General features: G+C 37.4%; 1 protein-coding gene across 1 annotated transcript; it reads left to right on the forward strand.

Moving 5' to 3' along the window:
* Nucleotides 1–17,955: 17,955 nt before the first annotated feature.
* Nucleotides 17,956–110,633, forward strand: Gabra3 (gamma-aminobutyric acid type A receptor subunit alpha3). Its single transcript, XM_042680385.1, has 9 exons — nt 17,956–18,125; nt 26,772–26,893; nt 43,267–43,334; nt 53,124–53,344; nt 72,338–72,420; nt 78,531–78,674; nt 90,092–90,244; nt 102,309–102,520; nt 110,142–110,633. The coding sequence occupies exons 1-9, from the start codon at nt 17,986–17,988 to the stop codon at nt 110,475–110,477; spliced, it is 1,479 nt and encodes a 492-aa protein (XP_042536319.1). The 5' UTR covers nt 17,956–17,985; the 3' UTR covers nt 110,478–110,633.
* The last annotated feature ends 33,546 nt before the right edge of the window (nt 110,634–144,179 follow it).

Raw genomic sequence — 144,179 nt, forward strand, 5'->3', positions numbered from 1 at the left:
TTTCTAGCCCAGGGTGGCTTTGAACTGTGATCCTCAGATCTCAGCCTCCTGAGTAGCTAGGATTACAGGCATGAGCCATTGCACCCGGCTTGAGCCATACATCTTAACTTGCACTTTTAAATTAAGTTAAAGTTTTCTAAAACATTATCATATTGTTATAATTATCTGTGAACATGAATTTTTGTGTCTAATTCTTTTCTTTAATATTTTCCTCATTCCTGAGTCAGAGCATGCATGTCTACAGGCTTTTCATTCACAATAGCAGGTTGTTTTGAGCATCATTGTATACATGTATGTACTCATCACTAGCTATAAGGAATCTTTCCTTGTCCTGCCTCTAACAGAGTTGTTCAACCTTTTCAAATATGGATTTGTTGCTTTGATTGGTAGAGTAATTCCTAATTGCTTAAATTACATTTCTTCAATGTTGACACTAAGTTTAAAAGTAAGTGGATTAATATATGCCACAATCTGAAAAACTAAGCATTCAATATACAAGGCATTTTTTCTTGATTTTAATTTTTAACATAAGACATTCAAAAATGTATAGAATTATCATATAGGTATATATTATTTATAATTATTATAACTGAGCACTTCTAATTTCAGTCTTTACCCACTGGAAGTAATCACTATCTTGAATCCTTTAAAAAAATTTTTTTTATTGTGAAAATACTGTACATGTTACAGTTACATGAGCAAGATAATGAGTACATTTCTTATCAAGCATTGTTGCCTCCTCCTTTGTTTTTCCCCTACCATCCCTTCCCTCCCACCTCCTCAGCTACACCTCCCACCACCACCCCTCGCCTAAATTGTAAAGTTCGTTTTTCGACATAGCGTCTTGTACATCTCATTGTTGCAATGGGTCAATCTTTATTTAAACAATTTTTTCCCTTCCTCAAATTATACCAATATCAAATACAGTGAAAACAGGGGTTATGCTGTGGGAGAGGGACATACAAAGCAACAAAAAAAATCACATGGTACCTTATATATACTTTAGAAACAATAGCAAGGAAGAAAAATCACTTGTGTCCCTATCTTGGGGTTCATTTCCCTTATTTGCAATAACTAGTATATGTCTGGGACAATCAAAAAAGGTCAGATAAGATGATGTTAAGTGAAACTGAATTCTTAATAAATACCTTTGTAAAATGTATAATCAAATGCACTGTAGGTTCACTGTGGACTTTATATGCATGGAATCATATTGTTTTCCTTTGTGTTTTGCTTCTTAACATTAGATTTGTGAAATATGACTAAGCAGTTGCACATAATTTTAGTTAACTTGATTTGATTATTGTATAGGTTTTTTTTTCCAGAACTAGAATTTGATCTCAGGGCTTCATAATTGCTAGACAGGCATGCTACTACTTCACTCACACATCTAGCTCTCAGTCTTGTATAGTATTCAAACTTGTAAGCACAACACAACTTATGCATTCTATTATAAGATGGACAGTCAAGCTGTATATGGTCACCTTCAGAAACAATGTTTCAATAAGTATTCTTTCATAATTGGTCTTGTGTATTTTTTCCATGGTTTCTGGAAGGTATGTCTAGCTGTGTAAATAGTGGATTATAGATTCATGTATCTATTTTATAATCCAGTGCCAAACTATTCTCCAAAGAGAGATTGGACATTTTATAATACTAGCAGCAGTGTAGGAACATCATGATGTTGCATATCCTTGCCAAACATGACCATATGAGTCTAAACATTTTGCCAATCAATCATTATGTAGTGACACTTTTGGAATTCTCATTTTCATTCCTATGGTTATTAATAAAGTAAGCCTTTTTATGTGTTTTATGGCAACTTTGAACTCTTCTGTCAAGGACTTTTGCAAGTCTTTTATCCAGTTTTTGTGGTGCTGGGAATGGAATCCAGAGTCTTGCCCATGGTAGGCAAATATGACCACTGAGCTCTATTACAAGTCTTTTTTTTTTTTTTTTAATCAATCTTTCTTTTAGATTTTCATCCTTTTCCTGTGGTATTGTAGGAATTCATCATGTATCCTGGATAACATTTCTTTAGCTGAGGAAATATGTAGTAACTTGTCAAAGACCTAGCACTCTGTTTTTCTTCTTTATTCTTTCTTGTGTTATTTGAAGAACAGGGTTCTGAAATTTAATGCACTGTGTCTTGACAGTTGCTATTTTTATGGTTAGAACTTTGTTTATACCTAAGGAATTCTTTTGTACTCCAAGTATAGGTTCACTTGTGTTACATAGAATTTATCATATTGCCTTTCTACTTAGATTTGGCTAATCTATAATAAAATTTTATATATTATATGTAAGATTTCACTTAAAAATAACCAATTTTCCCACCAGCATTTATTGAAAATTTTCTATTTGCCAGATAACTTTTTAGTGCTGCCTCAACCATAAATCCAATGTCTACATACACTTGTATCTGTTTCTGAACACTATTTTACAGTCTCTGTCTCTCCTGGCGCCAGTAAGTATCTTTATGCTCTAATTGCAACTTATTTTTTTTTAATTTATTGTAAATGTGATGAATGGGGCGGGGGGTTACAGTTACATTAGTAAGGTAATGAGTACATTTCTTTTTAAGCAAAGTTAGTTTTCTTTCTATTTCTGACAAAATGCCATGGAGTTTCAATGGAGAGTACATTGAATCATTTGGGGGTAATATAAACATTTTCATAATTTTTTCTGTATATGATCATGGGCTGTCTTTCCACTTATGTTCATTTATTTGTGTTCTCGTCAATGTGTTTAATCAAAGTTTCATAGATTTTAGTATAGAGGTCTTTCACCTAGGTGAATTTTTATTTAGGTTTGTTGTTGTTGCTTTAGTGAATGAGATTCTCTTGGTTTCCTTTTAGTGTATAATAGTTCTGTAGTATTATATGATTGTGCTGCTGAGTTTGTATTCTACAACTTTACTGAATTCATTTATAGCTTTAAGTCTTCTTGTGGAGTCTTTAGGATTTTCTATATGTAAAGATCATGTTGTTAGCTATTGTAGACAATTTTATTCCTTTCTTTTCTGTTTGGATGTCTTTGTATTGCCTAGTTGCTTTAAGTAGGACTTCCAGTCTGTGTTGAAATGAAATGATGAATGTGGTTATTCTTGTCTTGTCCTTGATCTTAAAGAAAACACTTTCAGTGTTTTGTCCTTGAGAATGTTGTTCACTATAGATTTGTCATATATGGCCTTTTGCATGGAAGAATATTCCCCTGTATTCAGTCTGTTGAGTTTTTGTCCATAGCAGGGTGTTCAATTTTGTCAAATATTTTTTCTACATGCACTGAGATGGTCATGTGATTTTTACTTTCCTTTTTTGTTGTACCACATTTATTGTGTTGCATTATGTTGAAGAAGCCTTGCATCTCAGGGATAAAAGGCACTCACTCAATCATGGAGAATGGCCCCTTTAATGTTTGAACTTGTTTTGTCAAAGTTTGTTGAAGATTTTTTTTACATCTATGTTCATTGGTGATATATAAATATATAGCCTGTGATTTTTCTTTTCTTATACTGTCCATAGTAACTTTAATATCAACCCAATATAAAAACAATCACTAGCTTCATAAAAAAGACAAAATATACTAGAGAGCCAAAACAATTTTGAACAAAAGAACAAAGCTGGAAGCAACAAACTACTTGATTATACAACATTTTAAAGCAATTGTGCTATCATGATACTAGCATCAAACAGACATGCTAACCAATAGAACAGGATAGAAAACAGAACACAAACCCATATGTTTATAGCCAGTTAACTTTATTGGCAAAGGTGACGTCTTACTTAGCTTTTCATTTCTATGAGAAAATTTCCAATATAAACAACTCATAAAAGGAGAAAATATTTATTTTGGCTCATGGATATTTTGTCCATGGTCAGCTAACTTCATTACTACAGGCTTGAAATGAGACTGAAACATCACAGTGAAGAGAGAGTGGTAGGAAAAAGAGAAAGAGAGAGATCAAGAGATAGAGACAGACAGACACAGACTCAGACACAGAGAGAAGAAAATTATGAATCTGTCAGTGGACTAATCAATCTGTTTAGTCACAACTCTTATGATTAAATCACATCTCAAACATTGGATCCACCAGCTGGGTACCAAGCCCTCAATATATGAGCCTTGAGGGGAACTTTTATATTCAAACCATAAGTGCCAAGAACATACAATGGGGAAATGACAAGCCACTTCCTAAGTGAGTAGGAAAATTTGGGTATCACAAACAGAATTCTTACATCACACCATGTTTAAAAAACAACTCAAAATGAATTGAAGTTTTAAAAATTAGACCCCAGATTCTAAAAGTGCTAAAGGAAATGTGTGGAAAACCTTTAGACATTGATATGGGAAATGGATGGTTGGATATGACCCACAAAGCACAAGCAGTACAAACAAACTAGAACAATGAGGTTACATCTGGTAAGGTGTTAATATCTAAAATACACAAGGACCTCAAACAAGTCCAAAGTGAGAAAATAAATGATCCAATTAAAAAGTAGACAAAAGACTCAAACAGACCTTTCTCAAAGGAAAATTGTCAGCAGATAATAAAAACAACTGCTCGCCACTACTATTCAGCAGAGAAATGCCAATCAAAATAGCAATGAAGTATCTTATATCTATTAAATGGGCTTCTATGATAATGACAAAATATAACAAGTGTCATGAGGGCTTGGAGAAATAAACTGTAGTACATTGCTGTTGGAAATGTACTGCTGTTATTGAAAACTGTATGGAAGCGCCTGATAAAACCCTCAAAACTAGAATTACCACATAAGTCTCATTTCTGAGTATGTATACCCCAAGTAACTAAAATTAATATGCTCTTTTATGTTTATTGCAACATTATCCATAATAACTAAACTCTGAAAGTGTCCATCATTGAATAAACTGGACGAATAGCTAAAGAGAAAGTGGTAAATACACACAACAGAATATCAGGCAGCCTTTAAAAACCAGTAATGCTGCCATCTGAGATATGGATACACCTGGAAGACACAGAAACATAAATGCCACATGATTTCACTTACATGTGGAATCTAAAAAAATCTCAATTCACAGAAATAGAAAGCTGAGTGACAGAAACTACAATGATGCAGGGAGGGAAGAAAGGGGAATGAATGATCAAAAGATACATATTCAGGGGGAATTCCTTTTATGTATTACACAGGAGAGTGGTAATAGAAGCAGTGCATTATATTTTGCAAGATAAAATTTGGCCAATGTATAAACATTAAAATGATAGGTAAGTAAAATGATAGATATGTTTATTCACCTGTTTTTATCATTACACATGGTCTACATCTATCAGTCCATCACATTGTACTGCATAAACAAATACAATTATGAGTCTTGTGACTGATCAAGATGCATTGTACATATAAATGGGCAAGTAAAATTGAAATCCTTTTGTACAACGATTTTGAATATAAAGAATAATAATGTTAATCCAAAATAACATAAAATAAAATGTTAATGAAACTCAAAAGCTCAATCTTGCTATCTTGTAGAAAATGACTTCTTTATTCTTTTTTTGAGATTTAAAGAAACCATTCTTGACCCTTTGCATCTCCACATGAATTCCATAAATAACTTGTTTTATCAATCAATGAAAAATGAATTTATCAATATTAACATGCTTATAATATTGTGGTTAAAGTTGAAGATGAACATTTGAACTGAGCCTTTAGTTCATTTACATATAAACGTTTTTGCTGATATACTTGTGTTGGAAAATATCAAGTTGTTTTAATGATTTCTGTTTAGGCCACCTACTTTATTTTTTACTTTATCCTTTCTTTGGATTGGTATTATTTATCAGTTATTTTTCTTGTCTTTTAGCACAGAAGTTATACAATGTTCTTCTATTTCTGTTTAGCACATTATACAGTTTTCAAGTCCTTTTATTTCCAGAATTTGTTAGATTTTTTAAAAAAAGATTGTACCTGGCCTTTGTTTATAACGTTCTGTAATTCTGCTAATATTTTAATTTTTCATGGGTATCATAAACCTTTTATGCTCTTCATATGATGAAGTCAGTATTTGGTGTGTGGGATTTGCTTTATACTCCCATTGTCTCTTTTATTTCTGTTTCATTGTAGCTAGATTCCTGTATTTGGTTATCTTTGTCCAAGAACTAATCAATGGCTCTGCAAACTTATTTCTGCAGGTTCTACAAAGTCACATATGAAGGTGTCATCTTCCATACATGATTTCTGTACTCTTGAATGTCACGTGGGGCACGGCTTGTAGCTAAATCTATAAGTTGAGATTTCTTGAACCAAAAAAATGGGATTTTATACAAGAGAAAAAAGAGAGGAAGAGAAAGTGGTAGGGAGAGTAGGAGGGAGGGAGAAAGAGGGGGAAGATATGTTTGTAACTTGAAATTCTTTTTTTTTTTTGTCGGTCGTGTGGCCTGAACTCTGGGCCTGGGTGCTGTCCCTCAGCTCTTCAGCTCAAGGCTAGCGCTCTACCCCTTGAGCCACAGCACCACTTCTGGCTTTTTCTGCTTATGTGGTGCTGAGGAATCGAACCCAGGGCCTCATACGTGTGAGGCAAGCGCTCTACCACTGAACCACCTTCCCAGCCCCACAATCTACTTCTTATTCCCTAGCTTATCTTTATTAGAATGGAATTAAATTTGTAGATTTGGAGAGAACTGACATCCTACCAATTCTGACTCTGACTGATAAGTAATCTCTCATTCTTGCTCTCCATTAGTCTTTAATTTCTCTCAGCAGTTTCTTAGAGTTCAGAGGTCTTTTACATCTTTGTCAGATTTATTTCTAAGTACTGCATATTCTTTTTTAGTTAGTTTGTTTTTTTTTGGGTCCGGTCGTGGGGCCTGAACTCTGGGCCTGGGCGCTGTCCCTCAGCTCTTCAGCTCAAGGCTAGCGCTCTACCACTTGAACCACAGCGCTACTTCCGGCTTTTTTTCTTTTTGCTTATGTGGTGCTGAGGAATCGAACCCAGGGCCTCAGGCATGCAAGGCAAGCGCTCTACCACTGAGCCACCTTCCCAGCCCCTGTAGTTTGAAATTCTTTAGGTTGATCTTTCATCATTTCTCTATTGTTTTGATGGCAAATTTCCTCCAGTCTTATGGTGAAAAGAGATACAGGCTTAATTCGGATTCATTGATAAGTTAAAATGATAGCATTTGGGAACATTTGTGTGCATGCGTGTGTGTTGTCACAGTACCTACTGTTGGAAAATTCTAGACTCTGCCCTCTGCTCATTTTTCCCTATAAGACTGTTAAAACCACAGCTTGGTTTTATAACTTGATTTTTCTCTCTTTTTATTTCCTGTACACTTTCATTTTCCTGTTTAGTATTTTTCTGTGTTATTTTTCCATCTGTCTTATTTAATCGTAAAGGGACTAAATAATGTTAGCTGGTTATATGGCTTTGGAGTCATGTTCCCATAAAATAAAGTTTTACTTTATATTTTAATTGCCTTAATCTTTCATGTCTGAAATGAAGTAATATTATTTAGAGAACAAATGTCAACTTCTGTTTATTGTTATATATGAATTTGCCTTTATTTTTGTTAAATGAATCTACTATATGGTGAGTTATGTTACTGTACCTTGAAAATGAGATTTCTTTCATTTATTTTTATTTATAAATTTCTATTTTACTTATTTTCAGTAGTGTTATTAAGGGAAACACTTATGAGTTGCTGCAAATAATTGGGATAAATAACAATATCAACTATTCCTGTACAGGTTTCAAAAAAATAGTAAATCATGGAGTGCATTATATCAGAGAATAAATACATGTATTTCTGTTAGTGTAACCCCTAGTTTTCTAAGCGATAGTACATATGAAATACTGAATTTTCCTTCTCTTGTAAATCTTTAGGTCTATAAATGCTCCTTTAGAGAGTAGAACATATTTTGTGTTCGGATTTTTGCATCCTCAATTCTGATGTATATAATAAAATTCCCTTTTAGACACTAGTATATTTCTTTTTATCCGTCATGTTTGACAACCAAAACCTCTGGCCCACCCTTTCCTACTGTAATCTATCTCTTTAATGGGAATTTGAAAGGATATAATATTTTGAATTGATTAATTTGATCCTTGAATTTAAAGGTATTTGTATAGAAGGCCACAAAATGGATAGATAGAAATGAACAGAGGTGTAATATAGCTAGAATGGTATCATGAAATTAAAAGACTTTCAGTAGAAGTTTGTGATCAGTGCTATGAAAAGAAAAAAAAGAAAAAGAACAGGCCATACTAAAGAACAAGAACAAGAACAACAGATCAATGTTTAACTCATTGTTCTCTAAAGCATTACTATATTACTGGTGATCACTGATATAGTAGCGCTGGTGAAATGACCAGACAAGAAGGCAATATGTAGCTGATGAAATAATGAATAGAAAGTGATTGTGGTGGAGTAAATGATTACAAATCATGTTTTACATTGCCACAGGCCAAACGTCTTAAATTGACTTCCACAGAAGCAGCCTATGGGATTATGATTCATGTACAGGTAGTTTTTTAGGATGTGTTCCCAGGAAATAAGCAAGAGTGTAGGGCCAGAAAGTGAAGGAGACCAAGGAAGAGTGATGCATCAAGCAACATACCATGGAAACTGAAAGCAGTATTTATATCCTTTGCTGCCAATTCTAATTAAAGGCTTCCCTATGTTGGGTACTCAGATTCTCAGCGATTTGTAATTACTTTTTTCTTTTTTGCCTTGCTAAGGGTGGAAGTCAGGGCCATATGCACGTATTCTATCACTGAACTACATCTCCAGTGCAGGTAGCCTTGATTCTTCAGGTGCTCAGGCAAAAGTTATAGCAGTAGGGTGGAACTGGAGATGATTCTGCTAAGTGAAATAAACCAGACTCTCAAAGACAAATATAGCATGCGTCCTCTCAGATGGAGGCTCCACAATTTTTTTTAAAAAAGTTATAAACATCGAAAGGAGACTAATTTAAGGACAACCAATGAAGATGCAGGGAGCAAGAAAGGGTGTTGGGACTGAAGATATTAGAAGTACATATCATAAAAGTATCATAATGCATATTACTTTGTACAATCAAGAAGAAATGTAAAAAATTTCCTTCATCAAGGTAATGGCAGCCCTAAGACAAAGAGTTGCAGAGGTGGTCTTTAGGTAGGAAAGCATCAGGAACCCTGAGTGTATGCAGCTTACAGTGGAGTCCAGGAAGATATGGGTGAATGATTCTTAGTGTCTGTTAGCATCTTGGATTTTCTCTTGCAAATGGATATAAGGCGACTTGAATGACAGAGATTACAGCACTGATGAGGAACTGCGAAGTGGGTTTGTCCATGACAAATCAAAAGAATATTGAAATTGTCTGTACATGTGTGAAAAGGGAACAAGGCAACTTGATGAGACTGGTTTGAGAATGGAAAGGCGGAGGAGGGAGAATGGTAGAAGGGTGAGTCTGATCAAGAAGCATTGTACACATCAATAGGCTTCTTAAAATGAAATTCCTTGTACAACTAAAAAGATCATTTGTGGTGTTGGCATTGGAGACCAGGAATTTGGTTTGCTACTGATTTGGACAGTTGTGGGATTTTCTTTAAAGCCTTCATTAGTCTAAGAGAACAGACAGTTTTTGTTAACTGATCCAAGAAAGGCTTTCTAGGTGAATATACTAGAAGGTCATTTATGCAAAATGCTGGTAAAAGAGTAGCTGAAGTGATTTACTATTGGATCCAGCCTTGAAATGAAACAATGCTATGTAAACCCAAGAGATTTTGAGACAATGGTAGAATCAATAGACTGCAACAGTAATTTCAAAGAAGAAGTAGAGGAGGAATAAGAGTTTAAAACCTGAAAAAATAACAGAATAAAGATATAAATTAGACAGATTGTAGTGTAAGTTTTGTGAAAGAGCTTGTATAAAATACAGGGCGTGGCTATCTATGGACGTAGTTTGCTAAAATAAAATTGAAGAGAAGGGAAATAAGAGCGGTACACGTAGAAGAACTATGCAAGACGTATGCCAATGGTTAAACAGGGAAAAGTGGGAGCTGAACCCTGGTTTGAATCAGGCCTCAGAGGTGACACAGATGTTGCAGTAAGATTAATTAGGGCAGAGGATGATAAAGGTAGGTGACATGACTTGGCTGAGATGGAGGTTGAAAGCAAGGAACAATGATTTTGTGCAATGAAGAATTGAATACAATGCCACAGTTTGCACTGGGGAATGGCTTAAAAGGGAAAGATGTCTTGGAAATATGTCTGAGAAGATAAGAATGGTCAGAATCTGGTTTACAAAAGCGTGCTCAAGACATAGCAGCTTTCTCCTGAGATGAGGCATGGTGGTTCAAGTAGCTTGTGGCAAGAAAGATGAGACATGCTCATAATCATGATATGTTCTTAAGTGCACAGTTAAGCAGATAGTTTCAATACAGGATATGGTGAGGAACAAAATCAGTGCATGTATGTAGATTGGATAATAGTGTGTTTGAATGTGAGAGGTAAGTCTTGGTCTACTGTTTTCTCTCTTTATTGATTTCTGGTTTGTTCACTGCTTTATGTCAGCATTTCATGAATGGTACCTGGTATGCAAGATGGTACCTTGTAAATTTTGAATGATTGAGTACAAATAATAGTTTCAGTGGCTTGCCAGTAAATATGTTTGATTAATATTGCCAAAGGTTATGTCAAGCAGAATGTCTAATTTTGTATGTAAATTAGATTATTTAATCTCATAATGTACTTTACAATAGTATTGTAAGTATCAACAGTTTACAGATTATAATGTTGACTCAAACAACACATCCAATGTCCAATTTCTACGTGTTATAGCAAGGATTGGAACTAAGATGTTACTAACTCCAAAGATGTTGAAATATGATCGTGCTTTGAGGCGAGGGGGAATTACATAGCCTTTGATGAAACTTTGATAATCAGCCTAGGCAAAGAAATGGCCCTTTGCTTTGTAGTGTCTGGAAAGCAATACTTGGGATGCCTTTGTTCAAGAAAAGTTCTGACAGATAGACTCACACATTGCCATCTTGGGAGAATTTGTGGCATAATATCCACTGATACCTGCTGCTTTCTAGGTACTGAGATGAAGAAGTTTCGGGAATTCCTACTGAAAAATTGACTGTATTAATGTCTTGTGTATAGTAGGGACTCAAATGTTCATGATAAACTGAATTTGTATTGGTAAACATTTTGGCAATAAGTCTTCAGCTAAATATTTTATATGTCATCTTATTTCATCTTATTTTATGTGCTAGCTCTGGGGCTTGAACTCAAGCCCCAAGTTCTGTCTCTGAGCACCTTTTGCTCAAGGCTAGCACTCTCGAACTTGAGCTACAGTGCCAGTTCCAGCTTTTTGTTGGCTAATTGGAGGTAAGAGTTTCATGAATTTTCCTGCCTGGATTGGCTTTGAACTGTGATCTTCAGATCACATGTTCCTGAGTAGCTTGTATTATTGGTATGAACTAGCACAGCACCTGCCCTCTTATTTCATCTTTGTTATCCTAATACTATTATCTGCTCATTGAAGAAGGAGATCTTTAATGCCTAACACAGGTAATGTCTAGTAGAGACTGTTAGCTTTTTCTTCTGGGAAGTGCCAAAATTTGTCCTTTCCCCCATGTTTTATAGCATATCAATTCACTTAGGAATGTGTCTTTGTTAGGCTAGCATTCATTTGTCTGTTTGCATTATTTCCCAGGCCCTCTTCTAGGCAATAGACACACAAATTTTCTCACATATCTGTTAGCTCTCCACTCACAGATTCAATAAACACAGATTGCAAATATTTTTTAAAAATCATATCTGTGCTGAATATGTGCTGACATTTTCTGTTATTATTTTGTCAACAATCTCATAAAGCAATTCTTTGTGTGGCATTTACATTCTATTTTGTATTGTGAGTAACCTAGAGATGATTTAAAGTATAAAGGAAGATTTGTGTAGAGTCTATACAAATACAACATTATTTTATAAGGAACTTGAACGGTCACAGATTGTTGTATCTATGGGAGTTTCTGGAATACACCTCTCCCTGCCATGGATACTCAGGTATATCTCTAAATTAATCAAATCCAAAATCTGATTTAACAACTGATTTAAGTCTGTTTTAATGACTTAAAACTTCACTCTGGTTTGCCTATGGAGAAAATGTTCCTTATCAGAACAAGGGGTAAGGCTGAAAGATCAGTTAGGGGCTTTTACAATAATCTTGATATGTGAGGATAAACCAGATTGCATCAGAGAAAGTGACGACCAGTGGTTTTCCTCTGGATATGTTTCCCTCTGAATAGAATATCTATGGATTTGCTGAGTGGTTAGTCATGGATAACATGAGACTTTACTCCCAACAGGTAGAAGTGAGAGATTACTGGTACTGGAGGTGGGAGAGATTTTAGGAGTAGTATTCACAATAGTCAAGCTATAGAAACAGCTCAGGTTCCCTACAACTGATGAGTGGAGGACCAAGGATGTGTGTGAATGTGTGTGTGTGTGTGTGTGTGTGTGTGTGTGTGTGTGTGTGTGTAAATATCAGAACTTTTGGTTTGAACATATGGGTTATATTCTGTTCTGCAAGATAATTGCAGGTATAGATTTTAGGAGAGATAGGAATGTAAACATTAATTGGCAAATCATCAACTTTATAGCTATTTTCTCTATTTTCCATCCTGTTCATTGTCTCGAGTAAGGTAAATGAATAGTGCAGCTATTCACTAATTTGAGCATGTAGTCATGTATTTTCAGAATTAGAGTACATGGCATGATACTGTGTTCATTCATCACCTGTAACCCATTTCAACACCATCATTGTTTGAGCCTGAACAAAGGTCGTCTTCTCTTGTTTCACAGCCAATCTGCTCTTTCCACAAGCTGTTGTGCCATGGCTGCTAATAGGCCAGAAGACATCAATATTCTTTCATGCTCTACACTTATATGAGCATATACTATCTGTGTCTATGTTTTCAGTGTACTTTGTTTTCTTTAAAAGCTATTGTTTGATTTTACTCTCTTCTGGTGTATTATAATTTTTATTATATCCTTTTGCTGTAATTTGCATTTTATTCACCATAGATGTATGCATTATATTTGTGTGTTCATGTGTCTGCTATATCTGTATGTTTATATACAATAGGTTATTTATTATTAGTATTATACATTTAGTATAGTCATTATTACCCAAAGTCTATCAATTCTTCACTATGACCATTTTGTTCTTTAACTCAGCTTTCTATTTCAGTGAAAACAAGCTCTGACTAGGTCTGTCTACTCAAGGGCTATCATTTTCTGCTATTGCATTATGGTAATTGACTCTGTAAACCATATCACTCTTTCACAGTATCACTGTTATCACAAAACACAAATTTGCTCCAATGTCATAGTTTAGGATAAATATACAAAGTACATGTTTACTTCAAAGCACAGATAGATCTAGCTGGTCATATTTGAGGCACCTACTTCCATGGTCATAATGTTCACTTTATACATTATGATTAACTGAAAAGCCACTAAGTTTGTCATAATAAATATTTTGGGTGACCTTGGGATAGTATTTTATTGTGTAAATATACCACATTTTCTTTAGCCATTTACCCACTGGAGGGCATCTGGATCAAGTTCATATTTTGGATAATGGTGGTGACAATGTACCTTCCCACCAACAATATACAAGGTTTCCCTGTTCTCTGAATCCTTTCCAACACTATTTTGTCTGTTTGTTTTTGTCTATTTGATAATTGTCATCCTAAGAACGATAAGTGGATATCTAATTTTTGTTTCCATTTGCGCTTCTCTGATGTTTAGTAGAATTGAGCATTTTCATATATTTTGGACATTTATATGTCTTCTTTTGCAAAGTAACTTTTTAGTTATTTATCTTATTTCTTAATTGGTTTATTTTGGGACTTTTTGTGCTCAGCGTTTTTAGTTCCTTGTATTTGTTATTTAGATGGAATCACATGTGCCTCTTTTCAATCTTGTCTGTATTGACCAAGTCTTAGTGGAGTATGTACCAAATTCCTTCCTTTTTGTTCTGGTGATTTTTGCACTCAAGTATTATTATGAGTTTCTTCTTTTTACTTTTCTTTATGTAGCTGTATGAAGCAGTTGTTATTCAACAGAGTACTTTATGAATACAGTGCCTCATGATCAATGTCACCCTTTTAATATTCTCATCGCTCCCACCCCTTCCCTCATGGTTGTTAGTTTTAGGTTATCTATTGAATTTTCCCATTTATGAAAGCAATTTATGTATACAATACATCTTGATCTGTGTCATCCCTTCAACATCCTCCCCCCCTTCCCCCCACTCCTTCCCTTATTTTTCTCAGTTCTGTGGCATGTACAATGCAGTGTTGCCTACAAGTTTCTGACATATACAATGATCCAGTGGTTTTATTCCATAAATGCCTTCTCATGTGCAACTATAATGACATTTGATAACAAGATACTATAAGCATTAGAAGGTTCACAATATGTCAAATTTCTCCTATTCTATGGATGATGCTTGTCTTCTAGTGAACAGTGGATACTTCAATGTGTATTTTAGTTTTTATTTTATATAATAATGTTGTCTTCTTATGCATCCCAGTTTTCTCCTTCCAAATTATGGACATTTATTTCTGATCATTTTTGTCTATTCCTGTTTTGATGATTTGCTATTTCTTTCACATAGCTTAAGCATAGTTATAAATATCACATTTGAACATGATCTATGGATTTCTTTGCTCTGTAGCATGGCCATCTTTCTATATTTTTTAAATAAGTTTTTTTATTGTGAAAATACTGTACAGAGGGGTTACAATCACATGAGCAAGGTAATGAGTACTCTTATCAAGCATTGTAGCCTCCTCCTTTGTTTTTCCCCTACCATCCCTTCCCTCCCACATCCTTAGCTACACTCCCCTCACTCCCTTCACCCCCAGCCTAAATTGTAAAGTTTTTTTTTTGACAAAGCATCTTGTTGCAATGGGTCAACCTATATCCCTATTTAAACAATTTGTTTTTTTCCTTCCCTTCCACAAATTATACCAACATCAAATACAATAAAAACAGGAGTTATACCGTGGGGGAGGGACATACAAAGCAACAACAAAAAAAAAATCACGTGGTACCTTATAAATACATTAGAACAATAGCAAGAAAGAAAAAAACCACTGTGTCCTTATTTTGGGGTTCATTTCACCTAACATCATCTTATCTGACCTTTTCTGCTTGTCTCAGATATATTCTAGTTATTGCAAATAAGGGAAACCATGGGACCTATGCTTCTTTGGGCCTGGCTTACTTCACTTAATATAATTTTTTCCAAGTCTTTCCATTTCCTAACAAATGGGGCAATATCATTCTTTCTGATGGAGGCATAGAATTCCATTGTGTATATATACCACATTTTCTTGATCCATTCATCTACTGAGGAGCATCTGGGTTGGTTCCATATCTTAGCTATGGAAAATAATGCTGCAATAAACATAGTTGACCTGGGAGCTTTAGTATGGTTTGTTTGTGATCATTTGGGTTAATGCTCAAAAGTGGGATTGTTGGGTCATAGGGGAGCTGTATGTGGAGTCTTTTGAGGAACCTCCATACTGCTTTCCAAAGTGGTTGAACAAGTTTACACTCCCACCAACAATGTAGTAAGCTTCCCTTCTGTCCACATCCCCTCCAGCATCTGTTGTTATTGGAGTTCTTGATTTTTGCCATTCTAACTGGGATGAGGTGGTATCTCAATGTTGTTTTGATTTGCATTGCTTTTATGGCTAGGGAGGTTGAGCATTTCTGCATGTGTCTGTTGGCTATCCTTCTTTCCTCTTCAGAGAAGTTTCTCTTTAAGTCTTTAGTCCTCTTATTTATTGGACAGTTGTTTCTTTGAGAATTTGTTGTTGGGGGATTTAATTTTTTGCATTCTAGGTATATTTTAGATATGAGACCCTTGAAACCCTTGTATGGCTAGTGAAGATCTTCTTCCAATCCGTGGGCTTTCTATTGATCTTGCTAGCTATGTCTTTTGCCATGCAGAAGCTCTGCAACTTCTAGCATGGCCATCTTTTTCACTCAGAATTGTCACTCATGCAGTCATGTTTCCTGAGCATGTATCATATCTATATTATACATTTATTTCTACAGTTTGGACTTAATATCCTTTCTTGGTGGTGCTAGGGCTTCAGTGCAGAGCCTTATGCTTGGTAAGCAGGCACTCTACAACTTGAGGCATACCTCCAGCCCATTAGTTTTTACTTTAGTTGTTTTCTGATAGGCTTTCATGTGGTTTCCTCATGTCAGCTTTGGGCCATTATCCTTTTACCTACACCTGACACATTGCTGGGATTAGAAGTGCATGTGATCATACCCAGCTTATCTGTTAAGAAAATGTCTAACATTTTTCCCTGTGATGTTCTCAAACTCTACTCCTCCTATTTCTACTTCCAAAGTAACTAAGATTACAGACATGACCCACACTGGAGTTTTATATTATATGCCAAGTTCCTCTGTTACTATGGAGTAACCATGAATTCATATATAGTGATTATTTGAGAATTAATCTTTTCCACTCCAGCATAAAATATTAAGGACTGTAAAGGCACTGTGGATAAAGAGCATATATCATGTTTACTGCCCATTACTTATATTCAGAGTTCTCTGACTATATGCTGTATTTTCTTATTTGGTATGGCTTTCTGACCTTTACCATCGTTGTCCATTCCTATAAAATACCTAACAGCTCCTGTATAGCTCATGAATCAAGAATGTGGTACTACATATATTAGGTAAACTCTGAGACTTTTCTGATTTTGTGAAACAAAACCTGTGGAATATGGGAAATTTCCCTGTGTGACGTGGACATCTCATGATGTCAGAAGTCCATCTTCCCTAGTGTCATAGTGTTTTCATACATGCATGCCAGGTTCTTGAAGAAAGCCTATAATAGAATCTAGGAACTACTTTATGAGAACAGGATTCCTTTAGAAGGAATTTTCTTTTTAATATTTTCATCAATCAGAATAATTTCTCAGACTGTATATACTTTACATTTTGCTCCCACATAAGTTTTCCTTTAAAAAGTTTTATATCTATGAGTCCCTCTAAAATTTAACCTACTGATAGGATTGAAAAAGAATATCAGTTGGCTGGAGTCAGTAATAGCTCAGATTCAAAGAAGTTACACAATGTAGAGGTAGGAAGGACATATATCTTCATTGGTTGTTTTATTTTTTCACCCCATGACTTGGGTAACTTGATTGGTTGTTTGGTTCACCCTGTGACTTGGGTGAATCTGTAGCATTTTAGAGTCTATAAAACAGCCCAGCATATAGGTAATACCCAATCACTAATTTTAATATTGGTATAATTTGCTGACAGGATATTCTGTGCCAGGAGTTTAGCCTTGGATTTTTTCTTTATGTTTGGACTCCTGTCTAAAGGAGGTGAATTTGTTCTTGAGCATTTCTTCATGGGGAAACATTGTATTCTTCATAACCCATACTGTCTTATTCATTATTTTCTAACCCTCAGAAAATAGTCCATATACTCAGGTATTTTGCTCTCATGATGAGAAACAATCCCCAAAATTCTATAAAGAGACTCCAGGTCTAGAAATTTCTATCAGTTCATCAAGGCTAACTATTAAAGATCTAACAAAGAGTTTAGGGGGAAAACACACAAAAAGACATTGACCAATCATTTTAAGATCTGAGATAACAGGAAGTAACAGGTTTAAAGGAGTTGCACAAGTTATGTGCTCTTACAGACTGTGCACCTTTTCTTGCTGCAGTCTTCAAAATGGATACATGATGGTAGTGAATTTTGGTGGCATTGATAAGCTGGGAAAAGGGGGCTTTCAATTAATAAGAGTGATTACATAGTAGAGAAGTTAAATAGTTGACTAAATACAGTTGACTAAAATATTTTTTACCTCTTCCTCTTCTCTCCATTTGTTTTTTACCCCTTTGTCCTTCCCCTTTTCCTCTACTGTGTATCTCACAGGTCTTTCAAAGTTGGTACCTAAGAAGATGATAATCACACAAATGTTTCGCTTCTACACAATCAGACTGGGACTTCTCTTCCTGATTAATTTTCTTCCTGGAACTGCAGGCCAGGGAGAATCAAGACGTCAAGAACCCGGGGACTTTGTGAAGCAAGACATTGGCGGGTAAGAAGACTTCATCCATGGGTCTAACGGGTACTGTGATAAATGCCTCATATAAGAATTTAAGATTGTTTTGCCCAGAGGAACCAGAGAACTCTGTCTCTGATATTTACACATTATATTGTCATTAGGGGAAAAAAACCCATCCTTTCAGACTCCCCAAGTGAAAGAAAATCTCAAAATTCTTAGGCAACTTCTTAGCCTATGCTTGACTTTCTTTCTGTGATATTTTCATAGCAGGTCTTGCCGGCCTATGGCAATCAATCCTATATCCAATCTCTTTATATCTCCAACCTGTCCATTCTTGTTGGCTCTGGATCATTAGTATTTAAATATGATTGAGAAATTATTATCTGGAACTTAAATGTATTCCCTTGACTTTATTTTCCTTACTTCTTGGAGGAATGGTCTTCTATATTGTCTGTACTTGTCTTTCATCCATTCCTATACCTACTGTGGCTCAGTTTCAACCCTGTGATTCTAAGGCTACTTCTGTGGCCGAGATAGCCAACATTAGTCTCTGCTAAAATAAATAATTGCCTATCCCTTTTTTAGTAGCACATAAGAACATTCAATGTCACTGGGTTCTCCCTCACCTTCCTTATTTTATTAGTCATAAAGCTTGAAGTCAGGGCCTAAGCACTGTCCCTGAGCTCTTCAACTCAAGGCTAGCACAGCTCCAAGTGGAGGCACAGCTCCACTTCTGGTTTTCTGGTGGTTTATTGGAGGTAAGACTCTCATGGACTTTCCTGCTCCAGCTGGCTTTGAACCCCAATCCTCAGATCTCAGCCTCCTGAGTAGCTAAGATTAGAGGCATGAATTACTAGAGCCTGGCCTCAGCTTGATTTTATAATCGTTCATATAGTGAAATACACATATAATGTATGTATATACTGTATGTCTCTCTTTGACCTCAAAGGAATGCTTCCCAGATACGTGGATTAGATTCTCTAAGAAGAGCATGACACAAGATTCCTGAGCAGATTACTTCATTATAATGAAATAAGGGCAGCAAAATAAGGAAACAGGGAAAGTAAAGCAAAGGAAACATTTTACTTGGGGTGAAGTCACGGTTTCATCCCACAGGGAAATAGCAAGCATAAATAGCCCGAGAGAATAGTCCTACCTAGAAACAAGGAACCCAGGCTTTGCATGTATCTCAGTTTCTCCTGGCCTTCTTGAAGCTACAGATTCAAGATGGTTTCCCTGGGCCAGTAAAGAAGATCTACTTTATATTTCTTTATCTTCCTGCCACCAAACCTGATGTTCCTCAGCATTCTTAAACTTCTTTTAAACAAAGGTCTTAGTTCATCTAGGGAATCAAATTGCTAGAATCGAACCCCTGGGCTTAGAATATTTCAGTATTATACATGATATTATATTTCTTGGGAGTGTCTTTTTTGTTTTAGATTTGGTTATTGTCTCATATCCCTAGAAGCATGTATCATGAAGCAAAGTGAAATGGTTTGTTCTGATATTACAACTTGAACTTACGGCTTTGTGCTCACAGCTCATGTTCTACTACTTGAGGCACACCTTCAGTTTCAGCATTTTGCTGGTTAATTGGAGATAAGAGTCTCATGAGATCTCATGCCTGGGATGGCTTTGAGCTGTGATCCTCAGGTCTCAGCCTATTGAGTAAACTAGGACTATAGGCATGAGCCACCAGCACTAATTCCAAGCAGAATTTATTCTGAATTATAAAAATACTCAATGTCCTAACTCCATTTTTTATCAGTATTTTTACAATTATCTCCAAGATTGAGGTCTTCAGAACTAGACGCATAGATTATTAGAATCTTGGCATATGCATCCCTTTTTGTTCTTACTCCCACTGGAGAAAAATCAAACCAATTTTATGTTATTAATTCCTCATGTATCTGATTTCATGGGTCATGATAGCTATGCCAAATAAGCTAGCACTTTTAAATAAATGAACCTTCATTCAAGGATTGCAGCTTTTTAATTTTAACTGTGAAAATAAAGTTTTCTAAAAATACACTTATTTTCTTATAATTCTAAATGAGTATTTTGAACAGAATAGACCTTTTTCTTGATGCTTTTTGACTCAGAAAGAACATTCATTGTATTTATTTTACATCTGCTCTTTTATTTTTATCTCCATCCTCAGTGTTAGTTGTCACCTTTCCTGTTTACATTGTTTTTATTTTACATCCTGTTAGTACTTAGAAAAACAGATAGATGAGCATTTTCGCAATTATGTTAAGAAGGAAGCCAAGAAAATCCTGCCTGCAAAAGCAGAGTGAACTATCTGGTTTTAGTACAAGGGCATAATGACTGCATACTTCTCAAATTAGAAACATTTTCTTCCAACTTTTATAATTCATGCTTTGGAGCAATGAGATTACTAAGAAAATTGGCTCAGAATGTTAGGATTGGCACTCTATTTGTATTTACTTGAAAATTAAGGGACAAATTTGACTAAAATTTATAGTGTATGATAAGGATTTACTGGCTCTGAGGATAGTGGCTAGCAGTCTGTATTTTATGAAATGCTGTGGATGATTCTAATATAAAGGTCTTTGGTCAGTACTTTGGAGACACAGTATAGTTAGAAATAAGAGACACTGGAACTTTAGAAGGATATACCCAAAGACAAGAACTCTGAGCTCTCATTTTGTACTTGTGAAGAAACTAAGGTCCAGAAGGCAAACTGATTTTCCTTTAACTTCCATTTCCTGCATTTCTCTTTTCTTTCCATTTTCCCCTACATTCTTCTGTTATACTAAAAGAAAGGATTTGGATCAGAAAATTAATAGCAGAGCTAGGTCTACAGTACCATTCTTTGATTTCTTGTCTTGTATTCTTGAGGAAATTCTACATTTCTTCCATTTCTGTTTCTCTGTCCTTTTTTTTGTTATCAAAAATACAAACTGTATATGTGAATAGTGCTTAAATTCAACTATAATGAAACTGTATTTTTCTGGATGCAAATGACTAGAGCTCAGCAATTTTCTAATGGATTGACACGTAAATGTCAAAGTGTCAAGTAAGTGCCAAATGAATCCTTTACCAAGGTTCTGCGATTTATTGCATCAGTAGGATTCTAAAATAATAGAAATGCTATGTTTCAATTAAGTTTGGTAATTTAAGAAGAGATTCACTATGAAGATATGGTGTAGGTATAGGAGAATCTCAAGAAATAGAGCAAATCCTAAGGCAAGCATGTTTTTGTACGAGATGTTCAGACCTTTAGGGGAGGAAACAGCTAGGCAGAGGAAATTTTGTATATTGAGAGATCAGGAATTACATGCCTAGACTTTCCCCTCTTTCCTCTGAGTTTCAGCCAAGGTGGCCATCGTCAAGTTAAGGATAGATGTCATGGGAGTCCTGTGAATATAATTCACGCATTTCAGTCTTTTAAGAAAACACAGGATGGAGAACAGTAGAGAATGTATATAGAAGAGCAAATGAAACATTTAAGAATGAAATAAAAACTATGAGTTTGGGAATTATAGGACTATGTTCCACTTTTTTGACATCAAATTTATTTGGTGGTAGCCAGGGCAGTGGCTAATGTTAACTGATGAGGAGATAGCTGAGGATTCCTTGCTTCTTTTTAATGTTGTTGTTATTATAAAGGTGTAACAGTACATAAGTCTGGTAAAGAGTACATTTCTTTTTGATCCATATCACCCCTTCCCTTACTCTCTCCTAGTTCCTTCTTTCTTTGTCAGACCCACAGCACGACATGGTATCACTCTACCAAAAGGCTAAGATATTCATCTTGGAATTTATTTGCTTTGTCCTCTTTATCTCATAATAAACTGGTACCTGTAGCTATGCATGTATTAATTGCAATTTGAAGTCTAAGTATTAGAAACCTAAACACCTCTATTTCCATGCAATAATAATCAAATCAAAGCATTGTTACTGTTCACTTTGGAACGTCAAACTTTAATTTTCAGAATCAAATGTGGGACCTGAGAGACTGTGAGCTTCTAAGTTCCCACTTGGCAGTTGGAATCCCTCGTGGATTACGGTTAATCGTTAAGGGAAGAATTTGTAATAAACTGCATTTCTACCACAGAGCATAGCTTGAAGGGTGGGCTGAAGCCCAGTATGTCTTGTTTAAACTTTGTGTTTATATTGCTCTTGCTATGTGTGAAGCACTGTTCTAAGTGTTTTATATATGGTAATTAGGGTATAATCCTTATAAGATACCCAATAGCTCGGAGATACTATTATCTTTGTTTTAATGATAGAATATGGAGAAGTGTTTAACTCTTGTTTCCTGGATAAAGAGCAGGGAATGCTTCTCTACTTTTCCTTATTTCTCTTGTTGTACTAAAATAAAACATGGTTAAAACTTAAAAAAAAGAAAGACTATGGAGGCATAGAGAGGCCAGGCAATATCCCAGACCTTCCATAGACAGGCAGTAGAAGAGCAAGGACTGAAACTCAGACTCTAGCAACAGTGTCCATGCTCTTAACCAGTGTAGTATAGCAGTGTGTATATATATTACTGCCAATAGTAGCGCTAAAAATCTCACTTGGCTTTGTTCCTAGCTGTGGGCTACAGGGTTTTTAAATTTTTTGTTTTATTTTTAGAGGCTACTTTTATTCCCGGCATATAAATCTCTTCAGCTTCAAAGCAGACACACAACATGAAGTTCCTCTCATGCTTTGGATCTCTTCTTTCCCTTTATGCTTTTAAGTCTCTGTCTTCTTTTTATTACATTTTATTATATTTAATTAATTCATTACTCTGTGTGTGTGTGTGTGTGTGTGTGTGTGTGTGCGCGCGCGCATGTGGAAGTGTGGGTGCCAGTCCTACGGATTGAACGCAGGACATTGGCGCTGTCCCTGACCTTTTTAGCTCAAGTCTAGTGCTCTACCACTTTGAGCCACAGTTCTACTTCTGGCTTTTTGGTGACTAACTGGAAATAAGAGGTTACTTCCCTGGCTGGCTTCAAACCAGAATCCTTAGATGTCAGCCTACTGGAGTAGCTAGGATTCAAGTTGCAAGCCACAAGCATCCAACTACTGTATTGGGTTGTGGAGCTCTGAATATTAACTATATCAGTCAGCTGACTGGATAGCCTATGTTAAGATGGGCAAGCACAATTTTCTTGTAAGGCCTGGAGGAAGAAGAAATATGTTTACCCTTTTGAAGTTGGAAAGTAGAATTTACAACACAGGACAAGGCTTCGCATATGAGGCCAGGATAAAGGCTGGGACTCATTGCACCATGTCAAGAGGCAAGGTTTATTACTTATTTTTCATGTCAAATTGGATCACTTGGTTCAGGTGACCACTTCCAGAACTCTCCATTGTAAGTACATTTGCCACCAGAATTGTTTCAGAGCCTTTGAACTGATGGCTAGCTCACCGCTTGGATCATACCTGGGGGTATGGAGCAAATAGCAAATAATGATAGAAGAGAGACTAGAATTGTAGTTCTTCATTTATTCTTTTATGTCAAAAATCTTCCCCCCCCCCCGAAGACAGTATTATAAATGGTCCTCAGGCTCACTTATGTAAGCCCACTTAGCAGAAATATTTGTGATATAGGGCTCATAAATGAGTACTGTGGTTAAAAATGATTCAAATGCATTATGAAAAATAGACCTAGGTAGTCTTGCTTGGAAAACTAGGCAGGAAAGACTTCGTCTTTATTTTAACTCAGCAAATAAACTTAAATGTGAACAGGTGGGCAGCATGATGAGTGGGTGTGTCTCAAGATGAGAAAAGAGCCGCTGTCCTTTTGGGATGGATTATGTGCTAGTCACTTTTTGTTGCTGTGAAAAAAAATACATGAGAAAACAAGTTTGAGAAGGAATGATTTATTTTGGCTGACACTTTCAGAGGTTTGAGTCTATAGGCACTTGGCTCTGTCTGTCCTGAGTCTGTTCATGATGAGACAAAATATGGTAGGGAGTGTGTAGTAGAACAAAGAGAGAGACAGAGAGGGAGCAAAGAAAGGGAGGAGAGAGTCCTCATTAGTCCATCCTCATGATCCAGTCACCTCTCTGTATAGCTGCTAGCTGGCACAGAAGCCTTCAATAGATTAGTCCTTTGGGGATCAGACCCAAACCATTTATGAGAAAGACTGCACTTGGAGAATAAAAAACATGGGAAGTACTGGGCAATAGAGAAATCTCATTTGGCTCTGATACACAAGTGAGGCAGTTTAATTTTTAGCTGTAAAAAATGTATTTGTAACATATGCATGTTCTACTAAGGAGTTAGAATTTTATTTGGTAGGCCCTGAAGAGTTATGGATGGCTTTGGAGCAGAACAGAGATATGATCAGTCCAGTAATTTAGAATTTTCATTATGAAAAAATCTATTTCCCCCTACGAGATAGATATGCATTATTAGGGGAAATGGCTTCCTTTTAATGAAGTAAATTCCTCTTCTCTTCGGGTTGCTTATGAACTGCATCGGTGACTGTTTTCCCTCCACATAAACACACCAAGATCTTTCATGAGGTTGGCTTAAGGCTGTTATTGCTAGCATCCTATACTTAATCTCTACATGGTCAGTGAACTGTATTTTCAGATGTTTTGGGAGAAATTAGGGAAAAACCTCATTTGCAGAGCAATTTTGTGTTTTCTTAATTACATTTCTTCTGTAAGCTTTCTCAGGTAAGGTATTATTATGCCTACTTTATACGTAAGCAAATATATCACTCTCTAAGTAGCAGAGCTAGAACTAACGCTCTAGTCATTTGACTAAGCCTGTGAATTTGCTACTAATCCATTTTGGGGGCTAGAAAAATGGCTAAACTTCCTCATTTTCACTTTTTTTTCTTTTATTAATCTGTATTAATTTTACAAAGAGTTTTCACAGTTGTATTTCACATTCACACACATTGCACATTGTTCACATCAACTTCCTCTATTGTTCTTTGCTTTCCCTATTCTTTCACACCTGTATTTTTCAGCAGCTTTCAATAGTTTGCATTGTGTCATCTTCATAGACAATTTATTCATGAATAGACATGTTATTTTCATATTGGTTATCCCACTCTTCTGTCTCTCCTTCCTGTTATACACACCCCCCAATAGTCACTCACAGGCATGCATAGTGCCTGCATAAGAGAGAAAACATGGGAGATTTTCCTTCTGAACCTTAATTTACCACAATCATCTCTGGTTCCATCCATTTTCCTGTGAGGACATAATTCATTTGTCATCACGACTGGCTCAGTATTGTGGTATAACTATTCCATTCGTACCAATCTCATTAATGTAACAAACATATGAATTGGAATGATTCCTTTCTCTCATTGGTATTCGTGTCTTAGACCTGTCATTTGTAAAAAGAAGAGAAAGAACCATGTGTGCTCTCTAATGTCCTCAATAATCCTGACATACTATATTTTTTTCTATTTTCCAAAATTCCCTTTGATAGGCACCGAGTATAGATAGCACTTATGCACTTCAGTTATTGCAAACTGGTTAAACTCACTTTCAGTTTTATAAAAACCATAGAAAAATGTATTAAGAATACCTTAGAAACAATATTTACCATTAGCTTTTAACTTGAAACTTTTGTTGTTGGTGAAATCTGCTTCTTACCTGTCAACAAAACCATAGGATATGGAAATATATTCTCATGGAAGTTAACACCAATAGCACAGTGTATTAATCTTATGCTTAGAGACTATTGATCTTAATTTTAGCTTTTTCCATTAACTTTTAGATTGATTACAGAATTATGTGCACTGGCTTTGGATAAATCTACCCAAAACAGATTATCTCTAAATCTCTGTGGTTTTACCTATTCCATAATATTCTAGTAATGCAATGTTTCCCACTCAATTCATAGACCTTTTACCCAGGAATTGAGTTAGACTAACAAGGTTCAAGATCCCTCATGATGAAAGTCAAGGAATGAGAAAAGGTTTGCACAAAATCAACTTAATTCCTTCAATTCTCAGCACAAGCCATGTCATAGATCCCAAATACTGGTGGATTGAGTTCTCACTTGATACTGTATCTGTGTTTCTCTCTTCAGTATACTGTCTAAGCTTTCTATATGGCTTTTGAGAAGTGGGATTGTCAAAATTTTTCTTGTTAGAATTTGTGCTTAAAGTAGTTGAACACAGAAACTATTTTTAAAATATGAGTATGACTTGAATTCTTCCAGATATAATACACTAATTTTGGCAATTTCAAAAATTGTTTAGTATTATGATAGTGTCTCAGTAGAGTTGAGCAGGATACATTGTACACATATGTGGAAATGTCACAATGAAATGTCTCTTGTAGAACTAATGTATGCTAATAAAAATGTACTAAAAATTGATTCCTGGGAAACCCTACCAAGTACTTCTTTTTTTTAAAAAAAGTATAAGGTACATACCTGGGTCTAATAAGGTGATTACTAAAGAGTAGACTGTTCAGAAAGGCGTTTGGAAGGAATCCAAAACAGAGAAATAGAAGGTAGCTGAGGAATACTAGAAAACCAGAAATTGGGATTATAATCCTATGCCTGTACTGGTGATATGACTGTGGCAGAGTTTTTTTGGCTTTGAGTTTGTTTTGTCAGATATAAAATGCAAGGGGTATTTCATTGGCTTGAACTATTGTTTGGAATCTCCATGAATTGATGTATTGAGTCATGTGATTATTTCTTATTAAGAATCATTTTCCTTTTATTTTTCATGGCTCACACCAGACTCTCTCCCAAGCATGCCCCAGATATTCCTGATGACAGCACTGACAACATCACTATCTTCACCAGAATCTTGGATCGCCTTCTGGATGGCTACGACAACAGACTGCGACCAGGGCTTGGAGGTCAGTTAGTCTCTTAACATCCTTTTCCTTGACATTTTCATCTAAAAGTCATGAGGTGCCCTCAGTAGTGTATTTGTCAACCACGAAGGTTTGAGTAGAGGTTTTCTTTTCCTTTATGAGCATTGGAAATTAGTTTTAATCCTTCATGGCAGTGGTAAACTTTCTAGTCCAGTTTTTGAAAGTTCTGGATTCCACCCAGAGAAGTACATCTTTAAAGTTCAAGCAAATCCATTTCTAGATCAAAATACTTAATCCTAGCCTAGATAATAAGAGTGGTCCAGGGAGAGCAGGGAAATTTCTTTATTCTCAAAAGCCTGGGCACTTGTCAGTTTGACACTGTAAGTGGAGCAATCTGCTGGCTAAGTGGGATCTTATTGACTATCAGCTTAGTATAAGCAGCAATATGATCAGAATCCAACAAATGCATTATAAAATGTTATGGCCTGTGTTGAAGTTGAAAGTATGTAAGCATTTGTATGTGTTTATTTTTCCAAACCATTGGAGAATTAGGTACATATATTGTATGCTTTGTTCCTAAATAGGTCATTGTTTATCTCCACAAAATTATTTTATAAAATGATACAATTAGGAATGCATGAAATGGAACCTAATTTGTATTCCAAATTCAAATTTTTCTCACTCTCCCAAAAGTGTCCTTTGAGGCAAATTTACTTGATTTAGACTTCAAAAAAGTAGTATGCAGTATATTTGTTCCCATGCCAATTTAACCTATAATCTCGTGTCTTTACTTAATATTTCTTTTCCCTCATCCTTCCTATCTTCCTCTCTTCCTTCCTTTCCTTTCTCCCTGTCCCTCACTCCTGTGTATATTCATTATATTTAGATACATGAATGCATATATTAAATGTGGAAAAATATGCATGTTTACATGTATATATTTGTATGTGAAATCAGTGTCTATGGATACTGCAAATACCAACCCAACATAATAGTTTTCACTGATATATTTTTTTAATCCTACACGACACCAAAACATTTGAGATTACATTCATATCACTACAATAAATACATTTACTAAGTAAGTAAAGCGAAGGAGATATTTTTAGTTTTTTTTTTATTGTTTTAGAGCAATCCTATATGATGGTTGCTTTGATATAGATAATGGATTGGAATAGAGAAATATTGGAGGAAGAACCCAATCACAAATTAATTGAATTTGTAAAGAATGAAGATGTGGGCTGGTGGAAAGGACAGAGTTTGGTGATTCATGAGCTTATAGTGTTAGTGAAAGGACAAGAGGAAAGGATTACTTGTACTTCTGCACTGTGTGACTGCATGGTGCATTTTCTAATGTAGGGAACACCGTAGGAGGAATAGTGCTATTTTGTTTTGTTTCTTTTGCAGTTGTAATTGTGGCGAAATGTTAAAAGCAAGAGATGGAAATTAATTCATTTGTACATCCGTAGAAGTTCAGTACTTATGAAAACATGAGTGGAGACTTTTGCTTCTGGCTATCATGAAGTTATAGTCACCATGCTTATTGTTGTTTCCTAAATACCAACCAAGAAATAAACAAAGCTATTTTTTTAATATTTTATCAGAAACTGAACATAGTTTAGTGACCCTTAAAATAAACAAACAAAAGAAGGCATATAATTGCAGATTATTTACTGCCTGCTAATAAAGAAAAAAACCCTAGGAAGAGGTAATAATGCTCGATAGGAAATGTACTCATTACCTTACTCATGTGACTGTAACCCCTGTGTACAGTATTTTTACAATAAAAATATATACAATAAAAGAAAAAAACCCTATGAAAGTGGAATAGTGCAAATGCTAAACCCATAGAAAACAGAAAAGAGGAAACAGTAACAACATATTGACAACACATATAAAATACTATGAATAAGCTTGTAGGTGTAAATTCAACCATATACTCATCTTATTACATATAATCATTTTGCTATACTCCGGATCTGAAGTGTCCCCCAAATGTGATTGGGAAATGGTGGAAACTTTGGAGGTGGAACCTTATGGAAAGATGTCATATCATTGGGTGAGTTTACCATTAGAGGGAATTGTGGGACCCCAATTCTTTCCTATGTCCTCCTCTTTGCTTGCTGGCTCACTGTGAGGTGAACGCTTTGTTCTAGTATAAGCTCTTGCCATGATGTACTGCCTCACAATAGCCTCCTGAGCAAAATGAAACCAAGCCAAGTGACCATGAACTGAAACTTCGAACATGTGAGCCAAATTAGTGTTTCCTCCTTTTAGGTTGCTTTATCTCCAGCATTTATTACAGCAATTAAATGCTTACTTACATACCCATATCAAAAGGCAAAACTATTCAGACTGGGTTTCAAATCCCATCAGGACAAAATTGCTCACTGAGAGAAATACATTTTAAAGATAAAGGCATAAGTATGTTAAAAGTAAATAAGGGGAAATATGTATCATGCTAATGTCAATCAGAAAGTATATACACAAGGATAAAGAATACTGTTGAGAGTAAAAATTATTCCATAATAATAAAAGGACCAACTCTTCAAGAAGACACAACAACCCTAAATACTTACGCACCAATTGCCAGAGCTTGTAAACAAATGAAAACAGAACAGAAAGGGAAAGGAGTAATCTGCAATTGCAGTTACAGAAATCAGCAATCCTTCTCAGTAATAGAACAAGTAGAAAGGAAATAAAGGAAGTAGAAAAATGAACCACATTAATGACCAATTTGATCTACTTGGAATAGAATATATGTGTGTGTGTATATATATATATAGAATGATTTTACCACCAATAGTGGAATACTCATCAAGTTGTACCTGGAGCATTTTCCAAGATGGACTATATTGTGGCTCAGAAGATAGTAAAAGAATTCATGAAGTACAAGATATGTTCTACAGCCGCAGCAACTAAATTACAAATCAATGTCAGAAATATAGTTAGATAATCTCCAAGTAGTTGAGGACTTAATAATATGCTTTTATGTGACCTATGAGTCAAAGGAGAAATCAAAAGGAAAATTTAAAACACTTTCCACTAAATGAAATAAGAAATAACATATAACACTAAATTGCCATACTAAAAATGATTAACCTCAAAATTGAACTAGTTAAGATATTGGTTTTGTTATTAATCTACAGATTCAAATAACATTTTTAACAAGATTGTTTTTATTAACGTGGAGATTTGAATGCAGGGCCTCATACTTGCTCAGATGGTACTCTGCCACTTGAGCCATGCCCCCAGTCTAGCCTTTTTGCTTGTTAATAATAGATATATGTATATAATAGATATAGATATATATCTATAAGCATGTGTTCTATACACACATACGTGCATAAACGGATTGATAGATTGATATGTATGGTTAATTGATTTTTCCACCAAGATTTTAATGGCAATTCATTGGTGAAAAATACTATTTCAATGAATGATATTTTTACCTATATAAGAAAGTTCATTGGGGGTGGAGGGAAAGTAGGAGAAAAATGAGGGAATGGGGAACAAGTTTGACAAGAATTGTATTTATTACCTTACTTATGTAACTGTAACCCCTCTATACATCACCTTGGCAATAAAAAAAGAAATTTCAAACTTATATTCTTACCCCTCTAGCTGAAATATTCCTAGCTTTGTCTGCCTTTAAATATCAATTTTAGAATCTCTAAGTGGTTTTTTATTATTTTTATTTTTATTTATTTATATTAAATTCACTCAAAATTATCTACCTTTTTGATAGACCATGTGATCCTTCAAAACTTGTATACACGATGTAATGTTTGGATGAGCACAAACTTATTCTTATTCTCAAATATTTGTCATTACTTTGTGCTGAAAACACTCCAAATTCTTTCTTATAAATTTTGGTAGTTACCCTGCTGTGCAACACCACAACCTCTATATCTGTCCTATTTAACTATAACAATAGCCACTGATCAAACTTTCCCTGTACTTCCCTTCCCATGCCCTCTCAAAGTCCTAGTAACTTCTGTTCTCATTTTCTATGAGATTAACTGTTTTAGATTCCACTTGTGAGTAAGATCATGTGGCATTTGTAATTCTGTGCCTGACTTACTTCATTTAAGCTAAGGTTTTCCATTTCCATGCAAGTTTCTGAAAATCATAGGCTTTCATTTCCTTTATGACTGAATAGTATGTCATTGGGTATGTGTTCCAAATATTATCTATTCATCATTGATGGACACAGGCTAATACAATTTCTTCACAAATGTGAATAGTGATGAAGTAAACATGGGTGTGCAGCATTTCTAAATGCTGATTTTTTTCTTTATATTCTGTATGATTATTGAATCACATGTCAGCCAGTTTTGAGGCTGTGCTAATTTACGTGTCTAGCAGCTGTTCAGGACAGAAGGGTTTTCCTTTCTCCATATCATGGCCAGCATGTGATCTATCTGTAGTCTTTTTAATAATAGCCATTCATTTTATGTGTGCACCAGTCCTGGGGCTTGAATTCAGGGCCTCGGTACTGTCCCTTAGGTTTTCATGCTCAAGGCTAGCACTCTATCAATTGAGCTACAGTTCCACTTCAGCTTTTTCATGCTTAATTAGAGATAAGTCTCACAGACTTTTCTTGCCCTGTTTGGCATGAAACCACAATCCTCAGATCTCAACCTCCTACGCAGCTAGTTTTACAGGTGTGAACAATACTAATAGCCATTCTTTTTATGGTGAAGTGATATCTCATTGTGGTTTTGATTTGTATTTTCTTGATGATTAGTGGTGTTGAACCTTTCTTCATGTGCTTGTTGGACATTTGTTTCTTTTTAAGAGAATATCTATATTGCCTATTTAAAAAATTGTGTTATTTAGGTTTTTGCTATTAAGCTGAGTCCCTTATATATTGTAGATGTTAATTCCCTGTCACATTTATTGTTTACAAATATTTTCTTCCATTCTATAAGGATTTTTCAGTTTTTTGCTGTGTTGAGGCTAATGGATTTATATAACCTCATTTTTAATTTTTTTCCTTTTGTTTCCTGTGCTTTTGGGCTCTTGTCCAAAAAAAAAAAAAAAAAAAAAAAAAAACCTTGTCTATTCCAATGTCCTGGAGCTTTATAGTTTCTGTTCTTACATTTAAATCTTTGATTTTTGAGTTGTGTTTTATAACTGCTGAGAGAAGGAGTCAGATTTCATTGTTCACATGTGATTATCCGATTTTACCAGCAATGTTTATTGAAAAGACAGTCGTTCCTCCAATGTGTGTTCTCTCAATTTTTGTTGCAAATCAGCTGGCGGTAGTTGCATAGGCTTATTAATGTGGCTCTGTGCTTTCACAAGTCTATGAGTCAGTTTTTCCAGAAAAACACTACTTAAAAACAAAATATTTAAATATCATCTTATGGTAAAAACGCTGAAATGAATTGAATATCCAAAAAATGTACCTCAATTTAATAAAGACCATAAAAAAAACAAGACCCTAGTGAATGCCATACTAATTGAAGAAAAGCTGAAAGTTTCCTAAGCTCTGGCAAGCTTTTGCTTTCTAATGTACTTTACTAGTATATTAGTATATTTCCTACTCAGTGTACTTTACCAGTATATTTCATAGTCAATATACTAACTTTGATCAGTTTGTGTAAATTGTTTGGAGTACTCATGAGTTTTTGGTTTATATGAATTTTAGGACTTTTAAAAGTAGTTCTTTGAAAATGTGTGTGTGTGTGTGTGAGAGAGAGAGAGAGAGAGAGAGAGAGAGAGAGAGAGAGAGAGAGAGAGAGAGAGGAAGAGAGAGAGAGGAAGAGAGAAAGAGAGAGAGAGAGATCTTTTTTCACTAACTACTCCCACATGGACTTCCATATTGAATAAAATTGGTGAAAGTGAAAGTGAACATACTTAGCTCATTCCAGGTCTTTGAAAGTTTTTTTTAATTCTTTTTTTTTTTTTTATGTTAAGGCACATTCCTTCTATGCCTAATTTGTTGAGACTTTGTATCATAACTTTGAGAAGATGTTGAATTTTATCAAATGCTTTTGCTGAGAAATGAAAGCTGATTGAAAAAATGCCGGCACACCTCAACCAAGTATTCAGCTAACACGACATTATCCCTCAGAGATAACTGTGCCATGATTCCCTCCCCACAATGAGAGATGATCTATGATTTTAAGGAAATATTTTCTGGACTTCATGAGTATTAGGGAATCCATACCACTACATGACTCTGTCACTGTAATCTGGAGTTCCTCTCTCTCTGTTTCTTTTTCATGAGGGAATTACTCCAATCTGAATCCATTTGAAGGGGAATGAAAACACACTTGTGATCTTGAATTGGGTCTATAGAAAACAGATCACTTACTGAAGATGCTCATTAGAAAAGTGGGAAACCACTTTCCATGCCTTTGAGACACATTATTCTCTGTTTTTTAAAAATTATTTTCCTTACCACACTTTATAAAACCTTTATAAAGCTAGCTTATAGAAATTATAATGCACCATGCCCTAGAGATCTTAAATTACAAAACTGATATCTCTCTAGGAGTTTGGCTAAGTGCTTTTTTTCTTCATTAGTTTGCTATTCCTGAAAAGTTCAGCTCCTTATATATTGTTGTTTTCCTGGTCTCACTGAATTTGCTAAGGTCTAATAAGCATCACAAAATCATATACAGGCAGTAAGTAATTCTAGATATGTATTTTATGTTGACTTAGTAAAACATTAATCATCAACATGGAATTTTAAAGTTCTGAGAAGATAGGGTAGTTGTTGAGTAAAAGATGTATTGGCAATGGATATGCTTGCCTGTTTTCTATTTTTTTAATCATACTGCTATAAAGGTTCAGCTTAAATTATATACAGTCCAACCTGGATATTTGTTATGAGTGTTTGGAGAAGTGTATCATTGGTTGAGATAGAGTCTCATGGACTTCTCATCTTGGACTGGCCTCAAACTCTCATCCCTGCTCTCTGTTTTCTAAGTAGCTAGAGTCATTGCAAGCTTCAGCTACCATATTGAGCTTGTACTCTCTTAGCCAATTCAACAGTTTGTCTATTATTTATTTTGGCTCTCTAAACATACAGATTCACATTATCTTCATTTAGAATAGAAGAGGAAATAGGCATCTTTGCTTTTTCCCTAATTGCAGTAAAAAAAAAAAAAAGTTTAATATTTTCTTGTCAACTTTGGTCAGATCCCAGAGTTGGGATTTCAATCCCTTTATTTAATGACCTACAATTGAACTTATTTTCCAATTCTTTCATGTTTCAGTTTAAAAGTTCCAAAGGGCTAAATGTATTGCCTTATTGCTGTACTTGGTGTCTTCGTATGCAATGGCCAAGTGCTCTGAAATGGAGCGGGGCACTTGAGGTTTACTTATCAAAAAGTACACTCTATAGATCTCTGCACAGATACCATCAGGTCGTGACTGCAGCACTCCCTGTATTGGAAGACCATTCCAGTTGAAGTGCTTACTAAATCATGAGATATCTTTGCCTACAATGTTAACTCCTGAAAGAAGTCCCAACTTTTTCTGGACCAGCCTCTTTCCTGAGGGAATAATCTATTAAACATCATTGATAACTATCTAGCTCCTGCTTGAACAACTATATAGAAGGTGTAGTGTTTCCACTTTAAGCCTTCCTAAAACAGCCTGACAGCTCTATCCATGCTTGGTTAGATTTAATTATAAAGGAATTGATTTATTTCGTTGCCCTTCTAACTTTAACTCTCCTACACAATTCACTTGCTATTCAGTCTTTCACCCATGGTAGTTGTTTATCATATTTTTTAGAGATTTTACTTATAATAAGTGACAAAGACTGCGATGTTTGTATTCCTTCTTGACAGAAAACAGTTTGATTTGAGACATGATGTTGGCTCAGAACTGACTATGTAGCCTATCTTGACCTCACCTTTACAATTTTCCTGCTTCTGCCTTCCCAAAGCTGTAATTACATGTAATTACATGCCTGTAATTCCTGGTCAGTTATTTTAAAATTCTTTCTTTCTCATGTTTATTTCTCTTTTGTCTGTCCATCTCTCTCTTTCATTGTAACTCGAACTCAGGGCCTCGTGTTCTTGCTTAACTTGCTTGCTTATGGCTGGTGCTTTACTACTTGAGGCATGTTTTCAGCCTTGCATGTCGATGATTAATTAGAGGTGGAATCTCCAGGATTTTTTTTTAACCTGGGCTCATCTCAGCCTCCTGGGTAGCTAAGATTACAAGCTTGCTTTAATTTTGGTCAAATGGTTTTGTAGTTGCTTCCCCATCACCTCCATTCAAAAGCAAGTATTTTGAAGATTACTGTCAGTTCTTACATTGATGATCCATGACAGATCCAGCAAGTCATGTTCACCAGTTCCTAACCACAAGACAATGTCTCAGCATAGTGTTGTGTACCCCTCCCACTATTTACTCCCAAACAGACTCATACCCCAGGCTTTTGTAGCCTCTTTTAAGGAGATCACCAGCTTATTTCTAGTCTCTTTTTTTTTTTTTTTTTTTTTTTTTTTTTTTAATTTAATTTAATTTTATTTGTGAACATACTGTACAGAGGAGTTACAGTTACATGGGCAGGATAATGTGTACATTTCTTACCAAGCATTGCAGCCTCCTCCTTTGTTTATCCTTCACATCCCTTCCCAGCCTCCCCCCTCCCCCCCTAATCCCAATCCTTCTCCTTCCTCCCTCCCCCCAGCCCCCCCCCCCCACCAACATTGTAAAGTTCGTTTTGGACATGACAACTTGTACTTCTCATTGTTGCAACAGGTCCACCTGTATCCTTAAACAACTGGTTTTTCCCCATCTCCTCCACAAGTTATACTGACATCAAATATAGTGAAAGCAAGGTCTCTTTTTTTTTTAACTGAGAAAATTTAATCTGTTTGACTGTACATTTTTTTCAGACCCAGAACTCTAATTTCAATATTGTTTATACCTTTGCTTATGTGTCATAACATAAAATTTTGTTCAAAACAACTAAATACTTGCATTTTGCTCAACATTATGTGTGTTTGAAGTAGAGGGGATTTGAAATACAAAGTTGCCCATGCCATTTTATCACAATTTCCTAAAGGTTTTCAAGAATAACAGTGTATCTGCCTTTGGTAGTCTTTCCTAATCGATTATGTCTCTGGAAACTGTATTTAAATCTTAGAATTATAAGAAAATCAACTCCCTTTTTCTACACATTAAAAAAGAAAACCACAAACCAAAAGAAATAAAACCTAAGGCATGATTAACTTGAAGTATGGCTGGCTTATCCTAGAGTCTTCAAAGTTTTACAGTAGTGATACTTCCTCTAATTAATGCTAAGCTTAGGTGAAGAAATCGGTAGGCTCTGGAAAAATACTAGCACAGCCTTATAACCTTTTAGAATATTTCCGCTGTTTGAAGGTTTCATTGCGTATCTCCTGGCTCTTGGCTTGTTCGGCCTCAGTCATTGCTTCTTGAGTGGGGAAGACACTGCAGTAAGCCACCGAGTTATTTTTGGTCATCGCTTCTGCACTGCAACAACTTTCTTCTCTAATGTTTAAAATAATGTTACACAGTTGCTCCAAATAAATCCTACTAGCTTTTGGGAAGTCTGTATGTCTGCTCAAAAGGCTGTTCTTTGAGGTTTTATTTCCTACATACATGCTACTGACCTGTCTTTCTATATGATGGCTAATTCCACACATCTTCCCTCTTTCTCTAGAGCTAAAAATCCAAATATTTCCTTTGCCATCTGGTGAGCATCAGTTTCACAAGGGAAAAAAATGTCACTAGAAACGTGTAAGGGCAAAGCTACTTCAGGAAGTTGCTTCTATAGACCTATATTAATCTCACAGTGAGTATCAAGCATGCCAGCCATTTCTGAGAGAAATAAAAAAACTATTTAAGATATTTTCCCCATGTAATATGCCTTAATATTACTTTTTCACCTACTTATTTAGTACATTAGTGCTTATTTCTTGTATCAGCCACAGAGTCATCTCTTTCTTATTTGGTGATTCTGGTCTACTCTGGATATATAGAATTTGTTTTTTGAATCGAGCTTAATAGAATTCTGTATCGAAATTCGTCACATTCTAGATAAATAAGGTTCAAGGAGGCAAGTGAGTTTTTTTAGTGCATATTAATTGCACCAAACTAACAATTTAAAAAATGGGCAAGTCTGTTGAACAAACCATTATCAAATAGAATAAACACAAATGGCCAGTAAACATGCGGAAAAATGTGCATCCTAGGTGACATTAGTGTTTTAATGAAGGCCACGGAGCTTGTCAATAGGCCTGTTATCACTTATACTAAGACTCTCCAAAATCAGATTCACTTATTTCTTTACTACATTTTGGCAGCATTGATTAAGGAGAGCATTAATAGTCATAGGGAAAAAGAAAAGGGACAGGTTGCAGTAAGAGAAAATATAGACTAAATGAAAGAGAAATGATGTGCAGATTCAGCTGGTAAACAGTAGGTATTATTCAAGCCACTCCATTTTATTCATGTCCACATTCAGCACACACATTATATGCTTATAAATACAATACTAGGGAGAAAGACCACAATCATGAACACTCCAACTTTTGAACTCTACTATTGCTCAATTTTAGAAGGGATCATCGCTTTCAGAAAGGCAAGCTATAACAAATCCTCAAGTTATTTGAGTATTAATGAGACCTCATTAAGACTTGATTTTGCAAGAAGCATTGTATTATAAGCATATAATAGTTGTACTTTTCACTTGAAGTATTCAAAGGAAATGAGCTGCTTATTAGAGTTTTGCTGAATGTCTCAGGTCTTACACTTTGGATATAATAGCATAATCAACACCATCCTAGAGCTCAGGCTTACAAAATGCCAAAAGTTGTGAAGTGAATCCAAAGAGTCTACAAAAGAAAATGAAACCAGGACTTCTGGCCTACTCTTGTAATTTCTGTTTCCACAGCTATCTGTTTTTATTCTTCCAGTGAGTTTATACTATTTGGGAGGAGGAATCCATACATACACAGAATATCATATTCCCCAAGTATCCATGTACAAACGGAGTGGATATAAACTTGAGAAAAGAATATGAATTCTCATTTCTGTAAGAGTTTGTCCAGAAGTCACTGCAGCACATTTCCTAAGTCTATGTAGCTGGCAGTCACATAACTAGTTACCTGAGAGCTCGTTTTCAGAAACCCAGCCCCACTCAATTCCGAATGAGAATGATAACCTATTCTCCCAAATTCCTAACAGTCATTTATTCCCAATCCTGGAAGTGAGAAGACATAAAAGTTATCCAGAGCCCTATTTCTCAAAGCCTCACTATTCTGGAGGAAAATGGTACTGTAAGGTATTTAAATAGTCCACCATGGCTTGTAGTGAAATAAAGATATACAGTTGGCCTCTGTGTTATTGATTTCAAGATACTATGTCTTATAGAATTTTAGCACCCTTATCACAAAATGTATTTCAGATAGTACGAGACACGCATGAACCAGACAACAGTGAAAGGAAGGCAGGGAATGTAGTCAAAACCACATCAAAACAGTAGAGTCCTTGTTCACATATTTCAAGCTAAACTAAAATATATACTATACACACACACACACACACACACACACACACACACACACACACACACACACACACATGTGCACCTTATATGACCAATAACATCAACACAACATGCAATGATCACTTGCTAATTATCCCCTTTAGAATAATAAATAGAAATAATGCAGGCCCTGGTCCACATGCTGTCCATCAATAGGAGTCTCAATGAGAGCTAAGGATGTAAGTCCTCATATATATGTACACATAATGCATAGAGGACTTCTGAGGCCAAAAGACAGACAGAAAAACAAAGAAAGAACAGGCAGGAAAAAGAAAATACAGAAAAGTAAAACTAGACAAATATACAGAGAAAAAGAAAAACAGAAAGAGAAAAAGGGAGATAAACTGGAAGAGTGACAGAGAGAAAGAAAACAGAGGGAAAGACAAGGCATAGAGAATGAAAGGAACACAGAAGGAGGAAAGACAGAGATAGAAAGAAGTACAAAAAGACAGAGACCGAAAGGAAGAAACATGGAGAAAAAGAAAAGGTAACTATCAGATGGCCAAGATGAAAGCCAGATGGGAAGAGAGACAGAAAAACAGAGAAAGAAAAAAAAAAGACAGGAAAAGATGGGCAGAAAGAAAAACTAGAAATATAGAAAGAAAGACAGAAAAAGAAAGGAATGACATGAAGAAAGCAATGCAGAAAAAACAGCAGGAGACACGCACACAAAATGAAGAAAGACAATCAGAAGAGAAAGAAATGCATATGGAAAATGAAAAAAGACACAGAGACAGAAAGACAGAGAAATAAAAAGACAAAAGACTAAAAAGGCTACACAGAAATACACAGCAAGATATATAGAAATAAACAAATACACAAAGATACAAAGACAGGCTGAAAAGAAAACAAAACAAACAATGAAAGAAACAAAAGAATATGACAGACAGAAAGACACAGAAAGACAAAAAAGAAAGTCACAAACAGAAAGTTACATAAAAAGAAAAAGATATACATGCATGCTTACATAAAAAGAAAAAATATACACACAGAAAGAGAAGACAAACAACATACAGATAGACAGTGGGAAAAAAACAAGCAAACACAGACATGCAGACAAAAAGACAAAAAGAGAGGGCACACAAATAAAAAGAGACACAAAGATATACATACAGATAGACAAATGACAGACAAACTGACAAAAGACAAAAAGATGGATATGTGAAAAGACAACTAATAGAAAGAAAAAATAGAAAGACAAAAAGTCATACAGACAGGCAGAGATAATCAGAAAGAGACAGATACAGATAGAAACAGAAACATAAGATAAAAAGGCATGCAGTCACAGGTAGAAAAAAACAGAAAGAAAAATAAGATAAGAAGACATACAGACACACAGAAAGACAATGTCAGAAGGACAGAAAATTAGGAAGAATGATAAAAGTCAAGAAAGCAAACAGAAAGTCATGAAGAAGAAAGGAAGTAAGGAAATTTGGAAGGAAAGAAGGAAGAAAGGAAGACTGAGGGAAAGACAGAACAACACATGGGCAGAAAAAGAGGAAGGCAGAAAAGACTGACAGAAGACAAAAATAAAGGAGCAATTGAAAGACAGCTAGCAAGATAGACAAGTAGTAAAACAGAAAAGTCAACAGAAGGACAGAAAGTAGCAAGACAGAAAGAATAGAAAGAAAAATGAATGGACAGAAAAACAAAAAGACATATATGGCGTGCATACATAGAGAAAAGGAAAAAAAAACAAGGCCGAAAAGAAAGGAAAACATTCAAACAGAAAAACATGAAACTAGGAAGAAAGAAATATAGAAACAATAACACAAAGCTAGAAGGAAAACCAACAGAAAGATAGACATTTGCAAAAGGAAAAAAATTATTCACCTTTCCTTTCAGAGGGTTGCAATGGAAAGAAATTAAATTCCCAGAGCAAACATTCCAATGAGCACGTGCAGGCAATGGTGAGTGAAAGCGTGTGTTTCATTCATTTCTATCTACTGAAAAGGCTATGACCAAGGGCTAAACTTTGGATTATAGCGCTTGCTCATTTTAGTTGAATTCACTGAACTTCACATTAAAGTAAATGAAATTTCACATTTCCAATTATCCCTTAACACAAAGTAACTCGAGTGCTGAGTGTGTACTATCCTGCAGCCCAGAACCTTAGATTGCCATGTGAATTCTGCTCACTTGGTTTTAGGAGTGACTCTGGTAGTCTAGCCTCTGGGGTCCTATTAAGTAGCAGCTATAGCTAATATCACTGAACACTGAACACTGAACCTGATCTATCATCATCCCCCCTTTAAATCCTGAGAATAGTTCTGATGTAGGTAGTCATTATCCCAATTTTCCAGATGAAGAAACATGCAGAGGAGTTAAGTAACCAAAAAAATACACAGAGAGTAGCAGCAGTGGGTACATCAAACTTAGTCATGATTTTAACCACTGGATTGTAGTTTTTCAGGGCACTACTGTGTATGTGTTCAGGCACTTAAGGCTGCTAGATTTCTTAGCCAGAACATGAGCCTATACACTGAAGTAGTCCCAGTATAGACTTTAGAGAATTGTTAAACAGCCCAATGTTTACTTGTGCTTCTAGTAATGAGCCAGATGCCTAAGGATGGTAAACACAAATTCAGAACAGTGTCTTCCTTTTGCTGCCAAGATACAAGTACAAGCTCCTTCTCCAAACCTGATTTCAGGAACGATTTCTGGCTCATCTCCTGACAAGAGCACTACTGCCCTGTTTATCTTAGCATTACTCATTCTTGTTTTGCTAGTCTTTGTCATTGTTGCTTTTGATTTTTTTTTATAATTTATTTCTGCTGTTGTTATCGCTTGCTTTCTTTGTCATTTCCTGTTATTACATCCCAAACTCAAATCTTTCCATCTAACCCAGGACTCTGGTATAGCCACTTCTTTTTCTAGCTGCAATAATTCTATTTGTTCTCAGAATTAGAACAATTTCTTTCCACTATACTTTGAACTTGTATTGTCAGGATCTGGGCTCAGTATGACAATAGGAAATGGAGGGAATGTTGCAGGGAGACTTCCGTGGTCACTACTCATTTAGTATTACCACAGTGCAATCCTACCAGTTAACTCTCCTGCCCTACTATGTCCACCAATTTTCTAGACTTCCTTCACTAACTCTCTACCATTTCTTTTTCCTGCAGATGGTTGGAAATTTGTGCAATCATATTACAATAAGCAGTTCTATGTCTGAAATGTACTGCTTAGAATACTGGATCCCAGTGCAATGATGTCCTCTTCCATTAATGGAACATTATGTCTATGCTGTTTTATGTACTTGGAGGTGGGACAGTTGCACATCATTATGCCATACTGTAGATATAAGGGCATTTGCTTCACCAGCTAATGCGCTTCACGGTGTGTGAGGGTGTACAAACTCAGGAATTATATTATGGGATGTGAAGGGTATTCTCAGCTCACTGAAGGACCAAAACAGCTCCAAGGGAACAGTAGTCTCTAGACAAGATCCTAGCTATTTAACATACATCTCTAATCTCAGAGACATGTTATTTGATGATTAACCTTGGGAGTAAATTGGGTCTTGGTGAATTGATTATTAAATGAAACAGTCTCTTTTGAAAATGGAATGCTTATGGATGGCAGCAGTGGCTTGATTATACGGAACACAGTAGCATATTAATAAGAGTATAATATAGTAGGCCCTAGGGATCATTCTGGAAGTTGAGAAATCAATGTGCACATGAGAAATTACCAAGAACATAGAATATATTTGAACTAGAATTCAGGGATAAGTATCATGTCTATGTCATAGTGTGCAGTATATAGAATATAGGTAAGTGTTCCCTACTTTTCCATGGATTAAAATACAGCAAATGCATCCTCACCAGACATCAAATCCGCTGGCAGCTTGATCTTGGGTTTCACATCCTCCAGAACTGTTAGCAATAATTTCTTATTATTTCTGACATACCCAGGCTAAGGTATTTTGTTACAAGTACATATGGGTGAAATGTTAGTTTCCAACTTGGTAAATATGTGCTAAGATTCATCAATTAGTATAAAAAATGTTTAGTGAGCACCATTGGTGAATTCCAAGCCCCTGCTGTCTGGACTGAAGATGCACAGACACACAGACACAGAAGAACAAGGATGCCCTTTAAAGGCTTTTGTGTTAGGTAGGGAGTGAAACAGGGAGATGTATAGGAAAATAATAGGACTGTTCAGCACGTATTATCAGTTACCTCCAAATCTCAATCAATCCAACCAAAGTCTATTTCTCAGTTATATTAGGTCTCCTGAGGTTCTAGACAATTCTCAAGGGTACTTGTTCTCTCATCATTCTGGACTGAAAATATCACCCAATGAATGCTTTCATGATCACTAAGGCATGAATTGTTCTAGCCATGACTTCTTCCCACAAGGGTAACCAGTCACCCAAACCTTCTCTATTTTAGGTGGGTAGGGAATGAGAACATTCTAGGTTCCAAGAAGTAGAAGACAGTTGGATTTCATATGTGTAACGCATTTAGTGCTTATAAGAAGTCATTATGAGAACACAGCAGGTGTGAGTGTCAGGCATGTCTAAATCTTGTTGCTTAGGGATTCTGCTGTCATTCTCCATGCTGTCTAAAAGGACAAAGCCAGGACTGGGAGGATGGCTAAAGTGGTGGAGTGCCTGTCTGGGAAGCAGAGGCCCTGAGTTCAAACCCTAGTACCATAGAAAATAAATTAGAAAAAAAACCCGACTTTATAGCTAGTCTTAGCACTCTCTGTGAAGGAATAGTACAGATGAGAAGTTTTTGAAGAGGTTTTCCTGTGACTCACCAGTAGCATGTGGGCTGAAATTCAGATTACTGCGTTGGACTCTCTGACCTATGGCAACATTCTTTCATGACACATTGCTTTTCTGCTTTATCCCACTCAGATACAGTGACTGAAGTGAAGACTGACATCTATGTGACCAGTTTTGGCCCCGTGTCAGACACAGACATGGTAAGTAGAAGGACTGTATCGGGATAAAAGTGAAAGTTGGGGTTTTCTGCAGCAGGATCTTGTAGTTGTGTTCTAAGAAAACATTGTGTGCTGTATGAATTCCTTACTGCCACTACTTTATATTTGATAAGTGTATCTTGTCCTTGCTCTGCCAATCTGTAGTAATCACATACCCTCCCTTCCACAACACATCATTAACCCCTTAGCTTGGCTCCCTATCTGTTATTAAAGCCTGTTTGACCACTCCTTTCACACTTCACAAGCATCACACAGATAGGCCAAGAGAAGAAAGCATTGTGGTAGGGTTTCTTGCTCAAGTATCCAAGGGTGTTTTTATCCAAGAAGTCTGTTCATGGCAGTTGTGCTCCATTCACTGAGAATGTAGACTGACAAGAATGATGCAAAGAGTTCGGGTTGGAACTACTTCTGGAAGCTTGTCCATTATAAATATGGGCAGGGAGAGAGCTTCAGGCAAGACTAGAGCTTTGAGGCTATTTGCACAGATTATCCCTTCTCTCACTATTTTCTTCTGATTCCAAAGCAAAGAATGCAATGGAAAGTTGGGATAGGGATGTTCACCCTAGTAGAGCACCTATCAGTAACTACTGAATATCAGATGCTTGAAGGAATCAGGTAGCAAAGCAAAGACGCTATTGTCTGCTTTGTATGTCTGGGACTTATTAGATGCTTAGCAATTTTTGGTTGAATTAGTTACTCTGTGTTGAGAATAAACCTCTCAATTTCTGGGAGAAGAAATTCAAAGAGTATGGGATGTGTTTGTTCATGACTTAGGTCTTTTTTGGATGTCTGTTTTCAGTGGCCCACTGTATGGCTGGGAATTCGAATGGGATGATGAAAGTACACAATTGTTGTTTTTAATTTTTTTTAAATTGTAAAGATACTGTACAGAGAGGTTACAGTTACATGAGTAAGGTAATGAGTACATTTCCTATCAAGCGTTGTTACCTCCTCCTTTGTTTTACCCCTATCATCCCTTCCCTCTCCACCTCCCTAACTCTCCCCTACCCCCACACCCCAGTTGTAAAGTTCGTTTTCAACATAGTATCTTGTACATCTCATTGTTACAATGGGTCAACCTCTATGCTTCTTTCAGCATTTTGTTATTTCTCTTCCCCTCCCCAAATTAGAAAAATGTATATGTAAGATACAGGGCACTGATGTCAAATACAGTGAAAACAAGGGTTATATGTGGGGGAAGAACATAGAAGAGAAACAAAATATTTACATAGTACAACTTTTTTTTTCTTGCTATTGGTTTTGTATCTAAAACACAATTGTTTTTTTAGAATGATTTAACTAATGTTTTTTTTTTTTGTTTTTTGTTTTTTTTTTTTGGTTGGTCATGGGGCTTGAACTCTGGGGTGGGTGCTGTCCCTATGCTCTTCAGCTCAAGGCGAGAGCTCTACCGCTTGAGCCATAGCACCACTTCCTATTTTCTAGTGGTGTATTAGAGATAAGCGTCTCATAGTCTTTCCTGCCCGGGCTGGCTTTGAACCGTGATCCTCAGATCTCAGCCTCCTGAGTAGCTAGGATTACAAGCATGAGCCACCGGGGCCCAGCTTAGCTAATGGTTTTTGAAGAATGGGCAGCAAGGTGAGACATGGCAGCTGAGAGCTGATTTAGGCATGTTGATTTTATATTCAAGGTAAGGTTTAGTAGTCAGTGGAAGAAGAAAGCTATTTCTGAAGAAAAGGACGTCATCAGTAGGTGAATGGTTGAAAGGCCTGGCAGGGGGAAGGGAGAGGGCTGAACTTTACTTTTAAGTGTAGAATAAATAGGATACCGTAGATTCCCTGTGAACTCCTTGAGGGTAGGTAGGTACTAAGACTTCTCGGCTTGTCATGGCATGTAGGGAGAGCACAGTAAGGGGCATTTTTGATGTATGAGAAATGGAAAGGTTTCTCTACCTCTCCTTCTCTCTCTGTCTCATCAGTTGTACTGGAGAATAAACTCAAGGCCTCATGTTGCTAGGCACATACTTTACCACTTGAGCTGTGCTTCTTAAGAGAGCCGGAAGAAAGCTCTTGTAAAGGCAGGAAGGAGGGCTGTATATCTGATTGTCTTCTTTAAACCTATCTACTGTTTCAAATCCAGGCCTACATTACAGCTATGATTACTTCTTAGGAGGCCAGTGCTACACAGACATGGCTTACAGACCCTTATATACAGACAGCTGACAGTCATGGGGAATAGTCAGTCATTAAAGATAATCAGCTCTTTCCTTACATTGCTGAGAATTAATGATGGATTAGGATTGTTATGCTACCAAAACTATATTCTTTGCACACACAGACACATACATATACACAAAACACACTCATTTTCACGGACGTACCAATATTTAGAAATATATTCAGACAAATGTACACATACTCAAGTGTATGTGGAGCGCACGCAGCCTGCATACTATCTCACGCGTTCTTTGACACAGACACATAATTATGTCCCTAAACCCAAGGATACCAATGAAACACACAGTCTCTATCCCAACCAGCTCTTCTCCTTGCTCTGGAAGATGTTTTTCAGAATCTCAAATTTCTCTGTTTTTCTTGGAAGATTCATGTTTCACTTGCTTGTTTGTATATTATTCCCTCATGCTTAAGCAACAGAAAAGATCTTTCTTGATAGGGATAGAACATTTTTGTCAAATAACTTTCATGTTATTTTTAGCTGCATTTCTTTCCATTTGCAAGGCAGAATAGCTACAATTACCGTGGCTGAAAAACACATTTCTGGTGTTTTTAAGTTTCTTCCTCCTGTTCTTAGTAATTTGGAGCAATTGACCCCAGGGTCAGGGATGACTTTGGATGAAGACTCATTTGAGACATAGATTGCTTAGAAAAGTAGATGAAAATTAAGGCTTGCTGGGTATTGATTCATTTCTAACCAAAGTAGGAATTTTAGTGCAAAATACTTTTCTAAGCAAATAGTCTTTCTTTTTAACAAAGTAGGAAAAATGTAAGAGCAGGTTGAGCAATGATTCAGGACTACCTTAATCCTTTTCACTTGTTGCTTTCATTGATGAAAAACTGACCCTCACAGACACAGCTCTTTGGTTGAACAAGAAAGAAAATCAAAATTATAAAGTAGATCTATGTTGTTCAATTTAGTACCAATTTTTGGCACATGATACCTTCCCAAATATTGGTTAATTTCAAGAATGAGTGAAAGGAGGAGAAAACAATGCTTGATAAGAAATGTACTCATTGTCTTGCCCATGTAATTGTAACCCCTCTATATGGTATTTTCACAATAAAAAAGAATGAGTGAGATATAATAAATTAAATGTCAGAGACAAATTGATTTACAGATCTTCAAAGGCAGAAAGCATGTCAGATACATCTCCACATCTCCAGCTCCTAGAGGCAAATCTGACACAGGTCTTTGCTCGGTCTGTATTTCTTGTGTGATGGGAAATGCTAGTGGCAAGTCCTTCAGATATATTCCAGTTTGAGTGAATGGAGACCAAAGGGCCTTCTATAATTACCGACTTCTAAGTGAGCCAAGACAGTTTTTTGGTTAATGCATGAAATGCTAGTAGAGACATTTCAACAAGATGGAAGTTGTGAAAGATTTTCTATGAATGTAGTTTTGTTTCCATTTTCTAACTTTGGTCTCTTTGTCCATCCTTTACTAGTGAAAATAAGGCTGTTGGTGAGAGGGATTATTTTTTGTAGTCTTCCAAGAGCCATTGCACTACGATGGGGGAAACTGGATGAGGAGAGAAAACTAAGAAACTTTGAATGACAATTTTAGTTCTTGTTAACCCCGCCCTGTGTTTGGGAATACTTTAAGTGCTCCAGTTATGCCAAGGTATCAAGTGCCCCCCAGAAACTGTCAACAGAGAAACTTCCCAAGGAAAAGAGTGGACAACTAAGTACTGATACCAGCAGATAATGCAATAAAAGAATTAACTACCTAGCTTAATGAGAAGAATAAAATGGATACATGGGAAATGAGAACCCATAAAAGACATTATAGTCATAATTCTTTGTAACAGATTCAGGAACCGTACATTCTGGTCTGAAAATTGCTTATGAAAATCATGCAAAATTATCAGAACAGCCAAACCCTATACACAAAAGTATGTGCTAATTAAAAAGGAAATACCACAGGGACCTCTTTCCTGGTGGCAATGTATTTAAAGCTATTCTATGTTTTCTCTCTAGGGCTGGGGAGAGTGTTTTTCTCAACGTGAAATCCTCTGTTTCTGACTGTCTGGGGCATAGAATGGATTGGTATATTTTGAAATCTTCATAGGCTGTCAGGTTTCTCTTGTTTCATGGGCTACTGTATTTCCAGTTGTAATATAGCAAGGGGTCCATATACGTGGGTTTCTTCCAGATACTTTCACACAACAGAGAAAGGACATAGAAACAGTGTGAATAAGAGTAGCTGCATTTGAAAGAATGGCATGAATGATGATGAGTCTCCTAAATGAAGAATGATGAAGCTAAAGCAAAGGGCTGACAGAAGCAGAGATGCCCAAAACAGAGGGAGGGGCCTGCAAAACGAGAAAATGACGTGATAACAGTTGTCAGTTATGCTGCCCCCCCCCACTAAAACACTTAAGACTTGCATGTCTTTTCTGAGACTTCCTTTGACATACTTAGTATTGTTAGAGGGTTGAAGCCATTAAGCTCCAAGTCTAAGGCAGAAATACTTCACCACCAGCTAAGTGTCTTCTTTGCCCTGTGTTACAGATGTATTCAGTGCCTTTCCCAGGAGGCAGGCTTAGGTGTATTAACTGGAAGATTTGATTTAAATGCCTCACAAAACAACAGAATTCATTTGTCAAGTTAGAGGCAATCATCCTTGGAAAGTACACAAGGGCTCAATTTGCAAGGAAGGAATTGATTGTATTTCTAGAATGGTCAGGTCAAAATCTGATTACATTTGGCCAAAGGTCATAGGATAATACTTATACACCAAATAGTCTCTCCAAGATTTTCTCTAGTAAATTTTTTTCTTTTTCTTTTTCTTTTGTTGTGCCAGTCCTAAGAATTGAACTCAGGGCTTGGGTGCTGTCCATGAACCTTTTGGCTCAAGGCTAGTGCTCTACCACTTGAGCCACAGCTCCACTTCTGGCTTTTTTGGGTGGTTGATTGGAGATGAGTTTCTTAACCTTTCCTGCCCAATCTAGTTTATAGAATATAGTTGTATCATTAATCCTTAGCTATACAAGTAGCTGATTTTGAGTTTTCTCTCCTTTTTCATGCCATGCACATGTTCTATCACTGAGCTAACCCTGCCCCTTATGAGTTCCTTTCCCCCACTTCCCCCCCCCCCCCCATTTTCTTTTTTTATTTATTTTTAAATTTTATTTATTTATTTATTTACTTATTTTATTGTGAGAATACCGTACTGAGGAGTTACAATTACATGGGCAAAATAACGAGTACATTTCTTTTTTTTTTTTTTTTTTTTTGTCTTTTCCTTTTTGGTACTGGGGATCGAACCCAGGATGTTGCACTTGCTAGGCAAGTGCTTTGCCACTGAGCTACATCCCAGTCCACGAGTACATTTCTTATCAAGCATTGTTGCCTCCTCTTTGTTTCCCCTTCCCATCCCTTCCCAAATTACCCCCCCACCCGATCCTCCCTCCATCCCCCACCAAAGTTGTAAAGCTCATTTTTCAACATAATGACTTGTACATATTGTTGCAACGGGTCCACCTGTATCCTAGTTAAACGATTTGTTTTTTCCCTTTCCCTCCACAAATTATACCAACATCAAATACAGTGAAAGCATGGGTTATACCATGGGGGAGGGACGTACAAAGCAACAAATTAATCATCTTATAAATATGTTAGAAACAATTGCATGAAAGGAAAAAGAACAAAAATATGTTTCAATACTTATCTTGGGGTTCATTCCCCTCACATCAACTTATCTGACCATTTCTGCTTGTCTCAGACATATACTAGTTATTGCAAATAAGGGAAACCATGAGACCTATGTTTCTTTGGGCCTGGCTTACTTCACTTAATATAATTTTTTCCAAGTCTTTCCATTCCTAACAACCCCCCCCCCCCATTTTCTTACCTTTTATAAAGACATGTTTTATATGTTTCAATCTGCTTGTAATTATTTTACTTTTTACATTCTTGTTCTATTATATTTTTCAGAGATTACCTTAATTGTTGTAATATACACTTGACCTTGTCTAATGCAACTTGGCACCTCCACAGTAATTCCAAATAATACATGAATGTATTATTATGTATTATGTATCACTCAAATGTTCTTCCTCCGTCTTTCCATTTAGATCAGTCTAAATACTTATTCCATATTATTTTTTAATTTGTAGAGACCCATTATCTGTTTAGTTGATCCATACCCATGTTAGTAGTTACGCTTGCAAATACTTGCTAGCATCACTTTCAACTACATAAACAAATTTTCTTACCAGTCCTTTTTTTGAGGAATCATTCAATCATTTACTTTTCAGTAATGTCTGGAGAGGCTCTATTTCATATTTGGTAGCATTTTAGATACCAAAGTTATCACAATAAACAGAAAAAAGTCCATGCTCGGCTTCCAGGCTAGAGAAAGAAAACGCCTCTGTGTGTGTGTGTGTGTGTGTGTGTGTGTGTGTGTGTGTGTGTGTGTGTGTGTGTGTGTGTGTGTGTGTGTGTGTCTTATAAAGAAGAAAACCAACCCAGTGTTATGGGAGTAAGAAATATGATATAGTGATCAGACAGTGTCCCTTCATTTAGTGACTTTACAATGGGACCTAGCCATTTCGAGTGTCACCCAGCTAGCTATGAGGAAATTGAGGGTAAGAATCAGGAGACATTACTGGGAAATTATGTCTTTTTGTAGCACTTAAATGATAATCTATTTAGCTATAGAATTCTGAGTTGACAGTTATTTTCATCTTAACATTTTTGAGATGCATTCTCACTGGGTTTTTGGTTTCTATTGTTACTTTAAAGAAGTCTGCTATTAACCAAATTTATCCTACTTTTCTATTTGTTCATAATCTTTCTCTTTGGTAGTTTTGGGTCATCTCTATTCTGGCTTGGCTTAGACTTATTCTAATATGTTGAGCTTGCAAGTCATTATGGTTACTGAAGTTGAAATGCATATATTTCATAATTTCTGTTACAGTTCATCTATTGACACTTCTATTGTTGTTCCACCCCCACATTCTCTATTCTCTCACATTTAAAATCTTCATAGATGTATTCCAAAGCTTTTCCTGTCATCCTTCATAAAAGGATGAGACTTAGCTTCTCTCAAACTGTCTATCATTTACTTGTCTGAAATGTAAACTGAGCAATTTTTCCTTATGTGTATAGTCCAAGTAATTAATCTCTCTCCAGTAATGTCTAGTTCACTATCAATAATTTATTTCCAGTGGATCTCTTTTTTTTCAGATGTGCTTTTTATGTCTGTTTTTAACTGTTGAGTTTTTAATTGCATGTTTTCCATAATCTCTATTTGATAATTGTGTTCCTGGCAGGAGTTTAATCTGACTGTATGTTGTGTCAGCTTTCTCCATGACAATTTCTTTTGTTGTTGTGGATTGTGAGCCTATTTTCAGCAAGCATTTATTTGTGGTTATGTCCTTTCAGGGTGTTTTTGTGTTTGTTTTTGCAACTTAATTTTGTGATCTCCTCTGACAGAGACAGAATTTTTTATGTGAATTTCTTAGTTTGACAAATCAGGCAGACAAGGTACATTTGGACATCAATCTTCCATACAATAAGGCTCGGCTTTACTAAATCTTGTTAGAAATGTTTTCCCTTTCCTGACTCCCCCTTCCTTCTTGAACTTTTGTGTTGTGGGATGAGTTTGTCTAGTTAATTTTATCTAGTGCCCCTTTTTCCTGAGGCTGTACCCTTTCAGGATCTTGGCTTTATGTGGGAGTCTAGTTCCAGTCTCTCAGCTGGCAGTGACCTGGTTTACACCTGATGTCCTGGTTATTTATAAAGTCTTCTCTCTCTAAAGTATTCCACTTTAGACAATAAATTTTAAAATCTTTCAATCTTTAGACATGAATTTTGTTGGTATGCTAGAGGAATAGGAAAGCCAGACTAGCTAATTTATAGTAGGAGAAGTGTTTGGAGAAGCTCTCATAAAAGAACACAAGAGATTATGACAGGAAAGAGTTTGTTCCGGATATGATCAGATGCCATTGGAGGATTTTAAACCAAATGATTTGAAGTAATTTCCGTCTACATCTTTATTTTTAATTATTTTTTGTTATTTATAAGTAGTTGTACGAAGGGATTACCATTCAACCTGTTAATTTATGAGTACAAAGTGATTTTGTTGTGATGTTTTCACATATGCATATAATTTGCTTCGGTAAAGTTTGCCCCCTCTATTAAGAATTTTTACCCCTCTTCCCCACATCCCTTGTATTTGGCAGTTCTTTGGAGGTTTCATTATTGGGTTTTTATACATACGCATAACATACTTTGATTATCTTCAGCTCTCCTTCACTTTCCTCTCCTCACTCTCACTAATTCCTCCCTCCTCTAAACCCTTTTTTTACATTCATGTCTTTTTCCTTCTTCTCTTTCTCCTTCTTTACCTCCTCCTCCTCCTCTGGTTTAGATTCTACATAATGCATCTTCTTTTAGTGGACTACTGTTCTCTTCTTTGCACCTGCTTTTTCTGGGCCCAAAGAGCTTTTCATTTTTGCATAATACAGTGGTCAGCAAGGATTTGAAGCAAATCTATCAGTTCTATGATTCTAGGACTCTGTCCCTTAATATTGTAAGTTACATGTTAACTTGAGCCACTAAGGTTGTTATCAACATCAGAAAAATTCTAGGTTTGAGGATCATGTTTGGGAAAGAAAAGCCCCAAACTCACAGTTTTAACCTATTGCTGCTGCCGCTTCCAAGTATAATCTCTACGTTTCTGTCTGCTTTCAGTCACTTCCCTCTGCTTTCAAGTAATATACACAAAATGTTTCAGATTTTGTAGTTTATGGCTTCAGGAAGATGTACTATCAAGAAATGCAGATGTTATTTTTTCTAATTTATGTTTAGATTAGCAGTAAATATGAAAATTTTCTTTTTTGTGAATAATTTTATCTAATTTTATATTTATGTTTCTTTTCATCTAATGTATCAGTAAGATTTAATTACATATTGAGGACAATAAAATCTTACTTCAACAAACATTTGTGTAAAATGTAAGTCATGTTTGCTGTTATATTGTCCTTTGATAGTCATGTGACATCATTGGGCATTAAAGATAAATCCCTTGTCTTTTCTTTTGTTGTTGTTGATTGTGGAGTTTGAAATCAGGGCCAGGTATCTGTCCCTGAGCTCTTTTGTTTAAGGCTAGTGTTATACCACTTGAGCCATAGTGCCACTTCCAGGTTTTGAATAGTTAATTGGAAATAAGAGTCACATGGGGACTTTTCTGCCTAGGCTGGTTTTGAACCATGATCCTCAGATCTCAGCCTCCTGAGTAGCTAGGCATGAGCCACTGGCACCCAGTGGGGTTTGTTATTAATAGATAATTCACAGCGTTAAGAAGGGAGGTTCTGCTTTATGAAGCAAAATCTTGGACTGTCTTGGATTATTTGTGGGGAAGTTTTGGCAGTGCCCTTTCTAATAATAGTGCTATCGAATATATTTTCTTCTTATTATTAATAAGGTGATTTTTTCAGTTATAATCATTGCCCTTACTCATGTCCTTTCTACATACCAATGTACTGCATGCTAATTAATACGTGCTAGGAGAATTGTGAAACATTAACAGAACCCTTCTGAACCATTATTCTCTCTATTTTGTCCCTAGGAGTATACCATTGATGTATTTTTTCGTCAGACATGGCATGATGAAAGACTGAAATTTGATGGACCCATGAAGATACTTCCACTCAACAATCTCCTGGCTAGCAAAATCTGGACTCCAGACACCTTCTTTCACAATGGCAAGAAATCGGTGGCTCATAATATGACTACACCTAATAAGCTTCTCAGACTTGTGGACAATGGAACTCTCCTCTACACAATGAGGTCAGAGATTGGTGGTCCCTATCTAGAGTATATTGAGGGCAGGACTATTATTTGAAGCAGCAAGTTTTATGGTAGCCACTGACAATTCCTTTAAGTTTATATGATTATAAATTTTTGTGTAAGTTTGTACTTGTATACACACATATTTATGTACATACACACATTACTTCAATTCATATATTACTTCAATACTTTATAATATTCTTTTAGGCTTATAGATTTGTACAGTACATACATTTTTACATATATATCATATAAATATAAAACATTGTTTTAAGTTTAAACTTGTATATGTATGCATTTATATATTATTTGCACTTATATATTATTTCAAAAGTACTTCTATACATGCATATGAACATATGTATACAATTACACACATATGTACACTTAACACATTTTTACTCATATAGACATATTATCGAAATGCACACACATATTTATGAACAGATAGTTATACATTTGAACACTTTGTGACACTCACTGACATATATTCATGTTGTGTAAACATGTGCATACTCAAAGATACATGTAGACCAATACAGTGGCACATACATTTTCAAGAATACTTAAAAATACAAACTTACAATGCTTTGTTCATCAAAATAGGATTTGAATTTTTATTTCAAAAGGTGAACTTTTAACATCATTTTGGGCTTGGCGGCATGGCTCAGGTGGTATGATACCTGCTAATGAGAGTAAAGCATGTTCGAATTTGAGTCCTGTCTCAGACTAAAAACAACAAGAATAAGAACAAACGAACAGCCCAAATTTTGGAATTGTTAGTATGTACAGATAAATTGAAACCATAAGAATGAGTGTGAACAGTTCTAGAAGGGGTGGAATAAAAAGAAAATCCAGTCATGCATCCACTGCTATCATTAAGACAGAGGAGGACACAAAGGAACTAAAGAATGAAACAGAATATAAAACCAGGGAGATACAAAGGGAACCACTATTGCATGTCCCAGTTTACCAATCCTTTTGGGCACATGCTTATATGGTACTTCTATAAAGTCTTAAAGTTATGCATGGACAGACTTGTTCGGTTAATCAAAGGTGAGCATAAATAGCATGTGTCAGTTATAAGGGAGGATGAGTCATTAAGAGCCAGTATCTGATTTACCATGTTGCCTTCCTCTGGCCATGACAATTCCATTGGCTATCAACTCAATTGACAAACACCAAGGGAATTAGCAAATCACACCTCTAAGGATGTCTGTGAGGGCATTTACAGAAAATTTAACTAAAAAGAAAGGTTTGCTGCGAATACTGTCCCAGAAGCTGGGAGTCGGGGGAATGGAACACTCGCATAGCACAGGCATTCTCTCTCTTTGCTTCCTGGTAGCCATGATGTGACAAGATCTTTGATTCATCATTTCATGACCCTTATTATGGTTACACAAAAATGAGCTCCCTGGCTCACCAAGCTCACATGGCAGATAATGTGACAGAAATAAATATTTGCTGCTGTAAGACATTGAGAATTTAGGATTGTTTCTTACTGCGTGCAAATTTAGGTTTAAAGATTCATATGTCATATGACTAATAAAAATCATTTGTCTTGATTACTATACCAATGGATTAGTTTAAAAAATGAGAATGAACAATAGTAATACTAATATAGCATAATTAGTACATAATTAACATCAACATAGTATTTACAATGTTCAAGACACTATTCAATTATTCTATTTTGTTGTCTTCATAACAAGTTCATGAGAAAGCTTACACAGTAAAAAAAAAAAAAAAAAGAAAAAGAAAAACCCTGTTTAATATAAAAGATCTATGGGCAAAAGTGAAGTTTGCCTTTGTTTTCAGGGAAGAGACTACTATATATTTTCCAGATAGCAGAAAAGAGCAGCTAGTAGAAATACAAAGGTTAAATACATAAGCAGAAATATTGTTTGTTAACAGTAGTTTTCCAGATAAAACAATAAATGATGACATCAAAATTTGTTAGAATTTTACTTATAAAGAAAGAGGGACATCAGTTATTGTGCTGCATGAAAGGAAGTAATGTGGCAAGTACATAATATAAAAAGGAAAATATGGAAAGAATAGAGCACTAGTAGGAGAATAATCAGAAGAGTACTATGCATTTATTTAAGTACTGAAATAGAAGATGTGGAGAGGTGGCAGTTCACATAGTTGTATAAAAATAGACTAGACTAAGTTGAAACAGAAGAAAGGATTGTGGAATGAGATGGATGCAGGAACTGAATGATGAAGAAGATATATTGGCGGTAAAAGACAGTAAGCAATGGTAAAGAAGTTAAGAGAGAGTGATGGGCAAGACAATTAATAGAAGAGAAAGAATAGAAGTTAAATAAGAGAAACAATACATAGGGGAAACTGCGTAATAAAAGAGAAAAGGTAGAGGATAGGTTTGAGTTTGGGAGTAACATTACATAAAGTGGGGGGGAATGGGAGAGGATAGATGATACTGAAACATGAAAAAGAAGAGATGAACACACATGCCCAATGGGACAGAGGATGAAGCTGAGCAAACGATTAGTCATTTGAAAATACAGCTGAATGAATAGCAAGATGATAATAATTGAGCTCTATTTTTTAGTCTGAAGTTAAATGATGCAGGAGTCTATGTAGAATGCCCTTGTGCTTATTTTGCAAAATAAGTATAGAGGAAGTACAGAAGTACAGAAGCTTGATGAAATCATTGTTTCCTCTGCACAATTAAGTTCATCTTGGATCCAAGAAGGTGGGTCATCAAAACTCCAGGATAAAAGCATGACTCTTATGGTACCACAAGTGTTACATCTAGTGACTTTTTCCAAATCACAGTTTCCCTTATCCATTCTGATAGTACTGTAGCTGTTTCCTCTCTTTCTGGAACATGAAAAGGCACAAATTGGATAAAGTCTACAGAACACTTATAATTTTTCAGTAAGTGTTATTCTGTAACATCTCTATTATTATTTGGATCCTCAGATCTTATCTGGATCCAATGGAAAATTACAAAACATTGCTGCCTAGAAAATTCTGACACTTACATGGGAATGTAACTAGGGTAGTTAAGAAAGGACAGAGGAAGCTTAATGCAACTATTGATCATTTTCAACTTTTTTGAAACTAATCCATTGATATAACAATCATGTCATATGCAGTAAGAAACAATTCTAAGTTGTCAATGTCTTACAACAGTAAATATTTATTTCTCCCTCACATTTTCTGGTATCTGAGCTTGGTGAGTCGGGGAACTCAGTTCTGTGTCAACCACAATAAAAGCATGGAATAATGATGTCAAGACCATGTCACATCATGGCAATCAGGAAGTAGAGAAGGAGAATGCCTGTGCTGGGGGCATGTCCTTTTCCCTGGCCTTTCTCCTTAGTTAACTAAGCCTGGTCTTGCCCCATCATGTGACCTCAGAATAGCCATAGAAATGCAGGCTAATACACATTACCTGTTGCTTGCCTCAGCAGTACAAATACTAAACTTGGAATACTACATGGCAGATTAAAAGAGCCCATCCCAAGACATAAAGTATGATAGTACTGATGGGAATATAGATAAACTTGTATTGTGTGTTTGATTTATTGTACATGAATGTTGAATGATATATGATATATAAAAGTCCCACTGACTATCTGACTAGGAGGAACAAATATTCATTAAATTTCATCACATTGACTCATTAAACACACAAGCAGTTACCATGTTTAAGATCCTGGGATGTGTGCTGAGCCTAGGAGATAAGACACAGCACATCCTCTAATGACCTATGACATGTGCAAATCACATGTAGCTGCTTAATAGTATAAAATACATTGAATTGAGGAAGGTGCAAAATGTGATAGAATCACAAGCAGCAAGCAGAATTACAGAAGAGCATCCAATAAAACTGCATATCTTGTCTCTTGAATATTGATGGAAATGTTTGTAACTATAAAACAAACAAGGGATGAGCTGACAAGGGATGTGGCTGAGATACAGCAGAATATTCCCAGCATAGGAAATGACGGGCATAAAGATATGCAGTCACAAATTGACTTAATCCATCAGAAAATTTCTGGCTCTTGTAAGCCATGATATGGGGATATCTGCCAGGGACCATGAAATGACCAATGCAGATATGCACAATAAATTCCAAAGGAAATCACCTTTAAACATAGACCTAATAGATATGTAGAAGTGAATTAGATTTCAAAAGAGGAAGAGAATAGGATAGCAGAAATGTACGCCTGAGGAATAAGGGAGGGAGGGTGTGATAACTCATGCAGGTTTAAATTAAGGCCAGTGTAATGACCAGAGAACAGTACAGGGAAGCAGTCTTACTTAGGGAGCATTTTTAAAGCTATGTCAACATGGAAATGATGGGATTTGTTAAAGAGCTGATTTCCAAGAAAGGATGCAAACGTATTTGCAGTTTAGATCACACTGGGAGCAGTATATAGATCCTGTAGATGGAAGGAAAACTCTATGTAAGGTGCCAAGACAAGAACTGGCATACTAAACAAATGCTAATCATATAATTAATTGCATATATAACTACTATGTGCTGACACGTTCCATGTGCCAGACATTTGTGTAAACCATCCATAATTTTTACAATAGCTAGATACAGGTGTATAATAGATACAGGTGTGTAATAGATACAGGTGTGTAATAGATACAGGTGTGTAATGCCTCTATCTATTGTCCTCATGGAACTGATCCAGAAGATGTAGAGTCAGAAATAAAAATAGATAGTTTAAGATGAATAAGTACAAGTTGTTCTAACTTTAAGATATTGGTGATTTTCCCTTAAATAAGATTTTGAAGAAGTATGGAATATATTCAAGAAATTGCATTGATGGTAGTTAGTTAGTTAGTGCCTGATTAGAAATTGGTGTGGTTCAGGATGTTTTCTGGTTGGGTCCTGTGTGAAAGATGACTCAAACGTTAACATTTGCATTGAATGAGGAAGAGCACTAATAAGGAAAGCAGTGGAAATATCACTAAATAGCTTGCTTATTTGGAAGGATTTCTGTATGAAAAATTGTTGGTAATCTGGAAACCATCCAGAACACATTTATCTTGTAGCTACATGGAAGCGTTATTGCTCTTTAAAACTGACCAAGTCGATGAGCTCCTTTTGTGCTAACACAAATGTCTGGGCTGTCAAAAGTCTAAGAGTTCAAATGTGATGGATGATTGTTGATTATTGCTCAGGCCTCCATTTTCCACACAGATGTTCTTCATTGACAAGTGCCGCATTTCCAAGTAGTTTTTTAAATGACTCAATCTCTTTTCATCCTGGGACGGTGTACTACTCAGCACATGGTTTCCAAGACCACTGTACTTGTGTGCATTGTGTGAGCAGAAGAGGAACGAGGACTGGTCGAGGTGGAGGTTTTGATAGGGCAAGTTTTGGGGGTATAGGCATTTTATTCACTTAGGTTTGACTAAATCAGGTTATATGTGTATGCTTTCTGACCAGGCAAGTTGGGAGAAGAACTATTGGTATATGTCAAGAAAAAAAGGGAAAATGGAGTCATTAGCAATTCTAGTTTTGTTTTGCATTGTTTTTAATTGAGTAGACAGTGTGGTTGTATTTTTGGTGGATCAGCTGAAGGAAGTATACAAGTTAGTGAACCACTGCATAGTTCGTGGAATAACAAGGGCCTGAGCAATGGTGCTGGAAACTTAGATTAGGGAAGGAAGAATCAGTGTGACAGAGGCTATCAAATGTACTTGGTGTCCAATTAGATTAGCATTGAGAAAAGAGCATTGAAATCCAGGGGACATTAGCTCCTGTCTGTGTAATCCTAGCTGCTCAGGAGACAGATCTGAGGGTTATGATCCTCAACCATCCTAGGCAGGAAAGTCCATGAGAGTTTTATATCCAAATAACTACCAAAAGAAGCCAAAAGTGGTGCCATGGTTCACGTGGTAGAGCACTAACTAGCCTTCAGTAAAATAGCTCAGGGTCAGTGCCCTGGTCTTGATTTCAAGCCCACCCCCTAAGTTCAAGCCCCAGGACTGGCACAAAGAAAGAAGAAAAAAGAGCATTGAGAACATTCTTGATACACATGAGTAGATTATGGTTCTTATTAACAAAAACTCTCTCTGCATTGGAGAATAGATATTTTTTGCTGAGGAAGAAGATGGTTAGAAAACTTAGGCTTGAGGATTTGCAATGTGTCAGGCGCTGTATGAGGTGCATCACATGCATTTGTTTCATTGAATGTTCATATCACTGTGAAATGAGATGAATCAGGATCGTTTGGTATCTCTGAAGATCTTTGTAGGGAAAAAATGTGATAAAGTCTGGGAATTGCATGACATGTACTGGCACATCCCACTCTCTGGAGGTTTTTGTTTTGACCTTAATATATGCATGGTTCTTATATATATATATATATATATATATATATATATATATATATATATATATATATATGCCAAAATTTCAATAGAACGTATCACACCACTAGTAGAAGAGTTTATCTGAGAACTAAATTTCAACTAAAGTCAACATTTTCTTTACACTACAGCACAACACTAGCTCTAAGGGGATGTTTGAGCTATTAACAGTTAAAGCAAGGCTAGAAGCCAGGCGCCAGTGGCTCACATTGTAATCCTAGCTAATCAGGAGACTGAAATCTCAGGATCAGGGTTCAAAGCCAGCCTTGGCAGGCAAGACCATGAGCCTCTTATCTCCATTAAACCATAGAAAACCAGAAGTGGCGCTGTGGCTCAATTGGTAGAGGCTTACCTTGAGCTGAAGAGCTGAGGGACAGCACCCAGGCTGTTCCTCAATCTCTACGACAGACAAAACAAACAAAAACAACAACAACAACAAAAAAACAAGGCTAGAAACCAGGAGAACGTCGATGCATGAGGTTGTGTTAAACTGAATACATGACACCAAGTGTCTTCTACACATTGTGTTGCCAGGTGATAGTGTCCTCTATTTAGCTGAAAATCAAAAGAAATACATTGCATCCTTAAGAGGAAACTGATGTTTTGGACCAATGAAGGGAAAGTTTTGATCAGATTGAGACTCTGATTTCTTCTTTTATTCTTTGATTGTATGATTGGATCAATTTTGCTAATGTACTTAGAGTGTTCCACAGACAGATCATTTGCTGGATAAATTCTGCATGCTGCCTCTGTCCTCCCACCCCTCCCCAAACTTTCACAATAAAACTCCTCTCTTTTTAGTTTAGATGCAAAGAGCTTTCACTTGAGATTTGATTATAGAGAGTGCCCCTGAAATGACCAGGAACTGGGGAAAGCATTTGAACAAGATTGTTAGTTGTACAGAATTTAATGTAATGAGACCAACGGAGCATTGATAGCTTTCTTTCACAGTCCTTTTTGTTGTAATGGCTTTTTGCTGTAGGGGATTCTACCTGCATTTCTTCTTATTGAACTAGTGGGTGAGTCATACAGCCCGAAGTGCGGGAGGCTCTCTCTAATGAACAGAAGACTACAGAAGAAAGAGTAGCACATTTGGGGCTTTAGGGAAACTCAGAATAAAATGACAAGAGAGAAATATAAGCCCTCAGTCAGTCACCAGTTCCTCTGTGTGCTCACAAGAGTGACAGTAACCCCTTGGTTCCATTAGTTGACATTCCAGGACAAAAACCAGGACATACTATCCACTGTATTCTAAGGCATGATGGGAGTTTCACAAAAAGCTAACAATGGAGTGTTCATAATTAAAGGATTCACTCACACACAACACCATGAACCTAGCATGGGAGGGCTTCACATACAAACAGACGTTTGAACTGGAGGAAGGAAAGGGGAAATTAGTCCTGGGAGATAGTCTCATGTTTATTCCATTTTTATTCCAGTTTCAAGTGGGAAACAGTCTTGAAGTAATTAGTGCCTTTCTCCTCAAAAGCAAGAAGCTGCACTCTAGGGAGATCAAATCCGTTAAAAAGCCCATTTGAAGGTGATGAGGATATAGAGATCTATAGAATGGTCCTTCTTGTTACATAGTTCCCAACTACCAAAGAGGCTAATTCCAGACAGATTAGAGACCTTGCGCTGTGGTGCAATGAACATTAGAACTGGCCCCAGAGCTCACGGGCACGATTAGCAGTAGAACCCCGGGTAAGGCATTTCCTTTCTGAATCTCAGTTTCTAAACGGGAGTGAAAATGCTTCCTCTGTCCTGTCACAAGTTCATCACAGTCCTCTGCGGAATGGAGATACTGAGATACTGTGTGGTAAGGACTAGGTAGGGTGTTTGTCCAAAGTGTGCTACATTCTGTGGCTTGGAGGAGCACATGGATGCTGCAAGACAGAAAGCATCAGTAGGTTGCTATTGGGCAACACTGGAATTTGAACTCAGGCTCCTGTGCTTTGTAGGTAGGTGCTCTTCCTACTATTTTAACCTCCAGCCTTTGTTTGCTTGAGCTATTTTATTTTTTGTCTATCATGGGGCTTGAACTCTAGGCCTGGGCGCTGTCCCTTCGCTCTTCAGTTCAAGGTGAGCGCTCTACCACTTGAGCCACAGCATCACTTCCAGTTTTCTAGTGGTTTATTGGAGATAAGAGTTTCATGGACTTTCCTGCCTGGGCTGGCTTTGAACCATGATCTTCAGATCTCAGCCTCCTGAGTAGTTAGGATTACAGGTGTGAGCCACTGGCGCCCGGCTTGAGCTATTTTTAAGGGAAGGTTTCATATTTTTCACAGATTTAGCCTTACACTTAGATTCTCCTACCTGCCTATAGCCTCCAAGATAGCTAGGATTACAGAATGCCATCCCTGCCTTATTTGTTGAGATAATTCTTGCTAACTTTTGCCCATACTGGACTCAAACTGCAGTTCTTCCAATCTTCTGCCTCCTGAGGAGCTGCTATGGTAGGTATGAGTCATTTTACCCAGCCAGCTTAGGCTATATTTTAACAAAGACTTGAAAGAAATGTGTTATGTCTTCAAAGAAGAAAGGAGTTTCAGATAGGTGGAGGGCGGGGGGAGAGACAGACATATGAGAGCTTTCTTTTGTGAAAAGTATTTTTTGTAATAAGTCTTTACAGTATGGACTGAGAGTAGGAAAAAGTGCAAGTGTTAGAAATGTGCATGGGGCCACACCTCTGAGGTAATTGCTGAAATTCTGCTGTGCTCCCTCCAAAGGCTAAACTCAGCAGTAAATGGTGACCTTCCTTCCTGTGTACTGAACCTCTTGTCTATAGCTTGAGGATTTAATGGGAAACGCTCAGACAACTGGGATTCCTGTGACTAATGCACAGATTGCTTGTGGTGTTTGGCAGTGGTGTATTTCAAGTGACTCATCTTGTACTGATAATGGCTATTAGTGATTTATTATTCTTTCTTTTTCACTCTAAATCCCAGATCCTGACCTTTACTCTGTGATTATAGAAATAGCCTGCCTGGCAACTCAGCTGCCTCTGAAATGGTGTTGTCTGTACTTTGGACTTTAGAAAGAACATTCCTCAGAGTGCACAACAGATTATTCCATCTACAAAGTTTCAGGAGACAAGATATCCCCACCAGCAAAGTCCTAAAATGCAAAGCACAGTACAAATAAGAGTTTAGTAGGACTGCTATGATAAACTAGGAAAATGGTCAGGAAATAGTGCAGTAAGAATAATCCCTGGTAGGGGTGCTCATTCTAAAAATGGACTTAGGTATTTCCAAAGATGAGATGAGGACATCATATACACAAATCAGTAATTAGTCACTTATCTTTATTATTAAGGAGATAGAAAAATTATTTACCCAGTGGCTTTCAGTTAATAGCAAGAATGCTTAACCCATTGTGATGCTATAGCATACTCACTGGATTAAGTGTCTTAACCTATCATGTTCAGTCTATAATTTATCCCTTAGCCTCACATCTTCTTCCAGCTTTGAGATTCTGATACACATGCCTTCTGCACAGTATGGAAGCAGTATTCCCCATTGGTCATACAGGCTGGAGGAAAAGGATGAGATACTGAATGTCACTCATATCTTGGGAGTTTGTGGATAGACTGAATCACAGTCCTTAGATTCCTTATCTGATGAATCTACCATCACTCCCTTAATATCATTCAGTCTTGGGGCTTTAATTAACATCTCCCTAATCCTCTTACCTTATATCATTCTACTCTTTGCATCTATGAGTTTGGCTTATCTACATGTGCATGGCTTATTTCAGTTAATCTGATTCTTCCAGTTCTCTTCCAGTTCCTATGTTATGACTGCTTAAGGTTCAACAGTGTATGTGGATAGCCTTTTTTTCTATTGTTAGTTGATGACAGTAATGTTGATTCCCTGGTGGTGCATGTGTCCTTCTGGCTACTGATTTCATGTCCTTTTAGGTACACCTATCTCTGGGATTGCTAGATTATATAGCAGTTCTAGTTTGAATTTGTTGAGTAACTATTATTTTTCATAATGACTCTACTAATTTACATCTCCATCAACAGTATACAAACATTCTCTTTCTCTCCAACTTTGCAAATACTTGGTATATATTTCTTTTTGGTACTAGCCACTCTACATCCTGGTACAACAATTTGAAGATGATATATCATACAAAATTTAAAAAGGAAATAGCCATCCCAACAGGCATGATGTGCTTGTTGTGGTGTTAATTTGCATAGTATTGATGATTAGTGTGGTTGAAAACTTTCTCATAGACCTGTTGGCCATTCATATGACTTTCTTGGAGCAATGTCTATTCAGGTCTTGGAGCAATGTCTATTCAGGCCCTTTGCATGTTTTTAAATTTTGCTCTTTTCTGGCCATTGGATTGTTCGACTTCTTTGCCTATTTGAATATCAACTCCTTGTCAGTTGTATGATATACAGATATTTTATCCCAATCTGCATGTTTTCTTTATGCTGTTGATAGTCTCCTTTGGTGCTTGAAGCTTTTTAAATCAGTGTAATCCTATTTGTCTTTTATTGCTTCTACTTGCTTGTGCTTTTGGGATCATTTCAAAATCTTTTAACCTATGTTTTCTTCCTATAGTTGCACAGTTTTAGGTATTACAAGGTAGCTTTTGACCAGTGTTGAGATAACTTTTGCATGTGGTATGAGGTAAGGACCTAGTTTCATGCTGCAGATGGAGATATACTTAGCTTTCAAACATTAATTGAAGAGATTGTCCTTTCCCTATTGTATGTTCTTGGCATGGTTATAAAATTCTAATTGGCTATGAAACAGTGAAATTATTTCTGGGCTCTTTCTTCTGTTCATTTGACCCCTATGTCTATTTTTATGCTAGTGATATGCTCTTTTATTACTACAATTTTGGTAGTATATTTGAAGCCAGGTAGTATGATGTCGCCAGCTTAGTTCTTTATTTATTGAGACAAGATCTCACTTACTATTCAGCTTAGAAAAGCCTTGAAGTCACAATTTTCTACCTCTACCTCCTGAGGGCATATGCAATCAGCACTATATCCTACTCATGTTAAAAAACATGTTTGTTTTATTTTTTGTCAATTCTGAGTCTTGAACTGAGATCCTGGGTGCTGTCCATGAGCATTTTTCATTCAAGGCGAGCATTTTTCCAGTTGAGCCACGGCTCCACTTTCAGTTTTCTGGTGATTCATTGGAGACAAGAGTCTCCATGGACTTTCCTGCCCAGGGTGGCTTCAAACTGCGATCCTCAGATCTCAGCCTCCTGAATAGCTAGGATGACAGGCACGAACCACTCGTGCCAGGATCCTACTCACCCTTTTAAAACATACAATTAAATGATTTTTAATGAATGCACAATTTTATGACCATCACCAAAATCTTATCTTGAAACATTCTAGTCAAAATCTCAAAAAATGCAGCTCCATGCCCATAGCAGTTACCTTTTTTTGCTTTCCTTTTTTGGGTTTGCTAAAATCTCTAATAAATGTTCCATACAGAGAGTAGATACCCTTGCCTTACCTTCAGGGTATGTCTCATTTGTGCCTATGATGCTACATGCGACATTTTTGTAGGCTTTTTATACCTTGAGAAAGTTACCATTTATTCCTAAAGTTTGGAATCATGATCATTGTTGAATTTTACCTCCCTATTTCTGTCCTTGCACTCTTTTAATTTATTGTCTCCACAGCTGCCACAATAATTCTGAGGTATCAATCAAGTCATGCTTTTTTTTTTTTGTCAGTCATGGGACTTGAACTCTGGGCCTGGGCGCTGCCCCTCAGCTCTTCAGCTCAAGGTGAGCGCTCTACCACTTGAGCCACAGCACCACTTGTGATTTTCTGAGTGACTTATTGGAGATAAGAGTCTCACAGACTTTCCTGCCAGGGCTGGCTTTGAACCGGGATCCTCAGATCTCAGCTTCCTGAGTAGCTAGGATTACAGGCATGAGCCACCAATGCCAGGATTCAAGTGATGTGCATAGTGAACCTTTTGCAAAACCTCCATACTTCACCTAGTGAAAGTTGAAATGTCCTACAAGGCCTTTCACACTTGGTCCAGGTCCACATTTTCCTCTTATAGCTCCTTTTCTAGTTTTTCCTTTTTTGTTTAATATTATTTTTATTATTATTTTATATTGCAAGCTTACATATTTTTTCACGGAATAGGTATACAAATGTGTGTGGGAACATGACTGCTTACACACCATAGTGAACACGTACATATGTGTGTAAGCATGCAAATGCATTCATGCTCATGCTGGTGAGCTAAGAAGACAAGGGGCCTGTATATTGTGCTATATATTATGCTGTGCATGGAGAGAGAAAAGTCTCAGGCCCAAGTGAAAGTCAATGGGGCTGGAGGGTGTGGAGTCCTGAAGGTTTAAGAGTAAGAGATGCCCAAATCTGGGGAATATGCAGAAGGCAGCTCTGAGGAATGGAACTGGAGAAGTCGGGGCTCATTGGTAAAGATGCAAACGAGGTCTCTTCAGTTCTGTTTACACATTTGCCTCCGGGCTTTTCCATTTGCTACTCCTTCTACTTCCATGGTCTTTCTTCTGATTTCCCCAAAATTGATTTTCTTATATCTTCAAGTCATTGTTTAGCTATTACCTACTTAGTGCCATATTCCATGAATATCTTTTTTGAACATTTTAATTCCTTTCTCCTCTCTCCCTCTTAATATAGTTTACAATTCATTTGTTTAGCTCGTTTTTGTCTTTCCCTAGAAAATGCAAGCTCTAAGTAGGGAACAATATTAGTTTCCCAATTTTCCCCATTGTTTAGAACAATACCTGGCTTCATAGTAGGTTCTCAAGAAATACACATTGAATACAGCAGTGAGTCAAGCGACCTAGTCAGCTCTGTCCCAGACATGTTCAGTGACACTGGGAAAATGTCTTCCTTTCTCAGGAAAAATTAGAGGGGATAAAAGTACTTGCTTTCTGCAAGATTCACCCCACCCTAAAGCTGTATGAAGAACTTAGATTCCCAGTAGGCATGGTGGTATACATTTGTAATCTCAGCACTCAAGAGGCTGAGACAGAAGGGTAGTGAGTTGAGGCCAGCTTGAGTTACAAAGTGAGACCTCATCTGAAAAAAAAAGCAGCAAAATGATAAAAAAAAAAAAAAAGGTGGAAACCATATGTCTGAAGGGATAATTTAAGCTCTGTGCATTACTGAATTACATTAAAGTAGCATATTTCTTGGAACCCAGAAATACCTAACTGCTATCTGTCCTAACCCACAGTTCCTCTATGTGAGCTTCTAGGAGATATATGTGTCATTCCTTCATTTGCTACTCACCGAATGTTTACAATGTGCTAGGTGTTTCACAAGCTCATGGGACACATCCTCAAGAATACAAGGTGAAAAGCTCAAATCTTATACTAAGGGAATGAAGCATTAGTTGGTGAATATTTTTTTTAAAAGTAGATAGTATCAGCAAGAGTATGACAAGGTTTCTTACCCACAGAGTGTGTAGGAAACTGAGGCAAGTTTCATTTGAAGATGCTAATTAGGCAGAGATTTGAAAGCAGTAAAGTATTAGTCATCCAGATATTTGGAGGCAGATCACTCTGGGCAGAGAACACAGCAAGCACAAAAGGCATGATGTCAGAGTGCTTGGCGTGTTGAAAACACTGCAATGGAGTGAGCGTAGCCGGAGGACACAGGAAGGAATCAGCAAGGGATGGACAGACCACAAGGTCAGGCAGATGCCAGAAGGATTTAGCCTTCTGTGTGAGAGGGGGAAATCAGTAGAAGGCTTTGTACACAGAATATACTCCCATCAGAGACCAAGTCACTAGGCTGTGAAAGTAATATACTACTAACTTGTTACTGTGGTGGGATTCAAAAAAAGTACAACCATGTATTTAACAGCCAAGGATAAGATGATGATTTTAAAAACATAAGATGATAGGGATATGGCCTAGCATGGTAATAGTTACATTTCTATGTTTATGGAAATCTAATATTTATATTTTATTCTAATATTTATTTTATATTTTAATTTTTATGTTTACGTATAAAATGTGTCATATTTATTTCACATAAATATAAAACATTTCTTTCATATACTAGAATACATAAATTCATATAGATATGTAAATATCTAAAATATATAAATATAAAATTAAGATTCTAGATTTAAAAATTATACTTATATTGATATTTTTACATAAATATAACAATATAAGGTGACAAGGGTGTGACCTAGCATGGTAACTTTATGGTAATAAGGGAACAGTGTGTGAACAGGGCCAGAGAGGATTACCCCATAGATTACTGTCTGCATCTTCCTCCTCTAAGGAGAAGGTTTCCTGGATTATCCCCACCAAGTCTTCATTAGGAAGCAAAATAAACAATTCTTGAATGGACTCAAGTACTGTCATCTAAATGTCATGTTTTGAGTGGTCACTAATCTTGTTTAGGAAAGCACTCTGGTCATATTTTAGGAAAAATATAAACCGGGCTTAATGGAGTTCCTGAAGGTTCTGATTCTGCCCAAGCTTTCTCTTTCTCTCTGCCATTATTTTCTGCATACAAAAGCACAATTATAAATTATAATTTACTCTGGTAAATAAAGCATTTGACTTATTTTTTTTCTGATTTGTGCCTCCCACCCTGTAAATCATGTTAGTTGTTAAATGAATACATTTTTAAATTGTATTTCTCTTTAAGTCATTGTGTACAGGGTTACCATTCCATGTGTCAGTTGATGAGCATAATGTATCTTGATCGAGGTTATCCCTTCCATTGTTCTCCCCATCTTTCCCAGCTCCACCAACCTCTTCTCTGGTTTCATATGATATACATTGAGTATTACAACTGTATTCTATCCCTTCCTCACTCCATCCAGCTACCCCTCCTTCCCTTGAACCCCTCATTTCACAATACCACTTTCCTGGCGTTCATTTGATTGGACTTTGTGTTAGTCTTTCTAAGAAATTATACCATTTGAATTCTCCCCTGAAAATACCGTAGTGTGGTTACTATGTCTCTGTACACATGCATACAGCACTGTATGTGGTTACTTGTGTATTTATAAATTAGATTTAGCATCTTTATATGAGAGAAAACATGTGTGTTTTGTCTCTCTGGACCTGACATCTGCACTCAACCTATTTTTGCAGATACATTGATTTTGCAAATAATGCAAGATCGTTCTTCAGGTGGATCAGTAAAATTCCATTAAATATATACATATATATAATGGATATATAGATAGATATATACATACATACATACATATCACATTTTCTTGATCCAAGAATAAATAAAAGCTGAATGGATGGATGGACGGGTTATGGGAGACAGGGCTTATTATCTGTTTTTGTGCTACCATTGTGGATTAAACTCAAGGCATGACACTGTGGCTCAGCTTTTGTACTCCTAGCTGACACTCTACTCCTTCATCCACACCTCCAGTTCCAATTTATGCTATTTATTTTTGAGATGATAGCTCAGGTGGTAAAGCGCTAGCTGTGAGCAGTAAAACTTAGCAAGTGCAAATCTCTGATTTTAAATCCCAGAAATGGCCAAAAGAGATATTTATGACTGTAGTATTCATAGCTTTGTGAGATCTGGCTTCAGCTTCATTTCCCATCACTTCCTTGAAGTCTTTTGCCCAGCCTTTATTTATGTCTTTTCTCTGAATCACAAAATGTTATAGTAGGCCATCCTTGTGCATACCTTTGTATTTTAGCACATGTCATATTCTTTTCAATAACTTTCTTTGCCGTATCCTGCATACCCTTTCACCTTCTGTGATAACCTCAATCATAATGCTTCCCCATTATGTGTTCTGTATCTACACAAGAGCTTAACTTGGTTCAGATTCTGTGTGTGTGTACATGTGCTTTATTCCTCCTAGACAGAACACTCATCCAAGTGTGTGCCCTTCAGCAAACGCTTACCCATCTCTTGTTTTTAGTACGCCCAGCTAAGCAATAAAGAGGTTAGAGCTACACGATAAGTGTCCTTGAAGCATTAATCTCTTACAAAAATTCCCAGATGCCATAGATAAAAGCTCCATTCTGAAATCAGCCTGCAATAGCCCACCAATATGACCTTTATTCTTAAAGCATAAATGAGGTTTCATCATAAAGAGAACCAGACATAAGAGAAGTGTATTTCACAGAGAAACCTGCTTCTTGTGTTGGATTCTGAAAAGATTCCATGAGGGTTTAATAAAGAAAATTGTGTTCCCTCCATCCACTTGCATTATTATTTCCAAGATACTGCCTCTTATGAGTAATGTCAAGGGGAAATTACTTTATGTCTATCCAGTAGTCTTTGAAGCATGTGGAGAATAAGACCACAACAGATAGATTATAAAGGCAGGATGCAAAAGTAGTGATTTCTGATTATGAACAGAACTGAGTCATAATAACTTTGTTATTTGCCTTTCCAGCCACTTCTTGCCCATCCCACCTAAGCACAGAGCAGAGAGGACAAAGCGGATGTGTGTGAGGGCAGGGTACTTTATGGACCAATTGTGCTGTGCTCTTCCATTAGTTTTTTAGATGCTACTGCTCTCTGACCTCCTGTTACACTGACTTACTTGTTTTTAACTTCCCTTTATCCTTTAACTTTATTTTGATTTTTAAAACACCTTCAAGCATCTTCTGCAACAGAAAACATCCCGATGGTATCCAAGCTAATATACTCAACCTACTGCTGTGCATTGAGACATTGTTGAATTTATAAACATTACATTTCCCCTCCTAGAATAGTAATCCCTGCTCTCACAGGGATTATGGCTTATGTGTGTATAGATATTTCTTCTCAGTATTTTCTCACAACTACCTTAGGCATAGGAAATAGTTAGTCAGTGATAATCATAGATAATTAAAGCATCTTGAACACAGCTAAAAGATTCCCAAGGAGCTGAAGAGAGAGTTAAATTCCCATGAATTGCAGATAGCTGTTCTAGCAAGAACTTTGCATTTGCCCTGCAGTCCTCTAGGCTGTATGCCTCTGAGCAAATCACTTTAACTGTGGATTCTTGTATCTGAAATAGGAATGATAAGTATGCTTGAAATGTGTTCCTCACAGAGTCACCATGGGGAGCAAATTGACTAAATAGCACACCTTTAGTTCCAGGCAAGGAAGATCTCCATATCATAAATGTTAGGGGCAGATCTGAAAGGGATTAGTGAATATGAATGTACTGTAGAAGATGTAACATGCTGTGAACATCTCATGGGTGGTTAGCAATGATCATTGTAATGTTAGTTATTGCACATTGAAAGTCCTCTGTCCTAGACACATGGATATCTGTAATCTGATTTTGACAATGAATATCTCCTGGTACATCACATATATCAACCAGAGAGTAGCACTGTTAGTGGAAGTGGAAGTGTGACTCAAGTGGCACAGCACCAGCCTTGAGTGGAAAAAGCTAATCAAGTGTATGAAGTTCAGCCGGGTGCCAGTGGCTCACGCCTGTTATCCTAGCTACTCAGAAGGCTGAGATCTGAGGCTCGAGGTTCAAAGCTAGCCCTGGCAGGAAAGTCTGTGAGACCTTTATCTCCAATAAGCCACTCAGAAAACAGCAAGTGGTGCTGTGGCTCAAGTGGTAGAGCACTTGCCTTGAGCTGAAGAGCTCAAGGACAGTGCCCAGGCCCAGAGTTCAAGCCCCATGACCGACAAAAAAAAAAAAAAGAGTATGAAGTTCAAAGCCAACACTGTCACACTGCCTAAGAGTGCAGCAGTGGTTTTTGCAGTATTTAGCTGTTAAGAAAATGGTGATGCTGCACACGGGACTCCTTAGAAGCCTTTATGTGTTTATTGCCTCAACATGAAGTGAGACACAGTCTACCTGATATTCTGTCACAGTACAATTTCTGATCTCGATTAATTACTTGGGTCCTAAAAAGGTTCAAGGTGTGGCAAATCATGTCCTTTCCAGATTTCTGTTGATGAATCCATGCCTAATCTCTTCTACTTGTTGCTTATATATAGAACGTAGGAGTTCTTCAGATTTGATCTTTGAGGTTGCTGGTATCCTGCATTTCCTTTGTGTTTTGTAGTGGTTAGGTAGCTGAGAGAATGGGGAGAGAGACAGAAAGAGACAGAGAGAGACAGAGACAGAGACACAGAGAGACAGAGAAAGAATTTTCTCCAAAAGACAGCTCTTTCAACAAAGCTGTAGCTGTAGTTTCTGTGAGGAGCAGAGTCATCTTTTGTGTTTGTTCATTATCAAGGTAAAGATATTCATCCTACATATCTCTCCCTCTTCGGTTTAGTCCTTAAATTGGTTAACTCACATAATAGCCTGCTGAGAAGAATACTTTCAGAATTAATTAAACCGTGATCAGGAGTGAATGAGTCAGAACCTAGTGCTTCCAGGCTTCCTGGAGGGTGGCTAAGAAGTACCATTAGTCTACATAAATTATATTTGCTTTTTGAAAAATGGCAAGGTGGAGTTCATATCTGATTTGAAAGTATGATTGCTGAATGTTTCTTTCAAAGGTTGTCCAGTTCATTTTACCCTTTCTTTGTGTTCATAGAGATTTGACTCACAATAAAATAAATCAAACAAGATTTCATGTTATTCTTAGGATAACTCTATTGCTGCTGAGTCAGAACTGACCCTCTTGTTCAATAACACTTTCTTTTGGCTTCATTTTACTTTCTACTCTCCTTTCTTCTAGGTTGACAATACATGCCGAGTGTCCAATGCATTTGGAGGATTTTCCCATGGATGTGCATGCCTGCCCACTGAAGTTTGGAAGCTGTATGTATCTTTTCCAGTATTGTTTGGTGATCCTCCAAAACAACAGATACATATATATATATACATATATATACATATATATATATATACTGTATATATGATTATATAACATATTATATATAATTTATACATATAAATATATAGATATAGATATAGATTCCCAGAGGAAGCAAGCATTAATCTCAGCTAGTATAATAGTGAGGCAGAGGAATGAGAGGGTAACTTTAGTTGCGTTATTTTTCTAAGCAGAAAACTTATTTCGTGGTTTCAGATTAATTTCTCTTTCATCAAATTTCTCTGTCACTAATCTGATGAGGATAGAAAAAGATGAACTGGTAGACTGTACCATATGAATTTCTTAAGGACATATCTCTTTTTTTTTTTTTGGGTCCAGTTGTGGGGCCTGAACTCTGGGCCTGGGTGCTGTCCCTCAGCTCTTCAGCTCAAGGCTAGCACTCTACCACTTGAGCCACAGCGCCACTTCCAGCTTTTTTCTTTTTGCTTATGTGGTGCTGAGGAATCTAACCCAGGGCCTTGAGCATGCAAGGCAAGCGCTCTACCACTGAGCCACCTTCCCAGCCCAGGACATATCTCTTAAAGAGAATAAGTTTACATTTTTGAGCTGTCCATCTTACATAAATCTTAACATACTTCTCGCTACTTCTCAACAGTAGGTGGTAGACAGAACGAGAGTCTAGATTTGCGCATTTTTAGAGCATTGTTTTTCCCAATTGCTGAGAGAAGAGAGTAGATTTGTAGTCCATTTTCAAATGACTTTAGAAAAATCAGAATTGAATAGAATTTGAGAGAGTTTATGATGATAAGAATTTCATAATAGGTTATATAGTGAGTCACTCATAAGTGTAGTGTATCAAGATCTATGTTGATAACATCTTTAGGTTTATGTTTGTACTTTGAAACAAAACGTACACTTGAAAAGTTTCAAATAATTATGTGAGGTATATTTATTTAATAGTTTGTCAGATATTTACAAACCATCTCAACTGTGCCAACTCCTACAGCAGTAGCTTGGAATACACCATGAATAAAACAATTTTTTTTTGTACCTGATGGGCTTTTATTGTACAGAAGAAAGCAGTGGTGAAAGACAAAATGAAAAATAAATAAAAAAGTAAAGTATAGATTATAAAGTGAGAAGTACATTGGGAAAGGAATAAAATACTGAGGAAAAAGAAGAATCTGTGGGCTGGGAATGTTAGTTAGTGGTAGAGTGCTTGCCTAGAATGCATGAGGCTCTAGGTTCAATTCCTTGGTACCACATAAACAATCAATCAATCAATCAATAATTTTAAAAAGAATAAGTAATGGGGCTGGGAAGGTGGCCCAGTGGTAGAGTGCTTGCCTTGCATGCATGAGGCCCTGGGTTCGATTCCTCAGCACCACATAAGCAAAAAGCCAGAAGTGGCGCTGTGGCTCAAGTGGTAGAGCACTAGCCTTGAGCTGAAGAGCTGAGGGACAGCGCCCAGGCCCAGAGTTCAGGCCCCACAACCGGACCAAAAAAAAAAAAAAAGAATAAGTCATGCATGGGCAGAGGGTATACATTGCCATTGGAATTGAAAAAAATGGAATGACGAAGGATACCCTATTTATTAGAAAAGAGATAGGGATGAGTATCATAGGGAGATAGGTACATAACATTACCAAAATATAGTTAGATAAGAATGCATTTTTGTGCTGTTGCATACTAGTGTGACTATAGTTAATACATTAAAGATAATTGCAACAGAAAATTGATATCTACAAAGAAGAAAATATCTTATTGAAAATATCTTATGAAAAAGATAATATCTAAATTTTATATTTCACAGATAATAACAAGAAAGAGGCAGGATTAGCTACCTGAATAGGTAAATAGATAATAGCATAACTGAAGCACAGGAGACAAAATACAGAAAAGAGTAAGAAACAGGTGGAACATATGAGAAGAGATTATCATGGGTAATTTTGCAGAACAGGCTGTGAATGGAGGTAAAGCTATCATTAGCAAAGTAAGGGCAATCCTTTTGAAAGTAAGTAATGAAAATTATTAATCCAAAGCCACATGAAAAACACAAATACCAAACAGGATAAATACAAAGCAAACAATGCTCATTCTAAAGTATGGAAATATTAAGGTACCGTCTTGAAGAATAATAAAGCTAGAAAATTAACAAGCAAATCATATCCATTATCAGTTATCCACACTGATTTTGAAAGCTATAGTAATTCAGGCAAGATAATATTGTGGTACAGATAATGTTGGACTTAACTGAAGGGAGGAAGAGAGAGAAAGGGATAGAAGAAGAGAGGGGGAGAGAAATAGAAACATTGCTTATATCATACACAAAAAATAAATTCTACATTGAAACAATAAAACTTTTACAAGAAAATATAAAACGTATCTGCACAGTCTTAGAAGAGGTAGAGATCACTTGATCAGATTATAGAATATCACTAACCACAATGTTAAAAAAAGATATTTTCTAGTATTATCTATAAAACCTCTTAAAAATTCATAAGAACTACTCAGAAAACATAACAGGAAAAGGGCTAAAGTCTTAAAGATATAATGTATAAAATAGTTTCCTAACCCTATGTGTGTTTGTTTGTGTCTATATCTTTCTGTCTTTCTCTCTCTCATGCAATCACTGCAAACACATCGCTGACTGATTACAATAGTAAACAAATGCAAATTAAAATACAAAGTGTACCATTAGAACACACCAAAATGAAAACTATAGAAAATGTTCATAAAGACTACAGATTTGTACAAAATTGGGGAGGGGGAGGAATTGTTTGGTGCCACCTATGAATAGTGAACATATGCATGACGTGTGTTTATCTTCTAACTACAGTCTTGACTATATACTCAAATGCAAGTGTTTATTATTTACCAAAACACAAATGATGTCTTTTGCAGAGCAAGCTGTCATAGGCCTATACTGAAACTACCCAAATGGCAGGACAGTTTAAAAATGTGTGACATGTTCCCACAATTAAATTTCATACCACAGTGACAATAATACTCAGCAACTACCAGAACGAGATCACACTGATGATGCTGAGCAAAAGCCAGATATCTAAGTATATATAGAATGTGATTCAACTTCTCTCGCATGTGAAAGCAGGCAAAATTAACCTGTGGTGTTAGAAGTCTACTAATTTATGTATCAGAGCAATTGGTCCTGAAATTCTCCATATATTATATTACAGAATTTATAAATAAGGCGTTGAGATTCCCAGGTATTTTTTTCTTTTCTAAATTTCCAAAGATTGTACAAGGGGTTAAAATTTCACATGTCCATCTACATGTCCAGTACTTCTTAATCAGTTACCCCTTCCATCATTTTCTCCATGCTGTGTGTTTGTTTCCCCTGGACTCATTTTACATTTCCCACTTCCTTTACCACACAGGGACATTGAGTATGCTAGCTATATTCCTCCTCTGTTACCTTTCATTCATTTACCTCCTTCCACTCCCTTGCTCCCTTGTCAGACTTGTTTTTGGCTTCTTGATACTGTATTCATTTTGTTACACTGTAAATTGTTTGAAAGGCTTAATCCATGGAGATTCACTTCTGCAATACACAGGTCACAGATCAAAATTAGAAGTGTAAGCATTTTATTTTACTTCCAAAACCTGTTACTACTTTGAAGGATATTCTTAGGGTTTATATATGACATACTGTATGGACATAGTCTATGTATAATTCCATTGTATATTATGCATAGACTTATTTATTTAGATCTTCCAAAAATGATTTATCATTAGAACATATGGGGAAATCAGCACAAACTTACTTTAAGCAAAATGAATTGCTGTGATTGTCACCAGTTAAATCTCACGTATTCTCTTCTTTTGACACCTGAACATTTCTAAACTTTTGACCCAGTATGACAATTTTTCTGCTATTGCTGTCAGCTTGACATCATTAGATTCCTTTAAATTACTAACATCTATCTATCTATCTGCCTATCTATCTATCTATTGCCAAAATTTAATTCTTGTAAGCCAAATAACATGTTTTTATTCCTTTCGCTTATTTTGCAATTACTTTTCTCAAGACTTGCTGCTTAAGAATATATTGTAAATATAAATTTCCCAATGTAATATCAGGGAGGAATTTATGCATAAAATTCCCATAAGGAATTCAGTCAAGAATACAATGTATATCTTACAAAACTAAGAAGCATAACAGAAGGGATGGGTATGAATGTTGCAAGGGGTGACATTGATCAAAGATTCATTGCATTCACAAACTGTTTTGTTAAAATGGCAACTCCTTTTTACAATTACTTGATGATGATGATGATGATGATGATGACAAAATGCTACTTAGGGTGTGGTTACCATTGGGAAAATATGGTTATTGGAGTTGGTTACATAGAGTGTAAGTGTGATGTTCAAAAAGAGACCTACGCTGGATACTTAATGTAACTAGCCTTTGTATAGATGGTATTTAAAGCCATAAGCCTGGATGAGATCACAAAGGAAATGACTGTACATGTAGAAGAGGACCAGAGAGGCTACAGAAAAGAGAAAAATTCAATAAATGGAAGGATAAGGCAGGTGAATTTAAGGGAACACTGTCTCAGAAGCCAAATTTAGTACACCAAGAAGAGCGCGATCGAAATAATTTTGTGGACAGTTAATGTGAACCTTAAAATATCCAACGAGAAGTAATTCTGATGCTGATGTAGAGACATCTGAAAATTCACTCCTGTATAAAAATAATGAGATGGTTTCCAAAAATTGTCACAATAAACTTGTTTGAAGCTCTGGACACCAACCACAGAATCAGAACAATCTGAGGCCTACCATTCAAGGAAGTAAAACTGCACAGTCTTTTACACATGCTGCTTTTCCTCATTCTGTGGAAGCTTTGAATGTTCGTAATGATTAAGAGTAAATCTTGGGGCTGGGAAGGTGGCTCAGTGGTACAGTGCTTGCCTTGCATGCATGAAGCCCTGGGTTCAATTCCTTAACACCACATAAGCAGAAAAGGCCAGAAGTGTTGTTGTGACTTAAGTGGTAGAGCTTGAGCCGAAATGCTGAGGGATAGTGCCTAGGCCCAGAATTCAATTCCCATGACCGACAATAAAAAGAATTAATCTTTCAAAAAAGTATGACAATTAAGAAGTTATATTTACTTTAATAGGGGTTCCCAAGCCCATGAAGGAAGAATGATATAGACAAAACAAGAAAGAGGAGAAGAGGGGAAGTATGCAGTCAAGAATCCAATGTGTATCCTACAAAATTAAGACAAGTGAGGAAAGGCATAGGCTTAGGAGAGATGAGTGAGGATGTTGGAAAGAGTGATATTGATCAAGATGTAGTCTATTCATTAACTGCTTTGTTAAATGACCACTCCTTTGTACAACTACTGAAAGATATTTTGTAGCAAAAGAAAAGAAACAAGCAAGTCAACAATTGTAATTTCAATATTCTACTTTCTATAATGGATGCTAGAACTAGGTGGACAATCAACACTGAAAAAGAAGACTTGATCAACTCTATGAAGTAATTAGAGCTAACAGACACCCATAAAGCACTCCACCCAATGACATCAGAGTGAACATTATTCTCAAGGTCATATAGAACATTTTCTGTATGGATCATGTATTAGTCTTAATTGTCTTTGACTCTATATTCATTAAGTGTGAGTCAACTAATCTGGTAAAAATGTAACCCACTGCTGACAATATAAAATCAAAGATAATGCCTACAGGTGGATGCTATTGTAGCTAAATTATGCTTACTTCAGATTTTCCTGAGGTTTGTCATATACCAAGGCCCAGGAAATGGAGTCATTTGACAACACAACTAAAGGCAAGGACATATTTGTAGCATTATTGTATAGTATCTATTCAAGGAGCTTTTACTGGATGGATGGATGGATGGATGGATGGATGGATGGGTGGATGGATGGATGGATGGATGGATGGATAGATGGATAGATGGATGAATGGATGGATGGTTGGATAGAACACTTCAGTTAAATATAGATGTGAACCCAGAACTCTTTGGGAATTAGAAGTTGTATTTAAATTTCGTTCAAGTTTGGTATCACGGATGATGAACCTTCCTTCTTGACTTTTCTCTACCTTAGATGCCTATACAACAGCAGAAGTGCTTTACTCTTGGACTCTTGGAAAGAATAAGTCTGTGGAAGTGGCGCAGGATGGCTCTCGCCTGAATCAGTATGACCTGCTGGGCCACGTTGTTGGGACAGAGATAATCCGGTCCAGTACAGGTATTTATTGATTTTATTTATCAAACATTTATGGAACCTCTACTCCATGCCAACCACTGCTCTGAGTGTTTATAACTTATTTAATCTGCAAAACATGGTTGTGACAAATGATTATTCTAATGAGGAAAGGGAGACATACAGAAGGACATTGATATGGTCCTCCAGCCCATGGTAGTTCTGCAATTATAGAGGCAAAATACGAACTCAGGAAGATTAGCTCCGAGTCCCTCTTAACCAGTGTCCTGCTGCCTCCTGAAGAATGAGGAAGAAGGTCAAGGGGGGGGAAACAGAGAGGCCACAGTGGTAGGAAAGCTCAGCTTTGGTCATAAAGGTTTCATTCCTCAGTTCCTCCAGAGTTGAATGTAGCAAATTAATGACTCCAGTAGAGTCAAACAGCTAGTAGGTCAAGAGAATAGCTGTGGAATTATTTTCCTAAATACATCACTTACCTCGGGACAACCATCATTGGGCAAAACTCCAGGTTTTCTGAGGGGTTACAGTTACATGAGTAAGGTAATGAGTATATTTCCTATCGAGCATTGTTACCCCCCTCCTTTGTTTTTCCCCTACTATCCCTTCCCTCCCCACCTCCCCAACTCCTCCCTCCCCCCCACAAAGTTGTACAGTTCGTTTTCAACATAGTGTCTTGTACATCTACAAAACTGCAGGTTTTCTTAATAAGCAATTCTTGGATAGTGAACGAATGGAATTAGAAACAAATGAAGTAGAACAAATGGACTAGAAACTATGTTCTGTAGCCCTAAGTTTTGTCTACTTACTAACTACCAGTTCCAGGAGCCTGAGGAAAGAAGTACCTTGAAATCTCAACTAAGTGTGATGCACATTTGGCAAAAATGGAATACACACTTAGTTGGCTATTGTTGGAGACTTATTTTCAGGCATCACTTGTTTCTGTGAATTCACAATTAGAAATGAAATAGGACACTCTAATTTTTTCTTCCATTCTTTAGACATCAGTTGTTACTTCAGAACGTCACTTTGTCTGCCTTGTGCTCCTCCACTCCAGGACCAAAAGAGTGTAGCTAAAAAAGGTAGTATTTGGCAGACAAAAAGGATTTCGAAATCTGGAATTAGATAAGGTAAAAGACTCCTCTTGTCAAAGACCAGATGTGAGAGAGAACATGACCCAAAATGGCACAGTGTAATAGCACAGCCAGAGAGGGCTTGGCCACGGCTCAATTCACTTGTGTCCCTTTCACTTGCACAAACTGCCAGCCACTTTTGAGATGACTCATGAGTTGTCCAAGCAGCCCTAGGCCCCACTTCTGTTGGTTAAACCACGGTTCCAGCTTTTGTAAGGGTAAATGCACATTCATAACAAGAAAATTAAAAGGACACATAGAGCTCAATATTGCAAATTCAAATACGGTCAACCCTCTGTATCTGTGAGCTTTGTAGTCACAAATCTTCTTGTAGCTTAAAAATAGTAAGTTTTGCTGGATGCTGGTGGCTCTCACCGATAATCCTAGCTACTCTGGAGGCAAAGATCTGAGGATCGCGGTTCAAAGCCACACTGGTCAGGAAAGTCTGTGAGACTCTTATCTCCAATTAACCACTAGAAAACCAGAAGTGGCACTGTGGGTCAAGTGGTAGAGCGCTAGCCTTGAGCTGAAGAGCGTAGGCACAGCGCCCAAGCCGAGTTCAAACCCCACAACTGACCAAAAATAAAAAAGTAGGGCTGGGAAGGTAGCTCAGTAGTAGAGCACTTACCTTTCATGCCTAAGGCCCTGGGTTCGATTCCTCAGCACCACATATGCAAAAAGGAAAAAAGCCGGAAGTGGCGCTGTGGCTCAAGTGGTAGAGCGCTCGCCTTGAGCTGAAGAGCTGAGGGACAGTGTCCAGGCCCAGAGTTCAAGCCCCAGGACCGGACCCAAAAAAATAAAATAAAATAAAATAAAAAAGTAAGCTTTATCTCTATTGACCATATAAAGACACTTTTGTCAGTTTTCTAAACAATATTGCACGAGAATATTTACACAACACTACATTATAAATTATAATATATTATAATATTATTATTATAAATAATGTAGTATTATTATAAATAATGTAGTAATAACTTAAAGTATAGGGAAGATGTGCATAGATTCTCTGCAAATACTGCACAATTTTACCCATGGGATCTGAATATCCCCACGTTCTAAAATGTTTTTCTTAGGATTTCAGTGTATTAACTGATTGTTGTACTGTTTGGTATGTAAGAAGATTCCTTTTGCATTTTGTATAAGTATTTTACATAAATGCAGCCATACCATCAATACAGTTTTTTGTTTTCTTGTCTTTTTTTTCTTTTATTTTTTTGGTCGTGGGGCTTGAACTCTGGGCCTGGGCATTGTTCCTTAGCTCTTTAGCTCAAGGTGAGCACTCTACCACTAGAGCCACAGCACCACTTCCGGTTTTCTGGTGGTTAGTTGGAGATAAGAGTCTCATGGACTTTCCTTCCCTGGCTGGCTTTGAACCATGATCCTCAGATCTCAGCCTCCTGAGTAGCTAGGATTCCAGGCCTGAGCCACCAGCACTGGGCTATCAATACAGTTTTACACATTGATTTTTTCTTACATTACATACATATTTTTATGTGACTAACATGATCCAAATAAGATATTCAAAAAATCTAGTAACATGGTTAACAATTACAATAAAGACATTCTTTATTACCTATTTTGATTTTTTAAAGTAGAAGTAGAAAAATGATGATCCCATTTCCAAGGCCAGAGAATTTTTGACAATAACATTTCATATGCCATCAGTGAAAACTGTTTTTCATTGTGAAACTCAACAAAATAATATTTTCATATTTAATGGCCTCATGTACATAGATTCAAATATATTTAAACAATTACCTAACGTATATCATGTATGTTAATGCTATAAATGGTACTGTGATGTCCCATTTTCTTTTTTTTTAATTATCTTTAAGTAGTAGTACAGAGTAGTTGTCACTCAACAATTCAGTAATAATACAGTGAATCTTGATCAATGTCACCCATTTCAACATTCTCACACACCCCTCAACCCACCTCTTCCCTCACTTTTCTTAATTATTTAGGATATGTATTGAGATTTTACATTTAACAAAGCAGTTTATGTATACAATGCATCTTGATCTGTATCCTTTCAACACATTAACCTTTGATTTAGCCTTTCTCTACTATTTTACTCCTCTGTAATTATCAGCCTGTGATACAGACAGGATAATTGAGATTGCTCTTTCAGAATATTGATACATTTTAATAAAATTAACACATGTTAACAAACTGATAATCTGTAAAGCTGAACAAGTCACACTCCCATTGTTAGTGTAGGAGCATGCCAGTTTCCACTTGCTTTGGTAATGCTGGTAATATGAATAGGATTGCACTTCCATGGAAGTAGAAATTTTAACCCAAGTTCCTCAGAATGTGACCTTATTTGGAAATGGCGTCAGTATAAATACTGGTGAAGATGAGGTCATACTGAAGTAAAGTGATCGCCTAACTCAGTATGAACACTGTTCTTATGAAAAGGGAAAATTTGAAAGAGAGGAAGATACAGAAGCAAACAGATACAAAAATAGAGACAGAGTCAGAGACACAGAAAAAGAGAGACACAGAGACAAAGACACAGACAGTCAGAGAAGGATTTTCCTGCATATTATACAAGGAGCCTAGAACTGTTGAAAGCACAGTTTCAGACTTCTGATCACCAAACACCTGAGGTAATTATTATTGTGTTGCCCCATCCAATTACTTCGTTATGGCAGTACTTTGCTGTGCTATGTTATGATTGTTAGCAAACCACAGTATCAGGATATTGTAATTTTAAAACTTTATGATAAGGCAATTAATCCATGTACATGGTGTGAAATGAATAGTGATCAGTTTTTGAGCATTTCATAGGTCCTGAGCTGTATTGTAAGGACATGAGTCAAGTCAGGTTTATTGATAAAGAAATAATGGATAAAACAGATTACCTCAGGTGGTTGACCCTATACTTATACAATTGTGGTTTTACTGATTTTTTCCCTTAAGGGGTCACTTAAATTCTCCCTATTCTGAATAACAGTGCACAACTCATTTCACTTACCTCTTACCTTTTCTCTCTCCACTAGGCTCATGTAAAGTCTTCTTAGTTACTATAAGTCTTCTTAGTTATTATAGTTACCTGTCAATCCTTTTGCTTTCAATCTGCATCTCCTTCTTGCTTCTGATATCTAAGGGCTAAAAGTTTGTTTTCCACTAACAAAACAGATTAAAATGTATGTTTTGTTCTTGTGAGACCTAGAATAATGGCTCTTCAAAGATGTCCACATCCTTAATCCTAGAACCTCTTGGTGTGTAAGTTTATATGGCAGAGGCAGATTGAGGTCACAGATGGAATCAGTTCCTTATCGGCTGATTTCAACTTGTAGTACTTAGCCTGGATTTTCCTGGTAAGCCCAGTGTAATCATACAGGGGAGGCAGGAAGATAAGAGCCAGAGAGTAAGTGATTAGAAGGTACTTTGCTACTAGCTTCAAAGAAGAGAAATGGAGTCTAAGCCATAAAATGCAAGAGCCTGCCTGCTCCTTAAACTTACTAGAAAAAAATGCAGCTTTGTCACCGATGTACTTACTTGTCAAAGCCTCATACTACAAAATTATTATGTATGATTTTCTTAGGTATCATTTAATTTTTTTTCTGTGCTAGTATTTGGGTTGGAACTCAGGGCCTCTCAGTTTTGCTTGTTTTTTTCACTCAAGGCTATGCTGTACTGTTTTACTTCCTCATTAAAAATTGTAATATAGCACCTTAGTTTTACCACATTGAATCTCATTTTAAGTCTGCTAACCTACAGAGGAGTAAGGGTTTAGCTTTGTTTAAAGTAGCATCTTTTTTTTTTTGTGAACATACTGTACAGAGGGGTTACAATTACATGGGCAAGATAAAGATAATGAGTACATTTCTTATCAAGCATTGCAGCCTCTTCCTTTGTTTACCCCTCACATCCCTTCCCAGCCTCTCCCCGCCCCCCACCCAATCCTCCCCCCCCCCCCCCCCCCCCCCCCCCCGCACCAAAGTTGTAAAGCTTGTTTCCCACATGACAACTTGTACTTCTCATTGTTGCAACGGGTCCACCTGTATCCTTAAATGACTTGTTTTTCCCCATCTCCTCTACAAATTATACCAACATCAAATACTATACTATACTATACTACTATACTTTTTCTGTAGATGGATTTTAAAAATTGAAATCAGAAGGGAACATTTCTGTTAGTTTGAATATGTTTTGTCCTTTGTTGGGATTATATTTCTTTCCTAGGCACCCAACCTGCACCTTACAATTTCCTAGTGTCTTATAGAAAGACCCCCTGGCTTGCTGTCTTTGGCCAGGAAAGTACAAACGTCACTATGGTCATTAGTGTGGAGGTAAGGATAGAGACTGTTTCATGTGCACACCTTCAGTTACCTTCAGTTCCAGTCTCTTTCTCACCTCAAGTCTTGAGACTTGCTCAATTTGCAGCCTCCAATCTGGGTTCTCTTTGAGTTGTATCAACAAGATTCCTTCTGTTCCCAGCACCCTGTCTGCCTCCAATCTATGCTGAGATGGAGGCCAAGGCCTGGAGTTTCCTCATTGTCTTCCTCCAGGACACCATGTACATTCAGTCTAAGGTTCTATGGAGAACTTTCTGTGCGGGCAACTCTCCTGATTTCTTCTCTAATAGCTTCATATTCTCACAATCCGTAATTGGAGTCTCAACAGGAAACAGAGCTAAATGTGTGTGCTCAGTCTACTGTCATGCACAGGAACTCTTCCTGCCATTTTTTTTTTTTTTTGGTCGGTGATGGGGTTTGAACTTTAGGCTTGGGCGCTGTCCCTCAGCTCTTTAGCTCAAGGAAAGCGCTCTACCACTTGAGCCACAGCACTACTTCCAGTTTTCTGGTGGTTTATTGGAGATAAGAGTCTCATGGACTTTCCTGCCCCGGCTGGCTTTAAACCGGATCCTCAGATCTCAGCCTCCTGAGTAGCTAGGATTTCAGGAATGAGTCACCAGTGTCCACCTCCTCCTGCCATTTTGCCTATGTATATTTTTACTACTAGGTTGTCTCCACTTTATTTTTTGTTTTAAAATACTTTATTAGCATCTATTAGTTATACAAAGGTTCATTGTGATATTTCCTAACATATATGCAATGTAACCTTGATCGAGCTCACCCTCTCTAATAGTCATCCTTTTTCTCCTCTCGTATTTTTTTTAACACGGTTTGTTCTATTTTCATCCATGTATTAAAAAATACTTCCACCATATTCATCCTCTTTATATTCTGGTTATTTATATTTGGTACATATTAATTGTCCATAGGAGTTTCAAAATAACATTTCACACATACATGTGTTATATTTTATTCACCTTAATCCCCTCATCTGCTTTTTGTTTCCTGTTCCCATCCACTCCTATTAGTCAACAGCTTTCAGTGATTTTCTTTATACCATCTTCATACATAGGCACAGCATATAACACATTCCTCCATCATTCTTTTTCTCTATCCCTTGCCTCCACATCCTCCTGACCATCCTACAGATACAATCCTGTGCTTGTGTGTGTGCATGCATGTATATACAATAACTAAAGCAAGAGGAAGTGGGAGCATCACACAAGTGATTCAGCCCTTGATGAGCAAGTATCAGGATTTGACTTCAAACTCCAATGCCAACAAAAAGAAAGAGATCTAGGAAGAAAGGAAAGAAAAAAGAGAAAAAGACATAGAAAAGAAGAAAGAGAAAGAATTTCTTCAAAATTGGTGGGGAGTTATTGACACCACTCCCTCTTTTCAACGTTGTCTCCATTTTTCCTCATTAGATAAATTATTGCATTAATCTTCAGCAAAGATCATTTATATCTAGTATCTTAACATTTGTCTTTGGTAGCAATTTGATAATTCTGTGAAGCAGCAGCTTTATTATAATTGCCTTTGTATGGAAAGCATAGGCAAGAAAAGACAAAGCACAAAATGGGAGACAGAGATGAAAGCAACATAAAGAAAAACCACAGAGGTAGAAACAAACATGGTACAAAAGGCATCATGAGAAAATAACAGATAGAGAGATGGACAAATACTCACAAATGGATTTAAGAAACTATATTCACTTATTTTGAATAATGAGTTAATTTATGAAGCTACTTAAAAAATCCTCTTGGGGTTTCACAACCCTAGAAACTAGTCGAGAATGTTTTACATAGTATACTCAAATATTTCACACTTGACACAGATGGAGCTTAATAGGCTGGAGAGCAAAAGCAATACGAAAATTCCCCAAACCACTTAAAAGGTTGTCTTTCATAAGAAGAAGCAGCACAAAAGGAGACAGAAATGGAGGAAAGGAGGGAGGGAATATAACAGTCCACTTTAGAAAAGCATATTCATTTATAAAATATTAATTTGCTAAACTGTTCTGCATTTGTGTGACCCATAGATAATGACTAATTTGTGAATCCATATGCATTCTGTTTGATATGGTACCCTTGAATGTTTCACACACAACACAGATGGTCCTTAACAAGTTTAATAAGCTGGAACACATGGGTAGAAATAGGACAGGAAAAGTTGGGGAAAAATCGTTCAATCTCATTAAATCTTCTCACTTTAGCAGAGAAGGTGTGGAGAGACAGAAGATATTAGCATTATATTTTCAAATACCTCCTATTCATCTAATTGATTTTGTTAAGCTTTTCAACTACATAGACAGTTGTGGGAGGTATGGCTCAAGTAGTAGAACACCTGCCTAGCAAGCACAGGGCCCAGTACCACACAAAAGAGACTCTCTAGAGTATGAAGATGAAAAGGTGGCAGTTCATTGTCCTTTTCACACTTTTCATTGGACCCAGTAAAAAGGAATGGAACATCCCCCTCAACATGGTGAAAAGGCTTCAGCTCTCACTGTGTAGAATTTCCTTTGCCTCTTTGAAAGAGAAGCAGCAGCACAGAGAGAGAAGGAAAGGCTGGCAAGGGAGAGGATTGAAGAACATATAATTGGTTATTTTAAAATGATTGATTTCATAACTTTTCGAAAAGTACATCTTCTTTCCTTTTTAGATTCATAGACTGTAGCTAGTTCACAAATAATATTTTAAATAGTTAATATCCCACATAATCAGAGATAGGTTTGGTAATAATGAGTTCATGAGTATGACACTAAAATAGAGAAGGGTGAATATTGCCCAAGCTAATCACATTCTGGTTCTCAGGAAAAATCAATCTTAAAATCCTCAATTCTTTATCAGTGTGAAGAGAAAGTTGAAAAAAGGAAAAGGACAGCAGTAAAAATAGATATAGATGAGAGAGAAAAGAGGTATAGGGGAGAGAGAAGGAGAAATGGAATGAGGAAGGAAGAAAGAGAGAAAGAGAAGAAAAGATGATGCTATGTATTTAGAATTTTGGAGATTTAAAACACGATACTGGAGGCTCACTCCGATAATACTACTGAATTTGGAAGCTGAGACCTGGAAGAGTGGTTTGAAGGTACCCCAGCAGAAAAGGTCTCCAGAATTCTTGTTTCTAATTGACTAGCAAAACGCCAGGCTTGGAGATATGAGTCAAGTGGTTGAGTGACAGCCATGGACAAGCAAGCTGAACAAGACTATGAAGCACGGAAAGCATTTTGAACATAATGATTATAGTTCAGACAATCTAGAGCTAATTCTTTTGGTTGGTTGTGGGGCTTGAACTCTGAGCCTGGGCACTGTCCCTCATCTCTTTAGTTCAAGGCGAGAGCTCTCCCACTTGAGCCACAGTGCCACTTTTGGTTTTTCTGATGGTTAAGTGGAGATCAGAGTCTCACAGACTTTCCTGCCTGGGCTGGCTTTGAACCACGATCCTCAGATCTCAGCCTCCTGAGTAGCTAGGATTACAGGTGTGAGCCACTAGCACCTGCCTAGAGCTATTTTTTTTAATGTTTTTATTTTGGGGGGGGGGGGGTCTGGTCCTGGGCGCTGTCCTTCAGCTCTTCAGCTCAAGGCTAGCACTCTACCACTTGAGCCACAGCGCCACTTCCGGCTTTTTTCTTTTTGCTTATGTGGTGATGAGGAATTGAACCCAGGGCCTCGAGCATGCAAGGCAAGCACTCTACCACTGAGCCACCTTCTCAGCCCTAAAATGTTTTTTTTTAATGGTAAAAATAGTGTACAGAGGGGTTACAGTTCCATGAGCAAGGTAATGAGCACATTTCCTATGGAGCATTGTTACCTCCCCCTTTGTTTCTCTCCTACCATCCCTTCCCTCCCCACCTCCCTATCTCCTCCCTCCCCCACTCCACGTCTGAAGTTGTAAAGTTTGTTTTCAACATAGTGTCTTGTACATCTCATTGTTACAGTGGGTCAACCTGTATCTCTATGTAAGCTTTTTTTGAAATGGAAAAATCTATTAACTTTGGAGAATATAAAGTGGGAAGAGAAAAGCCTTAATCTAGACATGTTTGGGGATGTGCTATTCTATCCCCAGGTAGTGATGTTCAATAGGTAGTTGAGTATATATATCTACAGGTGAGTAGAGAATTCCAGGGCAATATAACAAATTACTACAAGTTGGGTAGCTGAAATCAATGGAACTTTATTGTTCTGGAAGCTAGAAATCTGACGTCAACACATGGCAAGTGTTATTTCTGTCTAGAACTCTGAGAATCTGTTTAGGATTCTTCCCAGCTCGGTGGTGGCCAGCAATCCTTAGTGATACTTGGCCTGGAGGCACTTCGTGAGTCTGTGCCTCTGCTATCCATAGTGTTGTCCCTCTGTATGTCTCTCTCAACTTAGAAGACTATCAGCCATATTGAATTTCTGTTCACCTTGCTTTAGTAAGGTTTCTGTTAACTATATCTGAAACAACCCTATTTTCAAATGAAATCGTATAATGAGGGGATGTGGGTAAAAAAATGTACGTTATCTTTTGAATAGACACAGTTTAACCCATAGCAGTCAGAAAGACCAGGCAGAAGGTACAGATTAGGGAACCATCAAAGTTTAAGATATTGAAGACTGAGGCTTGATTGGAATACCGAGAGAAGGGAGGGAGGGAGACAGGAAAGGAGGAAGTGAGAGAGAAGTATAAATCCTATATCCTGATGTGTGTCAAGTTTTCTAAATTCAAGGAACCATAACTGGAGACCAGAGAGGTCAGGGAGTTAGAAGGGGTATTTTTGGTTCCAACCAAAGAAGTCTAGTGGAATAAAAGGTAAGGGGATAAAGAAGCAGCCATGGAGCCCAACCTGTCTGGTTTGAATTTGAGAAACAACTTCCTTCCTGGGCAACATAGCCCTGTGAAAGCTGTGAAGTCTCTCTGAACATCAATTTCTTCCCCTCTCTTATGAGGTTGTTGTGAGAATCAAGTTATCTTGAATATTTTTATTATCTTTAGGTGGCTCAGTGGTAGAGCGCTTGCCTTGCATGCCTGAGGCTCTGGGTTCAATTCCTCAGCACCACATAAGCAAAAAGAAAAAAGCCGGAAGTGGCGCTGTGGCTCAAGTGGTAGAGCACTAGCCTTGAGCTGAAGAGCTGAGGGACAGTGCCCAGGCCCGAGTTCAAGTCCCATGACCGGACCCCCCCCCCCCCAAAAAAAAAAAAGTTGTACAAAGGAGTTGCCACTTAACCAAGAAGTTTATCAATTCAGTCCTTCTTGGTCCATGTCATCCCTTTCCACATTCTCACCCATCCCTCCCATCCCACCCCCTCCCTCACTTTTCTTAATTTTGGTGTTAGGTATTGAATTTCTTCTTACCATTTAACAAAGCAGTTTATGCATACAACACATCTATCTTGATCTGCGTCAGCCTTTCAATATATTCCTCCCCGAACCACCCCTTGTTTTTCTCAGTTCTGTAGCATATAGTATGCATTCTTGCCTGCAATCTCTCCCCTTCCCCCTTCATTCTTCTACCCATCTCCTGTTGGCCCTGCCCTCTCCTCTTACAAGTACCCACTTACTGGTTTTCATTTTGTTGGGCTTTGACTAAGTCTTTCTAAAGAATTATACCAGTAAAGCATTCCGAACAGTCTATTCTACTTCAGTTAATTCATTTGTAACTTGGATACCTCCCAGAGTATTTATTTATACAAATGAAATATATATTTTTAATTTCATAACCTATAACAGTGTTTTAGAAGACAATAATTTCTCATTGTTTACAGGAAAAATGTGAATTTATTTGAATAAACTTGTATCAAACTTGCTCTAAGAAAGCTGTACTTGTACATTGTCAGCTTGTTTATTCACAATGAAAACATACCATTTTATGATGGTTAAAGACTTCTAGTTACTTGGCTTGGGAGGCACTGAGGTGTTATACTTTGACTACAAAATTGAAGAGCTTTGTTAACTGAATTGGGGCCCAACTTGTTTGAATGATATATATGTGACTATATGCTATCTAATTTTACTTTGTCTTAAGGAGAATATGTCGTCATGACAACTCACTTTCATCTAAAGCGAAAAATTGGCTACTTTGTGATCCAGACCTATTTGCCATGCATCATGACTGTCATTCTTTCACAAGTATCTTTCTGGCTCAACCGAGAATCTGTCCCTGCCCGCACGGTCTTTGGTAAGTATTGCTTCATACAGCATGGAGAGAGACATTTTCCAATTTTATTGTTGGCAGTGGCCACCTTTCTTATGCAAGGAAGGACCATTGAGTTCTCCTCCTCTTCTTCCTGCTCTTCTTTTCCTTCTTCTTCTTGGAAGTACTGGGCTTTCAACTGAGGGCCTCATAATTGCTTAGCAGATGGTCTGCCACTTGAGCCATGTTTCCGTACCCTCTTAATTTATATTTCTCAATAATATTGTGGATTTATGCCTAGGCTAGCTTGCACTGCAGTCCTCCTATTTAGGCATCCTGATTAGCTGGAACGACAGTTGTGCACCACCATGCTTAACGTTTTAATTGGTTGAGATGAGGTCTTGTGAATATTTTGCCTTCTTGGCTTCTAAGTATGATTTTTACTGTAGTCACACTGATCTTTGCCTCCAGAGCAGATAGGATTTGAGGTACAAACTATCAATGACCAGAAGCAACTCAATTCTTAGCAAGCAGGTCAGAAGTAGTGAGATTACTGAAATGCTGCAGGAACTGGGAAGTGAACAGAAACGTTCAGTGGCAAAGAAAATGAAGTTAATGCACAGACTAGGCAAAGTAAAGGGTAAGAAACCAAGCTAACAAAAGAGAAGAAACTGGGGACTTTGTAAGGAGCCAATAATTAAAAATGAACATCACACTTTGCTTTTTGTCCTCTACTCATTTTGAAGGCATGAAGAAGGGTAGTTTCCTCAGTCGTATCTACAACTAGAGGAATTTACTTCACCATATCTTTACTGATGGCTAGGCAGAAGTTCACTTGTCATTAGCACATTTTCTTTTTTTTAATTTTCATTTTCATTTTTTGTGAACATACTGTACAGAAGGGTTACAATTACATGGGCAAGATAATGAGTACATTTCTTATCAAGCATTGCAGCCTCCTCCTTTGTTTACCCTTCACATCCCTTTCCAGCCTCCCCCCGCCCCCCACTCAATCCTCTCCCCCCCACACCCGCACCAAAGTTGTAAAGTTCGTTTTCGACATGACAACTTGTACTTCTCATTGTTGTAACGGGTCCACCGGTATCCTTAAACGACTTGTTTTTCCCCATCTCCTCCACAAATTATACCGACATCAAATATAGTGAAAGCAGGGGTTATACTGTGGGGGAGGGACATACAAAGCAACAAAAAAATAATCTTATAAATGCGTTAGAAACAAATGCATGAAAGAAAATAAACATTAAAATACATATTTAAGGGTTCATTTTCCTAACCACATTATCTGACCTTTTCTGCTTGACTCATACCTATAGTAGATATTGCAAATAAGGGAAACCATGAGACCTATGTTTCTTTGGGCTTGGCTTACTTCACTTAATATAATTTTTTCCAAGTCTTTCCATTTCCTAACAAATGGGGCAATGTCATTCTTTCTGATGGAGGCATAGAATTCCATTGTGTATATATACCACATTTTCTTGATACATTCATCTACTGAGGGGTATCTGGGTTGGTTCCATATCTTAGCTATGGTAAATAATGCTGCAATAAACATAGAAACAACTGCCCAATAAATAAGTGGGGTAAAGACTTAAAGAGAAACTTCTCTGAAGAAGAAAGAAGGATGGCCAATAGACACATGAAGAAATGCTCAACCTCCCTAGCCATAAAGGAAATGCAAATCAAAACAACATTGAGATACCACCTCACTCCAGTTAGAATGGCAAAAATCAAGAACTCTAACAACAACAGATGCTGGAGGGGATGTGGACAGAAGGGAACTTTACTTCATTGTTGGTGGGAATGTAAACTTGTTCAACCACTTTGGAAAGCAGTATGGAGGTTCCTCAAAAGACTTCACATAGAGCTCCTCTATGACCCAGCAATCCCACTTTTGCGCATTTACCCAAATGTTTACAAACAAGACCACACTATAGCACATTTTCTTTAGAGTCTATCCATCTGTCTGTCTGTCTGTCTGTCTTTCTATTTCCCACTACACTACAAGACTTTTCAGTGTACATATAAGATATACATTTAGTTTTCTACACACAAGGCATTTCTACCACTGTCTTGAAGCTGTACTATGTCATTAAATAAATAGAAAATGATGTTCTAGATGGAAATACTGTTTTAGGTCAGGTCTGGGATAAAGAGAGCAATGGAGAAAGAGAAAGAATAACCCGCAAAATATGAAAAACAATAAAAGTCAATAAGAATGCCATGATACTATGGAAGTCAAGAGAGGAAAAGATGCAAGAGGCAGAACATTATCATGGGGGTGAATTCTACTGGGCATTGTGATCTTTTGGGTGCAGGAAATCTGGAAAAGAACAAGTCTAGTGATACAAAGGGAGCAGCAGCTCCATGGGAGTGCCTGGTTGTTGTCCAGTATTTGAGACAGAACAAAGTAGATACTTGAAATATATTCCTGTACAAAATCCTAAAAAGTCCAATCAGAAAACATTTTTTAAATTAAAATCTGACCTCCTAAAACATTAGAGGTTCTACTGAGAGGCCCAAATAGAAGAAAGAAGTGCAAATGGGAGTATTGATCATAGGAATTGATAGTATTTGTAGCAGCAGGATAGGTGGAAGCATTCTTGGTTTTAGTCAACAAGAATGTGGTTTTTAAGATTATGTAAGAAAACAGTGAACTTGAATAAGGTTAAGTGTTATAACTAAGACTATGATATATTGAATAGTGGCTTCAAGTGACATGTATGTCCAAGTGGCTGTAACTTGGAAATGTGATCTTATATGGTAACAGTAATTATAGAGCTGGGCAGGGTGGTGTGCACATGTATTCCCAGCTACTTGGGAAGTACAGACAGGATAATAGCAGTCCAAGGCCAGACAAAAGACAAAGGACAAAAAATTCAATAACATCTTGTCTCAAAAACAAACTTGGAGTGGTCACAAACACCTATTATCTCTGTTACTCAAGAGGCAAAGGAAAACTGGTCTGAGGCTGGCCTCGGAACAAGTGCAAGACTATGGGGGAAAAAAAACCCTACAAGCAAAGATGCTGGGAGGGGCTGGGAAGGTGGCTCAGTGGTAGAGCGCTTGCCTTGCATGCATGAGGCCCTGGGTTCGATTCCTTAGCACCATATATGCAGAAAAAACAAAAGCTGGAAGTGGCGCTGTGGCTCAAGTGGTAGTGCACTAGCTTTGAGGTGAAGAGCTGTTGGACAGCGCCCAGGCCCAGAGTTCAGGCCCCACAACCGGACCCCCCCCCCAGAAAAAAGATTCTGGGAATGTGGTTCAAGGGGTAAAGTGATTGTTTAAGCAAGAGACCTTGACTTTAAGCCCCACTTACACATGCACAAACACACACACACACACATGCACACAGTCACACACACGGTAAATATAGATGTGATAAGTTTAAAACCTTAATATGGAATTTGGGATGATCAGGATGGACCTTAAATGCAATGCCAGGAGTTATTCTGAGAGTGCAGAAGAGTATTCGACTATGGAGGAGAAAGCAGTGTGATAATATAAACAGAAAACTGGAAGATGCTCCTGTGTTGACTTTGAAATGAGAGGAAGTGGCCCATGCACTCAGAAGGGAAATCAGTGTGTGTTTGGAAGTCAGGGAAGTCAATGGAGTATTCCTCTAGCACTTCTGGAGAGACTGTGTGTACACACACACATTGATCTTAATCCAGTGAACTGATTTCTCATGTCTGCTGTCTAGATCTGCAACAATAGATTTATGCTCATTTAAGTCACTAAGGTTGTGGCAATTTGTTACATAAGCCATACAAAATTAATAGGTACTCTTCCCATAAATCTAGGAGCATGGAGGAGTTGTGCCCTCAGTGGAAGAAAACGTTAAGAAAACATTCCACAGTGAAGGAGCACAAGAAGAAAGCATTTCGATTTTGGCCTGGATTCTGTGTGAAATATGAGCTTTCTTGAAAATTTATTTTTTAATTCAAACTTGACCACCCACTAATTTAGAATTCTTAGTTACAGTAACTGTATCGATGCAAAAACCTCCAAGTTGAAATGTTAATTTAAAAAGTGATTGCAGAGATTTTATTTAAGAACATAGAGCCAAGAATAGCCAATATTCTCCTGAAGAAGAGCAAGGCCAAGAGACTTGCCTAACAGGATGTCAGGATGATTAAAAAGCTGGAGTAATTAAGCAGTATGTTATTGGCATAAAGGAAAGAAAAATAAAGACACACTGGAGAGAGTCCACATATATGAAAACTGATTTATCACAAAGATGACATTGTAGACATTTAATCTGATATTGATTAAGGAGACTTAAACATAAAAACAAAAATATGATCCTTCTAGAAGGACATATAAAACAATATCTTTGCAACTGTTGATAAAAATTCTTAGAGTATAAAAGAAATGTTAAAGTGAAGTTCATACAAATTATAAATTTCTGATTATCAAAGAGAAACTTTAGGAGTAAAGATCTCAAGTCCACAATCTTAACTTCTTACAAAGCTGAGATATGAAGATCTTTTCAACTGGGCAGAAAAGTCTATGAGATTCTTATCCCCAATTAATCACCAAAAAAACCCAGAAGTGGAGGTATAGCTCAAGTGTAAAGCACCAGCCTTGAGCAGAAAAAGTTAAGGACCACTACCCAGGACTTAAGTTCAAGCCTCAGTACTGATGTACACACACACACACACACACACACACACACACACACACATGAATATCAAAACTATGTGTATATATGTATATATAAAAACATCTACGTGTGTTTTGTATATATATACAAATATATATTTGTATTTTGTGTGTATATGTATATTTAATGATAGGAGAATATATGAAACTTTGAAAATTTGAGAGAGGTACAGGAATATAGTTGAGGGGTAAACTTGTTTAAACTATATAACTGTGAAATTATTACAATGAAATTTCCTTCTATTATTTATGTCTGCTAATTAAAAATAAAATAAAATAGAAATCATTATTAAAAGAAAAAATGAAGTGGTAATCCACAGACTGGGATATAATACTGCATACATGTGTAAACCTGACAAAAGAACTATATTCCAAATATGTCAAGAACTCTGAGATTTCAATATGCATCATTTTATATGGTCATATGCACATAGCTATTGAGCTGTTGTGATCCTCTTCTAGGAATATCTTCCTTTGTTTTATCTATGCAATGCTTTGAGTGCTGTTTAATTAATCATGTCCATGTGTAATTATTTGTCTTTTACCATCCATTGGATTAACTTCTGGATTTGTAGTCATATTCTAGTTATTACAAATGAAGGAAACCATGCAGCCCATGTGTCTTTGGATCTGGCTGACTTCACAGATTTTTATTGTACTGTTGGCACTTATTTCTTTTTTCTTTCTTTTTCTTTTGATTTATTTTCTATTTACAGTGGTTTTTTTTCTGTAACCTTTGTCTTATCTATAAGTTTATCTGATTCTGGGACGGGAAGGGGAATCAGAAATAGTGGGACAGTGGATGAACCAGTTCAACAGGGATATGCACTAGACAGTATGTTGGAAATGAACTTCACAACTTGTGGGGAGAGGAGTTGATTCCGTGGGTAGGGCTGGGGGAAGTGAGTGGGATAAAATGAGGGAGAGGGTAACACTGTTAAAAAAACAAATGTACTCATTACCTTACTTATGTAACTGTAAGGTCTCTATACATTTCCTTTACAATAAAATTTAAATTAAAAAAGAGCTCTTACAATGGATGAACAAATATTTTCCAGAGAATATAAAAATGCCTCTAAGCATACAAATAGATCCATAGCAGCATTTTTTTTATTGTCGGTTGTGGGGCTTGAACTCTGGGCCTGGATGTTGTTCCTCAGCTCTTCAACTCAATGCTAGTGCTCTACTATTTGAGCCACAGTGCCAATACCAGTTTTCTGGTGGCTAATTGGAGATAAGAGTCCATGCTGGCTTTGAACCACGATCCTCAGATCTCAGTTTCCTGAGTATCTAGGATTACAAGCATGAGCCCCCAGTGCCTAGCTCCCTTAAGCAGCATAAAAAATTTTATGTTATATTCTTTTAAAAAAATTGTCAAGGTGATATACATAGGGGTTACAGTTACATAAGAAAGGTAGTGAGTTCATTTCCTGTCGAACTTATTACCCCCTCCATTTTTCTTGACTTTCCCTCCCTCAACACCCCCACCAAGTTGTACAGATAATTTCCAACATATTGTCTTGTGAATATCACTATTGCATTGATTCCTCTTTTGTCCTTTATCTCACCATTTTGTTGTTCTCCTTCCATTCCCTAATTCTCGTAAACATATATACAATTCCAGGGCACCAAAATCAAATACAGTGACAATAGAGGATAAACCATAGTGGGGAAAACACAAAAGAAAAAAGAAACCATGTAGCACATTAAAAACCACCACAACAAAGAAAAATCTCTTGTGTCCATAGCAGCATTTTAATGAAAGAAATGTACACTAAAATCTCAAGATGACATCTGCTCTTAATTCTAGAATAATGAGTTAATAGTGATATTATCAGATACTGGATATCTTGAGGAAGAATTTGAGATCTCCTAGACTGCTGGTAGGGATGTAAAATGACACCACCTCTTTGGAAATCAATTTAACTGATTCTTATAAAGTTAAAAATATGTTCCCTATAATCTAGATATTGCTTTCCTAGGTATATACACAAGTAAAATGAAAATCTCCAAAAAAATTTTAAAAAAATTCTGGAAAGAATTTTACCATAACAGCCCCAAACTAGAACACATACAAATGTAAATGCATAGATAAATGGATGGGCACACACACACACACACACACACACACACACACACACACACACCCATATATGGTGTGTGTGTATGTGTGGTATATAGATGACATATATTGGTTATTGTCTCAAACAATATTTTAGATGAGTCTCAAAGACATATTAATCTGAAATATCTAGGCATAAAATATTATAGACTGTATAAAGTTATTTATATAAAACAATTCTATTATAATAGCAAGTTCCCTTTTGCCCACTCTCAGTCAATCCATCGCCCTGAAGAAGCCAAAGCTTTCTCTATAACATCATACTTAGCCCTCCATGTTTTATATCCTGATTTGGGTAGTAGTTATACAAGTCCATACATTTGTCCAAAGACTTAAAAATGTACAAACTATTTTTCTATGTATATAAATTCTACCCCAATTTAAAATACAAATCTACTGAGACTCCAGATGTTTGAATTATTGGATAGACTTTCAAACAGCCATAGTGAATATATTTAAGTGAGCTTAAGTAATGTGAAAATTTTGGATGGTAAATAGAAATAAATTTCATAAAATAGGGAGAGGGAGAGAGAGAGAGAAGAGAAATGACATTGGAAATTGTAGAACTGGAAAGTACAGATAAAAATTCAGTGATTTCTATATAAATAAAAGAAAATTTATGAACTGGACAATAGGTCAGATTACCTAAAAAGGAAGTTAAAATGTAAACAAAAAATGCATGAGAGAAACAGGCATACAATTTACTGAAAAACAGTAATAAAAATGTAATTGGAAACCTAAAGAAAACATAACTTCCATTAGAATAAATTAAAATATATGTCAATAAGGATACATTATGGTGAAACATCTGAAAACAAAAGACAAAGAGAAGAACTTAAAGAGCTTCTTGGAAAAATTACGTTGCTTTTCAAATTCTATCCAATATACTGGAAACTGACTTTCATAGAAACAAAGAAGATATTTTTGAACACTAATAATAACATAATGCTAAAAGTTATGATTATCATTAGACTTTCACTAAAGGAAATGCTTAATTTTATTCTTCAAATGAAAGGAAATATATCTTAGAAGGAAGACTGAAGACGTATTTTATAAAGAATGACTATAATATATAATATATATAGGAATGGTAAACAGACACCAAATGTATGAAATAATAACAGTGGCTCATAGGGCAAAAATACATGTAGAATAAAAATTAGAGTATAACATAATCTATGTTGAAATGGAGATACACAGAGATCAAATGTTCTGTAGATTTTCAGTTTGAGGGGGGAAGCATAAGAGATCAACTAAAATGACAAATTAAGGTACATACTAACTGAATGTTTTCATCTCTTCTAGGAATGCAAAATGATATAAGTACTTTAAAATTGAGTTTTAAAGTGTTATACAAATCTATTCATATGCTTTACCATACAGTCTTGGATTTCTATTGCTAGATATTTACCAGATACATGAAAACAGATGCTCACACAAATACATAAATGAAATAATCCAAGTACCCCCCTTTTGTGTTTTACAGCACTTAAACTTTAGAAATAACTTTAGTGCCCATGAATATGTGAATACATGAACTAACTTGTTGCATCAATACAGTGTAATACTACTCTGAAAATAAAAGAAATACAATAAAGATACATGGAAAAGCATGGATCAATGTAAATCTGGAGTTGAATGTAGGAAGACAGACACAAATGAATGCATACTGTATGATACTTATATAAAATATGGAACTGTAGGGAAGAATGTAATCCATAGTGAAAGAAAGCAGATCAGTGGTAACAAGGGATCAGGGAGAAGAAGTTGTAAATAATAGGACCTGAGAAAAGCAGTGGTGTCATGACACAGCAGATATCTCAAAGGAGCCTAAATTTGCACAAAACCGTGGTCATGAAGTGATTGAAGGATACTAGAGATAAAGAAATATGGACTACAGCCTTTATTCTCTTGACTTTAAATTATTAAGAAAAGGAATATTTATATGCAGTGAGGAGATTAAAAATATAGGCGAACTCATCAGTCATAGAGCAGCAGAAAAAATGGCACTGTGGCTCAAGTGGTAGAGAGCTATCCTTGAGCCCAGTGAGGCTCAGGGACAACAGCCAGGATATGAGTTCAAGCTCTACAACCAACAAATAATAATAGAGCAGAACAATTGGACAGAAAGGGTTTGTGAAGAATGAATGGGCTGCAGGATCAGATTCAACAAGGTAGTTTGTTTGTTAAACAAAAGTAATAATATATTAACAAGTAGTTATTCCCCCCCCCCATGAGAATGAAACGAATAGGTGTGTGAAGTATGATTAATACTGATCATCTCATGGGTGCAGATGGGGGCTCATTTTGAACAGTGTGGTCTGAAATGTTTTAAATTTTGTATCACAAGTACTTACCTCCATAAGGCACATACTAGGCAAATGGTAATGTTTCAAAATAAAAAGAGGCAATATGTCCCTATATTTGACAACACTAACAACAGAATTAGTAGAAAAAGCAAATGCACCATGTTTTCTGCAGAGTGAGGCCTGCAGATCAAAATTAATTCCACTCAGCACACATGTAGTTTAGTTAGACATTTTTTTTTTTTTTTTTTTTTTTTTTTTTTTTTTTGGCCGGTTGTGGGGGCCTGAACTCTGGGCCTGGGCGCTGTCCCTCAGCTCTTCAGCTCAAGGCTAGCGCTCTACCACTTGAGCCATAGCGCCACTTCCAGCTTTTTCTGCTTATGTGGTGCTGAGGAATCGAACCCAGGGCCTCAGGCATGCAAGGCAAGCGCTCTACCACTGAGCCACCTTCCCAGCCCAGTTTAGTTAGACAAATACATGTTATCTGTTATATTTCTTTGGGCAGTGTGGGATATAACACTAGAAGTGTTCAAAGAAAGGCTTTCTAGAAGGATCTTGAAGAAACAGCAGTAGAAGACAGGCTGAATCTTTCTAAGTGCTGAGATTCTCTTTGTCTATCCATGAGGTGGACCAAATGCTTGATTGAGTGTTCTACTGGCTCTGAGTAGCTAAGAGCTCTCATAAGATGACAGCTCTAATTAAGCACAAGAGGCTGGAGCTCTAAAAATCTCTGCTGAAATAGAGCACAGAAGCACTAGTGTCATAGTACAGTTTTCCAGCCAACCACTAGCACACTGCTAAGGATGCATAGGGTGCATAACTGCATTTAATAATCACCATGAGTGAGATAACTTGTTTTTCTCATAAATCAGCCTTTCCTTGGAATGATCTGAGGATTACTAAGCCTTGTGTCTGTTCTCAAAATTTATGATATTACAAATTCAGATCATTCCTTTGCAATGATTTAACTTTTTGGTTCATTCTTGATATGGTGTAAAGTGTGTTTTTGTTTATATATATATATATCTATAATTATATAATATATATAACTGTAAAGATACTGTACAGAGGAGTTACAGTTACATGAGCAAGGTAATGAGTCCATTTCCTATTGAGCATTGTTACCTTCTCCTTTGTTTTTCCCCTACCATCCTTTTTCTCCCCACCTCCCTACCTCCCCGCCCCACAAAGTTGTAAAGTTCATTTTCGACGTAGTGTCTCGTACATCTCATTGTTACAATGGGTCATCCTGTATCCTTATTTCAGCATTTTGTTCTTCATGTTTGATTATTTCCTGCCTATTTGGTACAAAGGTACTCCTTGAGGGTTTACTTAAATCGCACTGAGCTTTGTCTAGTCTAGATTTTCACATCCACAACAAATATACAAGAACTTAAAGGAGCAAGATAAGACAGGAAAGGAAGCCCCAGAGGCTACCACACACATACTTAACTTGGGGTCATTAGCATCAGTGCTAATTAGCATTAGGATTTCATTCTTTGCTCTACTTGACCAGGCTTCATGAAGCTCCCATTCTCATCCTTTTCAGCCTGGTAACACTCAGCATGAGGTTCTAAGCATTCTTCCTGCAGTGCCTTATCAAAATGCTGCTATATAGAAATAGTAGGTAATGCTCATACATGGAGAGAGCACAGGCATAGAAAGATTAAAATAATTGCCAAGATACAAAACAAGTAAGTAACTAGGACTTCTAAATTCTAGTATGGTGCTCATGGAAACTATATAATTACTACAAACAAGTATCAAATTATGGTTATGTTATTGTTACTAATGTTATAATTATTCTACTATAACTATAAAATTGTGATAGTATTACTGTAAACAGAAAATAATAGTAATGTTCATTGTAGAGGGCACTACATATGGAGTAATTACTTATGTCATGTATTATGATATAGATTTTATAAATAAATATCTCATATAATTTTGCAACAAATTTGTATCATCTGGTACTACTATGCTCACTTTACACATTGATAAAAATGAGTATTGGTAGAATTAAACATCTTGAGCTCATGTTATTAGCAAGGGGATTGTCCAGAATTCTGTTGAGCTTAGTCTGTCTATGCAGGTTATGCTGCTAAGCACAACGAAATGTCATTTATATACATATTTAAATTTTGAAAAGATTTTAAAAGTTTAAGTACAAGTTAGAAGTGAATTTTAAAAGAACTAAAACGAATCAATTGAGTTAAAATCAGGCCCTTGTTCTATAAAATCCAACAAGATATATACTGGAACGGTTTTGATTGCCATGAAGCTCAACAAGAACTGAGAGTGTAATGCCACTACAACCATTTTCCACAATAATTTGTTGTATTATGAGAAGTGAGCCCAGAATTAAACTTGTTATCACCCTACTGAACTTAAGAGTTTCCCCCCGAACTTGAGCCTCAGTTCTGGGTTATTGGATGAGAGCTACCAGGTTGGGGGGAAGGTTGAACAAGACACAGATGTCATGAGGAATCCACAGATTTCCATGGTCGTGCGGGAAATGTGTAACAAATTGCAGCCCACCTCTGAGGTCTGTAAAAGCCCGTAACAGAGAGCAGGAGTCAGATATTTCTTTCCTGTGCTGTAAGGACAGTAGCACTGACATCGATGAGTGGGCGAATAGTTAGAAAATGCAGATTTGGCTCAACGGTGACCTCTCCTCATCTGCAAGCTCTCTTATAATGACATAAGCTACTTATTCTTCAAGAGAAAAGTATAGGCAGAGGCCAGAGGACAACTATGACAAGGGCTACACTAAAGATGTCTATCACTGTGCCAACTGGGCTCTGGTAGTTACTAGGTCATGACCTTTACAAAAATCATAAAAGCAACTAAAAATAACAACTAAATACATAAATAAAGGAGACATCCTGAGTGGGGCAAAATAAAGCTGTTCCTCTTGAGTAGGAAGTTAGTGATCTCATTAAATACATGCTGAATGTCTTTCAGTCACATTTGGTTGTCATCTTTTCTCTCCCAGGTGTCACCACTGTTCTTACCATGACCACCCTGAGTATCAGTGCCAGAAACTCCTTACCTAAAGTGGCATATGCGACGGCCATGGACTGGTTCATAGCCGTCTGTTATGCCTTTGTGTTTTCTGCGCTGATTGAATTTGCCACTGTGAACTACTTCACTAAGAGGAGCTGGGCTTGGGAAGGCAAGAAGGCACCAGAGGCCCTGGAGATGAAGGTGAGACGCAGCAAAGGGGGGACTGAGAAGCCCTTTTTCACAGACTGTATTGGGACCAGGAGTGAGCAGCCTGCAGCCCGCAGCAACTCAGCAGGGCTGTGTGCTATTCACTGAGTCATCAATCCAGCTCTTGACAGGGGTGCTTCTTGGCAACCTAGAATTTTGACAGAGCAAAGGAAAGAGGGAAAGTGGCATGGAGAGCTTGCCGTCTTGTGGTCTGAGATCAAATATGTGTGATGCTTCTAGACTGCAAGGAAACCCATTGATACCAAGGAACATAGAAGCTTGGACTCTTGTAAATGGAGATAACACTAACCGCTCCAGGGCCAGCTCCCCCCTCACTTTCCATTATATTCACCTTAGGAGCAAACCCAGTGACTATCATTCCTTCTCTGTTAAGCTTATGTGGTAATGAAATGCTAGTTCATTTTCCCCCTGCCCACTGAAGAATTCATTCTTCAATACGCAAGTGGAATGCTACTTTCTCCATAGAAAGTGTCTAGAATCCCCTAGGCTCATTTAGCTTTCTATGGGCTAGCATTCTTAGTAGTAGGGCTTATTTGTACTAAGGTTATTTGCCTCCCTCATTACTAGACTAAACATTTTGAGGGCAAAGGTTCATCTGTGTCCCTACACAGTATTTTGTTGCTTAAATTTATGGATCAATGAGGAAGGAGAGACAAAAAATTCAACAAATGAGATTGGTAGGAGTTAATGATAAATGAAGTTTGATCAATAGTGTCTCCCTTGGATACTTAAAATTAGTCTAGGTATCTAGTAGATCTAGATGAAGATTATCCAAACTGATAAAAACAAAAAAATCTGGCAGCCATGATCCCTGATTCTAAGATCCTTCAAAGGATCAAAGGGAAGAGAAATGGTAATAAATATTTGGCAAGCATACATGAAAGATCTATTCCAAACATACAGAATGGTGAGTTGGCAAGATTGGAAATATATGGTAACTACTTATTGGAGCATAACTTTGCTATAAGTTATTAAGAAAAAAGTGTTTTATTATAGTCTAGTTGCTACTTTTTGGCCTTCAAATGTATTTACTGTTCTATATCTTGAGTTATCAACTGTGACCAGAATCAGTTGATGCGTCTACTTGTACTAAAAGATAAAGGGAAATTGGTATATTTATCCTATGTCCCACCTTCTTTCTTTACCAGCAATATTTTGTTATGCTGCTATTTGTCTTGCCAAGTTGTGTAATATTTATGTTTCCTGTTCTCTTTTTTGCCAACATAATGCCTATAGCTGTTTTCATACTTTTAAATTTAAATGGGTTCTTGTCTCAAAATAGTCCTTTTATCCAATTTTCCATTCATTGCTTAGCTACCTCAAGGCGATCTTCTAAAAGTTTCTTTAAGAAAGTCTCATGAGAATCTCATATTTCTTACTTTCTGCACATGTAAAATGTCTGGTCATTGTGTTGATATTTGAACTATAGTTGAGCTACTGTATAATTTGTGGGCTACATTCTCTTTCTGATGACTGAAGCATTGATTTGCATATTCGGTTCTGTCAGTGAATGTCATCAAGAAATATAAGACCGATTTGGGAACTTTGGACACCATAGGAAATTTTGTTTGGTGGTGTAAAAATCTACCTAATATACATTTCATTTCTAAATCCCAGTTAGTTTTACATGGTTGTATCCTGATCACTCTATGTAGATTTTGTTCCTAGGACATATGCATTCATGGCCTTGTATACTGGAAGAAAGTTTTCTTGAAAATTTGTATTTGTTCTGTCCTCTTCCTAGAAGCACAGATTATGTGTATCATAGCATTTTTTGTTTTTTTAATTTTTAGTCTTCCATATGTGCTCTTTCTTCTCTAATAATGTTTAACTCTTTATTTTCCATTTTCTTTTCTCTCAATTTTCTCAAGCTTATCTCTTGTGTCCCTCATCATGTTCAACGCTGTCTCTGGTACTAGTATCATGTGTTATGTTTATATTATCTCTCACAATGCATTTTTATGTGTTCCATGTTCTTTTATGGGTTCTCTGATAATCTTTTGGTGACCATTTTCCTCCTCTATGCCACATCTTTTGCATCCCTCCCATGATCTGTTTTCTTTGGTTATTACCCGAAGTTGCATGGAGGATTTCTTTCCTAGCCCTATGGTGTGCATTTATTCAGAAGCATCATTTTAGGAACTGAGTGAGAGAGTGAGCAGGACAGTGGTGAGTACTTGAAAGTGACTAGAACACAGCGCGTCGGTTAACCTCATGTGCTGTCTCTGTCAACTCTTCTGAAAACTCCCTGTACTTATTCTGCTTCTAACCAGTAAGAAGTTTTCCTTGTGCATAGGAAAGCACTCCGTATGTGGTAGAGGTGTGTGTGCATGTGCCTCTGTTGCATGTTTGCTGTTAGAGCCCTTAACTCTCCAGTTCTACCTCGTCTGCCATTATATTGGGGTCAAACAGAATCAAAGATGCTCTCACTGCCAGAATGAAACAAGGATCATTTGTTGGTTCTCTTCAGCTACTGTACTTATTGAAATTCTGTTCTTGGTGTGAAAGACAGAAAAGCCGGAATCCCAGTGCCTCCTTCCCCTTGACCTCATTTTCAATTATTCACAAACTCTTACTCTGGGCATTATAAAAGAATATAAAAGAATTCCAGTTTCATCAAAAATAAAGTTTTGGGGCTGGGGGTGTAGTTCAGTGATAGCATGCTTGCCTAGCATATGCAGAGCCCTGCATTTAAAGCCCAGCAACATGAAGCCAAACCAAACCAACACTAAAACTTCATCTGCTATTGTTTTTGATTACTTCCAAAAAGAAGGGAGCAAAGATGTCCTGAGTGTGCAATAGTTTCCGTTTACTGAAAGATTTCTAGAATAGAGCATTTAAACAGAGATTTTTTTAAGGCAATGATTAACAATATCTAACACACAGGCTGAGTTTTCTAAGGAAAAAAACCATGCCAAACCAACCCCATAAACTTTCTATAAAAGTTCAATGAACTAGTATCCCAAGTATTGTCATAGCTTTTTCAAGACATTTTGATATAATCTTTATCATGCCCCCTCCAGAATGAATAGAAAGCAGATGAAATAATGTATTGAAGCTAATGTGCTTGGTTTCCCAGTTGAAGTCAAATAGAATTTGCTAATAGATTGACATCAACTTCACTGGAGTTCTCTGGAAATAATTTATGTTATTTGACCCTAACCCCTGAAAATGTTGTCATCAATGACTCAATTGAAGCCATATGAGAAAGAAGATTCAAATGTGTAATCTAGTAGCAATTAATGCTAGTTAGGAGAAGAGTATTTTTAGAATTAGGAATCAAAAAGAATTTCTGAAGTTTGAAAGGACAGGCTGAAATTAAAAGATTAATACTTGGTAGGTCAAATAGAAATTCTTAAGTATAGTTATAACATTAAATTCTGAGGTATAAAAGCATAAGAGTTCCCCTCCCTTCTTTCTTCCTTCTCTCCCTCCCTTCCTTCCCTCCCTCCCTCCCTTCCTCCCTCCCTTCCTTCCTTCCTCCCTCCCTCCCTCCCTCCCTCCCTCCCTCCCTCCCTCCCTCCCTCCCTTCCTTCCTTTCTTCCTTCCTTCCTTCCTTCCTTCCTTCCTTCCTTCCTTCCTTCCTTCCTTCCTTCCTTCCTTCCTTCCTTCCTTCCTTCCTTCCTTCCTCCGTTCCATTATTTTTTTAACTACTGGAGTTTGAAATCAGGGCATCTTGCTTGCTTAGTTTTCTTGTTTATGATCTAGCGTTGTACCAGTTGAACCCTGCCTCTGGCCTGGCTTAATTTGCTAGTTATTTTGGTTGTGAGTTTCTTACATCCTCCCTCAGGTCGGCATCAAATTGTGATTATCCAGAGCTCAGCCTCCTGAGTAGCTAAGATTACTGGTGTGAGCTACCAGCACTTGACTCTTATTTGTAATGTTTTGGGAATGCAGCATATCATTTTCTATACCAGTTGTGCTATTATGCATTTCTAACTGTGAACAAAGATTCCAATTTCTCCACATCCTTGCCAACTCTTTTTATTCATGGATTTTTGTGTAGTAATTAGAGTTGAACTGAAGATCACACACATGCTGGGCAAGCAGTCTACCACTGGAGCCATCTATCCAGTCCTTTTGTTTGCATGTTGCCTTTGAGAAAGGGTCTCACCACTAATTTTACCTGGGCAGTTGCCAGAGCCACTATCCTCTTGCCTGTACATCTTCAGTAGCTATAATTACATTTTTGCACCATAACACCTCACCTTAATGTTTTTAATAGTAGGTATCTTAAAAGATTTGAGGTTGTACGCCATTCTGATTTTGATTTGCATTTTCCTAATGACTAGTGGTGTTGAGCATCTTTTTATATGCCTGTTGACCATTTGTGTTAAGATTTTCTTTGGAGGATTTCTATTCAAGTCCTTTGTCTATTTTTAAAATTGGGTTGCTTTTTGTTGTTATTGATTTGGTTCATCTTTGAATCTCACATACCACATATACTCCTTTGCATTATACATCTCTGAAAATTGAGGTTTAAAACATGTGAGTGCCTATAAAGGGACTTAACAGAAGAGGCACCACATGATGTAAGTCTTTATTGGGTTTCAGATACATTTAGGGTCTAAAATAACTGTCTAATTAGCACTTTTGGAAAAGAAAATGACAGATGTGCATCTGAAGAGGACTCTTGAGTTGTGTATACATTTGTCTATAAAAATTGTCATCACCTAAGCTTAAAGTGGCTTTTAGAAGAGGAAGGTATTCTGGTTCTGAAATCAGACTGAGAAAATTTTAAGAGTACATTTTGGCCTTTTAGCATAGAAATTACCTTACGGTGAACATAGATATGTTTCCTGTGTAGCACAGGTTTAGACTCAATCACCTTGAGACTCTCTAGAGGGAGTAATTTTTCATTTGGTGACCTTCCATTGCAGCTCTGAGCCAGACCGCTGACAAAGGATGTAATAATAAAATGCCAACTTGGTCAAAGTCAATGTGTATTTACCAAATTTCTGAACAAGGAGAGGTTAATATATTAGGTGCAGAAATGAGAAGCTATTCACCCTTATTCTCTACCTCCTGTTCCCCTCTTGTCACTATCACAGATTTTACTCTGATTTCCTTCTTTGGCAATGCAGGTACAAATTATAGAAGCCAATTAAAGCATGTTTTGTTGGAAATAGTGAGAGAAATTAAAAAGGAATTTTCTTTTACTGTCTAAAACTACCTGTGATGAAATCAATTGTTTTTTTTTTTTCTTCTCACCTGTAGAACACAAAATACCTGCAGGGCTAAAGAAGGTATTTATTGTTTCAAATGATTTTTTTTTGAGACTTGGTCATGAAAGGCTTATGAGATGATTCAATGAAATAACATGAAATCTAACAAACCCAGGGTAGTGCTTTCCTTGTTTTTTTTTTAACTTTATTTTTTTTCTTCTTTTTTGTTTACCCATGGGGGGAAAAAGAAATTACTAAGCAAATTAATAAGTAAGTAGGCAAACAAGTAAAGTACTATTTTATTTAATAGCAGGAGCATTTAACAGCAGGACTCTATTCACACAATGACATTGGTAATTATAAATGAGTCTCATGTAGTATTTAAAGCATTTACAAGGTTCTTAGAAACCATACAGTTGTATCCTCCTACTTGTAGTAATGTGACTGCAATCCTCAAAGAAAAAGATTAGTACTGTTGTTTTTAAATGTCTTATTAGTCACCACTGTTTATTTACTTAAACCAACACTCCCTCATCTTGCACACTTCTGCCTGGCAGAAAACACTAAAGCCTGCTACAGCAGGTAGAGCAGGAGCATGGCATACAAAACCTTTCTTGAATTTTCCTTTGCCTGTGTACTCCATCATCCCACCACAGCAAACTTCTTGACAAACTGTGACTGGGGCCTATGGAGTGGCCTTTGCTGCTCTTCAGCATGACCTCAGCTGAGAATCTTGATTCATTCTCTGAGCAACTTTCCCTAAAACCTGTAGGTACTTTGTCTGTTCCACTACTGAATCCCCATAGATATTTGCTCAGAGCTGTTAGAGCTCTACAAATACATCATAAGACCAAGATGTATTCACAAGCTCTTTCTCACAATAATCTGGGAGCTTCTAGGAAACAGAAGCTGAAGCTGACCTCATCATTTACTTATTTATATTTTATTTTATATTTTCTTTCTCTTTTATTTTTTAAGTTATCTTTAAGTGGTTTTACACAGGGGTTTCAATTCAACGTGTCAGTTGATGAATACAATGCCTCTTCATCAGCATCATCCCTTGACACATGTTTAATTCTAAATCGCTCTTGGCCCAGTAGATAATTAGAAAATATTGAGCCAAATTTATTATTAGGATCATGAATAGAAAAATGGAGTGATGTTTAAAGGAGAAAGATCAAAAGATGTCAACTCTGAAGTAAAGAAGAAAAACAATAGGAAGGCATTCAAACAGACAATAAAGGAGAAGAGGAACAGAAGAACCTAAGAAAGAAGGGAATAAGACTTACTTCCCTGATACTGGGAAGCAAAACATCACCAGGAAAGGAGATATAAGGAGTCTGAAATTGTGGCATTAGTGAGTTCACCTATATCCTGTTTTCCTTAGAGCTGCCAAAGACTAGTGACAGTAAGTAGTCTGTAGACTATGATCTAGTAGTCACCTGCTAAAAATTCCCTCCTCTTCTCTATTCTGCAAAATGGGAGTCCCAGTGATACTCCATATGTTCAATAAATACATATATGTGAGAACAGATGGACATGTGTGTGTACTGCCTTTCTACTGTGTGTTGGTGGTATTTTTAGTCGGAAAAATAAGTGCAACATCATAGCAAGCCCAGAGTTGTCTTGGCCTGTTTGGTTGTGTGTGAAAGGGTCATTTGCTTAGCTCTGTGGAGAGGCTGTAGCTCCTACATATGGCCTTGTAAGAATAGAAACTTGGTGTGTCACTAAGCTTGCTAAACAGATTTACAGTGCATGAAGGATGGAATGTCATTATAATGATGCATGGTAAACATAGTGAATATAACTCAAAATGGTTCTTCAGACTTATCGTGCTCTTTTCCTCACAGGAGGTGGTGGTTACAGCCTTTTGGAATTATTACTTGTGTAACCAAAAGATGGCTCAAGCTTCTAGAAAGCAGCAGAGTACAACCCTGGATGAAATCCCAGAGCCCAGATTACCAGTGTGGGCTTTGCCATTTAGTCTGAGGCTGAGTTTTCTCATCTGTCAAATGGGAATAGTCTCAACTAGCGTCCTCAAAGGGTTGCTGTGAGGATGAAGTCACGTGATGTGCATGATGAATGACCTATAGTTCTTCAGGGCTTCCTATTACTATTCTGTCATCCTATCCTCTCAACACCCTGCCAATTAGTTTGATCTTCATTTTACAGATAAACAGACTGATGCACCTGCAGAAAAAAAAATGACTTAGCCAAAGCCACATACCTAGAAAGCCAGGATAGACACAAGGCTTCCATTTTCAAACTAGTATCACTAGACACAAACTTGGATACTTAGTGGCTTCCTAAGCCTTGTTTCTGAGCTTTGTCTTGTGGCTCTTTCTCCCTGCGGCCACCGAAGGCAGTGTGGAACGATTAACTAGCTTTTGTTTTGTTCTCCCCTTCTCCCTCTTTTTCCTGGTCTCTAGAAGAAAACACCCGCAGCCCCAACAAAGAAAACGAGCACTGCTTTCAACATCGTGGGGACCACCTATCCCATCAACCTGGCCAAGGACACGGAATTCTCTACCATCTCCAAGGGAGCCACTCCCAGTGCCTCCTCCACGCCAACTATCATCGCCTCCCCCAAGGCTACGTATGTGCAGGACAGCCCAACGGAGACTAAGACCTACAACAGTGTTAGCAAGGTTGACAAAATTTCCCGCATCATCTTCCCTGTGCTCTTTGCCATATTCAATCTGGTCTATTGGGCCACCTATGTAAACCGGGAGTCAGCTATCAAGGGCATGATCCGCAAGCAGTAGGTAGTAATGGCAGTGCTGTATACCCCATGACGCATCCAGGCTCCCAAACCCCAGAGCTCCTCTTCATAAGTTTCAGGATTCTTTTTAACCCTCTTCCAAGCTGTGAAACTCAATTCATATTTATCAATCTCAATGACAAAACAACAACAAGAACAACAAAAATTCCCTTGTCCCTGGAACGTTGCTTAGTATACTGTCAAAGTTAAACACTGCCAGTTGCTCATCCTAGTCTGCCAGTGTCCCCCACCTGAGGGTACTGCATGTATTTTCTTGCACTCTGACCACTGCAGAAAGAACAGGAAGACTCTACTCCCTATAGTGGAGGCCTTGGATGTTTGAGAGCTGCAGGATGATGTTTTGATTGTCCAAATCAGGTGATTTAAACTCAGTACAGAGCCAGGCTGGGCTATCCCATATGGTCCTGTCCACTGCCATGTATGCCCATCTATAGTAGTACCTACCAGGCACAAGAACAGATAGCACAATAAGCCGGTGTTAACCTCTGAACATGGCCCCAACCCATGTTGGCTTGGCAGTTATCAGTGACAATTGAGGTTCACCGTGATCAACCATGTATAGCCCAAACAAATAGAACTAATTGAGCCAACTTGGCACCAAGATAGCCGGTGCTGGGACAATCCTGGCCCATCAGAAAAGAAGTACCTTCCTTGGTATATCTCTCCTTCAAGAAAGTCTTCTTCCTCCAATTCCTTTGCCCCCCTTTGCAACCAGCTTGAACACTGTATAGCTTGGGTGCATTACTGCCTACAATCAACTATTTTAACTAAACTATACAGACAAGAAAAAAAGATCTGGTCGATGGTCAACACAAGAATTCTTAAACGATGGGGGAAAGAGAGAACAGCTTCATCTCCTTACCAACATAACTAGGCAAATACTGGACTGGAAAAGAGAGGGAGTAGTAAATGAAGATTGAAATGTGAGTCTAAAGAAAGGGCCACTGGGAGGTGACAGTCAAACTCCTTCTTCCATGTCCTTCACATTCCATACCCTCTCCCTCACCGACACCCAAGTATCTTGATCTGTCCATATCCACGATCTCTGACCCTCTGCTGATGCCAATTCTTACAAGGAGCAAATTGCAGATTCATATAAGTATCTCTAGTCATTTTGACTTAACTAAACCATTATCTTTATTACCAGTTTTATAATGTATTATTTAGAGGCCATTTGATCTCAGTGTGAGTAAAAGGGACAGGAATAAATACAAAATTTTTATAAGGTAGATTAACCGAGTCCCAGAAGTTTGAATAATTTATCTGGGCTCATTACAAGTGTCTTCAATAAAGAGCTGTCACACACCCCTTTCCAAAGCCAAAATGAAGAAAAGACTGAGAAGCCAGGCCTATGTTGACCTCAGAATCAGCACAATGTCAGCAGGCCTTCTTGGTCATGAGGGAGGTTTGGATACCACAAAGGTCTTAAGCAGGTTATGCTGTGTCACCCAAGACCATTTCTAGTAGTCCTGGCTGAAGGGAATGAGACTGTTTAAGACAGCAGCCCCAGCCACTTTGGATGTGAATACTTGTGGAAGTCCAGGGTATCCTAGAAGTCCAAGGCAAAGGCATGGAGGGCACCACAAGCAAATCTCCCTTTCCACCCTCTAAACAAAATGCATCTCCTCTCCTCTCCTAAGGGGTATATCATTAGCTGCTGGTTGCCTTTCCATCCATCTTTCCCCTATGCCCTGCTTCCTTGCCATTGCTGGGATATTGCATGCCGGTCCCATTATTCCTAAGACTGTGTCTGTAGATAAATTTATGACTAGAAGAGTGTACTTTTGTGGATCTGTGGGGATGGGGGGTGGGGTGGGTGGGGCTGTTCATGATTGTCTTATGAGATTTAGAATGGAAGCCTGACCTTTGCCTCTCTGTAGAAATTGTGTTTCTAAATGCTTTGGTGCAATGTAGCGGCTGTTTATTAAACCCTTTCTGAATTGTATTTGGGTTGGAAGACTTATTGATTACTCCTTGCCTAACACAGACCTAACCCGTTCTGTGTTCTTGACTTGCACTGACCCCTCCTCCCCCACCCCCACTATTGCCATCTCTACGTTCCCTTTATTATCCTTAACTAGTTGTACAAAGGACTTACCATTCAACAAATCAGGTTATGAATGCACTGCATCTTGGTTGATATCATCCCTTAGTTTCTACTTCTTTTTAAACTTCAACTGATGGTACAAGAGAGTTACAATTTCACATGTCCCTCGAAGTGTCCACGGCTTCTGAATCACTCCTTCCATCTCTCCCATTCCTCTCGCCTCTTCCCCCAGAGTCCTTTCATGTTTTCTACTTCCTTGATCACATGTGTACAGTGAGTATTCTAATAAAGCTGCATGAAGCACAAGACCACTTGCACACAAGATCTAGTACAATGGTCCCAAATGTGACCTATGTGAAAACTGATTTGATTGAGTCAAGGGTCTTATCATAAAATACGAAAGGGAAGGAAACAGATGCATTGGGTGCCCTGCTATATTCATTTAATCCTGGGAAACAGAAATATACATTCACTGTAATTCTATAGAATTTCTTTCCCTTGCCCTTTGAGGACTATTTCCCTTAGGTGACAGTTCTCTTGGGTAATAATTACCAGGCAGAGTAAAGATTGTTGAACTATGAGTGGAGATATGAATGATAACGCATTCTGCGATTAGAACAAATCTGAAATCTAATCTCATAAGACATGCTTGAGAAATTACCTGGCTTCTGAGTGATGGAAAAATATCTTTGGGAGAATATTTTATATCATAAAAATATTTTCTTGTCCAAAACAAAAGGAAGGACTTGGACATCCTGACCCTACGTGCATGTTCCAGTCCTGAGATCACCTAGCCTAAACTAGAATACTGTCTAACACATAGTTGATGATAATTACTTATTGAATAACTGAATGCTAATCTAGATGAGAGATATTTGGACTTGGATTTCTTCAGGGTGATGTTGGTGAGGAAACCAGTGATACCATGAACAGAGACAGTAATAGAATCAAGCAAAGAAAATGTGCAGCCTTCTGAAGCAGTTCCAATGCCATCCTCATACTGAGAAATGTGCTCTATTTAGTGCCACTTTAGTTTTTCCTAATTAAATAATTGTTTGGTCCTTTAAGCTTTTAAATCTGGGAGTTTAATGATCCGTGAGTTCTCTTTGCCAGAATACTGATGAAAGAAGATGAAGGCATAAATTTATGAGCGCCAGATCCCATTGAAAGCTTCAAGGATACCAACTGGCTAATCCAGGATGAATCTCTGTTACAACTCCCTTCAGAGGGTGGCAGGTTGGGTTTAAGAGAGAGATACCCCATAACTGAGTTTTGGGAATATGTCGATACATCATGGAAATAATAGGAAATATACAATTGGTGGAGGTTGTGTCAAAGGAATCCCAGAACTGGAGGCCAGTATATGTCCTCTTCAGCTTCAATAGCTTCTAAGTATACAGGCTCCCTTTAGTCCAAGAGCACTAATCATGTAACCACCGGCTGCACTTGTTGATGGGAAAGCTGCCTTCTGGGCCTCCTGCCTTTCTTTAAAAAAATAAAACTAAAAACCAATCTTACATTGTATGCATTTAAAATATACAATATACTGTTCTGATTAATATATGTCTATTACATGAAGCTGGGGGTTAGACTCCTTTTATTCTTTTGCCTTTCTGCCTTTTATAATTTACATATTAATGAGATTATAGACCATTTGTTCTTCTTTGGCTTATTTCACTTAACATAATATCCTTCGGGCCCACCTACGTTGTCACAAATGGGCAACCTACACCTATTCTGCCTTCTCTCTCCCTCAGTCTAATAATTTGTTGTGGCAAGAGCAGTGAGATTGATGCCCCAGAACAATCCCATTACAGTCACTGTGTAAAGTTGGTCAAGTCCTCCCCTGAACAGATACATCGGTTCCCAGATTATGATCAGAACACAGTGTCCTTTCCAGAAGCCTACTTGGAAATACACTCTGTTTCCAAGTGTCATCAAACGCAAAGTTGTCCTATCCTGACTGTTGTCTGCCCTCACACCAGCTCACTTTAGGACCACAAACTCTGTCTTTGACTTCTGTGTGACACAAGGAAGATATTTTGGAAGCTTGGATTAAGCACCAAGTAAGAATAGTTTGGAAGCTAAACCTATGGATACAAGCTTCTTATAGATGGAACAGTGAGCTTTCCAGCTCTACCCTGCCCCACCCCACCCTAAACCACAGCATTGCATCCATGCCCTGAGATCTAGGAGGAAGAGTCTTGTGTGTATGTGTGATGAGATGCAGGATGATTAGTGGTTCAGCTCCAGCCCAAGCATGGAAATCCAAATCTTAGCTCAGAAGAGACTAGAAATCCTCAGACACATTATAACCAAATAGGCCTCTTGGAAACTGTATACCACCTCTTCCATCTTCTCTGTCATAGGTAAAAGGTACTGTCTGGTCTGTTTATTAATTCCAGCCCCTCCTCTGTTCTTCATCTCTTCTCTTGCCTTCTCAAACCCTTCCTGTTTTGTTATTTGCTCTCAGAGGAGCTGCTCTCGCTGAGTCACCAGTGCCCTTGCTATTGAAACCTAAAGGCATTTCCAGTTATGTCACCTGACCTGTCAGCAGCATTTGACACTGTCGACAACTTCTTTATCCTTGAAAATTACTCTTTGGTTTCCATGACACCAGTCTCCTGATAGCCCCTTTCCCGCCCTACTATCTTTGTTTCTACTGTTTCCTGTACTCAACTTCTTTTCCTTAAAGGCCGAGGTTCCTGACAATATTTAACCAGGTCTTATTTCCTTTGCCACACTTTCCCAGAGTGACCAGATCAATCCTGATAACTTTAGCTAATGCACACTCCAACTGTCTCTTATTGTGCATGAAAGTACTCCAACAGAACACACCTCTTTTTTTTAAATCTTTCCCAAATATCAAGAAAGGTGAGTTGACTTAAACAGGTAGAGGGCAATGTTATTGACTAGAATATCTGGGGGCGAATGATCTACTCCCTTGCTCTATGTGACAAGTTGTCCTGTAGCAAATTACACGCACATTAGTTGTCTAGCTTCATTCTTGTTTCTAAAGGCAAAAGTTGAGTCCAAAATAAGAAGATGAAAAGGATTCCAGGTGATTGACTAGGGAATGGGTACCTCAACTCACCCATCTGACAAATGGGCTGTAAAGGCTAAAGAGCAAATTCATCTGCGACTATTGACTCCAGCATTGATGCATAGCCTTTCCTTATTTAGGGCTCATCCCTCATTTCTGACCTAAAGAGTCACAGTTCTCATACCTTTGTCCTTCCACACTAGATGTCTTGTCATACTGTGTGCTTCCATTCCATTTTGTCTTGATCTCACTAACCCAATATTGCAATCTCCCACCAGATCAAGCAGTGTAGGGGAGAATTGTCATGGTATAACTCAGTGTAAGGCCAAAGCATAGTCCAAGCTCAGAAAATACCAAATAAAATCACTTCTCAGCTGGGCCTTAATGGATGATTCAAACTGTCAAAAGAAGAAAGAGACATTAAAGACAGTTGGCAAAAAGCCCAGATGTGCGAGAGATCATAGTGAAATACATAGCCAGTTTTATGTATCTGAACTGTCTATGTACTCTACCCATTTGGTGAGTGGTGAGTGCAGTGGCTTTGGGCCAAACAGGCAAAGTAAGAGAGGCATGTTCTCAGGTAGAGAGCATATCTGCATGTCATTATGTTGCTGACTTATGATCCCAGGAGGTTGGCTTGCATATGATCGCAAAGATGATAGCACCACATGTGATCTGCTTTGAGAAAAATCACTTGGTGATCACTGAGTGGTTTCTCCATTCCAAGTCAACTTTCTTGAAACCCAGCCTTTCACATCATTTCAAAAAATTATCTTTAAGTTGTTATACAGAGGGGTTTCAACTCAGTATGTCAGCCTATGAGCCCACCTTCCCCCTCAAGTTACCTAGTTTTCTGCCTTTGATGCTTCTCTCCAGCCTTGCTACACAACAAACATCTTCTCACTCTAAAGTACATGGGACAGCTGGACGCCAGTGGCTCATGCCTATAATCCTAGCTACTCAGGAAGCTGAGATCTGAGGATCACGGTTCAAAGCAAGCCCGGGCAGAAAAGACGGTGAGACTTTTATCTCCAATAAACCACTAGAAAACCGGAAGTGGTGCTGTGGCAAAAAGCGGTAGAGTGCTTGCCTTGAGCTGAAGAGCTGAGGGAAAACGCCCAGGCCCAGAGTTCAAGCCCCATGACTGACAAAAAAAAAAAGTACATGGAACTTATTGGGGTCACCAAAGGATCAAATTAAATTAACAGAAGGTACATGGACGATGCTAACAACAATGCAATGACCTGTTACATGTTGCTCAGTTTATTCACAGTGTCAGTATGACCCTGAAAGCTGTACCAAGCTGAGATCTTCATCTGCATTCCAAAAAATTAAGGTGCCATGCGTGTATGCTGTTGAGTTTCCAATCTAGTTCTATTTCTTAAAAAATGTAGATGTAGGGCTGGGAAGGTGGCTCAGTGGTAGAGTGCTTGCCTTGCATGCCTGAGGTCCTGGGTTTGATTCCTCAGCACCACATAAGCAAAAAGAAAAAAGCCGGAAGTGGCACTGTGGCTCAAGTGGTAGAGCACTAGCCTTGAGCTGAAGAGCTGAGGGACAGCTCCCAGGCCCAGAGTTTAGGCCCCATGACCGGACCAAAAAAAAAAAAAATGTAGATGTAACCTGGAATCATACTAGTTGATGTCTTTCCTGCCTCTTCATGGGAGGAGATCTGGGGAAATTTAAGGAATGTTGACTGGAAAAGTAGAGTTAATGAATCCCTTTTAGAAATAGTATCAGCCAGTGAAACCCAAGTCTTAGTCACTATATTTCACTTACACTGGTGTCAGGAAAATTGGTACTGTATCTGGAGGTTTCAAGAATATGTTGGGAAGTCACTAATTCATGGCTCTTTGAGCCATGTCCATGCTGTGCTAATGCCATATGATGAGTTACAGCCAACCTTTCCAGGCTAAAGTAAGTGGTTCTGGTAAATGGGGAGTTATGCCCAACTCTAGTATTCTGGCCAGTGGTTGCCTTAGCTGGGAATTACTTCCAGACTTGGAATATGACCAACATACTATGACTTGGATAGAATAATCAGCATGTCTTTGTCCAAAATGGGATAAAAATAATAAAGAAGGAATAGAGAGGGGGAAGGATAAAAGAAGGGGTAGGCAAAAGAGAAAGAGAGGGAGGAGAATAGGAAAAGATAGAGAAGGGAGAGGTGGGAGTGATCAAACAAAAGAAAATATGTCCAAGGATTAAAACTAAAAACACTAAGGAGGCTGAAAGAGGAAGAAATATTAGATGATGAGAGAGAGAGAGAGAGAGAGAGAGAGAGAGAGAGAGAGAGAGAGAGAGAGAGAGAGAGAGAGAGAGAGAGAGAGAGGGCGGGAGGGAGGGAGAGAGAGAGAGAATAGACACACAGGTCACATATAAAACATCTCTATAATTTCAGAGGAAGGTTTTTACACTTGGTCCTCCAAGCAATGGAGAGATACTATAGAATGTTTATCAGCAGAGTGTAGGAATGATAATGGTGGGGAAGCCACTAGTTTTCATGTCAGATGATGAGCTCAGCACTGGACATATGAAGATGGAGGTATTTTTGTGGTATACTTGATGGAAGTATGCTGGAAGCAATTGGTTATCTAGGTGTGGAGCTTGGGGATAAGATCTGAACTCAAGACAACCATCAAGGATCAAGCTCCATCAGTTTGTAAAACATGGTAACCGAAGTGTTAGGTTCTCCTAAACTTCCTCTGCCTATACCTCACATGTCCAGCCATGGGAAGGAGTTCAGACAGAGAAGAAAACATGGCCCAGACAGATACTTAAGAGAAGCAGTCCCAGGAACAATTGAGGGATGTTTCTGGAACAAGGTAAGGGAGACTGAGAATGGTACAAAAAAGTACAAGGGAGGGTGGAAGGAGGTGCTGCTGTGGCTGGATGGTGAGAGATGGAAGAGATCATTTCTACAAGATAGAAGAATGATCAGAGCGGCCAGTTGCTGCTGCTGATTTAGGAAATTCAAGAACTGAAAATTCTTTAGATGTATGGACAAAAATCTTTGGCTAATCTTTCCAGAACACTTTCTGGGGATGATACAAAAACAGGTGACATACCATGAGCTGATTCTAAAGTAAGGGATAAATGAAAAGGACAAAGACATAGCTATAGCAAAGACGCAAGTGTAACTCGATGTGAGGATTGATAATAGATTAGTGTATTATATGTGGGAGAAGCTTCTATGTTTTATAGAATGAGTAGGAGAAACTGAGAGAAAAAGAGGAGAAAAGAACAAAGGGGTGAGAAATAAAGGGAAGGACAGGAGAAAGGAGGGAAGGGAAAAGGAAATGACAAAACCTGTGCGAGAGGCGGGGTGTAGAGCACAAGCATGCTCACAGGCAAGGATACAGGTCAATCAGGAATGTGTTGGGACTGTGGGGCCTAGAATCCTTCTGGTTATAGGCAGAACAATTGTACCTTCAAATATATCTCCATTTTAATCATTAGAATATATTCCCTACCTAGAAAAGGAAGATTGAAGTTACTAATTCACCTGCATCAAATCAGAAAATGATTAGACTGCATGTAGGGTGAGAAAGACCCATCCCACAAAGTTTGTTCACTTTGTTTTACATTTTTCTTCTTTTCCCTTTTTCTTTTTTGGAACAAGGCTTAAACTCAGAGGTCTTATGCTCTTAATGACCTTTCTTGCTCACTGATAGTACTCTACCACTTCAGTCATGCCTCTGGCACAGCTTTTTGCTCTTAGCTGGAAACTGAGTGTTTCACACTTTTCTGCCTAGACTAGCTTTGAATTGAAATTCTCCAAGTCTCACATTTCTGAGTAGCTAGGATTACAGGCAAGAGTCACCTGCACCTTGCATTCTGTTTTGCTTTTTGACACCTTATTACAATATGTAGTCTAACCTGCCTTCAAACTCTCTAGATAGCCCAGGCTGGCCTTGAACTCGTATTCTTCCTGTTTCTTCCTCCCTAGTTGTGGACAATGTTCTCCTTTTGAAGTTGGAGGAAGGAGGTCCGGGCCAAGAAATGTACATAAATATTACAAGGTAAAGAAGGGCAAGAAAGCAGATTCTTCCACATGGCTTCCAGCATAGCCCAGTGAGATTCACTTCAGACTTCTGACCTCCAAAATTGTATCCTGATAAGTTCAAGTTGTACTAAATAGCTAAGTTTAATTTGTTAATATAGCCATGGAAACTAATCCATATCCTACCTTTATTTATTTATTTTCAAAGTTCTAATCGTTGGACAATAACCAAGGCCCACTAATTGAGACTTGAGTGTTACTTTATTAAATTGGGGAACATTTAAAGCCCCCAGAATACAATTCACATTCATTCAGAATATGCTTGCACATATAGCTCTTTGGAAGCTGCTAGAAATAAAGCCAGAGAAAACATACAATGTTGAACAGCACTGCTATAAAAGGAAGGTTTCTAGCCAACAATTATTTTACCTTCACCACAGGTGTCTATTCCTTACCCTTGTTCCTTTATTAAGATCCTAACATGGTTCAACAATATTTGCTAGAAATGATATTGTACTCATGGGTGAACAAAGAGTACATTTAAGATAAATACTGAAAGACTGGTTTACTGAGAAGACCATGTTAGAACAGAGAGAGGTCTCGCAAGTTGGGGTCCTAATAAATATAAAGGCCAATGCATAAGGGAAAGCACATTTAGAAAGTAAGTCATAGGGGGAACTGTGGACCTAGAGCGCAATGCTCCCTAGAAGGAAACACCACACTGGAAGGAAATGGAAGGATTGAGGGTTTGTGTATGTGAGGGGCTGTACCCAGTCCAGGTCCCCCCCCCCCACATACATGTAGGGCAGCCATGTGTTTAAAGTGCTAGCTCACTTGGATCTCCCTCACCCCCATGAGACCAGGTTCCTTGAAGGGAGTGACCTTGCCATATCTCCGTGGCTCTGTAAATGACAGACAGATACTAGTCTGTGTCTCCCTGCTTCTGACTTGAGTGAGGCAATGGATTTCACAGGAAGTTTAATCACCAGTAGAAGCTGCAGAGAACTCCGGAAGTGGTGAGCAAAGATGGAAAGCAAGGATCATGCTTTTTGACCTTTTGCTGTTTTTCTCCGACATCCACGCTTCCTCTGTTATTGATCTTTTCTTTCTCGCAGCCATCACCTCTTGAAGGGAGTGACAGCTAAATGAAACTCACTTGAAAGATGTCTATAACGAACCATCAAAGGAAAAAATATCCCAACAATTAAGGATGTGGGAACAAGGACAATTCCGTTTAAGGCCCTAGTGATGGGCCTTGAAGCAGCCCCTGATGTTTCCTTTGCCGGATTCTCACTTCTTAAATAATCATCTAGGGTCTCACATTCCTACTTTCCAGCAGACCCAAGAATGAAGAAGAAATAGCTAGATTTAGAGGCTTCAGTCACTGCATCTAGCCACAGAATGGATTTTTGTTTCTTGTAGAGAGATTAAATCAGCAAATCAGCCAAAGTTTCCGTATTAACATTTCGTTTCCATCAACCAATGAATAAGACAAGGGAAAAACTCCCCTAGTCCTCCCAGCAGCTCACTGCCCTTTCCTTCCCATCATGGATCTTAGACTGTAGGTTAGTAGAACTTTCACTGTATTCCCTAGGGGCTCCAGGCTGGCAAGAGTAGTTGTATTCTTAATAAGCAGGAGAAAGATGACTGGTACAGCTTCTTTCAGGGGCCATGGGGAAATATCTTCATCCGGGAGTATGTCCTAGGCACTGACAGGTCATTTCCCACAGAAGCCACCTTTCAAGTGGATTTCATTTAGTTCTCAATCATCTGAGAAGGTGGTCATAATGAAAATAGGGGAGGATGTTTGGGGGCTGGATGAGGTGATGAGAAAGATCAAGGAAGATGACTCCTCTGTGTGCCCTTTAAGACTAGCTAGGCATATCCACTGTTTTCCATTTGCAGAACTATAAACTCAAGGTAACAAGTGAGTTGATTTTCTCAAAATGTGGCTCATTGTCTCTCCTTCCCCCAGTCTCTGAAGTTAATAGGAAGATAAACAGCTCTTCATACAGGAAACAGTATGTGTAAGATGACACAGAGAAGTCAGTACATATTGAGGAACTATGATGAGTTACATGTACCTCCTAGGAAGAGCACCTGGTAAGAAAGCAGAGTATAGGAATATATGCTAGAGATTTGGATGTAGAGTCCAGTAGAAAGTGGCAGTGATATAGAAGCAGGTACAGAGTTCGGTGTTTATGTGACAGTGGATGAAGTACATTGAGGGACATTATGTATGAGAACACCATGCTCAAATGAGAAGTGGAAGGACCTCTTTGTTTCTGCTAGAACAGAATAGCAAAGAGTCAGAATTGTAGCAGGAAGGCCATGCAGGAGGCTATTGAAGCAACTGAGATGACAGATTGTGAAAATAGTCCACTCAAGGACAACCAGGAGACATTCATGATACATAAAATACCTAGGAACTGTTCTAGTTCTGAATAGGATAGCTTAAGAGAACAAGCCCAATAGCTGCGAAATTAAAATCCTAGTTTAGATGTTTGAGTTGATGGCTGTGATATTTTATTAGCTATGTTATAGTATTGGTAGTGTAAATCTTTTTAAAGACCATTCTTGCTGAATTTGTAGTGGATATAGGGGATCTGCAGCTAGAGACCAAAAGAAGAAGTGGTTTAAGGTGATCAAAAAAGTTTCCAAGGGCTGGGAAGATGGCTCAGTGGTAGAGCGCTTGCCTTGCATGCTTGAGGCCTTGGGTTCGATTCCTTAGCACCACATAAGCAGAAAAAAAGCTGGAAGTGGCACTGTGGCTCAAGTGGTAGAGTGCTAGCCTTGAGCTGAAGAGCTGAGGGACAGTGCCCAGGCCCAGAGTTCAAGCCCCACGACCGGACCCTCCCCCCCAAAAAAGTTTTCAAATTGGAGCAATCATCAAGCCAGTTGAACTTGAAATGCATGTTCATGGAACCCAATCTGCCAACTGCTGAAATTTTCACTCATACCCAATTCTCACCAAGCTGAGTAAGTAAGTTTAACTGCGTAATGATTGTTTCAATAAATAGGACACGAAGGCAATAGGGAAGTTAGTAGTAGAAAGTGGATAGAACCGAAGTTCTTTAAGTGTTTGAAAAACAGGTACTTTAAATATAGATGAATGACTGCAACAGTAATATAAATAGAGAAATTGAGTGCTTGCTTAAAGTACTAAAGTGTGCCAATTTAAAGTATAACCAGTAGAAATGACAAGTAAGTTGTCATTCCAACTGGGAAGGAAAAAGTCATTAATGCAAGGGAGGTCAAGAATGTTATATTAAATCTCCACATGGATAGTGTACATACCCAGAAGGCTGACAACTTGGATCCGAGAGAATAACTGTGAGCCTGGAGCTATGATTTTCAGTGAAGAAGAGATTAAAATCATCAGTGTTGAGGGGAAGTTAATATGACCAAGAGCTTCAACTCATTAGGGTATAATCACTCGTTAGCCCAAAGTTTTGCCCAGAGTCACCTGAGTTGATAAATGAATGAATGAATGAACTAATGATGCATCAATGAGTCAATCTAGAAAAATGTGGGACCTACTCAAAACAATTCTGGTTTTAGAATCATTTTAGACTCCATATGATGGAGAGAGGGGCCTCTCAGAATTTCCAAACACCTTGAAGATAGAGATCAAGTCCCAGGGATTTCTTAGATTAGCCTTGAGATTGGTCAGTGTTCTGACATCTATTCCATTGGACCCCACCTACCCTCACTGAGCAGTACTTGGTACATTCCCCTTAGAGAAGAGTTGTTGAAGTGGACCTGTCCCTTCATAGGTCTCATTCTTTACAGGGTAAGGTTCTTGCCTTGAGAGCAGGCCTTTGACACACTTTAAGTCTTTATTTGAGAGCTTGTGAGCACTTCAAATCCTAAACATGAAAACTGTATTTCAGGGTAGGGCATGTGGCCTAGTGGTAGAGTGCTTGCCTAGTATGCATGAAGCCCTGGGTTCGATTCCTCAGTACCACATACATAGAAAAAGTCGGAAGTAGCGCTGTGTAGTGTTCACCTTGAGCAAAAACAAGCTCAAGGACAGTGCCCAGTCCCTGAGTTCAAGCTCCAGGACTGGAAAAAAACAAAACTATCTTTCATAGGATAGCTGTCTGTTTACTGATTACTTCCTATTGTTCTGAAGTCACTTTGTGTAAGGGTTATAGACATACATAATTGGACTGAAATTATCAAGAGTAAATGTTATTGCTGTAGATTAAAAATACAAAACAAACAGAAATAATTGCATTTTGGGTGGGAAAAAATGGTATTAGGCTATATAATGTTTTTCTCCCTATGGTAATTGTAGAATGCAAAGGTAATAAATAAACATTACAGGTGAGCATGGGTTTGGACAGAGAGTAAACTGAGTCGTGATTGTGAAAAACTTTCTTCCCACTCAAGTTGCCTTTGCCAGCAAAGACTGCAAATGAGTGTTGGATTTCAAATGGGAAAGTGCTGGAAAGTGTCTGTGAATCCCCTGGGATCTTGACAAAATGCAGATTCTCACTCAGAAGGTCTAAGGCTGACCTGAGAACTCCTATTTCCAAGGTACTCCAGGTGATGGAAAGCATGGTGGTCCCTCAGCCACAGCTGGGATATCCACTGGAAACTAAGGCTGAATCATAAGTAGGTTGGCCAGGATGATAGCCCAGTGCCTGATAGGAAATGCTCTAGTGGATGCTGAATTCCCAGGCCCCACATAAATAAGGGTCACAATAATGATCTCAATACTAGCCCACAGCTGGCATTCCAAGGCCTTGAGGCATGGTGCCTTGATATATAGCACCTCACTTATGGTGGGCTGTCAGACCCTCTCCCTGTTTCCATTTCACTAGATGAGAGCCACCAGGCATCAGTACAGCTGGTCAACCTCCAAAGGCTTTACACTTTCTCCTGAGGGCCAGGATTGTTTCTGCTCTGTGATAGCAGATGCTGATTCCCTGTGTCTTGCAAGCAGACATGGAGGTCTGCAGAACAGAGATGGAGGAGGGGATTCATTAGACTCTGCGTTTTGATGACATTGGCAATCTTGAGCCAGAGGACTGGGAAGATATTGGAGAATGTTGCTTGGGATTTGTCTGAAAGACACAGAGGTTAAGTGTCATTTTCATCACATCACATTTCATTCTTTAACCGGATATTTGTGACTCTGCTGTGATAAATTGTAATGATTTTCAGATATTTATGTGTGAAAACTTGCATACTTCTCTTAATATGTGTAATACGTCAATCTAAATACCTTAAAATGGGAACATAAGATGGTAATGAGGAATATAATTCATAGATATCACCCATAGCCTTGTGACCTGTTCCAAAATGCACATGAATGAAGATTTCTGTATTGTCTGCTGACTTCTTATACAGCTCTGTAAGTAGAAGGTGATTGAAAGGGACAAATATGGACAAGAAATAAGGATTTGGCTTCTTTCTTGAGAAACACTGTAGCAATGTTTCTTCTCCTAGGCAGGGAAAACTCCTTCCATTAGAAGCAGTTGAACTGTTTGCAGAACTGGTTTCATGGAGCTCCCATTAGCTTAGAGAAACCTAGCCAACCACTGGTCACTGTTCAAAAGGCTGGATCTCAGGTTCACAGGTTCCTCCTTCAAACACACACACATCCGTACATTTGTGTCATCTGAAGTATGACATTCACCTCCACAAACTCCCCCCTTTCAGTACCTGTTTTTTAAATGTTTAATAATTTTAACCTCTTTCCGTTGTTTCATCAACCCTACTACTTCCCGTGGGTCCTACGCCCACAGATTTTTAGAGCTCTATTATTTTTATCTGTAAGTTTTTGTAGTCTATCATCTTTTATACTAACTTGCCTTACCCATGGGAGTTTTATTCCAAGATTCCATGTAGACTCCTCAAAGTATAGGGCCCAAATCTATATATATCCTCTCTGCTTTTACTGTACATAACACATCTTTGATTAAGATTAGTTTATAAATTAGGCACAGAGGGGATGGGAAGGTGGCTCAGTGGTAGAGTGCTTGCCTTGCATGCATGAGGCCCTGGGTTTGATTCCTCTGCACCACACAAGCAGAAAAAGCCAGAAACGGCACTGTGGCCCAAGTGGTAGAGTGCTCAAGTGGTAGAGGTAGACTTGAGCTGAAGAGCTGAGGGACAGCACCCAGGCCCAGAGTTTAGGCCCCACGACCAACAAAATTAATTAACTAATTAATTAATTAAGCACAGAAGTAGACTAACAACAATAACTAATAATAACAGACGAATTGTAACAATGTAGTGCAATAAAAAGTATTGTGCATGTTATCCCTTGCATCAAGATATCGTGGCATGCTGTGTTTGAGGACTGTGACCACAGGTGGGACTAGGAACCCAAGTAAATGAAAATGTGCAGAGTGAACCTGTGAATGACGCATGCTGTGGGGAGGAAAAAAATCCTTATACAACATTTCCACGAGTGCCAAGTCAGTGCAAACTGGGACAGTAGTAAGCCATGGATTACCTTTTATTGATTGGGGTGAGATGCTTGTTGACAGATGTGCTGTGGAGCCCAAACCACCACCATACGTAATGCTATGAGAGTAAATAGGACTCCACAGCTGGTAGGGCTGCATGAATTCTTTTTTTACAGAATGAAAATGCTAAGTTCATGTCTATAAACTTTCCTTTCTAATCATTCAGAGAATCAGTGAGTTGATATCATGGCCTTAAAATAATTTATTCCTTGTATCCTGGTGCTCCAAACTGCTAAAAAATAAAGCACTATAATTAGAAGTAAAATGGAATAGCCTCTATGATTTCAGGACCATGATAGCTTTCAAATTGCCATTTAATACTTTGGGCCTATCCTAAATATGAATATGGCTTGGAAGATAATTGTAGATTATTATGATGACTTCAATTCCGGTTGCTCTTCCTGATAAAGTATATTTACTGGAACAGGGCAACACAGTGATCTTGCATTTTATATTTATCTACTGACCTTTTCAGTGTTTTCTCCTACATCAATTTGTAAAGAAGTTTCCTTTATTTGAAAGGGTCAATAAAATTTTTCATAATTTTTCATTGGGAACCACATCAATTCTTCTCTCTTGGATAACACACAGTTTGAAAATTTTGATTGCCTTGACATTCCACGCTGCACAGTAGTCTACTACATTTACAACATTAGACTGGTTATGAATCATGATCAGTGAGTGCAGCATGTATTTAAGATATCTTGAGCTTCTCTCCAAGGGAAAACAAATCACTGTTCTTTTACCACCTACAAGTCAATGAGAATCATTGTTTCATTTTATATTATTTTCTATGGTAAAATATACATTTGAATATGCTGGCTATACCATTTACCTATAAGGTTCTTGGTACTGATTGAGCACTAGAACCACACAAGGCTGCGCAGCAGGGCCAAGTTCCTGTTCCATTTGGCCTTGTAATGCTAGAATGTTATACAAAACTGGTGCTTCATGAGAAGCACCAGTATAACTTACTAGTCTGCCCTCTAGGTTTTGCTAATATAACTTCATTTTTGAGAAATGCTTTGTGGATTGCTTGAGGGCCTTACAATATGCTATGCTTTGAATGTGAAATGTCCCCCTCAGCTCCTGTGTTGAAGGCTTAGTGCACAACTAGTGGCACTGACTGTTTTGTTAGGGGATGGACCTTTTAGGAGCTTAACTCTAGTTAGAGAAAAAAAGGTCATTAGGGGGTGTACCTTTGAAGGGAGTCTTGTTCTATGCCCTTTCTGTTTCTCTGCTTCCTGGCTGCCATGAAGTAAACAACTCTCTTCTACCACCTTTCCCAGTATGATGGTCTACCTCGCTGCAGACCCAGAAACAATGGAGTTTGTAACTATAGATTAAACTTCTGAAACCATGGCCCAAAATAAGTCCTTTCTCCTTTAAAATTGTTTCGCCCAGTTGTTTGTCACAGTATAAACTGAATATTCAATCATAGGTGATAAAACGACCGGGTACCACATTTTCTATATGGACTAGTTATTATCTAGTTAGGTATGCAGAGTACTAATTTATGGTCCAGTGTAGTATGTAAACCAGGAGTAGGTCTGTTAAACATGTAATTGATGTGAACAGAGGGTTCAGGATCCAGTACAGCAAGATCCTGTACTGTATCCTCTCAGTTTATTCATTATATATACTATTGGAATCACGCAAGCTAATAACATAAGATTCTATTTCACTTGTTGTTAAATATATATTTTGAATTACAGCCCAGTTGTCTTTGTCTACTTAGGATACCCTAATCAAATACTACAGACTGGGAAGTTAAAATAACAGCAATTTATTTATCCACAGTTCTTGTTGCTATAATGCCAAAAAGCAAGGTTCTATCTAGATTCAGTTTCCAATAAGAGCCTACTTCTAGACTGCTAGAAGTTCAACTCTTACTGTGTCTTCAGGGGTCATAGAAAGCTCTCTGGCAGATATTCTTTTATATATATATATATAAATATATAAATATATATATATATAAATATATATATTTATATATATATATAAATATATAAATTTATATATATATATAAATATATAAGTCCAATTAGCTCAGAGCTTCTCCTTTATGGGTTTCATTTAAATGTACTCACCTCCTTAAAGACTCATGAGTGTTCATGCATACGTTTTGAAATTGTGTAATTTGGTTCATAGTATGAGTGTATGACATTGACTGGCCTGTCTGCAGAACACAGGTGTGCGTAAGTCAAGAATGGAAGTGGGAGAATGTTCCCTGTCACTCATCTACCTATAACCCACTTGTAGAATTTTTTTTGAATTTTTGCTTACTGATCTCCACAACTAAAAGCATTTCTAGTTTGGAAGTCTTCGTTTTCCATGGAAAAATTCTTTCATGAAAGAATATAACAACAAACACAATAATAATGATTAAATAATCCCACTGAATTGTAACATTATAACAATAACCTGACCCTTTGGTGTTCTCATTCTACTGTACCAAGAGAAAAGTAGGGATATTATGAATGTGGCAGTACTCACTGGTCTTTCTTCTAAAGGGGAATGCGGTTGATGCCATACCATGAGTATTACTGGAACTCAGATGATTCTGTGATACTTTGAAAAATTACTTTCATGTCCCCATATGAAAGTTAACAGTAAGTTATTGCAACTCTCCAAAAGACCACTAAGATCTCAAAATGATGGTTAGAGCTATATTACCAGATAAACAACCCCAACCAATTCAAGCCATAGCTGAGAAATAGAGAAGTATCCCACAAGAAATTGAAGAAATTTAAAATATCCCCGATTGTCCTTTGAGCACAGAGAAGAATGTGCGCCATAGCAGCTATCCACACGCTTTGCTTTCTCTTCTCTTGTCTCACATTAGTCAATAAAAATTAAACTGGGAGTTAATTTAAATTTTATATTAAATTATCTTCTTTATTGTGATCGAAAGATGATCATGTAATTGTTTCACACTAATAGATGCAATCATATATGCAGTGGCGGGGGCGGGGGGAGAGTCTTGCTATGTCCCAGATTTGAAAGAAGAGTATGAATGTTGTCTTTTGTATAAAGTGGTGTTGGTTGTTTTGTTGCTATATGGAGGTTTAGAAGTACAGGATTGTTGAAGGGTATGAGTGAATGGGAGGTAGCGGTAACCTGTACCAGGTACAAATTGTCTCACAACTGCAAACTCACACCTCTACATTCCTACTATATGATGGCTGATTTGGGACACTGAAAAAACCCCACATTTCTACCTTGCCAATGAAGCTTACTAGTCTGAAAGAGGAAAATGAGGCTTGCTCTTTCTTCCCTGTCTCCTCTGGATTTCTGTTCTGCCGTGTCATCTATGAGCATCACCCTAGCAACGCTCCTTCACTGGCTACAGTTGCTTTCTATAGTAATAGTCGAATCTGGATTGCAGCAATTCAAGCACTTATACATGCAGCATTATCATATCCTCTTACATACACCACAATCAGCCTCTTGACACGTCTCACTAGTGTTTGGATTGTGTCTCCACACCCTCTTTTTGAGCTCACACATGTCAGCAGTAGCCATAGCACCTTCCTAGAGGTCTGTATCTTCAGTCCTAGGTCTCTGTTCTGAGATTTGAAACAGCAGATCAGCCAGATGAAGCAACCACTTAGAAATCCAACTTTCAGCAACAGTGATTTCTGGGTCCTGAAGTAGAGAAATTTAATACATTGCCACTCATATAAAAACAGCACATAAAAATACATACAGAACGTACCACCAGGTAATGATAAACAACTTTATTAATAATGGGTATATTTATTATACTATCCTTTTGTCATTAAAGTATACTTCTAATTATGAAGGAAATCTACTCTAAAATAGAATGTACTGTTATACAAGCAACAGCCTCATGTATCATGTGTTCACAGCATCTCTTGATTGCATTAACAGGCCATGCCAAGTGATTAAACTTGGGTAAACACTGTGGTGTTTGCATAGTGATGGAATCTCCAAAGAACACATTTCTCTTAAGAGACTATATTAATACAGGATCCTGATGAGACGAAGGGAGAAATGGATATCACCTGGAAATCTTAGATTTGGAACTAGATACTTATATTGATGAGCCTTTGCATTTATACATTTTGGGGAGAGTCATTACAACTATAAAAGTATTAAATAGAAGAGTGTTTTAAGGGAAAATTAAATATGTATGTGTACGTTGAAAGATTGGCATTTAAAAGTTAAAATGGTGAAATTCAATGGACATTTGTCATTCATTTTCACTACCTAGACTCTAATTCTGAGACAAGAAAGGAGAAGATGCAGTAACTGCACAGAATATACCACATTGAAGTAGTGGCAGTAGAGCTAGGCGACTTATTTCTTGAAATCACAATGGGTAGCATGGTTTGAGTATCTGCATTTCACTTCCTGTGTTAATGGTGCAAGATGCCACATTTTGCCCCTCCATATTTCAGCCAATACTTACAGACCGCCAATTATTCTTATTTGTGGAATACTTACCAAACATAAGTGACCATAGTTTAGTGTATAATAAAGAATTAGTTTTCATACAGAATGAACAGTTAACACAAAAATGTAAAGTAAGAAGCTAACAAGAAGATATTCACACAGGACCATATACTTAGAAATTTCACTACATACTTTCAAATAAGTCAGAAATTATAATGTAAATGCACCTTCAACTTCTTAATGCAAACAACATTTTGAAGGCATAAGAAGACAACCAGCTGTGTGACAGTGGCTCACACATGTAATCCTAGCTACTCAGGAGGCTGAGATCTGAGGATCATGGTTCAAAGCCACCTTGGGCAGGAAAGTTTGTGAGACTCTTATCTTCAATTAACCACCAGAAAACCAGAAGTGGTGCTGTGGCTAAAGTAGTAGAGCACTAGCCTTGAGCTGAAGAGCTGAGGGACAATGCCCAGGCTCAAAGTTCAAGCTCCACGACTGACAAAAATAATACAACTAATTCAGGGCATTACTTTTAACAGCGCCGTGAGGCAAATCAACACACAAGGAACTATGCATGTTTAAAGCATATGATATTATTAATTTTATATTTATATATGCTTCTGAAATCATTACCGCCACGAAGATAATGAACATACCTATCACAGTCCAAAGTTTGCTCTTCTCCTCCTCATTGCCTCCCCTGATGTAATCCTTGTCAGAGGATATCCTTGATCTAACTTCTGTCACTTCAGTTAGTTTGTGTCTTGTAAAATCTTTTTGGAATATCATTTAGAGTAACCAGCCATTCAGCTTTGCCTAAGACTGAGGAATTTCTCAAGATGTGGGCCTTCCATGCATTCAGTGGGTGGGTAATAGCACATTATTGCGGTATTTGGCATTTGCCTGACAATTAATGATGTGCTGTTTCATATGCTTATGTGATCTTGACATCTTTGATAAAGTGTCTGTTCAAATATTTCCCCTTTTTATGGGATGATTCATCTCTTTTATTGTGGAGTTGAAGAGTTATTTATATAATCTCCATAAAAATCTTTTATGAGATATTTGATTTGCAAGTATTTTCTCCAGATCTAGTTCTTGTTTTTTAAAAATTCTTTTAACAATGTCTTTTGAAGATTATGAAAGTTAATTTCAGTGGTCTAATTATAACTGTATTTTTCCTTTAAGGATTAAAGCTTTGTGTAATGTCTAAGAAATAACCATGCACTAAACTGTTTCGTCTAGAAAAATTTTAATTTGGGGTTTTATATCCTCTTGCATCACTCTGCAAAGTTTTTATACATAGTGTGATATACAGATCAAAGTTCACACCACATATTGATACGACAGTCAATTTTAAATAAATTTAAAATTTTATTGGAAAGGCTGAATTTTCTCTATAGCCTTACATTTGTATGTGAGTTAAACATCGTGTGTGTGTGTGTGTGTGTGTGTGTGTATGTGTATGTTCATGTATCTGTTTCTAGACTGATCCGTTGACATCTTTCTCCACGTTTGTGTTATATCCTGCTGTCTTGATTACTGTACTTTTAGAGCAAATTGTGTGGTTATAAAATGATAGTTTTTCAACTTGATTTCTTTTTTCAAATGTGCTTTGGCAATCTCTGGTAATCTACATTTCCATATGAATTTTAGAATCAATATACCTAGTGTGCAAAAGTAACAACAAAAGTGGCACTGTGGCTCAAGCGGTAGAGTGCTCGCCTTGAGTTGAAGAGTGCAGGGACAGCGCCCAGGCCAAGAGTTCAAGCCCCACGACTGACCAAAAAAAAAAACAACAAAAAACAAAACAAAAAAACCCCACAAGGTTACAGGTGGGTTTGGCTGGGATTGTAGTAAATTGGCAGAAAAATTGGGAAAGAATTAATTTTTCTTTTTTATCTTTGTGATAGTTTTGCTTTAATTATTTTTATTCAAGTTGGTTATCATTAATCATAATTAGCAATGGCAAATATTTAAGGTATTTGAGTATCTTTTAGCGTAAAAATTTGTTTTAATGTGGAGTTTCAACTTGGGTTCTCACACTTGCTAAGCAGGTTCTCTTACCTCTGGGACACATATCTAGCCCTGATTTTTATTTTATTTTTGAGTTAGTTCTCACCTTTTTCATGATGGACTGCCATCCATACATGTTAGGCTGCCTGGTAGCTAGGATAAAAGACATGTCCAACTCTTCCATTAAAGGAGTCTCAGGAACTTCCTTCTCCCCTTGCTGGCCTCAAACCATGAATCTCAGCCCTCCAAATAGTTGGGATTACAGCTGTGAGCCACTGGAACCTGCTTGTCATAAGAATCTTATTAGTCACCTATACAAAAGAATGTAAAATAAAACTGCTGTCCACCTTGGAAGATTATTCCACTGGAGGTTCAGGCAAACAATTATATATTCACTTTGAAAACAAGACCTGAGAATTCTGAGGTGTTAGCAATCAGCATATATCTAGGCGACAGAAGCCTATGTTTATCCTGTTGTGGAAGAACTGATTAATTAATTCATTGCTATTACAACCAGATAAATTATTTATCTTGATCTATATTCTGTAAAATCACAAACCTTAGAGATTAGTGATAGTAGCATTAAAAGAATTCTATGAGACTTTGTGAACAAATAATTACATGTTGTAAGTAAAAATTTTATTGTTTTCTTTAAAACATGGATGCTTTAAATAATAATGTCAGAAATGAAAGGGTATTCATCACTACTTGTCATTAGAAGGCTAATATTGGAGTACTAAGATAAAGTATATTACCAAATAGTTAAAAACGTAGATGGAATAGATTAACTGAAAATGAAAATAAACATCAACTCACATAAGTGGAAAGAGAAGACCAATCAATTAATAACATTCTGAAATAGAAAGTACCAACCCAAGATGGTAAGTTGAGTTCTACCAGATACGTAAGAGATATACTATCTTTAATATCTTCCATAAATAGAAGCGAATACCTCTTCACTGATTCCATATAGTCAGCATAACCCTAAGTCTAAAATCATAAGAAAAAGGGAAACTACACACAGATCAATATCTTTAATGAGCATAGATTTTAAAAAATTCTTATCAAATCAAATCTGAGAATGTGTAAGCAGAATTATTCAAAATGAGTATATGGGATTCATTTTGGATATGCAATGCTAACTTAACCCAGTTAAATATTCCATTGAGTCAGTGGGCTAAAGAAATATTCTTCTAATACCAACAGATGAAGTGGAAGTATCCTACAAAATCTAATATCCATTCATAATAAAATTTCTTAGCAATCTAGAAATAGAAGTGGATAAAGTCTACTTAATAAAGAATATCTAAAATGTCTTAAAGCTAAAATCATGCCTGAAAGTATATTTTAATTGTTCAGGTTTAGTGGTGCACACTAGTAATCTGAGAACTTAGAAAACTGATGCCGGAGAATCTCAATTTTAGGCCAGCCTAGGTTACATAGTGAATTCCAGGCTAGTTTGGACTACTTGGCAGAATCTATGTCAATAACACACATACATCCCCCTTCCCTTTCCCCACCCCCTGTCCATCTCAGTCTCTCTCTCTCCCTTTCCCTCCCCCTCCCTCTCTCCCTCTCTCTGTCTCTCTCTCTTTCTCTCTCTGTCTCTCGTATATATATATATATTATTAAATAATAGTTTGTATATTTATGGGGTACAATATGGTATTTTTTTGTATGTATACACTGCCAATAGGATGTCAAGCTAATTAATATACTCATCACTTTACTAAATCACTTTTTGCAAATAACATTAAAAACACATTCTTAACTTGTGCTAATGGCAAAAAAAAATAAAATTAAAATCCATTCTTAAGCAACTAATACCATGGTAAGAAATAATCAGCTTCTGGCCTAAGATTGGGGAAAAAAGGCAAATTTGATCTTCCTAATCACTCTTTAAGCATCCTATCCACAGCCCTAGTAATGCAGTAAGTTGAGAAAAGGAAAGGAGATCAAGTGTGATGGCTCACACATATTATCCAATTTACTTGGGAGGTGGATATTGGGATAATCAAAGTCCAAGACCAGCCTGGGCAAACTTAATGAGGCACTACCCATTTTAACCAACAAACCAGTAATTGTGGTGCATTTCTGTAATTCCAGCTATGCAAGAGGCATCAGTAGGTGGATTATAGGAAAGAAGCATGACACTTTACCTAAAAAAAAATAAAAATAAAAATACCAAAAAGATAACTCCCTGACAATTTGCCTAACAAATACAAAGACCTATGTCAAACTATAGCATCGCCAAAAAGAGAAAAAAAGAAATAAAATATGTTAAAATTAGGAAAAAATGGCATGGTCATATTTCCTCATAGATAACATGACTGTTCATGTAGAGAATCTTTAAAAACTTCAACTTAGCAAAAGGTAATTGAGTTTTTTAATATATCTTCCACGAATGAGTAGATTCCAAAACCCAAAATGTAACACTATTTATATTATGCATAAACTGCTTTGACAAGTGGCATCTCCTTTGCACAACTACTTAAAAGACAATAATGAGGGCTGGGAAGGTGGCTCAGTGGTAGAGCACTTGCCTTGCATGCATGAGGCCCTGGGTTTGATTCCTCAGCACCACATAAGCAAAAAGAAAAAAGCCGGAAGTGGCACTGTGGCTCAGGTGGTAGAGTGCTAGCCTTGAGCTGAAGAGCTGAGGGACAGCACCCAGGCCCAGAGTTCAGGCCCCACAACCGGACGCAAAAAAAAAAAAAAAAAAAAAGACAATAATGAAAAAAAATAAATGAAATTCTAAGGGATAAATATAACATATGATGTACAACCGTACTATGAACATAAATTAGAGAAGTCTAAAAAAGAAAATTGAAGAAGATCCAAGTGGAAAAAGACTTCAAGTTTATGAATAGTAAGACTAACTATAGTTAGGTTGTCAGCTCTCCCCAATGTGATGTAGATCTACTGTGCTCTCCATCAAAATTCCAGTAAGTTGGTTTCTTAGGCTGAAGGTAAATTTTATATGGTGAAGCAAAAGCCCAAGATATCCAATAGGATATTGAGGGAGAACAAAGGGAGAGGGCTGACATTGTCTGATGCCAAAGCTTATTATACAGCTACAATAATTATGACAGAAGAATTGACAAGTAGATTAAATTAACAGAATAGAAAATCTATAAATAGGTCTACTCAAATGTACTCAACTGATGTATGTCAAAGGAGCACAGGAAATTGGGTGGAAGAACAATGGACTTTCAACATCTGATACTGCAACACTTGGCCATCCACACGCAAAATCTACCAAGAATCCTTTCACAGGTCTTACAAATGCAAAATATACCAGAGACCTAGATGTAAATGGCAAAATTATAAAACTTCCAGAAGATCTCACAGGTGACGACATAAAGGAGCTTGGGTTTGGGATTCTATCTTAACAATATTCAATTGTCAAAACTCAAGTTATGTGCTTAAAATGAATAATCTTTATTACACATACATTATTAACTGATTTATTAAAAGCAACTTACAATCTAATTATTACAAATGAGGAAAACCGTGCACCCTATCTTTCTTTGGACCTGGCTTACTTAGCTTAATATAATTTTTTTTCAGTTCTTTCATTTCCTTTAGACTGTGCTTATAAATCTACAAGTAAACACAATGGATGGTAAAAGACAACAAATACACTTGGAGATAAAGGATGATCTAATGTAACAATGATAGTCACCTGACACTGTGTTAGAAATGAGCTGTTCAATTTGGGGGAGAGGAGGAGGGAATGGTAAGAAAATGAGGGAGGGGGTAACAGTATTTAAAAAGAAATGTACTCATTACCTTACTTATGTAACTGTAACCCCACTGTTCATCACTTTTACAAAAAGATGTAAAAATAAAGACATATTTTATAATTTCATAAAAAATTATACTTGGACATGATAAACAGGATTCTAAATATTCACACAAAAGAGACCGAAGGAGGATACTCTTAGAAGAGGATCACAAGGTCTCAATAGCTATGTGCATATGATCATAAAAAATTGTGTTTATCAAAATGAATTCCAAGAAATAGAAAAAAATAGGTTTTTTTTATTTTGTTTTTCCACGTTTGTCACTATTTCTGATCTCTTTACTTTTTGTCTTGTATGTAAGTTTATCTGATTTGGGGAGTTTCAGGGGAAGCACAGAAATAGTGGGAGAGAGTGTGAACTAATTCAGCAGTGATAATCACTGGACACTATGTTGGAAAAAAACTATACAACTTGGAGGGGAGGGGTTTTGAGAGGGAACTGGGAGAAAACAAAGGAAGAGGTGACACTTTTCAAAAATAAATATAACTCATTACCAGACCTATGTAACTGTAACCCCTCTGTACATCACCTTTACAATAAAAATAAATTAAAAAACAACTTACAAAACCCATTGTAATTTACATGGTAATATTGGTCCAAGATATAGACAAGGAGACAAATGTAAGAGAAATAATGTGAAAGTGGACCCTATTTGGAGAATTTATTTCTTACAATGCTGGTAATCAGGGAAAACCAGACTGGTTTCATTGGATATATTTGTTTAAAAATGAAGCTTGACTCAGCCGAAATTAATGACCCCATGTGTATTATAAGTCTAAACGAGAAGAGTAAGACAATTCAGCTAATCAGAGAATATTTTCAGGACCCTGGAGTAGGAGAAGATTTTAAAGCCATAAAGTAAATGATATGCAAATTGGCCTACATAAAAAAAAAAAACAACAGAGCTTTTGTCCTTCAGAAGAGACCATTAAGAGAATTTAAAGATAAGTCACAGGTTTTTTTCACTAAAAGGAACTATTTAGACATTGCTGCCTCCCTGGCATTATCTTTGTGCATTCCCCGCAGAATGGCACAGTTGATGAGAGTCCAGTCTTTGAACTTGTCTAAGCTAGAATTGGGTGTGGATCTCTCAGCAGATGACAAACAAAGGTTCTTTTTGTATATATTTTTAATGTAAAAATACTGTTCAGAGGGGTCACAGTTCCATGAGTAAGGTCATGAGTACATTTCCTATTGAGCATTGTTAGCCCCTCCTTTGTTTTCCCCCTACCATCCCTTTGCTCCCCACCTCCCCAACTTTCCCTCCCCATCTCCCCCTCCTCACCCCACCTGAAGTTGTAAAGTTCATTTTCAGTATAGTGTCTTGTACATCTCATTGTTACAATGGGTCATCCTGTATCCTTATTTCAGCATTTTGTTATTTCCCTTCCCCTCCCCAAATTAGAAAAAAGTATATACAAGATGCAGGACACTGGAATCAAATACAGTGAAAACAGAATTTTTGAAAGCAGCATTCAGGTACAGTGCCACTTCCCTTCCCACCTGAAAAGTCAACATCTAAAGTATCAAGAAAGCAAGGCAGGAAAGACATGGAGTAGGTTACAATGCTTTTACCATGAGATTTAATTTAGGGAATGTTAGCTAAATTCTCATTCCCTTGGGTGCCCCATTCTTCCCTAGTAGATTCATAATCTTCATTGGTGTTCCCAAATTTCAGCTTTCCAAGCAGCAAAGATTATGTGAGGGGCTCATATTTTTGTGTACATCCATAAACATGGCCAGTTAGTGTTCAGTATGGGCTTTCATTAAGAAATAATTAGGCGAGGATATGGTAACAGCCAGGCATTTTCAAAGATGAGTTTGGAGCGGGGCACTGGTGGCTCACACCTGTAATCCTAGCTACTCAGGAGGCTGAGATCTGAGAATCGCAGTTCGAAGCCAAGCCCCCAGGCAGGAATTACTCAAAGCCAGAAGTGGCACTGATGCTCAAGTGGTAGAACCCAAAGCGGCTCAGGGACAGCATCTAGGCCCTGAGTTCAAGCCCCAATACTGGCAAAAAAAATGAGTTTGGAAGAACTATGACAGAATCCAGGAAAAGTCTTTCCAGGCATTAATGTGTTCTCAAGGTAATCCAGTATTGTCAGGAAAACGTAGTGATTGGATAAAGATGAAGTTAAAGATATGAATATAAAATACTTAAGAATATTTAAAGTAGAAAAAATGCTTCGTAAGAATCTTAAGGCATGTAAATTACAGCACTGCCTCTTCAACAGTAGGATGTCTAAGAATTTCGAAGACATTGTCATAATTTGACTGGATCACAATGCACTCAAGTTAAGGAAGGGAACATCTCCTGAAGAGATGTGTGAGCTTCGCATTTCTCCAAAGGAGTTGCTTATACATTGGTATCAGGACCAGAATCTCAACTGATGTTGTTAATTTTAAAAAGTGGGACAAGGGCTGGGATGGTGGCTCAGTGGTAGAGCACTTGCCTTGCATGCCTGAGGCCCTGGGTTTGATTCCTCAGCACCACATAAGCAAAAAGAAAAAAGCCGGAAGTGGTGCTGTGGCTCAAGTGTTAGAGCGCTAGCCTTGAGCTGAAGAGCTGAGGGACAGCGCCCAGGCCCAGAGTTCATGCCCATAAACCGATCAAAAAAAACCAAAAAACAAAAAACAAAAAAACAAAGTGGGACAAAAAGATATTGAACAGGCTGTAACTGACATCTGGACTTGGTTTAGATGACAAAATTCTGGTCCTGATGTCATAAATGGGAGGTGTGGGTAGTGTGGGGCTGAGGGTCTTGAGAGTAACAAAACATGTTTGTATTTGGAAGTTGGAAATACATATAGCCAGAGGGCAGGCTCAATGGATTCATTCAAACATGGCAATCCTCCCATCCCTGGACGCTAACTCCCTTCTCATGAATCTGAGAAGGCTTGGAAATACTGTAAGCAGGGACAAAATGGGAACGATGTGATGATTCTTGTCAAGCTATGCCATAGAAGGCAAAGCAAGTTTTGTCCTTTGTTGCTAAAATAATACTCACTGATATCATACCTATTGATAACACATAAGAAATCCATCATTCCTACGGCACTGCTATTAGAAGGAAGTCTAAAATGACATGAAAAGGCCATGAACAAGTGCTCCACATGACAGAAGCAGACTATGGCTCCCGTCATGACATCATGACATCTGTCATCCTTCACGAGAGACATGTAAGTGAAGAAGCCCTCGAATGATTCCAGAAATTCAAGATATTCCTGTCATTCCACTGTCTGTAGCTGAGAGCTCAGGCATTGGGTGATGGAGCCAAGCCATACTCAGTTTGCCTGATCTAAATTTCTGACCCATGGAATCAGTGACCATAATAAATATAGATTTTGTTTATGCTTGTTCATGCTGGGGTAACTTGTTATATAAAATTAGTAACTAGAATATTCTTCTTATCCTGCATTTATAAGCAATGCAAAAATTACTAACAAAATAAGACAAAAGCCCAATAGAAAAATGGGCAAGGAAATTGAAATGAGCATTATCCAAAAGAGGATATCAAACATATTCACATGAAAAGGTACTCAACCTTATTAGTCATCAGGGAAATGCAAATTAAGCCATAATGAGATACCACTTCACACCCACCAAAATGACTAAAAATAAAAATACAGACAACAAATGTATGTATACTTAAGAGAACTCTCATAAACTGTTAGTGATAATATAAGTTGATTCAAGTACTTTGGAAAATTGTTTGGCAGTAATTTCTCCAGTTAAAAACATGCAAATTGTGAACAGTAATATCACTCCTACCTTTATATTTAGCAGACATTCATGTACATGTGTACTGAAAGAGTTGTAAAACTGTTCCATGAAGTACTCTTTACTAAAGCCAAAGAATGAGACCAACCCACATGTCCATTAAAAATTGATTGGTTAAATTAAAGACCTAATATTGTGCAGCAATTAAAATGAATGATCCTCAGGTATATCTAACAAATGTTTTCAGATATCCCTGAATATATATATATGGTTTAGCTAAACATGAATGATAATACTGTTGTGTTCTAGTTATATACAGTTTAATCCCCAATAGACAAAAGAGAATTGAAGGGAGGTGGAAAGAGAAGTTAATCATTGTAAAGGAGCATGACATCATTCTAGGTATTAGAAATGCTGTTTCTTAATCTAAGGTGTTATTACACCAGTGTATTCACTCTGTAATAATTCATTGACTAATGGGTATGCAATTTTGGTAAGTAGGTTATGCTTTCACTGAAATAAATTGCAAAATGAAGTGAAATGGAGATTTTAGGATGGCAGCTGAAATGAAGTACAGAGAGGGTCATGCAGGGTCGGGTCGTGTGTTGACTCTGAATAGAGGCTGCCTGAGTAAGAAGGCTGTTGTTAGTGGCCACACTGAATGAAGTCCTCTCATCAGATGCGAAGTTCTCCTGTGTGTGAGGGCTTCCACCCTGACTGGCAGGAGAAGGGAAAAGGTTGGGAAATGAACAAAGAAATTAACAAAATGATCAATCCGAAATGGCTGATTAAATGTATTCAAAAACCTGTTAAGGTAGTGAGTTTGTTTCTGAAGAAGGGTGAAAAATAAAAGGCAGGATATTGTACAATATATATCCTCCCAATACCACAGTACAATGAAGTTTAATACATGATATTGTAAGTAGCTGTCTTCTGAATCACGAAGAATGATACGACCTGCATCATATGCATGCTCAGAGGGTGGAAGAACCCAGAGGAAGGAAGATCTAAGGCAGCAGATGCTGAGCTTGCAAGCCTGTGAGCTTTTATTATCATCCATCATGTGTGTGATTGATAGCACGGAACACCAGCTGAGACAAGTTATGTAAAAATGCTTCACTTCCTTCACCCATTCACTAACTACTGTCTGTGAGTTCACTAGATTCTAGGGATTATAGTCATTTCTCACAGGCCCACAAACTAGGTAGAGGCGAGGAGACCACTGAGCATTGCACAGAACAGCACAGAATGGCAGTCTCCTTGAGGAGCACATCTGAAGCACTGAAAATCATTCTGGGACATGCTATGAAACCAAGCAAAAGAGATGGAGAGATAAACAGAAGATGGTACTTTTGACTGAAGCTTCATAGGTCATCTGAAGGAAAAGGAAGTTCAGCGAGGAAATGGTATGAATGGAGCAATGGCAATACTGTTTCCTGGAGACAGAGCAAGGGTTTGGCCTTGGCCATTATAATGTGAGGAATGGTGCAGTGTTTGAATTGCATCATGCTTTCTAGTGAGCACATTTGTCTGCCATAGTCTCACAGATGAATCCTGGGCTAAAACAAAATAATCTACCATTGGGGCTATGGCAAGAAGCAGGAATTGGAGCTGTGATCCTTTCCACCTAGGGGAAGGGGGGAACATTGAATCGGACATGAAGGCAGCACAGGTGGAATATACTCTTTTTTTTGGGGGGGGGGTCCGGTCATGGAGCCTGAACTCTGGGCCTGGGAGCTGTCCCTCAGCTCTTCAGCTCAAGGCTAGCGCTCTACCACTTGAGCCACAGCGCCACTTCCAGCTTTTTTCTGCTTATGTGGTGCTGAGGAATTGAACCCAGGGCCTCATGCATGCAAGGCAAGCACTCTACTACTGAGCCATCTTCCCAGCCCGGAGTATACTCTTTTTAAGTTATAGTACAATGTCTTTTTTCTTTCTCCATCAAATAAATGCAGCTTGGTGATTGACAGATCTTCAGTTGGCTTGTTTGTCCCTTTGACATAGTCACATGGGTGTAACATCATTTTTTTTTTTTTTTTTTTTTGCTGGTCCAAGGTCTTGAACTTACAAGTCTTATACTTTTACTGGGCTCTCTTTCTCATGGTGCTTGACTATTTGAGCCATGCCTCCAGCCATTCTTTTTGCTAGTTAATTAGAGATGGAATCTCACGGATTTTTCTGCCCAGGGTTGGCTTTGGCCCTCTACCCTTCAAGTCTAGGCCTCCTGGCTTTCTAAGATTCCAGATATCCAGCTGCATTTCTTTTTTTTTTTTTTTAACCATTTCATGATTTCCTTGCACTACACGACTCTCTGGCACATTGTATATATCGTTTGCCTTACGTGTGGAATCATTTCTCCAAGGCCTCCTTTTTATTGAATAGTTTTCCAAACTTTAATGTGACTGCTACGAATAATCTGTGCTACTGGCAATTCCTTGCTTGTAGGACTCTCTGTTGATGAAATAAGAACATACACGTGATACATGAGCTGGATACTTAAACATATCAACAAACAATTAATATAGAAAATAATCAGTATATTAAGCTGCACCTAAGTTCAAAGCAGTGCCTTCAATTTTAACTCACTACCACAAAGATCATGTGAATTTCCTTCATTTTCTTATCTATAACCTCCTACTCAAGTACTGAGAAATCTGGCTTTCTCATCTGCCATTTTTGCTTAATTAATTGTTCACTCCAAGTAGACTTGTCTAGTAATATCAGAATTTCTAAACTGTACCTATACAGGCAGCAATTTTGTCAACAACACTACTATGCTCATGTGCAGTCCACGTGCCTGTAATCCCCCAGATTCTTTTCGTTTCCTTGACATGTGCCACTCCTGCAACTCCTCTAAGATTCTTTCAGAACACTTAGGATGCATTTATCCTATATCTTTTCATACTGACTTTCTTCACTTAAAAGAGGAATATATATATTTAAAAATCCAGGTCCCTTTATAGGTTAACTAATTTGTTTTCATAATTAAATAAGTTACATATTTGGTGTGATATAATTTATTTTTTCTACTGAAAGACATCATTTGCTTCCAATTTCTGATTCTTATGAACAAAGCTTCTACATACATTCATGTGCAGGTTACTGTGTGAATATGAAGTTTTATATAAATTGGGGGAGTAAAGAGCATGATTTCGAGTCATATATATTTAGGCTTATAATGCTATGGTAGCTTCTTAAGGAACTGTCAAGCCATCTTTTAAAGTGGCTGTTCCATTTTCCATTTTCATAAATAATGAATGACATTTTTGTGCTATTTGCAGTTCCCCAGTGACAAATGATACTGACCATTTCTTTTCATATAGTTATCTCATATCTGAAAATCTTCTTTGGTGAAATACTTGCTTAGAGCCTTTCTCTATTTTTTTATTGAGTTCTATGTTTTCTTAAATATTCATTTGAATATTTTGGATACAATTTCATTACCATATGTGTGTTTAGAAAATGTTTTCTCCTAGTCTGTGTCTTGTTCTTCCATTCTTTTCACAGTGTATTTCACACAGCAGATTATATTCATTTTAATTAAGTCTAACTCATTTTTCTATTGATAATCATGTTTTTGATGTTGAATATAAAATCTCATTGTAAAAAGAAAGGTCACTTCAAGCCTTATCATAAAATTACAAGAATTAAGCCATTGTGATATTTTCAGCAAAATAAACCAATTGAGTTCAGTCACATACATACATACACACACACACACATACATACACACACAATCACACAGATGAGCACAGGGAGAGAGAGACAGACAGACAGAGAGACAGACAGAGAGAGGGAAAGAAAGAAAAGAAAGAAAAAATTATATGTGTAGCTAAACATTTTATGAACAAGATGGACAAGGTGGTAGATGTTTCATTCAACAGATCTTACTGGGACAAATAGAAACCAATGTGGAAAAAGAATTTGACCTTTACATCCCACCCCCACCACCCCCCACACACAATCAATTCCACTATGGACCATAAATCTAAATGAGAAAAGCAAATCAATAAAAAAAATTCTAGGGGATAATGGACATGAATATTTTTGTGAGTATAGAGGTGATAATGACTAAACAAAATAAATGCTAAAGGAATAATAATAAATGAAAATATTGATGCAAGCACATTAAAATGAAGAGCTTGGGT

This window comes from Dipodomys spectabilis, unplaced genomic scaffold, assembly GCF_019054845.1.
Source record: "Dipodomys spectabilis isolate Male_0828 unplaced genomic scaffold, ASM1905484v1 ptg000060l, whole genome shotgun sequence".
In the NCBI taxonomy this organism is placed as follows: Eukaryota; Metazoa; Chordata; class Mammalia; order Rodentia; family Heteromyidae; genus Dipodomys; species Dipodomys spectabilis.

Bases quoted from the DNA above. Each gene is read 5' to 3' on its own strand.
- Gabra3 (XM_042680385.1), top strand. From the start codon at position 17,986: ATGATAATCACACAAATGTTTCGCTTCTACACAATCAGACTGGGACTT. The intron at 43,335-53,123 runs GTAAGTAGAAGG...TTTTGTCCCTAG, and splicing joins CCGTGTCAGACACAGACATG to GAGTATACCATTGATGTATT. The intron at 53,345-72,337 runs GTCAGAGATTGG...CCTTTCTTCTAG, and splicing joins ACTCTCCTCTACACAATGAG to GTTGACAATACATGCCGAGT.